General features: G+C 38.4%; 3 protein-coding genes, 1 long non-coding RNA gene and 1 other non-coding gene across 12 annotated transcripts; 3 read left to right on the plus strand and 2 right to left on the minus strand.

Annotated features, from left to right (window-relative positions):
* Positions 1–3,496: 3,496 nt before the first annotated feature.
* LOC145057728 (uncharacterized) lies at positions 3,497–7,244 on the plus strand. 5 transcript variants are annotated; one of them, XR_013686177.1, is made up of 8 exons: positions 3,497–3,829; positions 3,914–3,997; positions 4,084–4,202; positions 4,475–4,597; positions 4,819–4,949; positions 5,035–5,147; positions 5,326–5,470; positions 6,266–7,244. It is a non-coding gene; the product is annotated as an uncharacterized LOC145057728 (long non-coding RNA). The 5 variants fall into 5 exon arrangements; XR_013686176.1 differs by lacking the exon at positions 4,475–4,597 and having other exon boundaries at positions 3,502–3,829; positions 6,266–6,553; positions 7,028–7,244; XR_013686174.1 differs by lacking the exon at positions 4,475–4,597 and having other exon boundaries at positions 3,499–3,829; positions 5,300–5,470.
* Positions 7,245–11,696: 4,452 nt separating this feature from the next.
* LOC145057729 (uncharacterized) lies at positions 11,697–35,878 on the plus strand. 4 transcript variants are annotated; one of them, XM_079005606.1, is made up of 18 exons: positions 11,697–13,341; positions 13,438–13,464; positions 13,572–13,598; positions 13,709–13,735; positions 13,821–13,847; positions 13,949–13,975; positions 14,142–14,168; positions 14,270–14,296; positions 14,413–14,436; positions 14,548–14,574; positions 14,684–14,710; positions 22,930–23,049; positions 32,650–32,756; positions 32,908–33,271; positions 33,377–33,592; positions 33,793–33,902; positions 34,914–35,333; positions 35,448–35,875. In XM_079005606.1, the coding sequence occupies exons 1-18, from the start codon at positions 12,418–12,420 to the stop codon at positions 35,533–35,535; spliced, it is 2,616 nt and encodes an 871-aa protein (XP_078861732.1). In that variant the 5' UTR covers positions 11,697–12,417; the 3' UTR covers positions 35,536–35,875. The 4 variants fall into 4 exon arrangements, with proteins under 4 accessions (XP_078861732.1, XP_078861734.1, XP_078861733.1 ...); XM_079005605.1 differs by having other exon boundaries at positions 11,698–13,341; positions 14,410–14,436; positions 35,448–35,874; XM_079005608.1 differs by lacking the exon at positions 22,930–23,049 and having other exon boundaries at positions 35,448–35,878.
* LOC145060722 (U6 spliceosomal RNA) lies at positions 27,174–27,277 on the minus strand. The gene has a single exon (XR_013686909.1). It is a non-coding gene; the product is annotated as a U6 spliceosomal RNA (small nuclear RNA).
* Positions 35,879–47,634: 11,756 nt separating the features above from the next.
* On the plus strand, positions 47,635–48,960 carry NRPB9A (RNA polymerases M/15 Kd subunit). The gene is made up of 4 exons (XM_079005610.1): positions 47,635–47,792; positions 47,924–47,999; positions 48,322–48,480; positions 48,686–48,960. Exons 1-4 carry the CDS (start codon positions 47,764–47,766, stop codon positions 48,764–48,766), a joined length of 345 nt encoding a protein of 114 aa, XP_078861736.1. The 5' UTR covers positions 47,635–47,763; the 3' UTR covers positions 48,767–48,960.
* A 1,418-nt stretch (positions 48,961–50,378) lies between these two features.
* LOC145057732 (WD40/YVTN repeat and Bromo-WDR9-I-like domain-containing protein) lies at positions 50,379–60,830 on the minus strand. Its single transcript, XM_079005611.1, has 24 exons — positions 60,493–60,830; positions 60,249–60,381; positions 59,229–59,593; positions 58,810–58,976; positions 58,446–58,682; positions 58,256–58,365; positions 58,091–58,168; positions 57,888–57,994; positions 57,510–57,604; positions 57,310–57,428; positions 57,128–57,231; positions 56,969–57,046; positions 56,561–56,639; positions 56,285–56,453; positions 55,524–55,594; positions 55,052–55,132; positions 54,886–54,956; positions 54,492–54,588; positions 54,349–54,408; positions 53,857–53,911; positions 53,226–53,623; positions 51,106–53,154; positions 50,966–51,024; positions 50,379–50,876 (listed from the first exon to the last, which is right to left on the minus strand). The coding sequence occupies exons 3-24, from the start codon at positions 59,576–59,578 to the stop codon at positions 50,681–50,683; spliced, it is 4,830 nt and encodes a 1,609-aa protein (XP_078861737.1). The 5' UTR covers positions 59,579–59,593; positions 60,249–60,381; positions 60,493–60,830; the 3' UTR covers positions 50,379–50,680.
* Between the last annotated feature and the right edge of the window lie 83,349 nt (positions 60,831–144,179).

The following is a 144,179-nucleotide window of genomic DNA, read 5'->3' on the forward strand; positions in this document are numbered from 1 at the left end:
TCAGAGTTGTAACTTCCCTGCCATTTTCAGTTCTTGCTAAACGGGAATTTTCTTCTTGCAAACTTCTTTGGATTGGTGACCATCATAGCATACTCCTCACTTGTAAGGTCACATTTAGACAAATCGAACTCTTCTTCTTCTTCTGCAATGCCTTTTGCTTTTGAGACAAGGGCCAACGATCCTACACCAGAAACCACTTTTGCTTCTTTGGTTACGACACTTTCATGGGACTTAAGTATTCCCACAAGTTTCGCTAGCGAATAAGACTTAAACTGTTCATGCGCTTTTACGGTAGAAACTAGAGGTGGCAATCGTGTCGTGTCGTGTCGGGTTCGTGTCGTGTCGAAATACTAAACGGGTTGAAATTGCTTGACCCTAACCCGACCCATTTAATTAACGTGTCGTGTCGTGTCAACCCGTTTATTTTCGTGTCGATTTTGTGTCGGGTTTCAGGTTAGGGCTATACCTTGAAATATGTCATGTCATGTGAGGTTAAAATATTAAGCATGTTGAAAGAGTAAGAGTTGTGTAGGCGGAAAGGAAAAACTAATAGTTTGGAGGTAGAATAGATGATGTCATAGCAAGTTCAGATAACAAAATTAAAAGATTGGTTCTTGGGGAGGCGGATGACAAGGTCATGAGGATTTGAGAGGGGTGAAAGAGACTGGATAGTTTGGAAGAGAATGGAAAAACTGAAATGAAGTCTTAATCTAGACGGCTAAGTCATTTCAACATTACAAAACAATTCAATTCGAAATGTTTTCTTTTACTTATGGTTTTGGTTTTGTATCTTTCTAGATTATTTAAATAATTCAAAAAACTTACATATAAATAAACGGGTCATTTTCGAGTCATATTCGAGTTGAAATTCTCAACCCTAACCTTACCCATTTAATTTTTGTGTCGTGTCGTGTCAACCCTTTTATTTAAACGGGTTGAAATATCTTACCCAAACCCGTTTATTTCTTGTCAGGTTCGTGTTGGGTTTCGTGTCGTGTTAATTTTTGCCACCTCTACTAGAAACCACAGCCATCCATTCTGGTCTGAGTCCGTTCATGAAAGTTACTTTCTGCTCAATCAACTTCCTCGCTATTCCATGTTTTATCATCTTACTTAAGAGATGATTGAACCGATCAAAAGTCTGTATTAGCTTCTCCTCAGGTTTCTGTTTGAAAACTCCAAATTCTGACAACAACAATGTTTGAATGGAGTGTTCAAGATCTTCATCGGTCGAATAGAGCTCTTTCAACCTATCCCAGATTTCTTTGGTCGTCTTGCACGAACTTACTAACCGAAACGTGTCAGATTGTAACGCAAATCTTATCATTCTCATGGCCTTCACATTACACAACAACTTGTCTTTTTCATCCTGTCGCATCTTCTGTTCATCAGCAACTAACTTGTTATATTCTGTTTGAGTCTTAACTGTTGTGTTTGTTCCAGAATGAACAAACGGTCCGAGTGTGATGGCTTCCCATATGAGATAGCCATTATCCTCAGATCCGACCACATAGTCTTCAAAGTGATGTGCCCACACTTCATAGTCCTGAGTGTAGAGTATGGGTATTCTGGTAGTGGATCCAATGTTGTTTGAGATGTTGATTGGTTTTGTTTGCGAATCATCGTGAGACATGGTGAGCTGCTAGAATCAAACCTGTAAACTTGAGATTAGGGTTTTATCTAAAACTTAGTTGCTGTCGAAACAAAGAAGACGACTTCTTATTTATACGATAAAAGCGGAAACCCTAATGAATTCTGAATACAGAAGGAATGTGTATTAATCACACAGTTTCCTGCTCTGATACCAATTGTTGGAACGTAGTTCTTTCAGGATCGATTGATTCTATGCATGTAAACAAATAAGTACGTAAATATAGACACGAATATGGTTTGAATATGTTGAATGATTAATGCTTCAACACCTCAGAAGAGCTCGACTAAGAACTTCGATCGTAGAGGTGTTTTAGGGTTACAATACTCAAAACGTAATCAATATCGTTCTATAATGCACACATGCATGCATATATATAGTCTAACCCTACAAGAGAATCACGGATGGACAGGCCCAATCCGGATATAAAACAAAAAGCCCAAGACGCAACACAATAAGTCTTAACACATACTTTTTGTGTATTCAATTGAGATTTATTGTATTAAGTTATGAACTTTGTATATTAAGATGTGATTTTGTGTGTTTTAAATTGTGAATTGACTGTATTAAGTTATGAATTTTGTGTATTAAACTATGATTTTGTGTTTTAAACTATGAATTGAATGCATTAAGCTATTAATTTTCTAATTAAACTATTAACTGACCTTATTAAGTTGTGAATTTTGAATGAAATTTGTGTTAAAATATATATGAATGATTTATGTATGAATGTTTTGTAATAATTTTCTTGTGAATATATTTATTTTTTGTGTTTTATACATATTTAATAATGTATTACTTTTTATAATTAATTTGCATTAAATTCTAAATAAGTAAATTGTTTCGTTTATTAAATTATGAATATAATATTTAAGCTGTCATTTAATGATTTTATATATACAGATCTGATTTGGAATGAATGATGATTGTGACGGCGGCACATGTGGTTGGTGGTGGCGTGTGTTAATTTGAGTTTGACTTCTTTAAATATGTGAATTAGTGTAGAATATATTGTATTATGTTATGTTGTGAATTTTATCTATTAAACTACAACGAACTCTATTAAGCTGTATATTTTATATAAATTTTATGTTAAAATATGAATGAATGTATGTATCTTTATTAGAATGTGAATATGATATTCTAAACTGTAAATATATATTATACACGACACATTTTTTTTAAATAAATCTACAACTTAGAAAAAAAAATGAATTTGTCAAGGCATATTTTTATTTTTTTATTAAAATTTTGTATATTTGGGTGCAAAAATAAAATTTTATACGTTAAAAATATTACCAAAAAAAGTGAAAGCTACAATCTTTATTCTACTAAACTGTTAATACAAGTAGAAAATGTCATTGAACTTGGTGTTAATCCAACGATGGTCCGGCAGCTGTTCTACAACAGACGACAACTAGTTGTAAATTACGGAATGAAAATGTTTTCTTAATATAATATTTATGTTTGATGTCTCTAAAATTCCCTAAATGAAAACATTTAAAAAAATGGTTTTGAAAGTTCTTCACCAAAAAAAAGTCCTCATCCGATCCTATATATATATATATATATATATATATATATATATATATATATTACCTTATAAAAAAAATCTCACTATTTCTATAAATAGATTCATTATAATAATATTATTTTTTTTAAGACGTTCAAATCATTAAGCTAATGGTACAAGTAGTCATCAATAAAATAATAATATATTTTAATTCGTACAAAAAATGAAAGACGAAGTACAATTAACCAATGCATATAAACTTCTTGTCTCTACCAGGTTTGACCAAGTTAGTCCTGATATGAGTTGTGAAGAACCTAAGATCCCGGCAAAAATCTTTCAGTTCTTGGGCCCCTTTCCCCTATATCCGTTCTTATCCTCCTTCGTAGGATTCATCCCGTTTCTCTTTCTACTAAATGAGTTTTCTTCCTCTCTCAGTGAAAAACACCTTAAGACCATTCACTATTCATGACCACCGTTTATCTTCAACATAATTGATGTCGCCTCCCCCCACCTTCGTCTTCTCCATTAACGTCCTCCACGACCCACTCAAGCATTTGTTCCATCGTCTTTGTCGGAACTCCCGAAGCTATCACCTCCGTCGACCGCCACTAGAACTGTTGTCACAGATAAACACACACTTTTCATCGGCCATTTCTTTAATTTATGTATACTTTTTACATTTTCATCTTGATTGTCTCTCTACACCTACTTACTGAGTTGATTTTTAAAATTTTGAATTTTTGTTGCAGTAGTAACGGATGAATAACTTTGAAGAGGAATGAGTTCTTCACCGTTCTCTTGAAATCGTAGCTACACCACACCAAGTTCAAAAGGCACATCAGTCTCACATCCTTCATCTCTTTTTCTTTCCCTCTCACACACGCATACTTAAACCCTAATAATCTTATTTCTTATGAAGATGCTTGAAACTCGAGGGACAGCCCAAGGTGGAGTCGTGGCTCCGTCTCATCTATTCCAATTTCGTAGATATGAACTCTCATCTGAAACAATATACCATTCCACGTTCTAACATGAAAGGTAAATTTTGGATTTTATAATGCAAAAAATCTATGTTTGTTTATGGTTCTTTTTACTCTGTTTTAAAACTACATCATATCCACCTCCGTTAATCCTTTATTGAATCAATCCTCACCTTTTAATTAATCATGTATTCCAACACAAATGAGATATGAGAAACCCTAGCCGCTCTGGCATTTCTATGGTCTGAAGACCAACTACAATACGATTCAAAATTGATACTTCATTTTTTGTTTTTTTATTTACCATCCCTTAATGGAAATCTATTTCAGTTTCAATTTTTTGCAGTCCAGAATACGCATACATTTAGGATTCTCGATTGATCAGTTTTGGTTAAGGTTTAGAAGAAACATACAGGAACCCAATTGTGCATCTACAATCACTTAAAGTCTCATGTATTTCTCATTTACACTCAATAAAACTAATTTTTTATTTTCATTATCATTTTCCATTGTTTTTTCAAAGACTGAAGGTTCTAAGCAAGTTATCTTTGGTTGTATATGATTTGATTTTATCTTTCAAGATTTTCTTTTAGGAGATTTGAATAAATGAGTTTATTTTTTTTCATATTTTTCTATAGGAGTGCTTATATTTTGTTTTTCATTCAAAACCTCAGGTATATTTTTTGCCCTACACTTATATTGTTTCACATCGACATGGTGTTTTGGGTCGTAAAAGGTCAAAAGCCTCACCTTTTTACTTCGATTTTATTTAGACTTTGGTGTGACTTTGAAGATATAACCTAAGGTACCAAACTTTTATAGTTCATATGCATGCTTTATTATTATCTTTTGTTTGAATTTATAAAAAAAAAAGACATTACAATTGAAAGGATTTGAAACTGAACTCTCATGGAGGATTCAAAATCTGTTGACTATGGTTCGCCGGTGACATAACCCTGAATTGGCAGCCTGAACCCCCATTGATCATCAGAACCCGAAGCAGGTAAGCTTTTACATAATCATTTTACATTTAAATCTCGATTATATCTATAAATCCTAACACAATGTTACCGATTTATGAAATTTTTTTATTTTTTTTTTTGTTGCTTTTATTAATACCATTCTTTCTTTCCTCGAAATCAATAAACTTTGAAGAAGGAGATCTGGGTTTTCTATTGCAGATCCCTAATGTGAGTCTGTCCAAGCACCGAATAATGCCATGCTACGTTTATTCTAAGTGAGGCTACAAATAGGAGGTTGGGTCTAAATCACACTTAATGTGATTGGGATTTGTTGCACCATTTTCTCGCCTCTCAAGTTGCATCAGTAAGCATCTCTATACCTACATGTTTAATGTTTTGTATTAAATTCTTATTGCAGATAAATGAAGATTGTGAAAGTTGTTGGTTGTATTGTTGGATTTCACAATTGAATTTATTGAACTTTTATCCTTTTATTAGAAGTATATTCAGGTACTAAATTGCTTGAACGTATTGTATGTTCTATTTGTTTATATTCACAAGTTTCATAGCTTCTAATTATCTTTGTTTTTATTTAATGCTCTGTGAACTTGCTTGCCACAATATCTTTTAGTAGCATTGTGTTTGCAATTGGGAATAATTTTTTTATTTTTTTTTTATTTTATGTTTTAGTAATGGGTGTTCCTAATATTCTAACCATGCCTTTTTTTTTGTTCCATGTTCGCTTCTTGCAATGTAAAGGTCCTAATAATGTTGCAAAAATAACAAGCATACTAAGTATGCCTTGATTATAGATAACATTATTTCAACTTTTCCAAATGACATATGAATACGGTCATAATTACTAATATGAAGTTGATGAAACATAATGAATTCAATATTAAACATACTGAATTCACATTTAGAGCAAAATTAGGATCACAACATCTCTCTTTCATTTCAAAAGGGTATCATAATCAACTATAACATTAAAGGATGAAGTTTTAAAATTCTCAAGATTGTGTCAATTCAACTTTTCTTTCTATCGATCATGTGTTCCTAAAATTGCTAGAAGTGAGGTCTTCCAATCAATTGTATGTACTTTTAATGACTAATTGTTTCATATGATGTGATTTTTTATTTTTTGTTCTTTTGATTTCAGGTTTATATTATTTGTAGAGTTTGTTGTTGTATAATCCAATCCAACAGCTCAGCAAATCTGATTTGACAACTTCAACAGGTCTGTTACATGCTTTTGCTTGCAAATTAGGCTAAAAAATCATCAAGAAGAAGATGATTTATCATGATTCTTTAGGACTGACAGTCAGCAAATCATCACGATTTTGGATTTTTGGTTGTTACACCCAATGATCCTGATTCAGATGATGATTTAAATTGAAGTAACAAGATTGCGAACTAGGAATTCGCTATTAAATATAACATTGGGAAGGTAATGAGTTACAAGTGTCTATATCATGAATTCATGATTATTTAGGACTCAAAGCCATTTGTTGGAATAAAGTTTTCTTACTTTGGATACTACCCTGCTTTTTAAATTTATTCTTTATCTCAATTTACTCTTTGTATACTATCATGTGTCAACTTATGAGCCTTTATTCCATTTTTTGGCTGTTTTTGAAATGGATTTTGAGGTATTAAGTTAAGGTATGATTATTTTTATTAAGCAAACTAAAATGTGTATGTGAACGGGGGTTATTATAAATGCAACATGAGAGGATTAGGTTACGAACATTAGATAAATAGAGATATTAGATGGTCCATATTTATTTTAGAGGGATTAGAATGATCTTTTGTTTCAATTGACTTTTTAGTTGTAATTGTAATTTATCTAATGGTTTGCAAGTTCTGTTCACGATTTGTACTAAAGCTATTGTCATCATAATCACATTTATTGCATTTGCAGAATTTTTCTCCGTCGTGCTCTTAATAACTTCATCTGATACTCCTATGAAAAGTTATTGGCTACTTACAGACACAAGTTGCACCCAAATTGTATGTAGATGTGTTTGAAATGTGAAATGTGAAAATTCAAGAAATTAATTAAATTTGCAGAATTTTAGCTTTGTTATGTTAGGTAACTTAAATAAAGGTTTTAATAGAAAAGTTTATTTTATGCCTAACGGTGTTGTATTGTATTATTAAGGATAAATGGTCGGTATTAAATCAAACGTTTTTATCATATTTTTCATCTAATTGTTATTTCTTGGTGTCAAAAAATTAACCTAACTATAGCTAAAAAATAATATATTATATTAATGGGAGAAAGTGACGGTAAAATTGGTCAAAATATGTTGATAGGCTTGTAGTTTTATTAAAGCAAAAAGATATGTTGTTAAATTCGAAAAATACAAAAGGTTCGGTGATTTTTTCTGTGAAGTATTAAAGAAATTAAAATTGGTTAGTGATGGCTTTGTGGGATTCCCAAATTTGTTTTCCTTTTTAAAAAACAAAATTAATCGATTTTTTGGCTCTGATTTTAAATAAAAATTTGTACAAACTTAAACAATACTTGGATACAACACAATTAACTTATTGTCAATAAACTATAACTATTTGTATTCAAATTCTATTAAAGAGAATGATCATAGAGTTCTTAATGATGATGTACACCGTGCATGCAGATTTAGGACATGTTGATATAAAAACGTGATTCTATTTGAATTTTATGGTCTAAATATATAGTAATATGTTGTTTTTCAAAATATTATAAAAGAGATGATAAATTTTGAATAAATACTTATAGTTGTGGATTGTAGATGTATGTTATAATAACGAACATACAAGCAGAAGTACATATTTCAAATTTCAAGGGTTACAACTATTCATCGTTGTAAAACCGATGGTAACAATATGAGTCTTCCTATAAATATAACATGTTTCCGAATAGAACTAAATGCTGAAAGAAACTATTCGTCGCCGCTGCTTTGCGCGGGTAAACGACTAGTATATATATATATATATATAATATATATATATATATATATATATATATATATATATATATATATATATATATATATATACTAGGTTATAATCCATAGAAACCACGGTTGGTACATTTAAAATTATTATAAACAAAATATGTTTTTATTTATTTTCCACCACATAAATGACATTTCCAAAAAGTAGAATGCCATATAAAGAAATGTTTTTATTTATTTATTTTCCAGTCTATGTTCGAAATATTCACAAAAAACAATATAATTTTAAGATGTAGAATGTTATAAATGATAGTTTTTCAGAAATTAAAATACTATAAAAGAAAATTTTGTTTATTATTTTCCACTCTATGTAGAAAATCCTTAAAGAGAGGCCATTTTACAAAGTGTGATGCTATAAATGATAATTTCCAGAAAGTAGAATGTTATACAAGAATTTTTTTTTTAATTTTCCACTCCATGTCGAAATCTTGGAAAAAAAAACCATTTTAGAAAATATAATACAATAAATGACATCGAAATAGAATTTTGCTTTGCACTTGAGACTTGAGACCCATGATGATATTCAACTATTAAAAAAAACCCAACTTTTTCTACTATTTTCTACAAATGAAATTAACAAAGTACATTGGTAAAACCATACACAACCAATTTTCAAAGATTCCAACTTTCATCATTTCTAAATACAACTTTCTAAAAAAAATCTTTATTTAAGATGAAAGCCCAAGTTTTATCAAAAACACCAATGTAGATCCAAAGTACATTGCTAAAACCGTAAAAAGAAAAAAAAATCTCCAAGCGACTTCTAATACCCCCATTTCCAATAATCTGCTAAACTACAACAGAAATAGAAAAGTAAAATTTTAAAATTGTATAAAGCCAAAAATAAGAAAACCCAATTTCGAACTTTAAAAAAAAAAACAAATTTCCAAAAGAAATTGAACCAAAAAACTCATTTTTTTAAATAGCATAAATTTGAATCTTAGTCTTATTTGAATCTTAATCATCTGTTTGGGTCCTTCAGTTGGATTGATGAGAATAAGTTTGACAATTGTCATTATAAAGTTTTCATTTCAAATGTGCCATGTTTAGGTTTGTTATAAAACAAACAATTATATTACATCAATTCCTAATTGTCATATTAAATTTAGACATTTAAACGTAAAACAAATTTTGAAGTAACTGTTTTATAAAATTCCCTTATATCATATATTTATAGATTAATTGTTCAAACTAAAATGGAACTTATAGAAAAAAACATACCAAGTAACTTACTTGAGTTTCTTTGCACTGCACATTTAAAAGAGACATACCATCCTTCAAAGAAATCAAGTTTGATAATACAAAACAAAATTATCAAATATTCAATATTGGTTCTAAATGAGATGAAGTTAAGTCTTATCTGTTTCTCTAATGTTATCGTCTTATTACATGTTGATCTCACCAGGACAAAAAAAAAAAAAAAAAAAAAAAAAAAACCTCTGAGGTTTTAGTTCCTACTATTCCACATTTCATTCAAACTAAACAAAAGTTGATGACCAAAAAAATCTAAAATTCTTCGCAACATCATATAAAAGCTGGCTAATCAATGACCAAAAAACTATAATTTTGCACACTTACTAAAAAAATATGCAGTTAAACAAAAGCCTCATGTTAATTATTAAAGCTTCAAAATACATTATACAACATAAAAACAATTTGCATGCTAACTAATGAATGTGGTTGAAAAAAAATCTAAAAAACAAAGACATCAGTAATCTCGAAATCATAAGTGTATATGTGGAAATCAAATTTCTGCCTTGCGAAATAGCAATATAGTTTCGTTAACTTGCTAATTTCAACATCCTACTTTCATGTTTTGTCATGAAACCATTGTAATAAACTTTAATACCGAATGAAAAATAAATAATTGCATGACTACTTTCATTTGCTTGTCTTTTAAAGCATGGTAATGTAACTTGCATTTTATTGTCCCTTGGGCATAAAATACACTTTAAAAGTAAAATCCCTAAAATGAACCCTTAGCCACAGTTAGGTTTGGGATTAGCAAAACAAAGCAGACAAACCTAGATACAAAGAATTGCATGCAATTTAAGTACCATGTCTTCACCATGACATCACTACATATGAGACATTTTCACAAACACCTGGTGTGCTTTCTAGGTTTCTTACCCACTATTTAATTGAAGAGCTTCCTTAAATACTACTTATAAAACTAAAATTATAGTTCCTTTGAGATCCAAGACACATGTTTATGTTTCTAAGAAACATAACTCATTCCCGCTCAAATTCCTCTTAGTTATACTATCTTTATCACCCACTCTTTTTCTTTGGAAAATTTTGAAAAAAAAAAAAAAGAAACAAAAGAACGAATCACAATCCAAAAGGCCATTAGGAGTTAGAAACATATACACCTTATCTTCAAACCCGTTGATTTGTTGCTTATGTTCTATCTTTTTCAGTAACCGTTAGATGCATCAGAAGGAAAGCAAGTTAGAAGTTAGAGAGACTGAGAAGGAAGTGGCACAGAATACAACAGAAAATCGGGTAGTGATTGAAGTCATATGATGGTGGAAGAGACATGGTGGTTTGGCTACCGTGTTTTGGGTATTGGTTTAGATTAGCATAGGCAGTGGTCGGGTGTAGTAGTGGAGGTAAGGTGGTGGTTCAACAAATTTCTAGGGTTTTCATAGAGACGAGGCAAGAGTAAATGTAAATCGATGGGAGTAGCGAAGGAATCGGGGGTGTATTGGAAAACGAAAGCAAAGATAATATGGAGATAGTTGTAGATTTCAAACGATGCTCAACTACACTAATTGCCCTAAAGGAAATATGTTTGATTTATATATATATATATATATATATATATATATATATATATATATATATATATATATATATATATATATATATATATATATATATATATATATATATATATATAGCTGATTTAGATGTGATTCCATTGAGTTTTACTGCAGTCAGCAACATCGATCTTCCTAGGAGCAGCTTGAGTACCTAAAAGAAGAAATAAGTAGTAATTTCTTAACTAAGTAACAATCGATATGAAAAAACCATTATATGAATTCAACAGAATGTATAGGGTATCAGATTCAAATTTAGAAAAGATTAGGTTCCTGATTTCTTGCTACTTACTTTTTTATTTTTGAATATTGATTGTCGATTTTAAAATTGAGTTCAGCTAAATTAGGTTGATTTTTGAATATTATAACAGCAATTCTAATATTTAGGAATTGAATGTGGACGGATGATCAAAATCATTGGACGGGAAAAAGAAAGAGCAGAATGATAGTGGAATGACAAGTGTCATAAGAAAATGCTTATAAGATGACACGTGGCTGGTTTAGGAGTGTTTTATTAAGCATGAAGATGAAGATGAAGATATATTATTGAAAAAAAAATCTATTATATATTAGTAGAAGTAATAAAAAATTTAAATTTTAAATTTTAAATAATATATATTAGTGATTAGACATTTTGATAGCTTTGTTCAATTATTTAAAACCGAATAATTAAAATCCCACAACGTTGGCACCACCGATGAAATAAATGGGTTGTATCTGTTTTATTATTTTTATTTTTATTTATTTCAACCGAATAGTAATGGTATGAGCTGCCTACCTGCCAGCATTAGGTAATGGATAGATTACTCTGAATATTAAACAAAGTCTGTCGCAGTTGACCCGCGTTGCGATCGAAAGATATGATGCATGGTATTATTACTTCTGAGACCTGATAAAATTAACTTCGCCGACCCCCACTGTTTCCGTCGTTAGCCACCACATCCGTCTATCTCAGCTAGCTGCGTCCCCTGTTCGGTTCTCAATATCTCCAGACGACGTTACTGCTCACCTCTAGATCTTTCCCCCTCTTTCGTTTAATTAGTTCAACAGATAGACGTAGACAAGGACATCGTCGGTTGGTGTATGTATGTCAATTAATATGCATATTGCACATCTCATCGACCTCTGGTGGTAGCTTTTTCAGCAAACTAATCTTTGCCTCTCTAAAGATGTTCAAGTAGAGATTTTGGCGATTTGGAGGTCTAATTAATTAGATCTCGTTCGGAAATGACTCAGCATGATCTGTTTGCTTTCCTTCTAGATATTAAATTATACTTGGGAGCGAGAAAAATATCACGAATTTGTGGAGGAACGTTGATTTCTAAACTTTTGGGTCTGTGTGTTTGTTTGCATACATGGATGGAGTCAACAAATTGGGGAGGTGAATTCTTAACTTTTATTTTTGCCGGATAAATAGCAGCTTCAATTCCTTCCTCAGCATATATATCATCGCTTTTCACTTTTTACTTTTCGTGATATATACAAAAAGTATGTTTTTGATCAAAAAGGAGTTAGATCATCTTATTCTTAGAATACCCTTTCAAGATATTGAAATAGCCACCAAAAACTTCACAACCATCATCGGGGAGGGCGGATATGGCCCTGTTTATAAAGGAAAACTCTCACTTTCTGGTAATCTCACATCTGTCGCTGTGAAACGCCTACCAATAGTTAGCCTTTCTGGTCAAGGGCTCAAAGAGTTCTTAACAGAGATCAACCTGCTCTCTCGTTATAAGCATCTAAACGTAGTTTCCCTTGTTGGTTATTGTGAGGAAGCCAACGAAAAGATCCTTGTATATGAGTACGCAGAGTATGGAAGCTTCGACAAACATTTAAAGAATAGATCTAGAGTGTGTCAACTGACATGGAGGCAACGGATGAATATATGCATCGATGCAGCTCGTGGTTTGGATTTTCTTCATCACCATGTTGGAGCACATCATAGAGTTATCCACAGGGATATAAAGTGTGCAAATATTCTTTTAGGTCACAACTGGAAAGCTATGATTGCGGATTTCGGACTTTCCAAAATAGGTCGTGCGAATGAAATGGACACTTACCTCATCACCAATGCTGGTGGGACGCTTGGTTACTGTGATCCTGTATACATAAATACTGGGATATTAACAAAAAAGTCAGATGTTTATTCGTTTGGCGTTGTGTTGTTTGAAGCGTTATGTGGGAGGTTGTTCTTTATGGATATAGCTGGTGAAAAACGACTTCATGTTCCACTGGCTAGACACTACTACGAACATGGAAAATTAAATGAGATTATTGATCTTAATTTGAAGGCTGATTCAAAATCCGTGAAAGAGTTTTCGGATATTGCTTATCGATGCTTGAACGATGTTCAGGAAGCACGACCTTCAATGGATTTGGTGTTATGGAAACTTTTGAAAGCATTGGAACTACATGTAAGTTCAATTCAAATATATATATGTTGAATGTTTTAATTATGATCGATTCTTTTCTTTTCACTTCTCTGAAAATTTGTTTGGTGATATATACAGGAACTTGAGGAAGCTTTTGAATTGCAAGTAAGTTGAAGCTCATATATTGACAATTAGTAGGCTAGCTCCTTTGTGTCTATGTATGCAAAATTACCTTATAGTACATATTTCTCATCACATATCCGGTGTTACAGGAATTTGTGGAAGCATTGGTATTGCAAGTAAGATTCAATTTTTTCAAAATTAAGAGGTCTCTCATAGTGTCCATAATAATGATCAACTTGCATGAATTGAACATATGACTTGTACTTCTGTTTCCTGCTATATATAGGAAGTTTTGGAAGCTATAGAATTGCAGGTATGTTATATACACAACTCTATATTTTCCAAATTAACTAGAATAAACTCATATGACTTTTTTGAAAACTTATTTGTTGGTGCAGGAATTTGAGAAAGCATGTGAATTGCAAGTAAGTTCAATTGAATGTTAAGGGGTTCCTCTTATGCTGAATTAAATTACAATGAATGAATTAATACACATCTTCAAATTAAATTTGTTTTTGTGGTACAGGAACTTGAAGAAGCATTAGGATTGCAAGTATGTACAAATTTATTTAAACTAATTAAGAGGTTACTTTGTGTCTATCCTTGCATATATATATATATATATATATATATATATATATATATATATATATATATATATATATATAATTAGAGTGATCAGTTCACATGTTTTCTGAAAATTTCGTTTGGTGGTACAGAAGCTTGTGGAGATGTTGCAAGAGCAGGTAATTAAGTTGGAATTTATTGAAAATTAAGATATTTATCCATCTTTATATAAATTACTAATTAATACACTTTTTGAACACTTTTACATTTGCTGGTATAGGAATTTGCAGAAGTATCCATGTTGAAAGTAAGACAAAAGTTATTTTTGAAAATTAACAGGCTCCATCCCATTGTGTCTATACTCTACAAATCAACTCGAATGAATTCAAACACTTTTCTAAAATTCTTTATGTCGTATAGAAGTCTGAGGAAGCTTTGGAATTACATGTGAGTTCATATTTGCTGAAAGTTATAACATGTAATTAGTTTATGTTAATGCATGAGAAATAAACATCCGTAAACTCATACACTTTTATGAAAATTTGCCTAATGATACAGAAACTTGCGGAAACATTGGAATTGCATGTAAGTTTTTATCTCTTTATAATTCCCTTGTTAAATGTCGATCTATATATGCAAAATTAACTACAATGAACTCAACTCACACATTTTTGTAATTTGTTTGGTGGTACAGAAACTTGGGGAGATATTGAACTTGCAAGTAAGTTCGCATTTTGATGTTTATTGGTGTTATCTATATGTTAAATAACTAAAACGAATACACTTTTTTCCTTACAACTATCCAAAAAGTAGTATTTGTTATGACAGAAGTATACAATCAACAAGATTAATAGAAATAAAACAAACGAAATTGAAATATCTATATGAAATATACAAGAATCAGTTTACAGAAAACATACTTGATGGTATATGTTTACAACAGAAACACAAAAAAAAAAAAACGAAATTATGTAGATTGAGGCCTGCAAATTGCAGTGTCCTAAGACAGAAATTTCCCTCGTAGGAATCTGTCTAGAGGATACAACAATCAACCAAGAACATCTCTTGATTCTGACGAAATTCTCTATGTTCCCTTCATTGTATTTGGAGTACGAAATTATATGAGGAATCTGTGTGTATTTTTCTGAACCCGAAATCTGGTCTTTGGTGATCTATTTATACATATAGATTGACTGGTTTTTCCCTCCAAAACTGCTAACCGAAAATAACTGTCAAAACAGTTAAAACGAATTTAACAGATTTTTAATATATAATAAAAGTCAAAATCGAAATTATATATATATATATATATATATATATATATATATATATATATATATATATATATATATATATATATATATATATAAAATATTGTAACTAGTCAATGAGACCTCAAGAGCCCCAAGGTCAATCTTTGACCATTAAATATATATATTAATATAAGCTTTCAAGACCAATTTGACTATCCCAATCACCAAATCCAACCCAATCCCTCTAGTCAAGCCTTTGATCTAATTAGTAAATAACTAGTAAGAAGCTTTTTAAAGGAGTATAAGTTTCCTCTTTCTTCCAATGTGGGACAAGTCCCAAAGAGAGTGTTTTCCATTTAACAAAGTTCCAACAGTATTGAAGTATTAGTTTCAAAGTGAATTTCTTGGTACTAAGAACAATTTTTATTATTTTATTTTAATAAAATTAGGTGTATACTCGTTGACCAAAAATAGAATTGTACAAATCTTCCTATCTATTAGTATATAAAAATATCATTAAATAAACATTAAATGTTAAAAGGATATTTAATTTCTCATCTATATATAAACAGATATATTAAAACTTCAAGATCTAATAAAAATATGAAAAACTAAATAAAAACTGGTAATTACAATAGATATTTGTATCAATAATATTTTTTCATTCAAAACTCAAACAAAATAACATAATCATAATTTTAAAGTCAATTATATATAAACAGTAAAACATTAAAAATATAATTTACATTAATTATCTTAAAAGTTAAATTAAAACAGAAAACATAACAATAAACACTTCTAAGCTTGTGAATCCGTTTTTTCATGAGAGTTATACGTGTAAAAATAAGATAATGTAATGATTTTAAAGTTCAATCCATAAATACATACTAATTAGAAGCTGAGTTGTATTATTAAAATAATACTCCTATTAAATTAACATATATAATTTTTGAATTTTTTTTAAATGAAAAAGAATGAAATGTAAATAGAAAATTTAATAATTTTAATACAAAAATCTAGAATAAATTACAACATATAATGGAAATATAAAATAAAGTATTTAATAAAATTAATTTAGTTTTTTATATATTTCACATTTTTATAATAACAATGAATATGTTTTTAATGAATTTATTATTAAAAAATTATTTTAAATATTTATTTATCTTTTTTAAAAAACCGATTCACTTCTAAAGTCTTATCTTTTCATTTCTTATTCCAACAAAATTTGATTTTTTTCGTTTTCCATCTAAAAACATAAACCCCTAAATGTTACCTCTATTCCACTTGCATTTAAACTGAAAGATTAAAATGGATTACAATATGTCATTTTTTGGTTTAGTTTTTTAGTTTTGAAAAAACATCATAAATGGTCCCTGTGGTTACCCAAAATCTGAAGTTTAGTGTGACATCTCCAAAATCTCGGCCAGAATAGACCGATTTTCATTTATGCTTTTAAATAATTTCAGAGTAAATCCTTTTGATTTGAAAGAGTTGCGGAATTTGTTCCCAAAACAAAACATGATAAAATAATATTTATCAAAGCATTTCATCAAGAGATGCATTTTCATTATATAATCAAAACTCGGGATGGCATGTTCCGATACAGACCATAAAGCATAAACGATAACATTACAAGTCATTCAACAAATATATACATATACAGACTTGTAAACAAAACAACTTGATGATTCAACCATCTTATGCCCTCGCGCCACTACCTGTAATACAATTAAAACTGAGTGGGTCAGGCTTGGGAGCCTGGCGAGCATATAGGGTTTTCAACCCACAATAAATAATTTATATTTAATTTCACCAACCAATCACTATCCCGATTACCCATTCCCGTTATCCTCACTTTACGTCCCTAAAATAACACCTATCTCAAGGGACCTAATCTAGGATTTTCATCGGGACGGACATTATTGCTAAGGGGTTTCCTCAACAATAGATATCCTAAAGGCAACCATGAGGGGGATAGAGTACACCGGTGAACACATCGTTCACAACACCTACAGGTTATGAACCTGCTAGCGTTCCACTGGACTGTCTAGAAAGAGTCCATGGTCGTTATCCATACTCCGCTGAATAACTAGATCAACAACAACAACAACAACAACATCGAGGCCTCTCATCTGTTTATTTCACACCAACTATCTACCCATGTTCTACCCAACATATTAGTAGATAAAAATATATATTTTTATACATAGTTTAAAACCTGTATAGCATTTTCATTCAATACATATTCCACATAACAGATGAGGCACACCCACATAACACGTATTTCATAGAAAGTAAATCAGATCTATGAGATAGAAGAGAATGAATATACATTCACACTTATAAAAACAAAATTATACACATAAACAACAATATACTTAATACACTCAAACCATACTTGTATTATTATCGTGTTTATGAAAGGTAGTATACACTCACTTGATCAGAAGATGATCGGACAGCACTACGACTTACAGAAGTAGTAATCCTCAGCAGATCTCTACAAAAATCGAACTTCTCGCGGGCAGAGCTTCGGCTCGGGAACCGCACTTCTCGGGATCTTCGGGATCTCGGGACTTGCTTCGGGGCTTGAGAATAATACCGGGGATTCGGGGTATTTCTGGCACGCAAATCGAGGCAAAACGGGAGAGAGAAGAGAGAAAATGAACAAAAGAACCGGCTGCCCTCGCATCCTATTTATAGGAGGCTGGAGCCTCGGAGTACGCGGGGCGTACTGCTTCCGAAACGTCACTGCATGCGTCATCCGAAGACTCGAGTGCGAATGTCGACATCCTCGATGTACGCGGGGCGTACACGAGTACACGGGGCGTACTTCGGATCGGATCGCTGACTCCCCTTCGGATAATGTCGGATTTTCCAATTAAAATTAAATACAAATTATTTAATAAACTTCGGAAATTCATATCTTCTTCATATGAACTCCATTTTCGACGTTCTTTATATCCACGCGAAGGTGAGACTACGCTCTACAACTTTCGTTTAGACCCTGTCGGCTAATTTTAACTTTATTTTTATTATTTATTTTTAATAGGCCGCGACAGAAAAACTTCGTTATAAATTCATAACTTCTTCGTTTGACGTCCGTTCTCGCCTAACTTTTTATCGCTTCGATACCAACAACGAGACCTTCGATCCTCGTTTAGATTGCTTCGGCTAAAAACCGCTCGATCTCAAATCGAGTATTTCAGGCTGCATACCGCTAAGCCGAAACTTCGATAAATCATAACTTCCACATACGAAGTCAGATTTGGGCGTTCTATATATATTCGGAAACCTCGTTTCAACTACTACAACATTATCCAAAGATATTAAGTTTATTTTACACTTAAATTTTGACGCTTATTTTTATTCTTAATTAATCAAACCACATAATTAAACAATTAAGCACAAAACACATAATACTCAAATAATACACTCTTATTATTTCAAAACGGGTTACAAAGGTTAACCTAGACTATTATATCAACATTAATGACAGGCCCAGAAACACAGGCGTTACATTTAGTCCCCGTGGTTTAAAAACCTCATAGATGGTCCTTGTGTTTTCAAAACTTTTGACGATTGGTCCTTATTGCTAACTCCGTTAAATTTGTCCGTTAACTGAAGGGCATTTTCGTCATTTCACTATCACAAGGACCATTTATGATGTTTTCACTCATTAAAAAAAAAGAAAAAAAATGAAATAATATGCAAATGGTCTCTCTTTCTATCGAAACTCAATCACATACACACAAACTTAAACATCTCCCTACCATGTTTAACTTCATCATCTTATCATCAACTTCATTAGGGTGAAGTTGTGTATGCAATTTTAAATCCATCATTAACCCTTTTACAAACGCTACTTTAAGCTATACATTATAACAAAATCAAGAAATAAATGAACTTTAAAACTGCTTATGACGAACAAAACCAAGTTCAATGATCTAGTCAACACATAATCTCATTCCAACCTTCCAGGTCAAACCAAAATTGATCGAATGCAAATGCAATAAACCCTTCTTCCAGAAAATCAAAGTAAGTGGATTCAAATCAAGCAACTATAACAATAAAAAACCATAGATAGTTACCGATCAATCGTTGTTCGTGCTTGAAGTTAGCTCGAATAGTTAAAATCCACAAAATAACACAGAAATTAAATTGAGAAAAATGAAGTTAAGCCGAGTAAATACCCAGAAGTTGAAATGGAGGTAGAGAATCTCAATTTCTTTGTTTAAATCGCCATTGAAGGAAGCGCAAGAGCTTTGGTTGCTCTTCAACCACATCCCATAGCTTCGATTTCTCGATCACATTTGGAAAACCAGAAACAGATGCGAAATACCTACAAACACAATTCGATCGAAAATCCTACCTTCTCGTCGATGCAAACAGTTGTGAAATCGGAAAACCCCCAATCGAATTTCAAGACATACAAGACATCTCAAAAACCGACGACGACGACCCATACAAATACTACGGGTACCATTCGTTCAGCGAAGCTCGACTCGATTTGGGAACATCGAGGAGTCCTGGAGCTACAAATCTGCCATTCGCGGGTACAAATGGTTTTCAGAAAATCGCTGACTCTGAAATTCTCGTTTAAACCGGAAAGAATGGTGATACAAGATGAAGGGGATACGTATAAGAGTGCAAGTGTTCTTTCTTTGGTGACGTTTACTTCACTATTGATTGAATTTGTGGTGAGGGTTGGGAATTTGGTGGTGACGTTTGAGGAATTGAATGAGACGACGAAGTTTAAGGTGCCAGTGGTGGATTTGGGGATCTTTACGATTTGCATATTATTTCATTAAAAAAAAAAATAAGTGGAAAGATCATAAATGGTCCCTGTGGTGTTAAATGACGAAAATGCCCCTCAATTAACGGACAAAAGTTAACGGAGTTAGCAATAAGGACCAATCGTCAAAAGTTTTGAAAACACAAGGACCATCTATGAGGTTTTTAAACCACGGGGACTAAACTTCAGATTTTGGGTAACCACAGGGACCATTTATGATGTTTTTTCTTTAGTTTTACATTTTAAAATCCGAAATAGTCTAAATAACTTATATATAATTATAAAAAAAAAATATAAATAACTAACCGATAAATATAATAAATAGTTTTTTGAAGTTAAAACTAAAAACAATGCTGGAAATTGGATTATAAAAAAGTAATAACATGTTGGAATTTAGATTAGAAGCTTCTTAGAATAAAATATCATCATAACTTTCAGTTTTGTCGGTAAGATTATATGTTATATTAATAGTTGTAAAATTTATATATTATATGGGTATATATAAAAAAAATTAAATATGAAATTCTAAATATTTAAAAGTTCGAATTTATTAGAAAATTAGAAAACTATTGAATTATTAGAATTAATATGTTTTTTTTTTAATTTAAACAAATAATTTAGATAAATAAACAAAAGAAACTAATGATGTTTTAATTTATAAATTTTAAAATTAAAAGGAAAGTCAATTAATGAAATTGATATGTATTTTTATTACATTTATTATAATTGTTACATTTAAATATTATGTGAAATTTGATAAAAATGAAAAAAAAAAAAAAAAAAAAAAAAAAAACGGAAAATGTCATGTGGAAAAAATTTAATTGAATATAACCACAAAGTGACATGTGGCAAAATCAATGAGAGTGACATGTGGCAAAAAGATTTTCATTTATTAGAGATTGTTTTTTAAAAGTTAATATTATTTAATGATAACCAAATTTCATTTTTTGTTAACTCTAAGTATCTATTTTTATAATATTTTAATATTTTTTGTGAAATATAGAATGTATTTAATATTTAACTACTGACTCGACAATAACGTCACAACTTTTATATCATTATTCATATTATTCATATAACATAATTGCAATCCCAAAAAATCTCTACAAACAAAATTGCCATAAAATATATGATAAAATAGAATAAAATCATTTTTCAGTATATATTAATACAAAACATTATATATATATATATATATATATATATATATATATATATATATATATATATATATATATATATATATATATATATATATATATATATATATATATATATATATATATATACTTGTTGTTAACTATAAATCTTCAAATCATTGATAATTACTAATTCCAATGATTGTGGTTCTAAAACAACAAAAAATAAATAAATTTCAATAGATATTAATGATATTAAACATATTACATATCGTTTTTACTAAATCGAATACAGATAGATAATTGACATCATGATGTATATTAAACTTATTGTAAGTTAATGATAATAAAGATAACTTACATTCAAGGATGATATATATATATATATATATATATATATATATATATATATATATATATATATATATATATATATATATATATATATATATATAATCAGGAAAAAGTTGTGACACTACATTTCAAAGCACGTGTAATTTTACCGATATATACCAAATTGAACGGGAATTTTGGTAACTCAAAACTAAAGATAATGAAATTGAAGTGGATGTTGCCTGAACATCAGAAATCGAGGGGTATATCTATTTACAATTGTGACATGACATCAAGTTCTATAGTTTTTAGAATCATAGAATTATGGTTGCTTGTCGTGTGATCTGAAGCACTTGAAAAAATGACCCCATTTGGAGGAAGAAGATAATAGGCACTTACTAAGGTTACATGCTTCGAAAAAAGTGGTTGAGTCAACACATGAATTTTTATATCTTGAAAGTTGAGTATACTCTTATGTAGATATCGTAATAGTAATATGACCAAAAACACAAATATTTTTTACCACGTTTAGTCATTTTCTGATCTCTTCGGATATCAAGTTAGAACTCCAAGCGAAGTAGGAAAAAATATCTAATGTTGGTAGAAGAAAGAAGACACTCATGTGGTGCCCAAATTATAAAACTCATAAAATAATGCACTTATATGGTGCCCAAATCATAACTCAGAATAAACAATATAAAACTGTGTGCTTATTGTGTTTCCTAAATGATAAACTCTGAAAAAACGATCCAAATAACATCGGTAGAAAATATGTAATATCGATTAAAGAGAAGACTCATAAGGTTCCTAGACCAGAAAACTCACAAGACAACGCACTCATGTGGCTCCTAAATCATAACTCATAATAAAAACGGAAGAAAGCAATGCACATATTGGGTGCCTTAATCAAAAAAACAAAAACAAAAAAATAAAAAAATAGTAACCCATGAACAATGATTCCATTGTGAACAATACTCACTTCAACAATGATTATGTAGGATGAATAGTGATTTTGACACTCACAAGTGCTCAAAATAATATATTATTTAATGTTAAACCTTGCTTTGATACCATGTAAACAAGAAAAAAATTGATGTTAAAGTATACTAATTAAATGATATAATTACAATGAGAAGATACAAGTATATATACAAGTATATAGGAAAATCCTATGCCAATGGGCTAATTGGGCTTATGTTAATATATACAATATTTACATACAAAAAGCCTCAATTATATTGATATTTTCATCTTTCGTTCATTTATTGATAAAACACAAGGGACAAAATATTTAAACCATGCATCGATTCCTTAATTTACGTATTTGATTTTTTAAATTTCTTTAAGGATTCCAAATCATACCACACTAACACTAACCAACTGAACATTTACTTACATGACACTTGTTTAATTACAGGCAGACTATGCGATCATAAAAGCCATACATATGATGACAAATGCCCTTCCAACATATAGTACCAAAGAGGAATTATACTCACATCTCTCTACTGGAATCCTTGTTGATGAAAGCAAAGTGGTAATTTACTCTCTATTTTCATATTTATATATTTAAAATAAATAATTATTATTTCTCATAGTTTAATTATGATGAGAAAACATATGAGCACTCATACAAACACATTTATTTTATTTTAAGAGTAAATAAAATTAATATAAAATATAACACGAATTATGCTAAAATTATTAAGTACTACAATAAAAAAAATATATGGCTTAATTAAAAACCTTACTAAAATCCAGACTAATTTTTCTTTCCAACTCTCGACTCCTATAAAGAGTTGTCTATGTTTGTGTCGCATGCAATTCTTCAATATACAATATGATAGGATTAGTTTATGGTCCTTAAATACAAAATGACATAGTAGTTTGGAATGTAAATATAGAATAAACATAAGTATATAAAATATAAGAACAAGAATTTTCGAGCACATGTGTGTAAATATCATATACGAACCTTTAATACATACACTCCATATATAGTATTTAAAAAAGTACAAATACAGGACGCACTACTTGATTAACTGTCTGCTACACCTCCTAAACTTCAATAATAAAGAATGATGCAAATGGATCTCTATTGGGAAAGATGATTTGTTGTTCGTAGATTTTGCTGGTCATTTCTTTCTTGTTCTAGTGATATCACCTAAGTGATCAAAACCACAATTTCTCTTCTAGTGGTTATCAAGGAAATCCATCACCTTCTTTCGTAGTTTTCTTATTATCAGCGGCCATAAAAGTTCATAAATGATAGACTAATTAAGATTTTTCGAGCAATGTTTTGATCGAGTGGTGGAATTCATGGTCATTAATATTTGAATCTGTATACAGGTGATTCTGATTCAACCTAAATAAACTCTTATTTTCTATTAGGCTTCTAAATACAATATCTATCTCAAGTTCAATAGTGGCTCCATATCTCATCCCTCAAATATTCTCTAGCTTAGTATTGATTTCATCAAGGGAAGGAGTTGTGAATTTACCATGGAGATCCTTTTCTATAGTTCCAAAGTCCTAAATAATAAACTTGTTGGGTTTTCTATGCATCTGTACATGAATTTTAGGTAGTGGAAGCATTTATAAATAACCCTAAGTGTACATGCACCATAGATCTAGGTTTTACTATTACAACAACATAATTTCAAAACTATGAATTCAACTACCAAGAGAGATAGAATTACTAACATTAAAAGTAAAATCGTATTTACTCTTGATTCCCTTGAAGATCTTGAACTCTTGGTGGCTTCTTAGAAGGACTAGCACCCACAGTAGAATGTCTCTAAAGGATCACACCCAAAAGTCTAAAACCCTAGAAAACAAGTAGAGAAGAGAGAGAAATTGAGAAAAATAGATTCTTAGAGTGCAGGGAAGATTAGAAACGAAATTATGAAGGTTCAAAGGGCCCACTTAGAGTTGAGGTAACTTGTAGACAAACCTGATTTGAATCAATTAAATAATAAGATTTAATCCATATTCAAATCCTTTCTCTATCATCCATTAGGCTCGATTCTAGAAGGTTTCTAAATCCTCTCCAAAACCGTCCACCCCATTAGTGATTCTAGAATGTTCCTCTTGCTCAAGTATTGAACAATTAACACTCAGTCTATGTACCTTTAAATAAATCCAAATTAATTCTAATTAATTCCAGTTAATTTAAATTGATTATAACTAGTTTTTAATTAATTTATTAACTAGTAATAAATTAAGAAATTATCCCCCCCCCCCCTAAATCCTTTTGTAGCTAATTTTAGCTCTTAAGGGAAACCCTAAAAGAAATTTGTTATTGTTCATAAAGTTATACCAATTAGTTATGACATTGGACACCTATTTCCAACCATCTCCCACTTGAACAAGTCATCAAAGTACTATTGGTCAAATATTCTTCTAAAAACCAACAAAGTGTGCCTTCCACAACAACTGTCAAACTCTGATCACATCAAGAATCAACCCTTAGTAAGTGATCAATTATCCCTTTGTTTCTACAAGATACCATTGTGAAATGAGTCATGGATTATGAATCAACCTAACATTTCAACATTATGTTTCTCGATTTTCCGATTTCTGATGATTAAATCAGACTGCCAATTGAACACGTCAATTTAGTCTGGACCTAGCCAGACACATTAGATATCAAAATGAAATCATCGAGAGCCTCAATGATATCGCTAGGGGTGAGCATGAGTCAGCTTGGGTCGGTTTTGACCTAAATCCAAACCCAAAACCTAATCAATATTATCGGTTTTTAAAATTTTAAAACGAAATCCAATACCTAAACCGTTGTGTTCGGATTCTCGGTTTTAGGTTTTTAATGGGTTGGTTTTGGTTTGAAACCCAAACCCAAACCAAGTTACAAACACACTTGGTGAGACTTGGAAACTTTCATATATAGATGATGAAAAAGGTGAATGTTCTCTTCATCAACCGATATGGGTTCTTTGGTACATTATATAAGAGAAGAAGAGGATTATTGTTTTTATACACATGCGATGTGGGACACATTCTATGACTTTCCAAATAAAAGACAAGATAAATGTTGGCAAGGGATTCGAACTAGAGACTTATGACACACGTAATCTTCTACATCAAAGCACTTACCATGAGACAAACCTATTGTATATGATTTTAAATCCAAAGATATATATATATATATATATATATATACACACACACAGAACATAGATTATATTTTATAAAATTCGATTCGGTTCAGTTTTTTCGGTTTTTAATATTTCCGAAACCGAACCCAAACCAAATTTTTCAGTTTTAAGAAATTAAAACCCAAACGACGGTTAGGTTTTGGTTTTGGTTTTTCGTTTTCGGTTTCGTCGATTTTTGTTGGTTTTTGGGTTTTCAGGTTCGGTTTTGCTCACCCTTAGATATCGCTTCTCCTATTAAGGAAGAAGAAACAAATAAACTTTGACTATATTTTATTTTTGTCTACTTGTCAAATCATGCATGCACTTACTCGTTATAACCACCAATTACGAATAACGTTAGAGAAGGACCAATGTACAACCAACTTATATGCAAAGAACTCAACGTCTCTTCGTTTTAAGAATAAAAAAATATTATCATCTTTGAATTACTCGTAGCTATATCCATGAAATAACTTTCCAAGTGCGGGTTGTTCCAATACATAAATCTCCATTAAAAACTCATGAATATTAGTCCCAATCTCCATGCTATGTCTAATCACTATAGACAATCTACTAACACTTCATGACAACCTTAACTCAATACTCGCTCCTAAGAGTATGACCGGTTGTGGAGTTTTGAATAAATTAATATTCAGGAAGTGTGTTCTAAACATGCAAAATGAGAACACAATGATAAATTAATTGAAATGACTGATCTCCATCATATATTAAGATCTCTACTTAATAATCGCCAAATCAGATTAAGACTTTATATTGCTTAAGTTCTCAAATTTAAAACAAACTATTTGAAGTGGGTTCAAGTCAAATCATTTGCAAATCAAATACCTCATCACCAAGTCTTACTGTCAGACTTGTTAACATAGCGAATGGATCGACAAGTATTTCTTTTGATATAACTCTATTGACTATGATGTCTGCACATCCGAACAACTATTAGATATGGTTGTACTTACATAATATACGCCATGTGAGCTTGTTTGATGTTGGGATCCATACTCGAGGTAAGTTCACCCTTTAAATCACAAAGAACATTTAAAAGGACCATCAATGATTGAACCTCAACAATGATGTCACTAATAAATTTGATATAGTCACATAACTTCCTTTGCAATCTGACCAGTTGCAATATACTTCAAGTTTATTGTTAAATCCACCATGGTGTATAACTTGGTACACTTCCAAGCTAATACTTCAAAATTCAGTAAAATCACGATTTTCGACTGAAAATGATCGTCTTTATTGTAACATCCCCATCTAGCACGTATCACAATATTTTCTTCTTTGGGCTCCCAACACAAAAACTTCCTAGGGGTCACTCATCCCTGAATTGCTCTCACCCAGGAACGCTTAACTGTAGATTTCTTATGGGATCTGATACCCTCACGACTTTAAAATGTGTTGTGATAAGGAAGGTATCAACATCCCTCATAAGGAATATTTAGTTATTCTTTCCAGCCGATGTGAGATCAGATGCAACCCACCTTAAAAAAAATTAGACCATTTCTTGATTTATGCATGTCATCCTTGCACAGGGTCCATGCTAATCTTCTCTGTATCGTTCCAATTTTATCGGATGTCCCCGGCGAGGACATCAAACCCTGTAAATGGAGTGGAGGTGGGTTGCATTTGATCCCAAATCAGCTAAAAAGGATAACTAAATATTCCTTATGAGGGATGTTGATACCTTCCCAGTCCTAATGCATTTTAAAGCAGTAAGAGAAGCATATCCCATAAGAACTCTATAGTTAAGCGTGCTTGGGCGAGAGTAGTACCGAGATTGGTGGCCTCCTGGGAAGTCCTCATAATGAGAGCCCAAAGCAGGTAATATTGTGATACATTCCAGGTGGATGTTACAAATGGTACTAGAGTCGGGGCATGGGTCGATGTGTTTGACAGAGAGGTCGAACCCTATAATGGGGGGGAGGTGAAGGTGGGTGGCAACCTTCACCTGATCCCACATCGGCTTGGAAGGAGCACAAAACATTTTCTTATAAGGGTGGGGATACCTTCCTTGTCAAAACGTGTTTTAAAGTCGCGAGGGCAACATATCCCATAAGAACTCTACAGTTAAAAGTGAATATATATATATATATATATATATATATATATATATATATATATATATATATGGCTTATCTTTTGTTTTTCGAAATTCAAACTCCTTGAACTTTCTCAGAGGAAAGAAAATTTCACAACCTTTGATGACTTTGGTTCCTTTTGGCAATTAGGAAGTTGATGAAGATGACAACAAGCTCCAAAGTAGAATCTCTCTAGTGATATCCACTAAGCAAGAGTAAGCCACCAAAGATGTTAGTCTTCACTTGTATATATGTTGTTCTTAAGCTTTAAGATTTATACAAAATAAACCTTTAAGAGAACCAACATAAAATCACTTGTATCTTACACCAAAATGCAAGACAAAGACAATAGCGGAGATCTAAATTGCTCTCGACAATTTTTATCAAAAAGAAGAAAAATAGAGCGAGTAAAAAGGCAACCATTTCTTATCTAATTCCTTTTTTGTATTCATGTATTTATATACAAATGTTAGACATATAACAATGAGAGAATGGAACTTTCTTACACGCATGGGATGAAGTATTAAACAAATGCAAAAGCAATCTTACTCCATCCCTATGTATTTCAGCCTTCTGGACAAGAAGACAAAATTTGGAGTTCTTCATACTTAACCGATAACATAGTTCTATCTTAACTAAATGGTTACTTTGAGCGCCCAAAACATTTTACACTCCATTTATATTCATACCATATGATATTTAGATATTTTTTTGTTTTCTTTTATTATTATTTCCTATAAACAATAATTCCTAATATGTTGGTAAAATATTATTTTCATTAAATATTGTTTTTCCCATTAAATAAAAGTATTGATTATATTTTTTTAATAATCAAATTACTATAAATAAATAATTTATTAGTACTAACTAGCTATCAAGTGTGGTCATTAGCAATATCATTCTATAATAAACATATATATATATATATATATATATATATATATATATATATATATATATATACTTCTATATATATATATATATATATATATATATATATATATATACACACACACACACACTCACATACATACATATTGATTGAGAATACCACAAATATAGGATATGAGTTCTTATCTTTCTATCATCTACATTCTTCTCCTTTTTTTGCAATCCTCATATTATTCGAGATAAAAGGAACCATACGTTACAAGCATAGCTTTTCTGTCCACCAAACCAACTTTTTCTAATTTAAGGGATGTCACCATAGCCTTCAACGTCGAAACTTCATCCTGATAACAAGCCAGCTTATTCTCCAAAACAACCTTGTCATTCATTTTGCATAACAGATAGTTCACACCTTACCATGTCCATCTCCGCTTGAGAAAACATATCAACACTAGGAGAGACCTTCTTTAACTTATCAAACCTATCCACAAGCTTCACATACTGGTGACGGAACGATTTCACGTTGTGGGAAGCACCACCGGAAAGAACCACAAGCAGTTTTACAAGTTCATATATCGTCTTAAATTCATCACGAAGGCCACGATTTTCAAGATGCAAGGCCTCATTTCTTCGAGCCATGAGATAACTTCCTAACCTAGAACAAAAGGCCTCATTTCAACAAGTTTAATCTTGAATTTATCTCGGATATGCTCTCTACGATCTTGGCTAACGTTTGAGTGGGTGCCAAGGGAGGCAAAATTTTCAAAAAAGGAAACAACAACCTTAGGCTACATTAAACTTTGCTCTCACTTATATTCCAAGACGGAGCATAAATAGGACTAGCAGATGAGGAGTATTAGTATCATAAGGGGGACTGTTAGCGTTCAATTGAGCAATATATGTAGCAGGACGACCAACACCAAGGCTACTAGCAAATGAAGAAAAAGCCCCAAGATCTAAGGAACGAGACCTATTGAGAACTCTAAAGTTACCGCTAAAGCAGTTGATGCAACAGAATCCCTCCCTTTCTTACGACGAATTAACGGTTGCTCTCCACTCCCATCATCATCGAAAACAGCCACAAGACCAGTTAAAACATGTGGAGTATGATTACCAATCGTATCATCGTAGGAGTCATGAACCCTAATTGACAATTCAGAGTCCTCCTCCTCTTGTGTGTTACTACCGGTACTACCGCTATAAGTAAAACTATCATCGATAATAGGAAGGTCAAAGTCAACAGAGCCAAGATCACGTGCCACAATCTTACCCTCTACAAAGTCAGACAAAAGGAATGGCAACCGATCTCCATCTAAACAAATTCAAATAAGATGAGTACACATAAGGAAAGCAAGGGGAGTAATATTTGTGAAAGAAAAATACATGGACCATGGACGAACAAAGTGAGAACAACTACAAGGTGGAACCAGTATAGAATGATGCCAATCTAACCCAACACGGCTTCAGGAAACTTCTTCATCATCACATTGAAACGAGAAATCTTATCTATATCTTGGCCCAAATCACTAGTATTGTCAGGCTTTTGATCATCAATCGTACAATGAAGATGAAATTCATTCCGATAAGGGAAGCAAGAAGTATTCAACTAGATAAACTCATTTTTCCAATTTTTATGGAATCCGGAAGACCCTCAATAAAACTCCGTCCCATAGGCCGAAAATAATACCAGGCCCTATTACTACAAATACTAAAAAAGTACTCGAATAAAGAAATTGTGGGTATAACCAAAGACGCATGAAAAAGCAACTCAAAGCATATAACATTCGAAATGGAATTAGGTTTTAATTAACAAGTATGAATATTATACGCTTCAATAATCGATCCATAGAACGGGGAGGGAGGCACATGAAGACCAACCTCAAAATAATAGAGATAAAAACAAACTTTACCCAGAGGAGGACGATCGATCACAACATCTGGACCAGGAAGAGCAACACCATCCCCTTTAACAAGATGATACTTAGCCGAAACTTGTTTAAGGCATTCGCGGTTAAGGGAAGAATGAACATAACTTATCGAGACATTTCCTTACAAAAGAAACGAGGTATCAAGGAAGATAAAGACCAAAGAGAATAATAAAAAAAAAGGAAGGAAGAATCAAAGTTGTTAAAGATCTGACAAGCATTTATGAGAAGAGAAGTGGGAAAGCCAACTGCTACAAAAACGATCAAGTGCCTATGGGCCCCATGGAGATCTAGTCGCGTGAGACAATACATCATGCAATCACTAAAACTTGAAGGAATTGGAAAGGCAATAACTATTTTAGCCAAATTATTATAAAGCAGTGATGCTTTATAAAAATTAGGTCGGGGGCTTAATGGGGTATGGGTTTCAACCCATATAGCACTAGGCCAACCAATGTACCCGACCCGGTTAAATAGTGCATGAATGATACTAAGCATGTAGGACATGAATCACCCTACTCTAGTACACACCTTATGAAGCGTCCCAAGGAAACACAGAAAATGGAAGATTATTTTAATAAAAAGGGGCTTTACCCTTGCGGCCTAAGGACCAATGAAAAACCCAAAAGAAGGGATCATGAACCAGTATGAGCCTTGATTATAAAGCAAGGCCATGTCCAACCCAAAGGAGGTAAGCCTTAACTCTTCGTAATTCTAGCAAGTTCAACATCCATGCCTTAGATATGACTTCTAACTTAGGCATATGAGAGCAATATTGGGGTCCAACACTTGGCTTTCTAACCTAGATTTGCCAACTTCATGCAGTGTGTTGCCGGGAGTGATCATTGGAAGGAGCTCGCACATGGGTAACCACACATGCATCCAGGCAACCACATAGCAACAATTCTCAACTATACTCTCAGATTGATGTGTCGTTAACCACACGAGGTCCATTAACATATTAAAGAAAAATGCGCATATTTCATGGTTAACATAAGATTCATATTTTTTAATAAAATGGGATTTGTTTTATATTTTTAAGTTAATACTTTAACTTGAACACTTATTGAATCAAACCCTTTCAGTAACTTCACTCTCAAAATGTAAAGAGGATGTGAGGGTGGTAAGCTTTGAGCTTTTAAAAACCGATCTCATTACGAATGAGAGTGACTACCTTAAACCTCTCTTTTATATATATATATATATATATATATATATATATATATATATATATATATATATATATATAAGAAATTTATAAAATTTAAATTTAGGTGTCTTTAATTATTTTAATTGAACATACGAGGACCCAAGTTGTAGTTAACATTAATTTAATTTCAATATTATAACTTATTAATTAAAGTTATAAACAATATATAAATAAATTAAATATTAAAATTTAAATCACTATCTAAATAATCCTCCCTAATAAATGAAAATAATTTTGTCACATGTCACTCTCTTATTAACTTGGACACATGTCATTTCTTGGTATTTTTGAATAATTGTTTTTTTACATTTGTCATTTTCTCATTTTTTTTCTATTTTCTTAATTAACACATCATATTTACACCACAATTAATAATTGTCTTAATTGAAAATAACCAATCAATTACAATATTAGTATTCATATAGTATTTAATATGTTTCCTTTTAAATTCAAATTTCAAATCTAAAATTTCAAATTTAAATAAAATTTTGTTTAAACTTGCATATTGAATTTTTTGTTTTATCAAACCCGTATAACATACGGGTCTCGCACCTAGTGTTTAAATAAAGATGGAATATCCAAATTTCAAAATCTATCAGATTTATTTCTTGCACGACAAGTGAGGGAACTTGTGGGGAAATTTATGGTTTCCCCAGTATCAATCGTAAAGGGCATGTCACGCCCAACAATGGACACATTTCTTCCTATCAACATCAATGTATCTTTTCCAATTTAGTTTTATGGGTTTGTGGTTATCTAAATCCTAGCTTGATTTACTCCGACATGGTTTTATAAGATCTACTACCACAAAGCTTGATTTACTCCGACATGGATATATTAATGATTTCTTTTCTTTTGCAGTGGTTTTCTATAGATGGTAATGGAAAGAATCAAGAAATGATATCTGCAATGAAGTTCATGAATCCAGATCCAAGCAAATTTAAAGCCATCTCTTACCTTGAATCTCAGTTATTTCTCATTTTTGTATAAAACTTTATCTAGTCACATATGTACAAATTCCGTACATTATTTAATGAGTTCACCATGAAACGATCGAATGACTTATTTATATATTCATGAAGGAACTAATGTAGTTGTATGTATATGGTCTACATGTAGATTCGGGAAGGTAGCAAAGATTTTGAATGTCTCCAAGGTTGATATGCAAGTGGAGGTCAAGACAAATTTTTTATCATCCGATGTCATATATGCAGCTTACCTCGTATGCAAACAAGTATCCCATTTATTTGAATCACCGAAACTTGCGGGTCTAAGGTACAAACTGAACAACCAAAAAAAATCTTACATTTCATATATTCGAGATTATATGGAAAATGGATGGGTGATGATCGAACTCTTTCGAACCAATTGTAAAAGAAGAGATGTTGAAATCAAAATTTTTCTAGAACAAATTTACGTGGATTCTTATTCACGAAAAGATGAAGTGGTTGTTGAAGGTATCCTGTTTTTGCCAGAAAAGAAGGTACGTTAGAACATAAATTTTATTCTACCCATTCATTGTGATATTTTTAAATACATTTTGGCTATGGATATTACTTTTACACTTTACTATATATGTTCTTTACAGTTTGATGGTAAAAAAATCAGCAAACAAGATGTTATGAATCCTCCAACATGGGAAAATTTATTACCAACCGACTACCAACAACTCCTAGATGGTGCACGTAGAAAGATTGGGGAAAACCCTCAAAATCATGTTCCTATCAAAACCAAATGGCATGCATACTCCGTTCTTTCCAAGGGTGTTTACATTAAAGTGACAGGTTCTAAAGATATTGATGTGGTGAGTCTCTAATTTTAACTTGGTAACCTTCACAAAATTTACCTCTGATCCTTCACCTTTTAGCTTACTTACATTTCATATATATAAACGTTAAGGTGATGTGATGCCAAAACAAGTGAAAACATAAGATATGTAATTATCAAACTATCAAATACATTGTTGTAATGACTAATAAAATGCTTAAAAATATTTATTTGCAGTGGTTTTGGATAAACGATTCAAATGGAAAGAAATGTTGTATGTTATCACCAGAGTTGATTCAATCTTCCTCATCAGACGAGCTCAAACTTAAATATCTATTTAAATCACGGTTCTCTCTCTCTCTCTCTCATTTGAACTAAACTAAATGATTTTTCCTCACTGGATTGCATTATTTAAAAGAGTATAATAGGTGTAAGACCCATGTATTACATGGCTTCATTTAAAAAATTAAATACAAAATTTCTAAACATTTGAAAAAATTTAAATTTATAATAAAAAGTTAGAAAAATATTAAATTATTAAAATTAAAGTGTTTTTTTCTTGTGAATTAAAAAAAATAGATAAATAAACAAAGGAAACTAATGAAGCTTTAATTTAGAAAGGTTGGAATTAGAAGGAAAGTCAATTATTAAAATTATTACATTTAATATTATGTGGATTTAATAAAATGAAAAAAAAAACATAAAATGTCATGTGGAGAAAATTTAATTGAAATTAACCACAAAATGACATGTGGCAAAAATCAATGTAAGTATGACATGTAGCAAAAAGATTTTCATTTATTAGAGAGGATTACATTTAATATTATGTGGATTTAATAAAATGAAAAAAAAAACATAAAATGTCATGTGGAGAAAATTTAATTGAAATTAACCACAAAATGACATGTGGCAAAAATCAATGTAAGTATGACATGTAGCAAAAAGATTTTCATTTATTAAAGAGGATATATAAAATTGGTTCATTTAAGTATATACTAATTAAATAGCGTTATAGTTAACAAATTATAATGAACCGAACAAATAGGTGGATCACATTGTTTAAATATTAGTGATAAGTAGATTGTAATATCTTAGGGATTTTCTAATATGTGCTCTAAGAGCACACATAAAAAATATTAATTATGAAAAATATTACCATAATTAAATTCGAAATACATTTATTATGGAAATTATTAATGCATTAATATTTCTTATAATTAATGTATTTTATAATTAATTATGATAATATATATCATCAATTAATGCTTTTTATATGTGCCATTAGGCACATATTAGAAAATCCCAATATCTTATACGGCATACACTAATCATACACTAATCGTTGTTGTCCAATACAGATTCAGATATGTATTGGTATTAAAATCTTCACCTTCATATACACCCCGCATATCATTAAAGATCATAGATTCTTTTTTGTCAACAAATACTAGTTATTCGTGTTACCTCGTTTATAAGATACAAGGACATGTGGAGAATCCAATTATTGTGGGAATTACACAACGCATGTCCAGAAAACCACGCAATGAAAACAAACGATGGTATAATCAGCAAAATATTGTGTATTTGAGTACACCTCAGAGCCATGTAATAGGAGAACTGGATAGTTATAAAGAATCTCATAGCACAATGAACAAAACCAACATGATAGCATATCCAAGAAGGAGGAGTGATGGTTGGTGGGAGGTGAAGTTAGGGGAATTTATTACATTTGTTGATGCTGGTGATAATGAAAAGTGGATCCCAAATTTTCTTCCACGGTATGATTTTTTCCGGATGATTAGTCCGCTAGCTAGAAGATTTTGTTCAAAAAAAAACAATAATCTATTTATAGTTTTATTTTGTTTAAACAGTAGATATATTATTCTTTTCAGGATATCTACGTGCCTACCTTGTCTTCCGTGTGTGTCCGACCTCACACGTGACGGGGAAGATTATGTTGCAACCAAATTCGCTTCTTAATGCCTTGATTGTGACCCACTGATTAACATAGATATGAACTGGAGAGGCCTCAGACATTGTGATTTCAATATGCCAGAGATCATTGTGCAAGGTATTGAGTTTCGACCTTTGTAAAATCCATATTTTGTGTTGGAAGAATTTTAGATCCCTCCATGTATTGTCATTTGTTTTCTTCTAATAGAAAGCATCTCGTTTTTTACTTTATTTCACAGCTAATATGGTGATTAAATCGTAACCTCAAATAATGTTACAATATGCATTTCCATCATTGATACTTCATTTTTAGAATGGAATTTTGCGATGAGTATTTGGTCACTATTTTTAGATTATTTTCTTTTAGTGAAAAAGAAAGTGCAACAAATTTCTTCTGTTTTTACCTAATGTGAATCCAATATTCTCAAAATAAACCTTATCAAAACCAATATTATGAACCTGTTGGTCCGAGATTGAATGAAGCACATAACTGTATTTTAGTGAATTGATTGAAAATGAATGGAACGTTATCTTTGTAAACTAAACACACATGATTCTTTTTCAATATAATTTCAATAATCAAATAAAGATTACAGGAGGTTCTAAAAATAGAACAGACTAGTAAGTAATCAAATACTTGCTTAAAACTTATTTAAAATTCTTTTATAGGTCATATATGGCGCTGAGTCAGACACATTGATTTTATACAGAAAAAATCTATTCACAAGTAGGATAATGAACACCTTTAGTGTGTATCCATTTTGAGAAAGAAATGGGTATGTTTATGTTGTTGAAGAATAATTTTTTTTGAAACATAGGTATAGAAAGCAGAAAAAATGAATTTCGAAAAACTAAAAACAAAGACTTGATTATATAACTATCCTTAAGGTTATTATCCCCCACTGTTTATGTGTTGGGTTAAATGCTTAAGACCCTCCCAACTCCTCGAATCCAAATAGCCTCATCCTTTCATGAAGGGTGACATGAAATACCTATCATACTTTCTAGTATAAATTAGGTTATCCTTTAAAATTCATTTTTAAACCTTTACATTATTTTGAAATTATGAGTGCGGAATTTGGTCCCAAAAACTTTAAATCATAAGTTTTAGTTAAATTGTATACGAGAGTATTTAATTCAATATCATTACTATAAATATCAATTCGGACTCCAAGCTCCTCGATGCTACACTGATGGATTTGCCCCTAAGCCGGAATGAAAACGCTCTCCGGTTTATGACATCTTCGTAATTCTCATCAAAGATAATTGTCGAAAAGAACTCAATACACAACTCCTTGTACAACAGTTCACAGATGTGAAATAGGTTCCACCACCCTTTGCATGAAAATGTAAACCCGTCTCCAACAAAAATCTTCTAAGGATAAGGTCTTACTCGATCTATGATTCCCATTCCAGTCAACTGTGCCCATTCATTTGTTGGTGAAACCAAAATTTATTTCCTTTGTAGCCATCCAAAAAGGTTATTGTATTGTGTCAATTGTTCAGATATATTTATTCAGAATCGGTAAAATGGGTGCAATGGAGGCGCATTTGGGTCATCTTGTTTCTCCTATGTTGCTGGTTACGAGCTCCTCTACATGTCATTGTACCTTCGAAGTTGATTAAACATTAACACAAGAAAAATGGAAACTTGAAAGCAAGATCTTTAGGATTCGGAGATGCACAGCTCCGTGGTGTTTTTTTTGGAGGAATGGTAAAAAGTGAATGTGTTTTTAGGGTTCAGTAATGGGATTACCACGTTGTGGTGAGTATTTTTACTGCACAAATGATCAGGCTGAAAAATTAACCAAAAAAATATAAATGAGATAAATACCAATAGAAATACAAAAAATTAAAAATAAAGAGAAAACATAAAAGTAAAGTGATAAACCAAACCACGGAATGCCTCCCAGAAACGCTTCTTTTTGAGGATTCGTTAGTTGGACTCCTTCCGGTCTACGTGGTGGGTTGAGAGGGATACTTCCTTGTTCAGCTTCAATTCAATCATTTCTTTTAAGTTGAAACTCTTTTTTCATGTTTTCCTTTTCTTTGAACTTTTACCTCTTCATATTTTCCTTTTACTCCTTAACTAGTTCCAACTGCACCCGTACTCTCTTTATCCTTCATATTCATGTCCTCTTTCGCATCTTCAACTGCCTTTTCAATTTCCATTTCGTTGTTGACAAACTTCTCATATTCATCTTTTGAATCTTGGTCTTCCCTCAGTTCTAGAGTTTCAAATTTAGGCTTAGTAAATTTGAAAACTTGACATTCCAAAATGACATGTACAATAATGCGGGCAGTAGTGCACTTTTGGCTTGTTGTGTTGATTTCTGACTTTTTGTATTGTTCACTCAACTCCTGTATTTCGTCATCCATTAACTTCTGCAGCTCTACTTGTTCATCAATTTCCTCATTTTAGCCGGTTGGCATCATCCAATCAATCACCTCTTCGTCTACAATATCCATGAAAAACACATCTTCGTCGCTAGCTTATGAAGACTCTACACTTCAATCGACTCCAAATGTTATTTATGATGGATTTGTCTAAAGTCTTAATTAAATTGGCATCATCTTAGTGAATCAAAGTAAAGTCTTTTTTGAGTTTCCCTTAAAACCAGAAAATGGTTTGGATTTATATTATGAAAGAGAGAGAGAGAGAGAGAGAGAGATAAATGGTTTATTAATATATTATATGATTAATATATTAGTTAGAAATAGTTTCTGATAAATAAAGAATTAATTGGAATTAATTTTGTGTTAATTAGATTAATTAAAGGGTGTAAGGGTTAAAATTTTCAATTGTTCAATAGTTGTGCAAGGAAGGAAATTCTAGATTCTTCTTTGCTATGGACGGTTTCAAGGAGTGTCCAAAAGAGTTCTAGAAGCCTCCTGAATCAAATAAGGAAACTTTATTTGAATCAGATTAAAATACTATTATTTTAATATTCGAATTTAGGGTTTCAGAGTTATCTAGCAACTATATAAAGGGTCATAACCCTTTGAAAAACTGATCATTTACCCCTACAAAACCAAGAATCGGATTTCTTCCTTTCCCTTTCTCATAAATATCGATCCTAGAGTTTTGGGTGTGTCACATTAGAGGCTACCACATTAGTAGAGCTAGTCTTTCCAAGGAGATCTACAAGAGAGTTTCTTGCATCATTTTTTTGTTAAACGTATGATTCTAACCCTAGTAAATTTTGATTTTAATAGGTTAGACGTTGTTTCATAAAGTATGTTGCTATAAATAGCTAAAATGTCATAGTGTTCTAGGTTGCGTGTACTCATAAGTGTTTATGATTAAAATCCTTTGTGAAAATCTTTTTTTTGTAACCTAGAAAACTCATCAGTGGTGTCAGAACCTAGGATTTTATGTTATGAGTGCATATTATGAAATTGGAAATCGATACCTGAAGAAACCTGTCAATCATAGGGTGTGACACGCGGTAAGATGTAGTAGGGTTTCATGATTTACTTGCCTTTTCCGAACTCTAGGATATATATTAGTCATTAATTGTTGTTTTATCTGATTAAAATCTGAACATTAAGACTAGCTATAATCATGAAACCCCAATTCAAAAATGAAGGAAGTAATAAAACGAAACTAATATTATTTAATTATAAGATAGGAAAGATAATGGATTAACCCTTAAAAGATTTAATACAATTAATTAATTGTTTAACTAAAAGATAAATATTAAATCTCAATTGGTTTAAAAGATTAATTAATTAAAGGTTAATTAAGATAATTAAATTTAAACTTTCTATTTTTTTAAAGGTTTTAAAATATACCCGCACACACACACACATAAAGTCAATCAAATCAAGAATATGCCTCATTCACGAAGCCGCACTATAAGAGAGATATAAGGAAATGACATATAAATTGATCGTTGAATGGGTTTGCCTTTCACCCATCGCTTCTTTTTGTGATGTATGGTCGTTAGCCAAAAGGTTTTGATATGACAATAATCACATTAAAAGTATAATGTATAAGTACTAGAGCATTCTACACAATCCTACTCTAGTTACTTTGGGAAATTGTGAAATTGTTTTCTAATCCATGAAAATGCATATTGTTTCTTTTTTTATGTCATTAGTGGAGTATGTGTGGTTAACCAACACACTAATTTGAGACTACAAAGACGAAATTATGGAACAAACTCAAAGTTTATGGTTGTTGATGGAGCTTTTGTGGTTAACCGACACGTCAACGTGAGATCATAAACGACATTGAGGGTGTCAAGTAGGTTCGCATTATTATTCACATTATTTGTGATTCTCAACATCCCAGTCACAAATCTAAGAGCATAATCTGAGATTAAACATGTCATTGAATAGTTCAATGAATCTCAAAAGATCTAGGAATTTCATATAGAGTGGAATTGGTGAAGTGCTTTACCTACCTAAAATAAATTCGCAATTTGATTACGACATCCTTCTTATTATTTCAAATTGTATTTTTGGATCTTAGCCTTAGATATTAAATTGGGTTAAAATATTAAGGATTGAATCAACTAACTAAAATCTTTATCTCTTATTTTAGATTCCTAGGAATGGTGATCTTCCTCCTCCTCCTCCACCCACTCATAATTTCACTATGTTGTCAATTTTGTCAAAAGACAAGCTTACTGGTCCAAACTACATAGATTGGATGTGTAATTTAAGATGAAACTTTGCTATGAGAACAAAGACTATGTTCTCACAAATCTTATTCCTAAAATTGATGAAGCAACTGATACTCCTGAGGAAATAGTTGAACATAAACAACACATTGACGATGTCACGAAGGTTGCTTGCATTATGATTGCAACCATGGCACTTGATCTACAGAAGTCCTATAAGGACTATTAGCCCTATTCAATGAACTTGGATCTTGCTCAAATGTTCCACAAGAAAGCAAAGGAAGAGTGTTATGAAGTCGTCAAGACCCTAATGGCATGTCAATTAAAAGAAGGAGAGTCTATGTGTGTTTATGTGTAAAAGATGCAGAGACACATGGAGAGAGTAGAGAAGCTTAATGTGAATTTCGACAAGGATCATGCCATTGATATGGTTCTCAACTCCTTGCCAAGTAGTTATGATCATTTTATCTTAACTTATCATTTGAACAATACTGAAACCACATTAATTCAGCTCCATAGTCTATTGCAAATTGTTGAAGTTGGAATGAAAAAGTCTCATTCAAACAGTTATGCAAGTGCCCCAGTCATGACTATTCAACAAGGAAAAGGGAAGAAAAGGAAGGCTTATTCTCAACACATGTGGAAAGGGAAATCCCACATTGAAGAGTCTAGTGGTGAGTCAAAGGGACAAGTCAACTTTGATGCTCCTCCTGTCAGTGATCTGAAAGAAGTTGTGTGCTTTCATTGTGGCCAAAAGGGACATTATATGAGAAGTTGCCACGAGTACCTACAAGAAGTGAGAGAAGCTAAAGGCAAGGTGTCTAGCTCTACATCTAGTATGTACTCTATTGAAATCAGCAACACTAATATTTGAAATTCATGCATCATTGATACAAGATGTGGTTTTGTTACGCCTAGTTCTCGGTATGAATTTATCTTTGCAATTGTTATATTCTCCTTGGAGAACTCGGCGAGTTGGAAGCCTCAACTTGTCGAGTAGAAATTGTCTTGACCGCGGGGTTTTATGAGGCAACTCAACGAGTTGAGGTGCCTCAACTTGGCAAGTTGGCCGCTCAGGGGGAAACCATAATATTAGGGTTTCGCACCCTATTTAAACACCTTAAGTCCCAGGTGTTGGCCTCATTTCTAGCCTCCATAGTCCCTAACCCTAATCTCAAAACCCTAAAGTGTAACGACCCAAAATTTCACGTCCAAAAATTTTGTTTATAAAACATTACATAGAAAACATTAACAATTAAAACATTGTTTAGTTGAACTACTTCACATCGAAAACCAAATTAAAAACCACAACATTCGGTTAATCAAAATATCAGAGTATCAATCCCAGAATAAACTCGTAACTGCGGAAACAAGAGAGTGTGTGTGTGACATGCTACTACCGTGCCGGCTCCTTTCCCCTAGCTGAGGAGGTACCTGAAGCCAAAACTGAAAACCGTAAGCACGAAGCTTAGTGAGTTCCCCCACTGTACCACATACCATATAATCTCATAACATAACATACTGCCAGGCTATCCGGGGTGCCTGACTACCCGGTACGGCCATTCTGGGGTGTCGACTACCCGTGCGGCCATTCTGGGGTGCCGTCCTACCCGTGTCAAGCCATTCTGGGGTGCTGACTACCCATCGGTCCTAACAACCGATCCTTGGGGACTAGTCCCCTCCTACTACCTCTATCGCATATAACATAACAAGCCAGCATGTAAACATATCATCACGTACTGTCGGACATTTCTGGGGTGTCTGAACTACCCTTCGGTCCTATCAACCGATCTCTACTTCTATCTCATATAACATATCATGCTATCATATAACATATCAGGTAGTAGCAAACCTAGATAATATCACAAAGACAATCATCTAACATACGACTCCTACTGGTGGGCCGGCATTGTGGCCGTAGACCCACCGCTACTGGAAGGTAACTCTGTAGCACCCGGTTCCTGGTACGTAAATGTTATTTGAGTATTTCCTTTCTTTTAGCCTTGGACTCGGCGAGTCATAGGTCCGACTCGCCGAGTGGATGCGGGACCCGGGACACGTTTAAGTTGGTGACTCGGCGAGTCCATATCCTGGACTCGGCGAGTCACAGCTGTTGGATGAAACCCTAAGTTTCAGGGGTTTGCACCCTATTTAAAGGACTTATCCGCCCAGGCCAGCCCCCATTCTCTCCCCAGAGCTCCCAACCCACGTTCTAAGCTTGTTCCTTGAGAGTTTGAGGCTATTGTGTGTGTTCTTGAAGGTTTTGAGGAAGAAGGGGAAGTAGAGCAAGAGGAAGGAAAGGAATCCAGGCATCTTTGCACTCTTTCAGCAGTTCCTTTGAGGTATAATCCGTTTTTCCCCTGTTTCTATGCTTATTACTTCATGTGAATCATTCTTGAGCCAAACCCCAAGTTTGTATGTGCAAATTATTTCGTAATAAGCTGATTGGCCCTTAGATCTAGGCAAGATTGAGCTCCAGGAGCTCAGATCTGTTAGCTTTATGGCCCCATGTTTCTTGTTCACCCTAGATCTACCCTTTTGAGACATTTTGAGCCCTAAAATCCATATTGGTGAATATCCACACGTAAAGTTGGAAACTTTACGTGTGATTCGTGTTCTAGAAGTCCAGATCTGTGAATGGAATGGACTGGAATCGAGCAAATCTGTGTATTTAGTGGGTGCATGGCAACGACTCGGTGAGTCGTTCATATGACTCGGCGAGTCTGTTCGCGAGTCTCCGAGTTTGTCCCCTTTTCGTAGTGTCGAGTGAGCAGTGAGTCACGGGGTGTGACTCAGTGAGTCGGAAGCTAAACTCATCTATGGAGGTACTCGGCGAGTCAATGCCCTGACTCGGCGAGTTCAAGGCAATCTCCTTAGATCAAAAACAGACTCGGCGAGTTGTTCATACAGCTCGGCGAGTCGCGGCATAAGTGTTCTTCGGATGAAGATGGACTCGACGAGTTGTTCATACAACTCGGCGAGTCTTAGCATAAGTGTTCTTCGGATGAAGATGAACTCGACGAGTTGTTCATACAACTCGGCGAGTAGGATAAAGGACTTGAATATTGGTTAAGAAGGTGAACCCGTCGAGTCGTCGCCTAACTCGACGGGTAGGATCGGGATTCAGGGCAGTCGTTTGGATAGGGACTCGGCGAGTTGGAAAGCCAACTCGGCGAGTCGGGTCAACTGAAAGTTGACGCTGACTTTGACTTAGGGCATGGTCAGGGGTAAAATGGTCATTTTACCCAAAGGTCAGTGAGCAGTGTTTGATTGAGTATGTTGTGGGAATTACAGCCGGAGGATTTCCGGAGCAGCAGCAGCAGTAGTAGGCAGTCAGTTCCCGATCAGATCAGCAGCTACTTCGAGGTGAGTTACCTTCCAGTAGCGGTGGGTCTAAGGCCACAACGCCGACCCACCAGTAGGAGACGTATGATAGATGATTGTCTTTGTGATATCATCTAGGTTTACTACTACCTGATATGTTATATGCTAGCATGATATGTTGTATGTGATAGTAGTCGAGTTCGGTTGTTAGGACCGAAGGGTAGTCAGACACCCCAGATACATCTGACAGTATATGATGATATGTTTGCATGCTGGCTTGTTATGTTATATGCGATAGAGGTAGTATGAGGGGACTAGTCCCTGTGGTCGGTTGTTAGGACCGACGGGTAGTCAGCACCCCAGAATGGCTGGACATGGGTAGTCAGCACCCCAGAATGGCTTGACATGGGTAGTCAGCACCCCAGAATGGCTTGACACGGGTAGGACGGCACCCCAGAACGGTCGTACCGGGTAGTCAGGCACCCAAGAATAGCCTGGTAGTATGTATGTTACGTGTTTGTATGGTATGTGGTACGATGGGGGAACTCACTAAGCTTTGTGCTTACAGTTTTCAGTTTTGGTTTCAGGTACCTCCTCAGCTAGGGGAAAGGAGCCGGCGCGGTAGCAGCATGTCACACACACACTCTCCGGTTTCCGCATTTACGAGCTTCACTGGGATTTGTACTCTGATATTTTGATTGAATGTATGAATTGGCTTTTAGACATGGTTCACTTTGTGTTATGATTTGATCAGACAATGTTTTTAGTTATTAATATTTGCTAAAGTAATGTTTTTAAAACAAAATTTTTGGTCGTGAAAATTGGGTCGTTACAAACTCACCTCAAAGTAGCTGCTGATCTGATCGGGAACTGACTGTCTACTGCTACTGCTGCTGCTCCGGAAATCCTCCGGCTGCAAATCCCACAACATAATCAATCAAACACTGCTAATTGTCCTTTGGGTAAAATGACCATTTTACCCCTGATCATGCCCTAAGTCAAAGTCAGATTCAACTTTCAGTTGACCCGACTCGCCGAGTTGGCTCTCCAACTCGCCGAGTCCCTACCCAGACGATTGTCCCGAATCCCGTTTCTACTCGTCGAGTTAGGCGATGACTCGACGAGTTCTCCTTCTAAACTAATATTCAAGTCCTTCATCCTACTCGCCGAGTTGTATGAACAACTCGTCGAGTTCATCTTCATCCGATGAACACTTATGCTGCGACTCGTCGAGTTGTATGAACAACTCGCCGAGTCTGTTCTTGATCTAAGGAGATTGCCTTGAACTCGCCGAGTCAGGGCATTGACTCACCGAGTTCCTCCATGGATGAGTTCAGCTTCCAACTCACTGAGTCACACCCCGTGACTCACTGCTCACACTCGACTCTACGAAAAGGGGACAACTCGAAGACTCGCGAGCAGACTCGCCGAGTCTGATGAACGACTCGCCGAGTCGTCGCCATGCAATCACTATATACGCGATTTTGCTCGATTCCAGTCCATGCCATTTACAGATTTGGGTTCCTAGAGCATGAATGACACGTAACTTTACGTGTAGATACTCACCAATGAGGGATTTAGGGCTCAAAATGCCTCAAAAGGGTAGATCTAGGGTGAACAAGCAACATGGGTCCATAAAGGTAACAGATCTGAGCTCCTGGAGCTCAATCTTGCCTAGATCTAAAGGCCAATCAACCTATTACGACTTATATTGCACTTACAAGCTTGGGGATTGGCTCAAGAATGACTTAAATGAAGTAATAAGCATAGAAACAGGGGGGAAACGGGTTATACCTCAAAGGAACTGCTGAGAGAGCACAAAGATGCTTGGATTCCTTCCCTTCCTCTTGATCTACTTCCCTTTTGCCTCAAAACCTTCAAGAACACACAACAATTGCTTCAAACTCTCAATGAACAACTTAGAACGAGGGTTGGAAGCTCGGGGGGGGGGGGGGGAATGGGGCTGGCTTGGGGTGGATATGTTGTTTAAATAGGGTGCAAACCCCTGAAACTTAGGGTTTCATCCAACAGCGGCGACTCGTCGAGTCCGGAATATGGACTCGTCGAGTCACCAACTTAAACGCGTCCCGGGGTCCCGTCTCTACTCGACGATTCGGACCTATGACTCGTCGAGTCCAAGGCAAAAAAAAATGGAAAATACTCAAATAAGATTTATGTACCAGGAACCAGGTGCTACATAAAGCCTTTTTTGAGTGTTGTGAGCTCTTTGTGAGTGTGTTTTGGTGTGTTTGAAGCCCTTGTAAGAAAGAGAAGCTTGGTGCAAGGTGGTAATTCAAGTAAGAACCTTCAAGATCTTGATTCTTTGCATCATTTCCAGCATATTTCGGGTATAAAGTTCTAACCTTGCTCAATATTTGATTAGATCTCTTTTTGGGTTAGTTTTGATGCTTTTAGCCTTGTTTAGGTGGTTGATGGGGTTGAAGGACGTCCCAAGTGCTATTCTTCCATATCTATGGTCCTCTTGAGCTATTTTGGCATAAAGGTGCCAACTTTATGGTCTTAAGGGCTCCATGCATTCATTGAGTCCATCTTATAGCTTCTTTTGAGCATTTGAGCTTCTTCTTTGTATACTTGAAGGTAAAGTTGGAAACTTTATGTGGTATTTAAGCTCTTAGGGCCAGATTTATAGTTTGGGGTTAAGCCTTTGGTGATTTAGTGCTTAATGATTAAGTCCTTACCCTTTTTAAGCCTAGGTTTGGGTTTTAAACCCATTTTGGTGGTTCTTAGGGGTAAAGATGGAAACTTTACCCTTCTTGAGGCTATTTCAGTTAAGATCTAAGTCATGAAGCTCTTAGTTTCATTAAGGACGGCTTAATGTATTAAGATGTTGAATTTTTGGTGAACTCGATGAGTTGATGGAGGAACTCGGCGAGTTGGACCGATTTCCCCCGACTCTGCAGACTGATAGATAAACTCGGCAAGTTCATGGATGAACTCGGCGGGTTGAGTCAACTCGGATTGTTGACTTTGACTTTGACTTTGGTCGTTGACCAAGTTTGACCTATAAGGGGCGGGCTTCTAGGCTTTTTGTGTTGAACTTAAGGAAATCTTTTATGTTTAGGGGTTGAGTTGAGTCGATATTCGAAGTCGAGATCCATTCAACCACCTTTTTGTATTCAAGGTAAGTTTCCTTATCGGGTTTAGCGGGTCTAAGGCACCAAGGTCGGCCCATGTTTATATTATGTTGTTAGTATGCTAGTTGTCTTTGTGACTCTTGCATGTGCTTGTGTTATTATGTATTCCGGGCTTAGGCCCGATGGCGGGTGGGACCTGATGGATATCTATATGCTATGTATCTCTGTGATTATTGCATGTGTAAGTGTTATTTTGATATATGTTATTATATGATTGGGTGGGGCCCATTTTACCGAGCTCAACTCAATGTCGGACGGGGTCCGAAACCGGGCGGGGCCCAATATATGTTTACTGTACGTTTGGTATGTGGTATTTTGGAGGAACAACACTCCTCTTTTTTTTCACTCTCTCAACCTTTCAAGCACGCCGCATGCACTTAAATCGCTAACCTACCGCCAGTCGATCCGTGAAGACGGCACAAAGAATCGCTAACCTAACCTATCTTCTCTCAATTTCATAAGGAAGATCGGCCAGGCTCTCGAATCCGGACGCATTAGTAAGTCCTCGCCTTCTCAGGCTCTCGACCTCTCTCTTGAACCCCTGAATCAGAAATCTGATTTGAGTGATTTTTGTTTGCAACTTACAACCTATGAAGCTGAAATCTATTTGCAACTTACAACTTATGCTGAAATTTGATTTGTATTGTATTGTTATGTTTGCTCATTATGATTTTATACAAGCCATGAATGATGAATTTGAAATTTGGATTTTGTTTACTTTATTGAAACTTGTTTAATCTGATGAAGTTGGTTTTCTGTTGAAATTTGTTTAATCTTTTATGTTAAAGTTTTATCTATTATGTGTTGCTTAATATGTTGAATCTATTGAAATTTTATGAGGTTGTTTAGACTAGTTTTTAGTGTTTTTGTTTGGTATTAAATTCGGCTGAATTTGTTTATCTTATTTAGAGTTGCTAAAATATGGGTTAAAACCCAAAACACATCAACAGTTACATTATTCTTTTAGAAAAAAATAAAATAAAATAAAATTGTATTTCGAAATTCACCGGTTCCCCAAATTACATCGTCTCATTCTCCGGTTCCCATTTTGAAATCATTCACTCACCCCAACTTCAACCAGGTGCTGCTTCAGAGCGAGAGGAGATAAATTTCGAAGATCACCTCTTTTTACCACAAATCTAGCCAAGATGAGTACCATGAAGTTTTGCCGAGAATGGTAACTATAGTTCTTCTATGATCATTTTGTCATTGATCCTAAAGTCAAGTCGCAATATTCGTTCCCACACATGAGCACCAACTGTTTGTGTAAATGTCTGAGTTTGTTTTTTTAACAATTTGAACTCGCAGCAACAACATTCTCTACCCTAGAGAAGATAAAGACCAAAAGATCCTCCTCTATGCTTGCCGCAACTGCGATCATCAGGTGACATGCAACTACCTTTTGCAAACCCTAATATTTTTCGCGTATGTCGTAAACGTTGTATCTTTTGTAACTTAAACAAGTCGAAAAAAGCTTTTTGTTAGAAACCCTAAAAATGTGTATCAGTCTTGAAAGGCGTTTCAGAAAGACGTTGAATTTTCGAGCTGAAACTGTTTCCTTTGCATAATCAAAACTTATAGCGAGTTATGAAACCCCAAGACATTAAACTGTGTGACTAGTACAAGATAAACACAAAAGTGGCAAGGATGCCCCTTTCTAATCTCTTGAAAGTTCATTCAGATCACTAATTAAAAATTAAAAACAGGAGGTTGCAGATAACAACTGTGTGTACAGAAATGAGGTACACCATACAGTTGGGGAGAGAACTCAAGTCTTGCAGGATGTTGCTGCTGATCCAACTCTTCCCCGCACTAAAGCAGTTAGATGTGCTCAATGTGGTCATGGAGAGGCTGTTTTCTTCCAGGTATTAACATTAACAAACACTTTTTTTCTTTTTTTTTTTTAAACTCACACAGTATATGCTCTATGCTATGCTTCCTTTCTTACTAAGGTGTTGTTTCTTTTTGATTCAATAGAAAGACTTAATGTGAGCATAACTTAAATCTTGATAGAGAAAAATTATTTACAAATAGCTAATAGTGTTTTTTTATTTATTATTTATATGTCAGGCAACTGCAAGAGGGGAAGAAGGTATGACATTGTTTTTCGTGTGCTGCAATCCCAACTGTGGCCATAGGTGGAGGGATTGAGAGACAAGAAATCAGTATGAATTTTAAAGGTTTTTTTGGAACCAAACTAAACTTATGATTGATTGGAAAATGTGGATGAAAATTTGTGACATTTTTAAGTGTGATCCTAATCCTAATGATGACTAATGTATGATTAGGAGGAATGTGAGTTTGAATCACTTCATCTATGAAATGGTGTCGAAAAGTTAAAGTTAGTTTGTTTTAATCATAACTTGCTTTAGTAGAGTTTGAATCACTTTAACCAGATTGTGTGAGGAAAATGAAATGTGAGTGCACTATAGACAAAAATCACTAAACAACGTTTATTTTTGGGGTTTTTTCAGCTAAATCATATGATGCGCATTAAAACTTAAACATTGCAATATGCTGTATACTTTTTATGTATAATAATAGTAATAGTAAAAATGTAACTGTATTTCCTCAAAAATAATAGCAACATTTATAGTTGGTAATGTTCCCAGTCTAGTCTAGTCGGTTAAGGTCTAAGAAGAACCTAAAGGAGGTTAGTTGATAAGTGGTGAGCCTAGAAAGAAGATAGATTGAAGGTTATAAGTAAGTTGGGTTGTGTTCTTCTGGTTAGAAGCTCCCTTAATATTTTGTATTGGTGAAGGTTGGAAGTTGGATTTTGTTCATCTATCTAACTGTATTTTGTGTAATGTTTGCATTTTGTTTGTGATGGGAACATACATACATACCATCATATTCGGATTGTATAATCAACAAACCAATGTGTATTGTCGCTTGACATTTGACAATAATACTAAGTAACCATAAGCATGACCACCATTAATGGTGTATTATTTAGTAGTATTAATATGAACATTGCACTGCATTGGCAACGGTTTGTAAGTATGAAAATGGACCTTACCTTGCATTATTGTTTCATCTTTTATATTCACTATTCAATGGTTTGGTTGTTAGGAGTTGGAATATGTTTGTTTATCTTCTATGTTCAATCTAATTGGCAATACACATACACTAACCACCAAAGAATAACCATGCTATGCTGTATCATAACAATTGCCAAATCGTACACTAACAGTAGCAGTTGTCAATACAAGAACCATAACCACCCATTATAAATACCTATCAACCAAAAAGCAACAATGGTGAACATAACACAAACTAACATCATCCACAATACCACCTTATTGAATCAAATAAACTTTTCAAAGTCAAACAAGCTATTGTTGATGTGTTTTTTCAATTTACTTCTATACATGGAGCTTTTTCATAATATAATGATAGACATATTACCAAGAATATTATATAAGCCTCTAATAAGATCTATTTTTGCAAATAAGATTATTCTTTCGACGTATTAAAAAACCATCTAAATACAGATCAAAAATGCTCTTCAACCCCTCCACCCCATAATAATAATAATAATAATATAAAATAAAAATCACTTGAAGACAAGCTCTACTGATAATTAAATCCGTGAGATCTGATTTTATCAAAGCAAAAATTATATAACTAATAAGAATCTAAATATTCTTCGCTTTTTCTGTTTGCTAAAATATACAAAGGATGAAATGGTCATATGTATAATAATAATAATAATAATTAAACACACAAAGCAAAGCAAAGCAAAGCAATGACAACCGTAACATGGACTGAAATGTTTCGACTTTCTGTTAGATTGCTTTAAGAATCTGTCTGTTTGTTTGTCTGTCTATGGTCTATACAATTATCATCTCCTACTACTAAAATCCAAGAAACCAAAGCAATCTTCATAATGCCAAATGCCCTTTAGAAAAAAAAAAAAACCTAGAGGTTCACAAGTCATGATAATTTATCTACAAGTAAAAACCACCAACCAATTTCGCAACACTCTGGCTTTTTTCCCCCTACAAAACTGTGCTTTTAAAAAAAAAAAAAAAAAAAAAAAAAAAAAAAAAAAAAAATTGAAAGCTACAAAGACGAAAGTGTCCTTGTAAACCAGTCTGATAAACGTCTCATCTTCATTGAGTTATCTTTATTTCTCCCAAAGTAAATCTCGGCGTTCTCTAACAACACCTCCACATCATGTTTCATTGCTGCAAATCTTCTGTAGTAATTGTTCTCTAGTCTCGATTGGATTACATCAAGTGTCAAAGGCACCGGAAACCTACCAACAAATTCAAATTTCAAATTGTAACATTTCCTAACCAACTTGACTTGTTTTTGTGTACTAGAAAAGATATATACATAACATACCTGTTGATAAATGTTGATGACTGAGATACTTGTCTCAATTTCTGAACACCATAATGATCCTGCAATAGGTTGAAAAAACCCAATCAGTCTAACATTATTGTTAGTAGGAATTCAAAAGACGAAAATGCCCCAGCACGCACCTCAGAAGATTTGTTTCCGGATTGTTCGAGTTTAGCCAAAGCACGGATAAGCTTATTTCTAACATGATCATCAATACGTGGCTCCTCCAACACCATAGCAGCAGCATCATAAAGCTCCCAAGGACTATGCAGAAGGATTTCAGTGTCGCCTTTATACTGAACAGAAAACCTCTCCCATGGACTATCAGGAAACTCAGCATCTTTAGCCTTCACCCCCACAATCCTCCCATTCCACCACTCCCCACTGTTTTCGTCCCCTTCGTTTTTCCACCACACCTGGCATTTGTCGCGACACCTCCAGTCCCTCTCCATTGCAGCATCATACCTGCTTCTTTCAACTAGAAAGTCGGGGAATCCGGTAACTTCCGGAAGAGTCAGCTTGAAGGATTTTCCAGCAACATTGGAAGACTGGTCCTCAAACTGCAGGGTCATTTTGCAGCAGCCTTCACCGGATCCAGGACGTGTTGAGTATTCCAGATCTTTGACTTTACAAAACTCCACGTCTCTTATGTTTCCCTTCAGTGATCTCCATGGAACCATCTCTCTTGAATTGCTACCCTCAATGTATTCTTTATGACCCTGTCTGAAGTATACTACTTCATCCCCAAGCTGAGGAATATAGCGGGACCCCTCCTCATGAGTCGAAAGCATCAACCATGAGCTTCTTGTTAACTGATGTGTTTTCTTTTTCTCTGGTGACCTATTTTTCCGATTATAATCAACGCTTCTTCTCGTTCGTGTCGATCTTAATCCAACGGTATGTCTTGAATTCAACCTACCCTCATCACCTCCATCCGTGGAATACTTTTCTTTACTTGAAGTGTCTTCAGAAACATCCACATCATCTACAACCCTCAAATTCACATTCCTACGTGTCCCATGGATTCGGGGCTCGATTCTTTCGTTTTGATTGTCTGTGTTAGATGTACTTGCTTCACCGTTAATTGACGAATTTGCCCTTGTCCTGGTTGACTTTGACCGTCTGTAAACTTCTTTAAACATCTTATCCCGCGAATCGGGCTTTTGGGTCTCTTGAATATCCTCTGAATTTGTTAACTTTGTTTCCGGAAGATCCGAGGTTGAGTCGTCAGACAACATTGTACCTTCTCCTCCGTTTCTTGATTCTTGTACCGATGATCTAATTGTTAGTTTTGTTGGAGAATCTTGGTCTTTTAAAAGCACACTTGACTTTATTCTAAACTTTGTCGGCATCAGGATATGGGTCTCATTATCCTGCTCGGACTTGACCATTTTGCCCTTTTCAATTTGGACATCGAAAGGACTTGTGGGAACCGTGAACTCCTCCTTGTTTTCGAATGTCGGTTCTTCATTGACGAAATTGCCCTCGGGGCATGGCGATGATTTAGCAATTGGTTCAGAGATTCTTGAACGTTTTGATGAACGGGATTTTGCCCCTCCCCATTTAATATCTCCATCTTTATATCCTTCAAGAAGGCTTAAATGATTCATGTTTTGCATCGATAAACCGTTTTCATTACTTTCAAATTCGCCATTTCCTATAAAATCCTTACTCAATTCATCTATCGAAGACGGGCCCGCAACATCATCTATCTTGTTCTCTAAAACCAACCGCTTTCTCGGAAGTTTGAACACCAATCGTCTTTTTCCAGTCGGAATACGCGGTTCCGGACTTTCTTGGGGAATACCCGTGTCTTCGGATGCGATTTCTTTACCTTTTGAATGTCCGTTTTGGTCATTTTCGAACGACATTTCAGTTTCTTCACTTCCGGCTTCGGTTTCTTGCTGACTTGAATAGCTTTCGTATGAATTGCCGCCTTCTTCTTCTTCTTCCTCTTCTTCATCTTCTTCTTCTCCCTCGGAGGCTTTTCCGCTTATTCGGGAAAGAAAACTTAGGGCATTTCGGGCAGCTACCCTTCTTGGCCTTGAAGATTTGGACTGAGACGACTTCTTTTTAGAAGCTTTTTGACCGAATCTTGACTTTCTGCTTCGATTGTTTCTGATTGCAGTCTCTTCACCATCTAAATTCCTCCTTTTCACACGTCTCCCTGAAGATGTCATGAACTCAACCTGAAAAAATTGCAAAAAAATGTCAGGAAAAGGATGCTATGATACTATGTGGAAGTGAGATGGAGACTTACTTCTGCCTTGATCTTTTTCTTTTTAGACCTACGGATACTAGTAGTGTCGCTTTGATCCTCTGTATCTCCACCACTGCATTCCAAGCTGCCCGAAGCATTTGAACTCAAACTTCCTTGTTCTCCTCCTGACCGATACTCCTCGGTCACATTATACTCGGAATCATTTTCATCACTTTGTACTTCTATCTCTGGTTCCCAATCCATGGCATCAAGAAATTCTGGAAGCGGGTCCATTAAGATATCCAGGTCAGCAATTGGTGGGACCTGGTACTCTTGGTCAAGACTGATGTCGGTTCCTACAGCAAACCTCACAGAGGATGGCCTCCATTCAAACCCTAGAGCTCCTAACCGCCTTTGTTGGTATGTGCTTTGGTAAGGCTCCGGGTATGGAATCATGCCTAAAAACAAAATTAGAATTTTAGAAATTATTAAATGTTAGAAATGGAAAAAGGGTAACTCTCAAATTTTAGAAATTTCATTTCTTGCATTAATCATCTAACTTATTAGTAACTTTTAAATAAAGCCACCGTTGTACAAACTTGAATAAAATTTGGTTGACTTTCAAATCATTTGACCAATTTGACAAGTTGCAGATAAAATTATAACCAATTCAAATCTCTTTTGAACAAACCTGAATCACAAAGGAGATCTTGCATATTCCTTCGATAGGGAGCAAGTTGTGTTTCCTGGATATTAGGACCAAAAAGCATAAAAGATTTAAGATCCAAAAACAACAAATTTATAAAACCCACGGTTGGTTACATTATTATCTTGAATAACTATGTAATTTTTTAGAATTAACCATACATTGAATATTATTTTCAAAAAAAAAGTTTACATTGAATACTTTCCAAAAGCATACCATATACTTGTCCTAACTTAGCATGTGGAGTTCAAAAGTAGTTCTACCAATTCCATTCTACTTGCCAAAATTAATGATTTTGACCAAAAAAACATGTAACATGCAGATGCAGATGCAGATGAAGATGGAGATGGAGATGGAGATGGAGATGGAGGGTTTTTATAACAGAATTAGAAAGTTGGGTGGTTTTTATAAGGTTTTTGATAGTTACATGGTTTTATTAAAGAAATGAATTAAGTATTTCTAAAAAAGAAAACTAACTTGGTCAAGAACATTTCCATGTGCGTCTTGGACAAGTGGCCTGTAATCTCCAAGAAAAAACTGGTTGCCACCCTCATATAGTGTCAGTATAAAAACTGACTTTTTATTTATATTTTATATAAAAAAAAAATATTTATTTATACCTGATCATACTTTGCATCATTTTGTGCCTCTCCTTGGCCAGTGCTTAATATATATAACTGACCAACCTCATCAGACAGTATAATGGATGTCCCATCCCTGGTGATATACAATAATAATTCACAAGAAAACAACAGCTAAGTCGTTTATATAGATAGATCATTATTTTAGGGCTAAATGCAAGAAATAGCAATGTACTTTCAACTTTCTTTTTATTAAGGCATTGTACTTTGGAAAATCTTATCCACCCAACTTTCATTTTTTTTTTTGAAAAAACAAATGGAAATTGCTTTGGATTTGGATGACATTGCTATAAATTATAATTGGGTCGATTTTTCAAAGTACACTTTTATAAAAATGTCTGAATGCATGACACAGATTATGCTGTCAACTTACGGAGAGAATTTTCCATCAACTAGCTTGAAGCGTCCGATTTCAAATATACGAATAGGCAATCCTTCCCAAATCTATATATAAATAATTTTAAGCAAAATGAAATCATTTAGTAAAACAGATCAAATGAAAAATAAATAAAGTTTTAAAGATGTAAGTAAGTACTCACATCCCACACTATTGTTTTTCCATCATATCCAGCACTCATAGCTATTCGTGGATTAAAAGGATGAACATCCAAAACATAAGTCTACAATTAATATCACAATCGTTACAAAACAATTAGACACGTTTATCTTATTGAATTAGGAATACTTCTTGCGTGAAAAGTAACATACTTTATGCCCCTTTTTATATGTTTCTCTATACAATATATATATATATATATATATATATATATATATATATATATATATATATATATATATATATGTATGTATGTTTCTTTTTAAGGGACTTATGTTATCAGTATCAAATGTTACACCTTTTTAGGCAAAAAAAAAACTCATTACACCTTATTTATGTTCCCATTTAAGCACTACAGTTTATATTTATTGATTTATTCTATTATTTTACGATACTACCCTTCAATAATATTACCATGTTTTCATAAACCTGACTCCAAAGTGCAAAGGACTTACAGATTCACTGTGACCAGTTAAAGAATGGACTAAGCTACCATCAACAGCATTCCAGACACATATTCTGCAATCTGCATCCATTAGAAATGAACAACTCATTTGGGTGGGAGTGGGACTTCTTTATTCCATAAAATTTACAACTTCAGCAAGGAATTATGCAGCATACAAAGAAATAAAAATACTAGATAGATCCACCTTAGAATAGAAGCTAATTGAGCAAAATGTTAAGAAAGATGGTTTTTACTATTTTGTAAGAGAACCAATATGAAAAAAAAAATGTTTTTTATTAGAGCCAAATTATTTGAGAACTGTAGAACTTTCATAAAAGCCATTTAATATTTGGGTAAATGATAGAAACCTTATATTTTATGCCTCTTTACAGGCTTTTCTGTAAAGGAGATCAAATAGTTATCTTAATACTGAATAGTTCAAGAAAGTTAAATATTATGAAATGGCTTCCATGGAAAGCTTACAATACTCAACTGGATTTCTAGCATTTTCCCTTTTTTAAAGGTTAAATGTGCATTTATGTAACAAGATTTAATTTTTTCCCAACCTATGCAAAAAAAAGCGGTTTTTTATGCAAAAATATGAACCAGAGTTTCATTAGGATCATAAAATGCAATGTTTTACTGGTAATTGGTTAAAATATGGAAAAGGGTAAAACATTGTTTGCATATTTTATATATTAAAGAAAAAAAAAAAAAAACAGTTTGTTGGGAAAAAGCAAAGGTGAAACTTTTAAGATACATTAAACCTACCCATGATGGCAGCAAGGACAAAACGGTTGTCAAGGCTCCAGACAATCATATTAACACCACGTGGTGTCGGCAGAATCCTTTGTCGGGGACCTCCTCGTGGTGGTTGTGGTGGCATTGGTGGTGGAGGAACTTTCAGGTGATACGCTCGTGTCCACCTTCCAACTCTTCCCTACAATTCCAACAAATGCCAATGTACTTTCATTTAATTTAACACATAAATGACAAGGTATAAAAAAAAAAAAAAAAATTGGAAGGCTTAAAATAGCACACACTCACATGAGATCTACGTGATTTTGGAACCCAAATAATTGCACTTCCATCTCGGGAACAAGTCACAATGTTGTCATGGGTAAACCTGAAGAATACTCAAACAAAAGTGTGTGGAATGGGATAAATCTTTTAGAGCTAAATGGAAGAAATGGCAAATCACTTCCATTTATTTGGATGAAATTGCAATAATTGGGTCAAGTAGAATGCTATAATAAACAAATCAATAAACTTTTTCCTTGTTAGGACATACTACTTGATATATTCTATCCAAATATAGCACTGAATATTACATTCTATTTGGATGATATTGTTATACTTAGGTAAGTAGAATTCTGTAATAAACAAAGCAATACACATACATTGCTATTTTCTTGTATTTAACCCAATTTTTATAAAGAAAAAATAAAAGAGTACCATGTATTCTTGAATTTCGGAAGGTTTTCTTCTTTAGAAGCATCAGATAGAGAAAATCTAGAAGCCACAGCACAGCCACTGCATCAAAAGACAGAAGGATTTGTACTTTTTTAGCCATGAAAAAAAAAAAAAAAAAAGTTTAGAAAATTTTATTTGTACCTAAATTGTACATAATTAACATCATTTTCATGCCCAGCTAAAATATCCATCTCATGATTGGGTTGCTCCGGATCATCATTGCTAGGTTTACACGCATTCCAAACCTACAAAATGAAAACAACATACATAAACAAACAAACAGAATCTAAATCAACAAAGGAAGTTGAAAATCCCGATTATACCCTTGCAAAAGTGTCTGAGCTTCCAGTGACAAAAACAGTTCCACTAGCATTGAATGCACAGCAAAATATCTGATGACTTTGAGGAACAAAATTTGATGTTGATGGGCCATTGCTTTTCCCTACCAAAACAAAGGTATACATACATACGTAACTCATTTATAACAAAAATATTTAATCATAAAAAATAAATATTTACTAACCAGGTTGAGGTTCAGGAGGCTTAGGAATGTATATTCTTGGACTGAATTGAGAATGCCTAGCATCCCAAATCCTACATGATCCATCATCAGACGACCTAAACAAAAAATCAAAATTCAAAATCAAAATAGAATAACATCATATAAAGCTACAGATAATATCCATTCTGTTCAAATCATAGGGGAATCAGTCAGTAACTAAGGGGTGTTTGTTTGGATGTGAATCTTTATGGGTTTCTTTGACATCTGATTAATGTTATGAAATATGGGCAAAGAAGTAATTTTACTCCACCTTTTGAATTTTGATAATCCTTTTTTTTTTTGTCGTATCTAAGTCTAACAAAACAAGGGTAAATATGTAATTTTTGAGAATAAACTTACGACAATAGCTGATAAACGGAGCCCAGCCTAGGACTAAAGGCAATTGCTGTAACTGCCCCTGTGTGACCTCGTAAGACTGAAATCGGAAGCCCATCTGCTAGCCTCCACTGTCAAAAAAAAAAAAAAAAAAAAAAAAAAAAAAAAAAAGTTAACTAAACCAAAATGAAATTATGAATATATATATACTTTTAATGAGATCTTACAACTCGAATAATGCAGTCATTTGAAGCAGAAGCAACCAGTGCATTGTTGAAGCTCACAGCAAGGTCTGTAATGTCACCCTATTTGATTTTGAAACATAAAAATGATAAATCAACTTCTAATTATTAAAATTAAGGGTTAAAAAAGGAATTTTAAGTACTACTCACTTCGTGTCCACGACAACTGGCTAAGCAATATGCAGTTTCCATTGACCAGATTTTTACAAGCCGATCATCCGAACCAGTAATCACATATCTCCCTAATCGATCAAATATTGCTGAAAAAAAATAAAACATCACACATAAAACTCATAACTGACTTTACAAAATATATAAAGATTTTGAAAAGCTGAGTTACCACAATAGACAGCATTTCTATGGCCTCTAAGCTTCTTAAGATTCTCCATCTTTTGAACCATGGTGGATGGCTTGACAATGGCATAAGAAGCTGCCCTGATGGATGGGGCCCGGTGATGCCTTGCAAAGCCTCCACCAATTTCCCTCAGCCCAAGCCCACGCACTTGATCCGCTTGCATATGAGGCCACCTCATGAACCCTGGTGGGCCCCGTTTCACTTCCTTATTCTTCACATCACCTGAATAATCATTCATTGTTTCTTTCACTATCAATCAAATATCCAGATAGGAGAATCTTGAAAAACAAAAAAAATAAAAAAGGTTTAAATTTATAGTTTTTTGTGATCATATTTGGTCAGATAATACCATTCAAAAGTGAAAAGGAGCCAGTGCCCAAAAGAGTAGGGACAGCAGCAGCATTCAATGGAGTATTTACAATGATGCCCTGTGATGATGATGATGATGATGAAGCTGCACCACTTAACAGTTGCTTCAACAGCTTCACTAAGTGATCCTTCTCTATGTGAGGATACCTAACCAAACACAAATTAAACAAGACTCGGATCACCCATCACAATAATGTTTGAAAAGAACTATTGTATGCAATTATAGCTGATGATGATTGAAGAGTTAAATGCAAAAAATAGCTATACTTTGGTATAATAGAAGGAAACCCAAATCATAAACAAACAAATGGAAGTACATTACTTTTTCTAGGTTTTAGCCCGATGACTTCATATACAAAATGAAGTTGAATTAAAAGAAATAGAAGATGGATAGGATACCTTTCCACCAACTTATTGTAGCTCAAAGGGAAAGACTTGCCATCATCATCTTCATCTCCACTTGTAGCACCAGTTCTTGAATACCAAGCATGATATCTTCTAGGCAACAACTGATGCTCAAGAAGCTCATTCCAAAACTGACCATATGTCCGATGACATGGCCCAGCTGACAAGAAATGCATAATCAAAAAATAAACCTCTCGAAGGTCAATATCTGCTTCACCTTCATTTCCTCTTTTATTATCCATCTCAACAAGTTGACCTCTCTCCTTCACCTTTCCAGAAAAAGTCAACGATTTTAAACTCCCACTAGCTGGTTCATTGGGAGGAACATTCTTGTGAAGAGCCATATCCTCTTTTCAATCCTTAAAAATATGCAAAACATGTTAATCTTATGTATAACAACACTATATATATGCTTAATGCAAATCAAGAATTTTGTTTTGTTTTGGAGGGTATTCATGTCTTTTGCATAGATGTGGGATCGAGAGTGAATCCAATGCATTCCAACTGGATTTCTAGGGCTACTTTCGATTGTGAGGATGATGAGGGCATATATGTCTTTTACACAGACATGAGAATCCATGTCCCACCTTTTTGGGGTGGGACATGAAAATGCAAATTTTGTCCTATTGGTAACAATGTAACATCACTTCATAACATCTTTTTAGGGGATGCTTCATAATATCAAAATTTTATTTTCTTAGATTAGAAAACACCACAGTAAAACTATCAGCTTAATATATCCTTTTATATCATATAGCAGATCAATCCCTCTCCTATGTGTCTAATGTCAACAGTAGAAAGACTTTTTCATGCACCTCGATGCCATAAACAATTCTAGTTAAGAAGCAAACTTTTGAACAGCAAAAGGCAGAATCTCGCATATAACAGATATTTAAATTACGGGGCCCACGTCAGGAAACTAGATACTCGGTCAATTAAACGATCGAGCCCTAAAAAACATCAAAGAATATGGAACTCTATGGGAAGAAACAAAGGAGTAGAGGGAAAACTCACAGTTTCAATAGGTTAACCAGATGGGTAATCACAAGAAACCCAAAATAGGTTGTAAAACCCTGACAATCCACCATACCCTAGCATTTCACTCCAGATTAATACACCGCCACCAACTTCAAATTATCCAATTTTCCTGCGGATAATACAATAAAACGAACAAACAAAACCCAATTGAGATCTAATTAAACATGCAATAACCCTTATCACGCTGATAAATTATACAAGATTTAATGAAAAGAATTACCTCGTTTTTTCGCTATGAACGATGAGATTTTTGCGGGTTGAGTGAAAGTGGCGCAAGAAATCTTAAATGTGGATCCGGAAGAGGAAGAATTTGGATAAAATATCGACAGAAGAAGAATTGGAGTTCAAATATTATGTAAGAAAAATCAAAACAGAAAGATAAGTTGGGGAATCAATTAGAGTGATGATGGGAGCTCTTCTTCTACTATTGTAGCCGAATGTTTATTTTTCTTTTGGGAAAAGAGAGAAAGAAAACGCTTAGGCAGAGGGCGGAGGAGAGAGAAACAAAGACGAAGCCTTCGGTGAGAGAAAGCAAAGAGAGGAAGAGAGAGAAAGAGAGAAAGGATGCGTTTTAAACAAATCTTGAGACTCAAATGGAAACAAGAGATTTCTTGAGGTGAGAAAGTAGAAATACATAATATCATCGCCTTTTTTAAATTCTGTCCCTCAACCCCTCAACTATTTGCTTTGCGGTTACTCCTCTTCGTCAAGAGTTTTTTTTTTTTTTTTACTTTTTTACCTAAACATAGATATTTTGAAAAAATAAAAACAGTTATAGATCCGCATTATTTTGAGGTGTCATTCTAAATTCTTGTGGGTAGAGCAACAAATCTAGGAGACATGCATATTTGGTCTACTACTGGAGTTGATCAAGGAGACCCCTTGGGACCACTTCTTTTTGCCTTTGTGTTGCATCCGTTTTTGCATAATATTAGAGACAATTACAAACTCCTTCTACATGCATTGTACATTGATGATGTCATATTTATTGGAGATTTGGAGGAGGTAGCCAAAACGCTAGACATCATTAAGGTTATTGACCCAAAATTGGGTCTTCAGTTGAATATCAAGAAAACCAAGCTCTTTTGGCTCTCATGTGATGGTAGGAACGTAACACCCTGAATTCAGGAGGCCTAAAAAGGAAAGGAAACCTCAAATAAGGGAGTGACTTGTCGAGTAGATGGGTGACTCGACGAGTAGGAGCGCGATTTTGGTCGCGGGTTAAGTGACTGTAACAGCCCGGAATTCCAGGTATCGTTATATTCATGATTTTTTTGGGTGTTTTAAGAGGGGACTCGGCGAGTTGGAGCTCAGACTCGCCGAGTAGGATCGCGGATCTATCGCGGGTTCGCGACTGGACTCGACGAGTCCGGATATGGACTCGGCGAGTCTGCGCTGTTTAGCGAAACCCTAACCGTCCAGGTTTGGGACATATATAAGGGGCCTTATGGCCGTCATTGTTCATCCTAGTCCTTTGAGAGAAACCCTAATTCGATTGTGAGCATCTGGAGCAAGGTAGAAGACCATTATTGATCTTGGAAGTGTTATTTTGCAAGAAGGAGGAGGCTTGGTTAAGGGAACAACAAGAGAAGCCACATTTTGAGGATTGGGGACACAGAGCAACGTTATTCAGGTAATATTTTCGAGTTGCATTCTTCTATGTTGATGTGTATATGGATTTAGGGCTTATTGAACCCTTTTGTGGCTAGATTGAGTGTTTCCCTATTCCCCCAAGCAATTGGAACCCTATATTGGGACCCTTGGAAGTCCAGAATGTCCCATGCCTGAGCATTTCGGGAATCAATGGAGGTTTTGGATTGGAATCCTTATGCCTTAGGTCAAAACATAAATTATGAGTCATGGGGTGTATTATGAGCACCGAAATGAGGGCTTTACGTGATGAACCAGTTTAGGAAGGCCAGACCTGTGAATTGTCGGAGCAGATCTGACCTTAGAAAGCAGTTTGAGCGGTTGCATGGCATGGACTCGCCTAGTCCGATGAACAGACTCGGCGAGTAGCTTGAAGATTTCCTTAGAGTGGTCCTGTCCGGGTTATGAGTTGGATCGGTGAGTCAGGGCGAGTTAGAGAGGGTTAACAGGTGGTCTGAGTCGAACTGGGACTCGCCGAGTTGTTCTTCAGACTCGGCGAGTTGAGTCGGGGTGGCCCCGCGATTCTTCCAGGAGGAACTCGTCGAGTCAGGGGGAGACTCGACGTGTAGAAAGGGAATCTTAGAAAATTGGTGAGAACGTGTAGACTCGCCGAGTCGCCCTAGCACTCGCCGAGTCCGGTCAAAGTTGACCGTTGACCAGAGCGGACCTGTGTTGACTTCTTAGGGATAGTCAACATTAGAGATATAAAGTGTTAACTAGGGACATTATGATGTTATAGGCGGATTAGAGCTCGGAGAATCGGGCACGAGGGATTCCCAGGTTGTGAGATATCGAGACACGGGAGGTGAGTCTTCTCACTATACTTTACCTTGAGTAGGTAACCAGAGCTATATGATAGAGTATTTGTATGCTATGTATGTTATGTGTTGCACTACATTCTTCTATGTGATTTATGCTATGCTTGTTTACAGAGTTAGAACCTGAGGGTTCACAGAGTATGGGTGCACGGACCCACAGAGTTATAGCCTCGAGTGGCTAATATGTGTTATATGGTATTTTGGGGAACTCACTAAGCTTTATGCTTACAGTGTTGGTGTTATTTGTTTCAGGTACTAGTGAGGATCGCGGGAAGGCGCCGGCCTGATCAGTGCACACGCGCGGGATTTTTATATTATGTGATCTTGGGGTTTTTACATATGTTATGGAATGAATTACAAACAATGATGTTTTTATGAATATTAAATGAAGTTTGTCTTTTTTTAAATGCGAAAAATTATTTTAAATTCTTGGCGTTACAGTGACCTACTCGACGAGTCAGAGGACTGACTCGACAAGTTAGCCAGGTTTTGGGAAAACCCTAAATCAGGAGTTGGTGCCCTATTTAAGCATCTTATTCTCATTCTATCAACCTCATTTGTAGCCTCCATTGTCCAGAACATGTCCCACGAAACCCTAGTGTTCTCTTTGAGTGTGTGAGCCTTTATTGAAGGATTTAAAGTGTTCTTGAAGTCTAGAAGAAGAAGAAGAATGAGGTTGGAGGTCCAAGGAGAAGGTTGTAGATCCAGGAAGTTTGCTTCATCTTCTTTGTTTTCTGGTAATCAAGTTCTCACCTTGACTTCTAGTTTTATAGATCTCTTTATGTTCCTTTTTATGGAGTTTATGGTCCAAGAAGGATGTCTTGTGGGATTTGGACGTCCCCAAGCTAGATCCTTCTAGATTTAGAGGTGTTCAGAGTAGTAGAGGCATAAATATGGAAGCTTTATGCCATTATACCTCTCCATGCAAAGTTTAAGGAGTTGTTTTGGCCTTTTGAGCAAAAAGGGTCATGCATGGGTGCAAAGGTAGTGGTTTTGTGTGATATTACGACCCTAGGAGGCCAGATCTAGGTCTTGGATGCCTTAAGTGTTGGATTAGTGTCTAAGTCCATAAATATTTTGGTATGTACTTGACCTGATGGTGCATGGTCCTTTTGGGTTGCCTTCACCAAAGCAACTTGATAGGATGAATTATGGAGAGAAAGGATTAAATATGATTTATTAATATATTATGAGAATAATATATTAAAGGAGAAATCATATTGTTTAATTAATATTAGTCAAGAATTAATTAGTAATTATTTTTGTGACTAAAAAAGATTAATTGAACTTAAGGGACTGAAATTGTAATTATAAGATAATTGCAATTTGGGCCATGGATTGTCTTAAATCAAGAGGTGGACGAATTCTTATGGGAAGCCCATAAGGAAATCGTCCAAGGGCTTGATTAAAGGAGTCTATGGGTTGCTTAGGGCTTAAGCAACCAAATTAGGGTTTCCTTGTTAGATAACCCTAATAGCCTCACTATATAAAGAACCCTTAAGGCTCAAAAACGTGGGGAACTTCTTTTCTAGGGTCAGTACACGTTTTGGGCAGCCTCCATCCTCTCTCCTCTTCATCCTCTTGCTTATGGTGTTTGTAAACCATTAGAGGAGTGACACTTGTGACTCTAAGCCTTCCAAAGTCAATTCAAGGAGGAATTGGGATTGTTATTGCTACATAACAATCAAGGTAATATCATAAACCTAATTATATGTTAATATTGATTTCCATATGCTAGAATTAGGGTTTATAGTCTTGGATTCAAAGCATGTACAATAGAGAAACCTAAATCCAAGCATTAGGGTTTGTATGAGCACATAGGATGTCTTATGACCAAAACCCATCAGTGATATCAGAGCCTAGCTTGGTTTCAATTGTATTGATGCATTGTATAACTGGAAAATTCGTTTTTTGGGTTTCTGGAGGTTGGACTCGCCGAGTCCATGCAGACTCGCCGAGTCCAAGCTTGACTCGCCGAGTCAACTCGTCAGATGGAGGGTATTTCGGGATTTCTTGCTGTTTTTGCTTATGGATAGTTACCTTATCATGTTAGATCAATATTAATCCGATTATATGATATATTTGACTATATTTTTGATCTAATTGAAGATATTTATCAATTAATAAGATAATTGTTTCCTTATAAGATAATTGATTAATTATTTTGAGTAAATTGATAAATTGTTTTGCAAGAAATCATTGAATAAATCAGATATGGATAATTATGTGATTAAATGTTAATTTGAATTATTTGTTATTTGATCTTTGTTGTTATGAAAAGTTTCATATTTTGCCCTTTAGGTTTTATAGTTTAAATTTGAACCCCAAAAGTTTTGTTGTTTTGAAATTTAAATAGTTAAAACCTAATGTTTCTGAAAAAAGTTTCAAAACTTGCCCTCAAGTTTTGGAATTTAAATTTTGATTAAATAGTTTAATTTTAATGTATATTTAAATTCTAAACCCTAATGTTTTGAAATGTTTCAAAACTTGCCCTCAAGTTTTGGAATTTAAAAGTTGATTAAAAGTTTAATTAGGAATGTTAAATTCTAAAACTCTAGTACGTTTTGAAAAAGTTCAAATCACACCCTTATGGTTTTATTAATTAATTGAGGTGTATAATTAAAAGAAGTTTAATAAATCCATAAAAGTTTAGGTTTACAATTTAATTGAATTAAAAGTATAATTGTTAAATTAGACCGCCTAGTATTTTAAAAGTATAAAATACACCCTATACTATATATATAACATTAAAGGTATAACATTATATATGTATGAGTAAAAGTCAGTCTTACCGTTAGTAGGCCTCATTCACGAAGTTGGTCTATAAGGGGTGTTTAAGGAAATTGTCTATAAAATGGCGATTGAATGGGTATCCACTCTTACCCACCGCACTCTTGACTAGTGGAGGGTCGTTAGCCGAACGGGTAGGATAGGACAAAACCTTCCATTATAAGTATAATGAAGTATAAAAGTAACTAAATGTTTTCATAAAATTCCCAATCTTAGTTACTTAGGCAAAAGTGAATTGATGCAATTCCATGAAATTACACTTTGTGCCCTTGCGAAGACGTTAGTGGAGCGTGTGTGGTTTACCGGCACACTAAATGGTTCTAAGCAAAGGTAGCAAAGGGTGACTCAATGTTTGTCATAGTTCGGTGGAGCGTGTGTGGTTTACCGGCACATCGAATAGGTGACTGTAACATGTGAGGGCACCATGTAAGTTTGCATGGTTATTCACACCCGCTTTGTGATCCTCGGCATCCCAGTTACAAACTAGAGGGGCATATCGAGATTTAAACATGCCATTGAAAGTTCAATGAATCTCAAAGGATCTAGGAGTTTTCGTATATTTAAAACTTAAATTTCTTTTTCGTTTTTCATGGTAGAAATTAGTGAATCGTCATTCACTTACCTTCAAATATTCTGCAATTAGGGTTACGACATCCCTCTCCCGAGTTGTAGAATATTGTGTTGGGTCCTAGCCTTAGTATTTCATTTTGGTGATTTACTAAGGACTCAATCTATCAACTAACTTGAATTCGTTTTTCTCCCGTTTTGTAGATGTCAAAGTTCGACAACTATGGTCTTCCCAAATCCCGTGGAACAAGCTTTCCACATGAAGATGATATTCCACGATTCGATCGAGGAACAAGAAATTATGCTTCACTTCCCCCTCCTCCTCCAATTATTCTCCCTAACCCACAAGTTCAAAGGCTTGAAAAGTTCAAGATCACTCAAGCCCTTTTGGCAAGTAAACATAAAGAAGGAAAGTCGGTGTGTGCACACGTCCTAGGGATGAAGTCGCACATTGATAGACTGAGAATGTTGGGATCCGTTGTCTGTGAGGAAATGGCTATTGATTGGGTTCTTCAGTCACTTCCCAACTCATATAGTGAGTTCGTAAGAGAGTATTATATGATGAACTACGACGTGACCCTTATAGATCTCACCTATATGCTTATTGCTGCTGAATCAGTAATGGTTTGGCGCAATAGAAAAAGAAAAGTTGATTGGTGAATCTGCCTTCAAGACCTCTATGGATATAGACAATGGCAATGAAAGACATGCAATGATCGAAAAGGTTGATCATAAGAGAAAGGCGATGTATGAAGTAGTTCCATGTGCTGTTCCAAAAGAGTCAATTTGCTTTTATTGCCAAGAGAAGGGGCATTAGAGACGAAGTTGCCCTATTTACCTAAGAGATCTAAGAGATGGGAGAGTCAATCTGTATGGCTTTGCTTTAGGTAAAATCCATTGACTAACTCTTTTAAGCTTCTATTCTAGATTCTTAATACATAATGTGATAAGATTACAATTGATGTTTTATAGGATCGAAGAAAAGAAAGGAAGCTTAAGGGAAGAAGTGAGCAAAATCTAACCGTGAAGGAATGGATTTCGATCGCATTTCTCGAAGATTAGATTCTTGAGCTACTACTTAGAGTTAGAATTAGATTGCTAAGATTGATGTATTAGCATAGTTTTTCAATGAATTGCATTGTAAGGACAAATTTTTCCACAATAAAATAAATTTTGATTTTATATTATTTGTTTATCCTTGCAATGGCGTATATGAAAAATTAATGTTTGAATGTTTCTAATATTAGCAATAATGGATTTGGTTCTTATTATGTTATTTATGGAAAGTCGAGAATTTACCAAATAGGGAGAGTTTCTCATCGCCCAAGTTTCAATTGGACAGAAATTTGGAATCACGCAACTTGGTTGCACAATGAATGAGAAATATCATATTTGATAATTAGACTAATTTATTGACAAAGTGTCAAGTGAAGGACTAGGAGATCGAGTACACAAAGTTGTGTGTTGATCAAGTCCACCATAAGAGTAACAATGATATTCGTCATGATTTACTAAAGGTTTAGTAAATATGATTATACTTACAAGATTGAGTGTGATTATGAATTGATTGAAAAGGTTTAAATCGATAAGTAGAACGAATAAGAACAATCAAGTAGGCAGAAAGATAAAAGTTTCTCCATTCTAAGAAGAAGGGAGAGTAATTATTATGCTTTATGATAGGTCTTAATGATTAAGAACCATATCTCAATTGATCCTCTAAGTGAGTCTTAGTACAATTGTATGTCTAAGAAGAGGAATCAAGAATTGAAGAAATGGTTAAATCAAAAAGTCAATCATACTTCGTTCCAATAACAAGTCTTAAAGTTAAGATTGTGACAATGAGTGAAAAGTATTAAAGGTTTATAACATTCATCAAATGTGGAAAGTTGTGATGTATTGAATAAGACAAATACCGACTAGGACCAATTTATGAAGTGTTTTGATAAAAGCTACACTAACTCTTGAATATTTGTTGTCAAGAAATGATTATTGACAAAATAATCTTATATGTCAAGGAGTCAGTGGGAGTCTTATTGGTCTTGAAAGATTTCAAGAACAAATCAAATAGACCTTAACGATCATCACTAGCACACGAGCTGAGGTTTACAACCTATCGTGTTGACATTATTTTGTTTCTGTGCCAATCTAATCGAGTTAATTATGCATGTGAGTTCTATGAGTTCTCATTTTGAACGCATAAAAGGCAAAGCACCTTAATCAATGAAAGGTACATTGATAGGAAAGGGTGAGATGCTTAACTACTTGGAAGACATGGTGGGCAGCTGTGTTACCATAAGGCAAGAAATCAAGATTAAGAAAGTTCGGTCCATATGAGTTTGAATTGTCGTAAAGTTTGTTTTTAACAAATTCACATGGATAGGAACACATACGCCGCTCAAATCTAAGTGTCATAAGATTTCCTCCTTCATGAAAATGATTGTGAGGAAATGCTTTCACTAAGAAAGATTTTAAAAAGATAGTGATTGTAAAATTGCATTCTCAAATTCGATTATGGTTACGGTATCCCTTTCCATAATTGAATTGTGAAGTTTGGCAATTAGTCTTAATTGTTTAGACACACATATGAACTATCTAAGGCAAAGGTGTATAAGTTTAAGAGGCCTTGATAAAAGATTATCAAAGCATTAAGTATTAGAAACATGGACTTAAAAAATTCAATAGGTATTGCTTTTCTGAAAGTTAAAATGTTCATAAATATATGTCGAAGCTAGTGGGAGCATAAGTGTTATGTTTTATAATAATCATCATGATAGTGGGAGCATAAAAGTTATGATTGTATGATTATTAAGGAAAGTATTGCAAGGTTAGCAATATTAATTATAGAAAACAAGAGTCATACTTTGCAAAGTTGTAAGAGTTGAAAGGTTGTTTTGCTATAATTAAGGGGGAGAATATTATGCTTCATTTCAAATCTAAAGGATTAGGTTGAGAAATGTTAATAAACTTAGTCAAAGGTACATAGTGTGTTCTTAAAATTTCGATTATGATTACGGCATTCCTCTTCACAATTCGAATTTTGAGAACATAGCAAATAAAACATTATACGTCGTGTCCCATACGCTTCGGGTATAGGATCGATTGCAAATGCTTTAATGTTTGACCATTCTAAAATTTTCCAAATGTCTAGCGCAGTTAGAGGGAAAAAGGACTAGAATCGGTTTTGACTAAAACAATTAAACAACTATCAAAGGACAATCCAAAGTTCGATGAGGATTGGTCGCTTGTGAGTAGTTGGAAGCATGGTATTGGATGGACCATATCGACATTATTATGAATAGAAAAGATTCTATTAAGAATGAGTTGTCATATGGAAAATATGGAAGCGTGTCCATATTGGGAATTGAATATTGAAAATCTATGTCTAGATTAGAAACTTTTATGCAAAAGGTTGTTCAAAGGAATGTACTTTGAGTGAGAGACATCATATCTAAGGAATTGTCTTGTAACAATCTCTGATAGAGGACTTTGTAATATCATTGGCAATAGCCTTTGTGACTTTGGTGCAGTGACATTACGAAAGGATAGTTGCATAGAATATTAGAATCTAGCATATTCTATAAGTAACAAGAATTTGATATTCTTTAACTTATGAAAAACGGATTTGGAGTTGTGAAATGAGAAGGATTGGAAATGTGTTCAATGTGATCTATTTCACAAAGTAAGAACCATAGGTAAACATTGTGTGCATGCTAGGAGCATGGGACAAGTGTTGGAATTCAAGTAAGAAGTTGATTACCCGAAACGACAAATAATAAGTAATCAATATGGTGATAAATAAAAGGCGTTTTATTTATACTCAAATGTTTGAGGCCATATGGGATTAGTATTATTCTTGTGTTTCACATTTGCATGTTTTGACTTCCAGAATAATTGCGTTTATTAAGAATAATCGAATTATTCGAACGGGCCACAGTTGTTCATATGTTGGAAGTAGATATGAATGAAGACTGTTGTGAATTGGTGTGTGGATTGTCTAAAGAGCATTAGACATAAGCAAATGTTTGTTGCAACGTTCATGAGTGCTTATGAATATGATTTGAGCATTGGATTAAACCCACGCTCACTTGGATCACTCCATGAATTGTATCACGAGTGATTGGTGAGATGATAACATCTTATATTCTTGAAACCGAGATGTGTGAGTTGTATCTTGCGATTCGGTTGCACATTGATAATATGTAAACGCACTAGTAACTTGGTGTTATAAAACATATTGTTGTGTGTGATTCGGTGCGTGAGTGCAAGCAAGCATTGTATCAAAGTTTATCCATTCCTTTTATTCAAAGTAGGATAAAGGCGATATCTTTGGGCCCCTCAATGGTTTAGTGATGACAAACGTAAATGCTCGGCCGGGCTAGGGCTAATTTGATTTGTTTAATTAGTCAGTCGTCATAAATCAGAAATCGAGAAGTAGTACAAAGAGAATGATTTGAAATCATATCTCATATGATATCTAGAATGGAGGAATATATGATCCCTTATCTAAGGACACGCGTATCTGATATGATCAGAGTTGACAGCGGCTTTGTGTAACATCCCGAGATATCAAGAGTAGAGTTGAAGGGCTATAAGAGTAAATTGGGAAAGAGCAACTCGGCGAGTCCATGGGTGGACTCGGCGAGTAGAGTCGCGACTTGGTCGCGTGTTAAGTAGCCGACTCGGCGAGTCAGAAAGATGGACTCGGCGAGTAGGCGCTGAGTGGAGAAAACCCTAATTCTCGGGGTTGAGCCCTATATAAAGAACATAACATCCATTCCCCCAACCTCTTTACTCATCCTCAAGTCTAGAAACCCTAACCTTCGTACGTGAGTGGATCAAGTTGCATTTGGGAGCTTGGAGAAGCAATTGTTGAGGAAATCTTGAAGAAGAAGAGGCTTGGAGCAAGGGGCTTTGCTTGGATTCGAGTTCCATTGCAGTTGGGGCGTTCTTTTGAGGTAATATCTCGTCCTTGGGCTGTTACTCTTTTGGATTCATCATTTTAGGGTTTGTGGGGAGCTTATCTTTTGGTGTTTTGGAGTTTAGAGGTTAGATCTGAGGTTGCTACTTCAGATCTGGAATGGAGAAGGGTTGGAATGCCTGAAAGTCCCTGTGTTTGAGTGTGTAGTGAAGCTATCATGTCCCAAACCTTAGCCCTAATGTGCAAAATGCATAGATCTCTTTGGATTCACGTAAAGTTTGCCACTTTACGTGATGGATGGGTTGTAGGAGGCTAGATCTATGTTTTGGATCAATTGCATGGCCTGGAATGCTTCTGTATGGATTCAGACCGGTGGTACTCGGCAAGTCACATGGGTGGACTCGACGAGTTGCTTGAAGATGAGCCGGAACTCGACGAGTTGGAAGAACAACTCGACGAGTTGGATGATGATGGCCTGGAACTCGGCGAGTTGTATGAACAACTCGGCGAGTAGGTTGAAGATAGCCTTAGACTCGGCGAGTTTGTTCTTGGACTCGGCGAGTCTTGTCGAAGAGTCCCAATATTTTCTGGTTGAGTCGAGAATCGGCGAGTCAAGGGATGACTCGGTGAGTTGTGGGCGAGTGGACTCATAGTTGTTGGACTCGACGAGTCTCGGGGTGACTCGGCGAGTTAGGTCGCGGATTGAGGGAAGTTCTGAGTATGGGGACTCGGCGAGTCATCGGGTTGACTCAGCGAGTAGAGTCAGTCAGGGGTTGACTTTGACCTTGTCCAAAGGTTGACCAGTTGTCTTTCAGGGGTATTTTGGTAATTAAGGGTATTTATTGAGTTGAGTGTGTTGGTGTTCAGTGGAGGAGTTCGTGTCGGATCTTGGACCAGCGGGATCTTATCCTTTCAGCCGACAGTTTCGAGGTGAGTTATCCTCACTATATCAATAGGGTCTAAGGCACCAAGGTCGGCCCTTATCGGATTGAGATCCGGGTAGTTGTTGTTATGTTGTTGTTGTGATATGTTTGCATCCTGAGAGCTAGGATGGTATATGTTAGAGACCTGATTGAGATCGGTATCCTGAGAGATAGGGAGATGCTATGCTAGTGACCTGTTAGGTCGGTATCCTGGTTAGGATGATGATATGTTATGTGATCTGTTTGATCTGCTTGTTGACTGTGAATTGCTATATGATTGTATGTATATGTGCACATGGTTGTTTGGACTGGAGTTGGGTTGAGGCGGGTCCTGCTTTGTGCTGTAGGCCAAGATACCCAGGGCGGACCGGTTGTTCCGAAGGCCCAGCGAGGGGTCCGGATAGGCTGTAGGCCCCAAGAGGGCGGACCAGACGTGTCGAGGCTCGGAGAGTGGACCAGGCAGACTGAAGGCTCGGTGTGGGCGGACCAGTCATACTGTAGACTCAGAGAGTGGACCAGGTGGATTGAAGGCCCGGTGCGGGTGGACCAATCACACTGCAGACTCGATGTATGTGGAGAGTGGACCAGGTGGATTGAAGGCCCGGTGCGGGCGGACCAATCACATTGTAGACTTGAGGTTTATGGCTAGACTCATAGGGTGGACCAGGTGGACTGTAGGCCGGTGCGGCGGACCAGTCACACAGTAGACTCGAAGTGCATGGCTGTTCTGTGATCAGATATGTTGTGGCATGTTATGCGTATGGTGTATGTGGTTGGTATTTTGGGGATATCTCACTAAGCTTTCGGGCTTACAGTTGTGGTTTTATGTTTTTCAGGTTCTTTAGGAGACCGTGGCAAGGCGAAGGCGTGATCGTACCGCTCCTCATGATTTTATAGTAATGTGATTCTGGGAATACGTTAAATGTTTTGTATTGAAAACCTTTTTGTAAAGATTTAATGGAATCGAGTTGTTTTTGAAAAATTTAAAATTGGTTGTATTTTTCGGTCGTTACAAGTTGGTATCAGAGCCTTGGTTTGAGTGAATTGGAGGAACATTCGTGTGACTCCAGTCTCAAATCGAGGAGAGTTTTCAAAAGAGTATTTAAAATGGTTTTCAAAATGAGTAAGGGAGGACGCGGAGGTACGATCAGCCGGAGCCAGTAAGTAACCCCAAAATACCATGCATGTTATTTGTTTTTTTTGAGCTTTGATAGAACAACATGCTAGTGATAGGCTAGGGATCTTCAGGATTTCATGATAATGTTGCCTGATTTGTGATGCTTGTAGCCTAGGGTTCCTTATGGGAGATTTTCAGTGTTCCTCTAGTGGTGAGGGTTGAGCGTTGTTATGCATGTTTCTCTGGGGTGTTGTGGTAGTACTTCATACAAATATGGGTAGGTGTGGAAGGTAGTATGGGCCCGTACTACTGAAAGCACAGGACCCATACGCGTATCAGGGAAACCATGATCTCTAGGGTTGGGTTGAAGGAGTTGGATCCCAGGATAGTGGGAAGAGTTTGAGATTTTGTGTGGTGTTTTTCAGTATGGAGATTCCGAGGCATGATGAGAGTGGATCCGGATTAGGATCGGGAGCAGGAGAGAGAGTTCCGGGCGGATCGGTACTGCCCGAGGTTATCGGTCAGATGAGCACGTGCGAGTTGGATGCGCGGATTCGTGAGATCCTGCGTGATGAGATTGCTGATTTGTTCCGGGCTGAGTTGTCGGAGCTGTTTGGGTCGATCAAGACCGCCATGGTTGAGTATTTTGATGAGCGCTATGCGGCTCTCACAGAGACGGCTGCCGCGGCGGCTACAGCGGCTGTAGCGGCGATAGGGGGAGGAGCTGGTCGGGGCTTTCATTATCGGGACTTCGATAATACGAAGCCTCCCACCTTCGATGGAGTTCAGGACCCGATTGTTGCTATGAGGTGGTTATCGGACGTGGAGGGGTGTTTCTTCACGTGTTCATGCCCTGCTGATCATAGGGTGAGGTGTGCTCTGAACCTGTTGAGGCTCGGGGCGAAGGATTGGTGGAGATTGACTACGGGGTCATATTCGGATGCGCAGAGGGCTACGGTTTCATGGGATCAGTTCAGTGAAATGTTCAACACTCGTTATGTTCCGCAAGTTGAGAGGGAGAGATTGGCTCAGGAGTTCCTTGAGCTGAAGCAGGGTTCGGAGTTGGTGACTGAGATCACTAGGATGTTCACTAAGAGGGTAATGTTTTGCCTAGAGTTCGCTTCGGAGCAGGCTCAGATGTCTCGATATCTGAGCATGCTCAAGAGGGATATCAGACAGTTTGTGTCTACCCAGAGGTGCGAGACCTTGTTGGAGTTGCAGGAGGCCGCTAGGCGGCGTGAGTTAGAGATTGAGTTGCAGTTGCGTGAGCTGAGGTAGGCTCTGGTGCAGTCGCAGCCGGTGCCAAAACGGTCCAAGACCGTTGATGTTATAATGGGGGATCTGAGAAGCCACACTTGTGGGAAGTGTGGGAGGGGTCACACCGGAGTTTGTAGGTCCGGTGGTGCATGCCGCAAGTGCGGAAAGGAGGGACACCATGCGAGGGATTTTCGGCAGTCAGCGCCGGTTCGGGATTTGAGGATTTGTTATCATTGTCATCAGGTTGGACATTTGAGGGTCAACTGTCCACAGTTTGCTGCGGGACCGGTGCAGGCTCCAGCACCGGCCACTTTGAGGATTACATGTGGAGGTCAGGGTGGAGCGGAGCCCCCAAGGGCTCAGGGTCGTGCTTATCAGCTTGCGGCAGAGGAGGTCAGAGCAGTGCCGAATGCAGCTGTGGGTATGTTTCTTTCTTGATATCTTGTTATCTTGTGATTATTGTGGTGTATTGTTTATATGTGCTGGTATCTTTGTGTGGTTTTCGATGCAGTATTCGTCGTTTTGAGGGTTGTGGTTGGGTATGGGTTATTGTTTTGGGAATTTCATTGGTTATCATCCATGAGAGTTATTAGAGGGAACCTGGCATTGGTTTGAAGGCCGGGTAGCATCTACTTTCTGAGGAGTGGTTAGATGCAGATTGAGTTTCTTTCGAGCGGGTTAATCGGTGTTGATGTGAGATCTCGTTAAGGTTGTTTATGCTTGTGGGAAGCAGTCCGCGTGTAAGTGTTTTCTTTGTGCAGAGTTGTTCTGGGAGGTCGGTGATGGCGACCGGTGGTTGTTAATCAGTGCTACAAGTGGGGGAGAATTGGAGAATCCTCCGGGAGATCGATGAGTATTTGAGGGTGCTTAGCTGTTGGGATTCAGCAGTGTTCTGTCAGCCCAGAGTATAGGCTGATAGGAGCAAGTGTCGGGCATGCGGGGCGAGATACAGACCTAGGGCATTTGATTGTGGAGGGCCTGGGAGCAGGCCGGGATTGAGCATGTGCGATTGAGACAGAGTTCGGAACCCTTAAAGGGCTAGAACAGTGCGCATAGAAGGATTTCCGGGAGTGATAGCTCGGAATGATGAATGCTAGTTGAGCGGTCCGGATAGACTGAAGGCCGGTAGGCGTACCAGTCAGGCTGAAGGCTCGGAGAACGGTCCAGCCAAACTGAAGGCACTGAGAGCGGTCCAGATTGGCTGAAGGTTCTGGGAGTGGTCCGAATTGGCTGGAGGCCTGGTGAGGCAGTCCAGTCATGCTGAAGACTCTGTAGGTATTGTTGGATCGGTTCGAGGATATGGATTGTGTATGTTGTTGTGTGATTGCATTAGAAGGTCTGGCCCCGGGTAGTGATCTTGATTAGTTGAGATAGTGCATGGGCTTGAGAGTCCCTGCGATGAGAGTCAGAGTATGTTTGTTGGATGGATAGCGGATACGCTATATAAGGGTGGTGTAGCGTTGGGCGAGCACCGTGACACTTGTCGGAGTGACAATGTGGCCAAGTGGATTCCTTGGTAAAGGAAAAGAGAGAGGTGTGTAACTCCGAGAGGGAGTGCAAGTTCACGGAAGTGAAAGCGGCAGAGCAGAGTTATGATTGGAGTATTTCGAGTATGGTTATTGAGCAGCGTGTTTGCGGCAGTGGAATGGAAGTTCATCCGGTTTGGGATGTCTGTTGAGGTCGCGGAGGGAATTCCGCAGGTGTAGAGCCAAGAGGCTCGGAAGGGATGCATGGAGAGAGTCTTGGGCTCCCAGTGTGATTCTGATCAGGGTATTGGGTATGTATTAGTGGTTCATCCTGGGGGATGTTTGAGGATATCATCAGTGTATCGGGTTTTCCCAACCTGAGGGTACTAGAGCTAGTTCAGCATATGTATGTGATCGCAAGAGGAAAACCCGTGGAAGTTGCTCTGAGATTGAAGAATGGGTCTTTCCGTCAGCATGGAATGGATAGAGTGGGATTCGGATCGGGGATCCGATGGTTCATGGTTTTCTAGCCCATATTGGTCGAGTGATTGTTGAGATTTGGAGTAGTGATGCATCATGGGTAATTCTCGGTTGTTGAGGGTGATTATCAGAGGGTACAGCCGGTGCCCGGCTCGAGATGGTGGTCAAGACACCGTAAGGAAAGAGAAAACGAGTTTCTGGTTCTATGGTTGTGTTTTGAGAAACCTGGTTGGATTAATGCCAGGTGGTGCATGACCGGAGTATTTCTAAGAGTTGTGTTGCCGTAGGCTTCGAGGACGAAGCCTAATTTAAGTGGGGGAGAATTGTAACATCCCGAGATATCAAGAGTAGAGTTGAAGGGCTATAAGAGTAAATTGGGAAAGAGCGACTCGGCGAGTCCATGGGTGGACTCGACGAGTAGAGTCGCGACTTGGTCGTGTGTTAAGTAGCCGACTCGGCGAGTCAGAAAGATGGACTCGACGAGTAGGCGCTGAGTGGAGAAAACCCTAATTCTCAGGGTTGAGCCCTATATAAAGAACATAACATCCATTCCCCCAGCCTCTTTACTCATCCTCAAGTCTAGAAACCCTAACCTTCATACGTGAGTGGATCAAGTTGCATTTGGGAGCTTGGAGAAGCAATTGTTGAGGAAATCTTGAAGAAGAAGAGGCTTGGAGCAAGGGGCTTTGCTTGGATTCGAGTTCCATTGCAGTTGGGGCGTTCTTTTGAGGTAAGATCTCGTCCTTGGGCTGTTACTCTTTTGGATTCATCATTTTAGGGTTTGTGGGGAGCTTATCTTTTGGTGTTTTGGAGTTTAGAGGTTAGATCTGAGGTTGCTACCTCAGATCTGGAATGGAGAAGGGTTGGAATGCCTGAAAGTCCCTGTGTTTGAGTGTGTAGTGAAGCTATCATGTCCCAAACCTTAGCCCTAATGTGCAAAATGCATAGATCTCTTTGGATTCACGTAAAGTTTGCCACTTTACGTGATGGATGGGTTGTAGGAGGCTAGATCTATGTTTTGGATCAATTGCATGGCCTGGAATGCTTCTGTATGGATTCAGACCGGTGGTACTCGGCGAGTCACATGAGTGGACTCGACGAGTTGCTTGAAGATGAGCCGGAACTCGACGAGTTGGAAGAACAACTCGGCGAGTTGGATGAAGATGGCCTGGAACTCGGCGAGTTGTATGAACAACTCGGCGAGTAGGTTGAAGATAGCCTTAGACTCGGCGAGTCTGTTCTTGGACTCGGCGAGTCTTGTCGAAGAGTCCCAATATTTTCTGGTTGAGTCGAGAATCGGCGAGTCAAGGGATGACTCGGTGAGTTATGGGCGAGTGGACTCATAGTTGTTGGACTCGACGAGTCTCGGGGTGACTCGGCGAGTTAGGTCGCGGATTGAGGGAAGTTCTGAGTATGGGGACTCGGCGAGTCATCGGGTTGACTCGGCGAGTAGAGTCAGTCAGGGGTTGACTTTGACCTTGTCCAAAGGTTGACCAGTTGTCTTTCAGGGGTATTTTGGTAATTAAGGGTATTTATTGAGTTGAGTGTGTTGGTGTTCAGTGGAGGAGTTCGTGTCGGATCTTGGACCAGCGGGATCTTATCCTTTCAGCCGACAGTTTCGAGGTGAGTTATCCTCACTATATGTGACATCCCCAAAATCACGGCCAGAAAAGACCGGTTTGTTTATGCTTTGTTTAAAAATCAGAGTTACATTTTAAATGAAAGTGTTGCGGAATTTGTCCCAAAACAAAAATATGATAAATATTTATCAAAATCATTTCCGTTGAAATGTATTTCATTAAAAGACTCGGGATGTCATGTTCGTACAGATCAAAAGCATAAACAGTACAATATAAGCCTTACTACATTATTTCATATCTACAGGCCTATATCCGTAATCCCTCGTCCAAAACATCACACCTATGCTCATGCGCCACTACATGTAATACATAAAACTGAGTGGGTCAGGCTTGGGAGCCTGGTGAGCACATAGGGTTTTCAACCCACAATAAATAAGTTTATTAATTTCATCGATCAACAATAACCCGATTACCCGTTCCCGTTATCCTCACTTTACGTCCCTAAACACCTATCATAAGGGACCTAGCCTAAGGATCATCATCGGGACGGACACTACTGCTAAGTGGATTCCTCAGCAATAAATGTCCTAAAGGCAACCATGTGGGGGATGGAGTACACCGGTGAACATATCGTTCACAAACACCTACAGGTTGCGAGCCTACGAGTGTTCCACTGGACTGTCTAGAAGAGTCCGTGGTCGTCATCCATACTCCGCTAGATGACAGAATCAACAACATCAACATCGAGGCCTCTCATCATTTTATCACACATCACCTATTGCATCTACCCATGTTTTACCCCAACATTTTCGTAGATATAAAATACATATACAGTTTAAATCATTGAAAACATGTATAACAACGTTCATCTAGCATAGATAGCAAGTATTCAGATAATATGCACACATAGAACGTAATTTATATAAAATACTTCATATCTATGTGTAAGTTAAAAGTAACTATGCACTAACTTGTTAAGGTGATGATTCCAAAATCGGGCAGCGCTTGCTTCTAACGATTCTATTTTCCTTCGACGAAACCTAGCATTATTATCGCTAAATTTTAGTCTAATATTTACCGTGACCAACTATTAGTCTTAGTATTATTATTATTATATAAGCGTTAAACAATATTTTCCAACCACTATGTACAGACAGGGGCCAGACATAAAACACCGGAGGGCAGGACCATTTTGGCATATAGCACTTCTGAAATCCAACAACCCTATGCGGCCCTTTAAACCAGATTCCCCGTACCGCGAGTAGTTAAAAAAATATTATAACGACACTTATATAAGTTATAATAATAGCTCAAATATTTATTATAAGTTCATAATAACAATACTAATTTTAAATATAAGCTATATTAAAATAAGGTAAGCATAACTTACTTACAAGGGGGTTTTAGCTAGGAGTCGGGCTCTGCAGGGGCAGAACTTCGTCGCTGAATCTTTCTAAGAAAGATTCGTGCAGCGCTTCAGCGCTCACCTTACTATACTAAGCTACAGAAAGAGAAGTCGAATCACGAGGGACCGAAATGCTCGGGGGATAAGGAGAGAAAGACTCTTGAATCAAGAGAATGGTGCAAGAAATATGAGAGCCCAAGGCTCTTATTTATACTAATTGAATTTTCAAAAACTACCCTCCATAATTACTTAATGACCTTTTAGTTATATAAACAACTAAACACCCCTCTATAATAATATTATAAATGGATTTAATGATATTTGTACTAAACTAATGTCGAAAGAACTCAACATTAGTCTTATAATGACCGCATCGTCGATACCTTTCTAATGATATATACATATGTATATATATATATATATATATATATATATATATATATATATATATGTGTGTACGTATACATGATTTATACTTTATTTTAATACGTAAATATGTTATTATAATTTGTAACTCGTTCATACGAACTCCGTTTTTGACATTCTTTATATCCACGCGTAGGTGAAGACGTACTCTACAACTTTCGTTTAGACTCCGTCGGTTAATTTTGACTTTATTTTTAAAGTTATATTTTTAACAAGCCGGGACATGATTGGTCTATTTAAAATCTCATAACTTCTTCATACAAAGTCAGATTTGGGCGTTCTTTTTATCGATGTTCTTAGTTTAACATATTCTACGACTTTCGTTTAGATCACTAAGGCTAAATCTCGCTCTATCGCAAATTCACTATTCACGCTTCCCGGTATCGTGCCGGTTCTGTCGTGAAACTTCGACGGGTCATAACTTCTTCGTTATAACTCGGATTTCGGCGTTCCTTATATGCAAGGAAACCTTGAGACATATTCTACAACTTTATGTTGAGATATCGGGATTATCTCACACTTTAATTTTGACGCTCATTTTTATTCTTTATTAATTATACATTTATAATTAAATAATAAACACATATAATTCACATAATACTCAAATATTTCATCTTTATTACTTCAAAAAGAGTTACAAGAGTTGACCTAGACTATTACATTGACAAAAATGCTTAGCCCTGAAACCCGGGCGTTACACTATATCAATAGGGTCTAAGGCACCAAGGCCGGCCCTTATCGGATTGAGATCCGGGTAGTTGTTGTTATGTTGTTGTTGTGATATGTTTGCATCCTGAGAGCTAGGATGGTATATGTTAGAGACCTGATTGAGATCGGTATCCTGAGAGATAGGGAGATGCTATGCTAGTGACATGTTAGGTCGGTATCCTGGTTAGGATGATGATATGTTATGTGATCTGTTTGATCTGCTTGTTGACTATGAATTGCTATATGATTGTATGTATATGTGCACATGGTTGTTTGGACTGGAGTTGGGTTGAGGCAGGTCCTACTTTGTGCTGTATGCCAAGATACCCAGGGCGGACCGGTTGTTCCGAAGGCCCAGCGAGCGGTCCGGATAGGCTGTAGGCCCCAATAGGGCGGACCAGACGTGCCGAGGCTCGGAGAGTGGACCAGGCAGACTGAAGGCCCAGTGTGGGCGGACTAGTCATACTGTAGACTCAAAGAGTGGACCAGGTGGATTGAAGGCTCGGTGCGGGCGGACCAATCACACTGCAGACTCGATGTATGTGGAGAGTGGACCAGGTGGATTGAAGGCCCGGTGCGGGCGGACCAATCACACTATAGACTCGAGGTTTATGGCTAGACTCAGAGGGTGGACCAGGTGGACTGTAGGCCGGTGCGGCGGACCAGTCACACAGTAGACCCGAAGTGCATGGCTGTTCTGTGATCAGATATGTTGTGGCATGTTATGCGTATAGTGTATGTGGTTGGTATTTTGGGGATATCTCACTAAGCTTTCGGGCTTACAGTTGTGGTTTTATGTTTTTCAGGTTCTTTAGGAGACCGTGGCAATGCGAAGGCGTGATCGTACCGCTCCTCATGATTTTGTAGTAATGTGATTCTGGGAATACGTTAAATGTTTTGTATTGAAAACCTTTTTGTAAAGATTTAATGGAATCGAGCTGTTTTTGAAAAATTTAAAATTGGTTGTATTTTTCGGTCGTTACACTTTGGAAAGCTACGATTGCAGATCGGGATCCGAAGTCATACGCAAAATAGTTGTTAGACTTATCCAAGTGGGAGACTGTTGGATTAGTGTCTAAGTCCATAACTATTTTGGTATGTACTTGACCCGATGGTGCATGGTCCTTTTGGGTTGCCTTCACCAAAGCAACTTGATAGGATGAATTATGGAGAGAAAGGATTAAATATGATTTATTAATATATTATGAGAATAATATATTAAAGGAGAAATCATATTGTTTAATTAATATTAGTCAAGAATTAATTAGTAATTAGTTTTGTGACTAAAAGAGATTAATTGAACTTAAGGGACTGAAATTGTAATTATAAGATAATTGCAATTTGGGCCATGGATTGTCTTAAATCAAGAGGTGGACGAATTCTTATGGGAAGCCCATAAGGAAATCGTCCAAGGGCTTGATTAAAGGAGTCTATGGGTTGCTTAGGGCTTAAGCAACCAAATTAGGGTTTCCTTGTTAGATAACCCTAATAGCCTCACTATATAAAGAACCCTTAAGGCTCAAAAACATGGGGAACTTCTTTTCTAGGGTCAGTACACGTTTTGGGCAGCCTCCATCCTCTCTCCTCTTCATCCTCTTGCTTATGGTGTTTGTAAACCATTAGAGGAGTGACACTTGTGACTCTAAGCCTTCCAAAGTCAATTCAAGGAGGAATTGGGATTGTTATTGCTACATAACAATCAAGGTAATATCATAAACCTAATTATATGTTAATATTGATTTCCATATGCTAGAATTAGGGTTTATAGTCTTGGATTCAAAGCATGTACAATAGAGAAACCTAGATCCAAGCATTAGGGTTTGTATGAGCACATAGGATGTCTTATGACCAAAACCCATCATTAAGCTTGTCTGAAATCGTCTGAATAGTGTTGGACATAGAGAGACTCGGCGAGTCAGGCCAGTTCTTGCCCCAAAACCCTTCTGTTAAGGGTATGAGTGAGCTTGGAAAGGGACTCAGTCGGCCCGAGTCCATAATGGTCATGAAGTTCATCGTACTCGACGAGTTCAAGAACTCGGCGAGTCTAAGGCAATCTCTTTAGTTATGAAGATGGACTCGACGAGTTGTTCATATAACTCGACGAGTCACATCCTAGACACATTCATATATGGATGATGAACTCAGCGAGTCGGATGAAGTTGGTCCCGATCGTATGGTTGAAAGAGAACCCGTCGAGCTATTGCTAGACTCGACGAGTGGATTTATGGTTGTATGGGGTTGGAGGAGTATGGACTCGACGAGTTGGTAGATCAACTCGGCGAGTCAAGTCAACTGGAGGTTGACTTTGACCAAGTTTGACCATGGTTGAATTTTGGATTATTATGGTCTAAATGTTGTTTTGGGTATTGATAGTTCGGGAAGTCGAAGGGTCAGCAGTTCAAAAATGTCAGTTAGCAGTCAGAAGTGTTCAACAAGTCTTCAGCAGTGTGAGGTGAGTCTCCTCACTGTTTCTATGGGTCTACGGCCACAATATCAGCCTATTTAGTTTATGTATGGTAGGAAGACCCGGGGGTTTTCCCTAGGCATTATGCATGAAAGACCAGGAGGAGGCTCCTGGCATACAGTATGCTATTATGTATGGTAGGAAGACTCGGGGGTTAGCCCTAGGCATTATGTATGAAAGACCAGGAGGTGGTTCTTGGCACACTGTATTTGTTTATGTATGGTAGGAAGACCCATGGATTAGCCCTAGGCAATATGTATGAAAGACCAGGAGATGGCTCTTGGCACACTTTATGTTGTTATGTATGAAAGACCAGGAGGTGGTTCCTGGAACACCGTATGCTGAGTAGCCTAGTAGAGTAGTATGTATAGTTATCTTTGTGATGCTTGCATGGAAGACCAGGGGGTGGCCCTTGGCACTTGTCTGTAAGACCTAGGGAGTGGCCCAGGCTTGACAAGGAAGACCACGTGCGGCCCGTGGCATAACAGCAAGACTATGTTTGGCACATGGCACCTTACTTGATTATGGATATGTTTATTATGTATGGCTCATGGTTACATATGGCATGTATGGATCAGTTGATATGTATGGTATGTGGTATCTGGGGAACTCACTAAGCTTCGTGCTTACGGTTTTTAGCTATTTGTTTCAGGTATTAATGTTTTTCCGAGGAAGGAGCTCGGGGCGATCGCAACGTATCACACCATGTTTTCCGCACTAGATTATCTTTGGGATTTAAAACTCTGATAAATGTCTTATTGAGAATGTTATTAAATGATTGAGCAAAATTAATTAGCGGTTTTTAATTGATCAAAACGAAATTTTTGGTCTTGAATTTTGGGATGTTACATGTTGGTATCATAGCCTTGGTTTGAGGGATTTGGGCACACTCTCGGGTGTGTCTGGACTCAAATTGATGGCTTGATATGAAAATTTTCAAAAGGAACTTGAAAAGTATTTGAAAGGAGAAAAGAACTTTGAAAAGAACAAGGTGTGTGATGCGTGTAATCGACCGAGCTCAAGTAAGTGGTTCCCAAAATACCAATACATGTTTGATATGTGACATGATATGATTATATGAATTGCATGCTAGATTATGTCTAAGGATCTAAGAGACATACCTTGTATGCTTATGTGAACTTATAGAATTGAATGCTAGAACCGATCAGCCAGTAGTAGGATGGCATGTTTAGGTTATGCCTGATTGTATGAGCCCTAGAATTGCATGCTAGTGTAGATTCCTAATAAGAGGATAGAACAAATTGTCTGGTTAGATTTTCCGCTTGTCTGAATGTTGCTTGCTTTGTGCTTTGTGGGACTTTAAGTAATGGGAGTTAGCTACAAGATGAATGTGTTAAGTCACATGTGATCAGGGTTGAATAATCTCAGAGTGCTGGACTTAACCCTATTGCACAACGCTTGTCTTAGTCTAACCGTTGTAGGGATGAGTCTTTTACTCGAAGGATTATCCAAGCCTCGTCACATGTGATGGTATTCATGTTGTGGTTAATTGGCATTATGAAGAGTCTTTCAACAGCTAAGGATTGGGTTTGGGATTGGAGATTTCCCTAAGGTAAGCCTAGGAGGAGAGTAGCAGAAAGCAGCAGTAGTAGAGGGACTTGGTAAAGTCGAAGCAATCCTTGAGAAAGTACGGATAGATGTGGAAGGTAGTATGGGCCCGTACTACTGAAAGCAGAGGATCCGTACTCGAGTCAAGGAGCGTCGAGATAGAACCAGGAAACTTGTAGTATGTGAGACCTTCTGAGGTGACATACGACCTTGACAATTATGTGTTTTGTTTCAGAATGGTGATGATTACGCGACACGGAGCAAGAGGATCAGGATCCGGTTTAGGATCAGGTTCGGGTGCATGTTCCGAGCCAATGGATGAGGGACTACGCGAGTTCATCGCGTCTGAGATCACGAGAGGTATCCTTGAGTCAACCTCGGTGATTTTCGGGTCGATCAAGGAAGGGATTATTGAGCTGATGGAGGATCACCTCAGAGCGTTCCGAAGTGATATGGCATCCGACCAATCAGAATCGCGCACATTGTCCTTCAAGGACTTCAGGGGGAGTGGCGCGCCAGACTTCCAAGGGGTGAAGGACCCCATTGTTTCCATGAGATGGATTGCAGACATTGAGTCTGCACAGTTGACGAGCTTCTGTCCCGAGGGGTCGAAGGTTCGATTTGCTGCAGGATGCTTGAGGGACAGAGCTAGAGATTGGTGGGAGTCAGTTAGTGATTCCTTGGGAGCCTCAGCAATTGAGGTTATGACCTGGTCCGAATTTATGACCAGGTTTAGGGAGGAGTTTGCGTTGGCTGTGGAGCTTCAACAGCTGGCCAGGGAGTTCCTAGACATGAGACAGACGACGAAGTCGGTGGCGGAGATTACCGCCAAGTTCTGGGAGAAGGCCTTATTGGTGCCTCAGTATGCAGGGGATGAGGAGATACAAAGGACCCGCTATCATGACATGTTGAGAGCTAGTATTCGGGAGCATGTTAGCTTCTCGGCATGCCCGACCTTGGACTCTATGATTTCTAGGGCACGGGAAAGGGAGATTGATTTGGAGCACATTGCGAAGAGGAGGTCGGTTCAGATGTATACTTTGGAGGGTCCCGGGAAGAGACCCAAGTCTTTAGATTAGCAATTAGTAGGTCGGCAAGGCTGAAGTCAGTGCAGCACGTGCGGGAAACTGCATGAGGAAGTTTGTCGTTCCAGGGGTTCAGGCTGCTACAAGTATGGCAGTGATGGTCACGTCAGCAGGGACTGCCCATAGGGGGCAATCCCAATATGTTTTCACTGCAATCAGGTGGGCCACAAGAAGGCTAACTGCCTGAATATGAGGGGAGGAGCAGGGAGCGTGTCTGCCCCGACAACTTTGAGGATTACAGATGGGTGAGAGGGTAGGGCCTTGTAGTGACAGATGAGGGAGATCTGGATTACAGCAGGGAATGTTTCAGGTATGTATCGATAGCTATTTTCGATTTTATATGTATCAGGATTGTTCTTACCTCAGTCTCAGGTGATAGTATGTATGAGTTGTTTCTCTGCTTGTATTCAGATTGTATTTTCAGAATTGTCATATGCCAATTGCATACCAGGAACTATTAGTAGCTAGTGTAAGGTCATCTCTCACTTCGGGTTCGAAGTGTCCAATATTATCTCGGTTGCGACCGAAAACGGTTCAGGAGCATTACGTGGAGGTCGATGGGCAGGGTCCATGGAGTATTCATCCACCATCATCAGGGTTTGGTGGTTCTAGTCTTGGTGTTTGGGATAACTTTTGGAAGCATCAAGGGAAGTGGTCTATCACTGAAGAGGTTGCTCTGAGCATTAGTTATTCAGACCTTAAGGACATCAGTTTGAGCTCAGGGGATTATCAGTATTGAGGATGCAGGAAGTGTTCATCTAGTATTCAGTAATCGGACGGTATTTGGAGTGGGTTAGTGACGGATTGCTAGCAAGATTAAGGCGATGGTAGTTATCATGCCTATTGTGTAAGGGATGAAGGAATGGAAATCCTTGGACTTTCGCGTGCCGTAAAGACTTAGCCGAAGCTAAGTGGGGGAGAAACAATCATGTTACGGGAGCAGAAGCAGTTTTGAAACTGGGATAAGTTTCGCTCTCCTGTTAGGGAGAAAGACGGCCCAGGCGGCTGTATGAATTGAGGATAGAGTGAATTGGAAGTTTGGAAAACTTGCCAATTGTGAGATCGCATTCTCGGGATGTCTAACAGAAGGTTTCAGAAGAATCAGTTGGGAGTTTCAGTTAGGACATGAGTACAGTTTGGGGTACTAGATTGTGCTTGTATGCTCAATTATGGGTATGTACGGATTAGTAGTGAGCGAAAGACCATGATTAGCGGTCGAGTCAGTGTGGAAGGTGTTGTAAGACTATGGGTTAGTCGTAGCATCCACTAGCAGCCAGTTGGTGTGGAAGGTGTTGTCAGACTACCGGATAGTCGTAGCATTCACCAGTGGTCAGATAGTATGAGAAGTGTGGTAAGACTGCGGGGTGGTCCGTAGCAATGGTTAGCAGATAGTGTGGGAGTGTTGGAAGACTATGGGGTGGCCCGTAGCGTTCACTAGTTAGCAGATATAGTAAGGGAGTTGTAAGACTGCGGCGTGGCCTGTAACAATCGTATATTAGTATAGTTAGACTGCGGTGTGGCCTTTAGCATTAGTATAGTAAGATTGTGGGGTGGCCCATAGCATTAGTCGGCAGATAGCGTAGAAGTGTGGTGAGACTGCGGGGTGGCCCGTAGCATCAATTGGCTGGTAGCGCAGAAGTGTTGTAAGACTATGGGGGTGGCCCGTAGCATTCACTAGTTGGCAGAACAAGTATAGTAAGACTACGGGGTGGCCCGTAGAATTCGTCGGTCCCTATTCGACAGTACAAATGTATCAGATGCATAATTTGCTGGCAGTGTTTTTCAGATAGTTTAAGATAGGGTGGAGCAGCCACTCGGATGTGAGTGGGTGGGGGCCCGTATCTCCGAGCCAGCATGATAAGAATCAGGAAAGTTTAGCTAGATGAGATTAGAGGATGAGTGGGTCTGCATAGCCCTGGATAGGTGAGACCTGTGGGAGAGGTCGCTCCGAAGTTTAGATGGGTGAGACTCGTGGGCAAGGCCCGTGTTCTTTTAGCAACAGGTGAGACCTGGTAGAGACCTTAGGGTAAGGTAGGGGATCGGGGATCCTAGATTTTCTAGAGCTAGAGTGGCTGGGTTGATAGAGCAATTCAGGTAGTCGTTGTATCTTCTTAAGTCGCTGAGAGCGACCGAGGGAATGTTCTTACATTCAGTAACCGGTGGGGGACCAATATTTCGGGTAATGGTAGATCAGTTGGGACCAGGGCGGTCTCGGTTCATCCGATAGGCAGAACTTCAGGTAGGAATGATGGTAAGGGATTTGGTGTAAGAAGTCATGATCTGATCGGGTGGTGCTGAGTTGCTCACTGCGGAATCAAATGATCTCATAGTAGATGATTTGGCTCGGTGATGTTTTCTCGTCTGAGCCTTAAACGTAGCAGAGAGGGATTTGCTACTTGAAGGATTGTCTGAATTCTCATGATGAGTGGAGTTTTCAGTATTGGAGCATCGTTATGGGATTATTCCGGCACCGGGAGTGGCCGGGATTGTGGTTTCAGCAGAGGATTGGTCCTCAAAGGAGATTAGTAAGGTTGTTGTTAGGAAGATGCCTTGGAAGGGTAGGTGGCAGTACAAGGAAAACGGATGGACCCCTTGTGTATCAGTGCAAGTGCACTGGGAGTACCGGTTGGGTAAAAGTATTGTACTCGAAGGTAGTAGAGATCGGATTATTCTGAAGACGACATTTCCAAGGATTGGAACGGTTGGACGAAGAGTGTAACTAGTGGTAAGTGGTAAGTGGATTGTAAGGTAGTGAACCGTGGCGGGCTTCGAGGACGAAGTCTAGTTTAAGTGTGGGAGAGTTGTAACACCCTAAGTTCCGGAGGCCTAGAAAAGGAAAGGAAACCTCAAATAAGGGAGTAACTCGTCGAGTAGATGGGTGACTCGACGAGTAGGAGCGCGATTTTGGTCGCGGGTTAAGTGACCTACTCGACGAGTCAGAGGACTAACTCGGCGAATTGGCAGGTTTTGGGAAAATCCTAAATCGGGAGTTGGTGCCCTATTTACGCATCTTATTCTCAGTCTATCAGCCTCATTTGTAGCCTCCATTGTCTAGAACATTTCCCATGAAACTCTAGTGTTCTCTTTGAGTGTGTGAGCCTTTATTGAAGGATTTAGAGTGTTCTTAAAGTCTAGAAGAAGAAGAAGGAGGTTGGAGGTCCAAGGAGAAGGTTGTAGATCCAGAAAGTTTGCTTCATCTTCTTCATTTGCTAGTAATCAAGTTCTCACCTTGACTTCTAGATTGATAGATCTCTTTATGTCCCTTTTTATGGAGTTTATGGTCCAAGAAGGATGTCTTATGGGATTTGGACGTCCCCAAGCTAGGTCCTTCTAGATTTAGAGGTGTTCAGAGTAGTAGAGGCATAAAGATGGAAGCTTTATGCCATTATACCTCTCCATGCAAAGTTTAAGGAGTTGTTTTGACCTTTTGAGCAAAAAGGGCCATGCATGGGTGCAATGGTAGTGGCTTTGTGTGATATCACGACCCTAGAAGGCCAGATCTGGGTCTTGGATGCCTTAAGCTTGTCTGAAATCGTCTAAATAGTGTTGGACATAGAGAGACTCGGCGATTCCGTTGTGGGACTCGGCGAGTCAGGCCAGTTCTTGCCCCAAAACCCTTCTGTTAAGGGTATGAGTGAGCTTGGAAAGGGACTCAGTCTACCCGAGTCCATAATGGTCATGAAGTTCATCGTAGTCAATGAGTTCAAGGAAGAACTCGGCGAGTCTAAGGCAATCTCTTTAGTTATGAAGATGGACTCGACGAGTTGTTCATACAACTCGACGAGTCACATCCTAGACACATTCATATGTGGATGATGAACTCGACGATTTCAAGGTCGAAATCGGCGAGTCGGATGAAGTTGGTCCCGATTGTATGGTTGAAAGAGAACCCGTCAAGCTATTGCTAGACTCAACGAGTGGATTCGAGGTTGTATGGGGTTGGAGGAGTATGGACTCGACGAGTTGGTAGATCAACTCGGCGAGTCAAGTCAACTGGAGGTTGACTTTGACCAAGTTTGACCATGGTTGAATTTTGGATTATTATGGTCTAAATGTTGTTTTGGGTATTGATAGTTCGGGAAGTCGAAGGGTCAGCAGTTCAAAAATGTCAGTTAGCAGTCAGAAGTGTTCAGCAAGTCTTCAGCAGTGTGAGGTGAGTCTCCTCACTGTTTCTATGGGTCTACGGCCACAATATCAGCCTATTTAGTTTATGTATGGTAGGAAGACCCGGGGGTTTTCCCTAGGCATTATGCATGAAAGACCAGGAGGAGGCTCCTGGCATACAGTATGCTATTATGTATGGTAGGAAGACTCGGGGGTTAGCCCTAGGCATTATGTATGAAAGACCAGGAGGTGGTTCTTGGCACACTGTATTTGTTTATGTATGGTAGGAAGACCCATGGATTAGCCCTAGGCAATATGTATGAAAGACCAGGAGATGGCTCTTGGCACACTTTATGTTGTTATGTATGAAAGACCAGGAGGTGGTTCCTGGAACACCGTATGCTGAGTAGCCTAGTAGAGTAGTATGTATAGTTATCTTTGTGATGCTTGCATGGAAGACCAGGGGGTGGCCCTTGGCACTTGTCTGTAAGACCTAGGGAGTGGCCCAGGCTTGACAAGGAAGACCACGTGCGGCCCGTGGCATAACAGCAAGACTATGTTTGGCACATGGCACCTTACTTGATTATGGATATGTTTATTATGTATGGCTCATGGTTACATATGGCATGTATGGATCAGTTGATATGTATGGTATGTGGTATCTGGGGAACTCACTAAGCTTCGTGCTTACGGTTTTTAGCTATTTGTTTCAGGTATTAATGTTTTTCCGAGGAAGGAGCTCGGGGCGATCGCAACGTATCACACCATGTTTTCCGCACTAGATTATCTTTGGGATTTAAAACTCTGATAAATGTCTTATTGAGAATGTTATTAAATGATTGAGCAAAATTAATTAGCGGTTTTTAATTGATCAAAACGAAATTTTTGGTCTTGAATTTTGGGATGTTACATGTTGGTATCATAGCCTTGGTTTGAGGGATTTGGGCACACTCTCGGGTGTGTCTGGACTCAAATTGATGGCTTGATATGAAAATTTTCAAAAGGAACTTGAAAAGTATTTGAAAGGAGAAAAGAACTTTGAAAAGAACAAGGTGTGTGATGCGTGTAATCGACCGAGCTCAAGTAAGTGGTTCCCAAAATACCAATACATGTTTGATATGTGACATGATATGATTATATGAATTGCATGCTAGATTATGTCTAAGGATCTAAGAGACATACCTTGTATGCTTATGTGAACTTATAGAATTGAATGCTAGAACTGATCAGCCAGTAGTAGGATGGCATGTTTAGGTTATGCCTGATTGTATGAGCCCTAGAATTGCATGCTAGTGTAGATTCCTAATAAGAGGATAGAACAAATTGTCTGGTTAGATTTTCCGCTTGTCTGAATGTTGCTTGCTTTGTGCTTTGTGGGACTTTAAGTAATGGGAGTTAGCTACAAGATGAATGTGTTAAGTCACATGTGATCAGGGTTGAATAATCTCAGAGTGCTGGACTTAACCCTATTGCACAACGCTTGTCTTAGTCTAACCGTTGTAGGGATGAGTCTTTTACTCGAAGGATTATCCAAGCCTCGTCACATGTGATGGTATTCATGTTGTGGTTAATTGGCATTATGAAGAGTCTTTCAACAGCTAAGGATTGGGTTTGGGATTGGAGATTTCCCTAAGGTAAGCCTAGGAGGAGAGTAGCAGAAAGCAGCAGTAGTAGAGGGACTTGGTAAAGTCGAAGCAATCCTTGAGAAAGTACGGATAGATGTGGAAGGTAGTATGGGCCCGTACTACTGAAAGCAGAGGATCCGTACTCGAGTCAAGGAGCGTCGAGATAGAACCAGGAAACTTGTAGTATGTGAGACCTTCTGAGGTGACATACGACCTTGACAATTATGTGTTTTGTTTCAGAATGGTGATGATTACGCGACACGGAGCAAAAGGATCAGGATCCGGTTTAGGATCAGGTTCGGGTGCATGTTCCGAGCCAATGGATGAGGGACTACGCGAGTTCATCGCGTCTGAGATCACGAGAGGTATCCTTGAGTCAACCTCGGTGATTTTCGGGTCGATCAAGGAAGGGATTATTGAGCTGATGGAGGATCACCTCAGAGCGTTCCGAAGTGATATGGCATCCGGCCAATCAGAATCGCGCACATTGTCCTTCAAGGACTTCAGGGGGAGTGGCGCGCCAGACTTCCAAGGGGTGAAGGACCCCATTGTTTCCATGAGATGGATTGCAGACATTGAGTCTGCACAGTTGACGAGCTTCTGTCCCGAGGGGTCGAAGGTTCGATTTGCTGCAGGATGCTTGAGGGACAGAGCTAGAGATTGGTGGGAGTCAGTTAGTGATTCCTTGGGAGCCTCAGCAATTGAGGTTATGACCTGGTCCGAATTTATGACCAGGTTTAGGGAGGAGTTTGCGTTGGCTGTGGAGCTTCAACAGCTGGCCAGGGAGTTCCTAGACATGAGACAGACGACGAAGTCGGTGGCGGAGATTACCGCCAAGTTCTGGGAGAAGGCCTTATTGGTGCCTCAGTATGCAGGGGATGAGGAGATACAAAGGACCCGCTATCATGACATGTTGAGAGCTAGTATTCGGGAGCATGTTAGCTTCTCGGCATGCCCGACCTTGGACTCTATGATTTCTAGGGCACGGGAAAGGGAGATTGATTTGGAGCACATTGCGAAGAGGAGGTCGGTTCAGATGTATACTTTGGAGGGTCCCGGGAAGAGACCCAAGTCTTTAGATTAGCAATTAGTAGGTCGGCAAGGCTGAAGTCAGTGCAGCACGTGCGGGAAACTGCATGAGGAAGTTTGTCGTTCCAGGGGTTCAGGCTGCTACAAGTATGGCAGTGATGGTCACGTCAGCAGGGACTGCCCACAGGGGGCAATCCCAATATGTTTTCACTGCAATCAGGTGGGCCACAAGAAGGCTAACTGCCTGAATATGAGGGGAGGAGCAGGGAGCGTGTCTGCCCCGACAACTTTGAGGATTACAGATGGGTGAGAGGGTAGGGCCTTGTAGTGACAGATGAGGGAGATCTGGATTACAGCAGGGAATGTTTCAGGTATGTATCGATAGCTATTTTCGATTTTATATGTATCAGGATTGTTCTTACCTCAGTCTCAGGTGATAGTATGTATGAGTTGTTTCTCTGCTTGTATTCAGATTGTATTTTCAGAATTGTCATATGCCAATTGCATACCAGGAACTATTAGTAGCTAGTGTAAGGTCATCTCTCACTTCGGGTTCGAAGTGTCCAATATTATCTCGGTTGCGACCGAAAACGGTTCAGGAGCATTACGTGGAGGTCGATGGGCAGGGTCCATGGAGTATTCATCCACCATCATCAGGGTTTGGTGGTTCTAGTCTTGGTGTTTGGGATAACTTTTGGAAGCATCAAGGGAAGTGGTCTATCACTGAAGAGGTTGCTCTGAGCATTAGTTATTCAGACCTTAAGGACATCAGTTTGAGCTCAGGGGATTATCAGTATTGAGGATGTAGGAAGTGTTCATCTAGTATTCAGTAATCGTACGGTATTTGGAGTGGGTTAGTGACGGATTGCTAGCAAGATTAAGGCGATGGTAGTTATCATGCCTATTGTGTAAGGGATGAAGGAATGGAAATCCTTGGACTTTCGCGTGCCGTAAAGACTTAGCCGAAGCTAAGTGGGGGAGAAACAATCATGTTACGGGAGCAGAAGCAGTTTTGAAACTGGGATAAGTTTCGCTCTCCTGTTAGGGAGAAAGACGGCCCAGGCGGCTGTATGAATTGAGGATAGAGTGAATTGGAAGTTTGGAAAACTTGCCAATTGTGAGATCGCATTCTCGGGATGTCTAACAGAAGGTTTCAGAAGAATCAGTTGGGAGTTTCAGTTAGGACATGAGTACAGTTTGGGGTACTATATTGTGCTTGTATGCTCAATTATGGGTATGTACGGATTAGTAGTGAGCGAAGGACCATGATTAGCGGTCGAGTCAGTGTGGAAGGTGTTGTAAGACTATGGGTTAGTCGTAGCATCCACTAGCAGCCAGTTGGTGTGGAAGGTGTTGTCAGACTACCGGATAGTCGTAGCATTCACCAGTGGTCAGATAGTATGAGAAGTGTGGTAAGACTGCGGGGTGGTCCGTAGCAATGGTTAGCAGATAGTGTGGGAGTGTTGGAAGACTATGGGGTGGCCCGTAGCGTTCACTAGTTAGCAGATATAGTAAGGGAGTTGTAAGACTGCGGCGTGGCCTGTAACAATCGTATATTAGTATAGTTAGACTGCGGTGTGGCCTTTAGCATTAGTATAGTAAGATTGTGGGGTGGCCCATAGCATTAGTCGGCAGATAGCGTAGAAGTGTGGTGAGACTGCGGGGTGGCCCGTAGCATCAATTGGCTGGTAGCGCAGAAGTGTTGTAAGACTATGGGGGTGGCCCGTAGCATTCACTAGTTGGCAGAACAAGTATAGTAAGACTACGGGGTGGCCCGTAGCATTCGTCGGTCCCTATTCGACAGTACAAATGTATCAGATGCATAATTTGCTGGCAGTGTTTTTCAGATAGTTTAAGATAGGGTGGAGCAGCCACTCGGATGTGAGTGGGTGGGGGCCCGTATCTCCGAGCTAGCATGATAAGAATCAGGAAAGTTTAGCTAGATGAGATTAGAGGATGAGTGGGTCTGCATAGCCCTGGATAGGTGAGACCTGTGGGAGAGGTCGCTCCGAAGTTTAGATGGGTGAGACTCGTGGGCAAGGCCCGTGTTCTTTTAGCAACAGGTGAGACCTGGTAGAGACCTTAGGGTAAGGTAGGGGATCGGGGATCCTAGATTTTCTAGAGCTAGAGTGGCTGGGTTGATAGAGCAATTCAGGTAGTCGTTGTATCTTCTTAAGTCGCTGAGAGCGACCGAGGGAATGTTCTTACATTCAGTAACCGGTGGGGGACCAATATTTCGGGTAATGGTAGATCAGTTGGGACCAGGGCGGTCTCGGTTCATCCGATAGGCAGAACTTCAGGTAGGAATGATGGTAAGGGATTTGGTGTAAGAAGTCATGATCTGATCGGGTGGTGCTGAGTTGCTCACTGCGGAATCAAATGATCTCATAGTAGATGATTTGGCTCGGTGATGTTTTCTCGTCTGAGCCTTAAACGTAGCAGAGAGGGATTTGCTACTTGAAGGATTGTCTGAATTCTCATGATGAGTGGAGTTTTCAGTATTGGAGCATCGTTATGGGATTATTCCGGCACCGGGAGTGGCCGGGATTGTGGTTTCAGCAGAGGATTGGTCCTCAAAGGAGATTAGTAAGGTTGTTGTTAGGAAGATGCCTTGGAAGGGTAGGTGGCAGTACAAGGAAAACGGATGGACCCCTTGTGTATCAGTGCAAGTGCACTGGGAGTACCGGTTGGGTAAAAGTATTGTACTCGAAGGTAGTAGAGATCGGATTATTCTGAAGACGACATTTCCAAGGATTGGAACGGTTGGACGAAGAGTGTAACTAGTGGTAAGTGGTAAGTGGATTGTAAGGTAGTGAACCGTGGCGGGCTTCGAGGACGAAGTCTAGTTTAAGTGTGGGAGAGTTGTAACACCCTAAGTTCAGGAGGCCTAGAAAAGGAAAGGAAACCTCAAATAAGGGAGTAACTCGTCGAGTAGATGGGTGACTCGACGAGTAGGAGCGCGATTTTGGTCGCGGGTTAAGTGACCTACTCGACGAGTCAGAGGACTAACTCGGCGAATTGGCAGGTTTTGGGAAAATCCTAAATCGGGAGTTGGTGCCCTATTTACGCATCTTATTCTCAGTCTATCAGCCTCATTTGTAGCCTCCATTGTCTAGAACATTTCCCATGAAACTCTAGTGTTCTCTTTGAGTGTGTGAGCCTTTATTGAAGGATTTAGAGTGTTCTTAAAGTCTAGAAGAAGAAGAAGGAGGTTGGAGGTCCAAGGAGAAGGTTGTAGATCCAGAAAGTTTGCTTCATCTTCTTTATTTGCTAGTAATCAAGTTCTCACCTTGACTTCTAGATTGATAGATCTCTTTATGTCCCTTTTTATGGAGTTTATGGTCCAAGAAGGATGTCTTATGGGATTTGGACGTCCCCAAGCTAGGTCCTTCTAGATTTAGAGGTGTTCAGAGTAGTAGAGGCATAAAGATGGAAGCTTTATGCCATTATACCTCTCCATGCAAAGTTTAAGGAGTTGTTTTGACCTTTTGAGCAAAAAGGGCCATGCATGGGTGCAATGGTAGTGGCTTTGTGTGATATCACGACCCTAGAAGGCCAGATCTGGGTCTTGGATGCCTTAAGCTTGTCTGAAATCGTCTAAATAGTGTTGGACATAGAGAGACTCGGCGATTCCGTTGTGGGACTCGGCGAGTCAGGCCAGTTCTTGCCCCAAAACCCTTCTGTTAAGGGTATGAGTGAGCTTGGAAAGGGACTCAGTCTACCCGAGTCCATAATGGTCATGAAGTTCATCGTAGTCAATGAGTTCAAGGAAGAACTCGGCGAGTCTAAGGCAATCTCTTTAGTTATGAAGATGGACTCGACGAGTTGTTCATACAACTCGACGAGTCACATCCTAGACACATTCATATGTGGATGATGAACTCGACGATTTCAAGGTCGAAATCGGCGAGTCGGATGAAGTTGGTCCCGATTGTATGGTTGAAAGAGAACCCGTCAAGCTATTGCTAGACTCAACGAGTGGATTCGAGGTTGTATGGGGTTGGAGGAGTATGGACTCGACGAGTTGGTAGATCAACTCGGCGAGTCAAGTCAACTGGAGGTTGACTTTGACCAAGTTTGACCATGGTTGAATTTTGGATTATTATGGTCTAAATGTTGTTTTGGGTATTGATAGTTCGGGAAGTCGAAGGGTCAGCAGTTCAAAAATGTCAGTTAGCAGTCAGAAGTGTTCAACAAGTCTTCAGCAGTGTGAGGTGAGTCTCCTCACTGTTTCTATGGGTCTACGGCCACAATATCAGCCTATTTAGTTTATGTATGGTAGGAAGACCCGGGGGTTTTCCCTAGGCATTATGCATGAAAGACCAGGAGGAGGCTCCTGGCATACAGTATGCTATTATGTATGGTAGGAAGACTCGGGGGTTAGCCCTAGGCATTATGTATGAAAGACCAGGAGGTGGTTCTTGGCACACTGTATTTGTTTATGTATGGTAGGAAGACCCATGGATTAGCCCTAGGCAATATGTATGAAAGACCAGGAGATGGCTCTTGGCACACTTTATGTTGTTATGTATGAAAGACCAGGAGGTGGTTCCTGGAACACCGTATGCTGAGTAGCCTAGTAGAGTAGTATGTATAGTTATCTTTGTGATGCTTGCATGGAAGACCAGGGGGTGGCCCTTGGCACTTGTCTGTAAGACCTAGGGAGTGGCCCAGGCTTGACAAGGAAGACCACGTGCGGCCCGTGGCATAACAGCAAGACTATGTTTGGCACATGGCACCTTACTTGATTATGGATATGTTTATTATGTATGGCTCATGGTTACATATGGCATGTATGGATCAGTTGATATGTATGGTATGTGGTATCTGGGGAACTCACTAAGCTTCGTGCTTACGGTTTTTAGCTATTTGTTTCAGGTATTAATGTTTTTCCGAGGAAGGAGCTCGGGGCGATCGCAACGTATCACACCATGTTTTCCGCACTAGATTATCTTTGGGATTTAAAACTCTGATAAATGTCTTATTGAGAATGTTATTAAATGATTGAGAAAAATTAATTAGCGGTTTTTAATTGATCAAAACGAAATTTTTGGTCTTGAATTTTGGGATGTTACATGTTGGTATCATAGCCTTGGTTTGAGGGATTTGGGCACACTCTCGGGTGTGTCTGGACTCAAATTGATGGCTTGATATGAAAATTTTCAAAAGGAACTTGAAAAGTATTTGAAAGGAGAAAAGAACTTTGAAAAGAACAAGGTGTGTGATGCGTGTAATCGACCGAGCTCAAGTAAGTGGTTCCCAAAATACCAATACATGTTTGATATGTGACATGATATGATTATATGAATTGCATGCTAGATTATGTCTAAGGATCTAAGAGACATACCTTGTATGCTTATGTGAACTTATAGAATTGAATGCTAGAACTGATCAGCCAGTAGTAGGATGGCATGTTTAGGTTATGCCTGATTGTATGAGCCCTAGAATTGCATGCTAGTGTAGATTCCTAATAAGAGGATAGAACAAATTGTCTGGTTAGATTTTCCGCTTGTCTGAATGTTGCTTGCTTTGTGCTTTGTGGGACTTTAAGTAATGGGAGTTAGCTACAAGATGAATGTGTTAAGTCACATGTGATCAGGGTTGAATAATCTCAGAGTGCTGGACTTAACCCTATTGCACAACGCTTGTCTTAGTCTAACCGTTGTAGGGATGAGTCTTTTACTCGAAGGATTATCCAAGCCTCGTCACATGTGATGGTATTCATGTTGTGGTTAATTGGCATTATGAAGAGTCTTTCAACAGCTAAGGATTGGGTTTGGGATTGGAGATTTCCCTAAGGTAAGCCTAGGAGGAGAGTAGCAGAAAGCAGCAGTAGTAGAGGGACTTGGTAAAGTCGAAGCAATCCTTGAGAAAGTACGGATAGATGTGGAAGGTAGTATGGGCCCGTACTACTGAAAGCAGAGGATCCGTACTCGAGTCAAGGAGCGTCGAGATAGAACCAGGAAACTTGTAGTATGTGAGACCTTCTGAGGTGACATACGACCTTGACAATTATGTGTTTTGTTTCAGAATGGTGATGATTACGCGACACGGAGCAAGAGGATCAGGATCCGGTTTAGGATCAGGTTCGGGTGCATGTTCCGAGCCAATGGATGAGGGACTACGCGAGTTCATCGCGTCTGAGATCACGAGAGGTATCCTTGAGTCAACCTCGGTGATTTTCGGGTCGATCAAGGAAGGGATTATTGAGCTGATGGAGGATCACCTCAGAGCGTTCCGAAGTGATATGGCATCCGGCCAATCAGAATCGCGCACATTGTCCTTCAAGGACTTCAGGGGGAGTGGCGCGCCAGACTTCCAAGGGGTGAAGGACCCCATTGTTTCCATGAGATGGATTGCAGACATTGAGTCTGCACAGTTGACGAGCTTCTGTCCCGAGGGGTCGAAGGTTCGATTTGCTGCAGGATGCTTGAGGGACAGAGCTAGAGATTGGTGGGAGTCAGTTAGTGATTCCTTGGGAGCCTCAGCAATTGAGGTTATGACCTGGTCCGAATTTATGACCAGGTTTAGGGAGGAGTTTGCGTTGGCTGTGGAGCTTCAACAGCTGGCCAGGGAGTTCCTAGACATGAGACAGACGACGAAGTCGGTGGCGGAGATTACCGCCAAGTTCTGGGAGAAGGCCTTATTGGTGCCTCAGTATGCAGGGGATGAGGAGATACAAAGGACCCGCTATCATGACATGTTGAGAGCTAGTATTCGGGAGCATGTTAGCTTCTCGGCATGCCCGACCTTGGACTCTATGATTTCTAGGGCACGGGAAAGGGAGATTGATTTGGAGCACATTGCGAAGAGGAGGTCGGTTCAGATGTATACTTTGGAGGGTCCCGGGAAGAGACCCAAGTCTTTAGATTAGCAATTAGTAGGTCGGCAAGGCTGAAGTCAGTGCAGCACGTGCGGGAAACTGCATGAGGAAGTTTGTCGTTCCAGGGGTTCAGGCTGCTACAAGTATGGCAGTGATGGTCACGTCAGCAGGGACTGCCCACAGGGGGCAATCCCAATATGTTTTCACTGCAATCAGGTGGGCCACAAGAAGGCTAACTGCCTGAATATGAGGGGAGGAGCAGGGAGCGTGTCTGCCCCGACAACTTTGAGGATTACAGATGGGTGAGAGGGTAGGGCCTTGTAGTGACAGATGAGGGAGATCTGGATTACAGCAGGGAATGTTTCAGGTATGTATCGATAGCTATTTTCGATTTTATATGTATCAGGATTGTTCTTACCTCAGTCTCAGGTGATAGTATGTATGAGTTGTCTCTCTGCTTGTATTCAGATTGTATTTTCAGAATTGTCATATGCCAATTGCATACCAGGAACTATTAGTAGCTAGTGTAAGGTCATCTCTCACTTCGGGTTCGAAGTGTCCAATATTATCTCGGTTGCGACCGAAAACGGTTCAGGAGCATTACGTGGAGGTCGATGGGCAGGGTCCATGGAGTATTCATCCACCATCATCAGGGTTTGGTGGTTCTAGTCTTGGTGTTTGGGATAACTTTTGGAAGCATCAAGGGAAGTGGTCTATCACTGAAGAGGTTGCTCTGAGCATTAGTTATTCAGACCTTAAGGACATCAGTTTGAGCTCAGGGGATTATCATTATTGAGGATGCAGGAAGTGTTCATCTAGTATTCAGTAATCGTACGGTATTTGGAGTGGGTTAGTGACGGATTGCTAGCAAGATTAAGGCGATGGTAGTTATCATGCCTATTGTGTAAGGGATGAAGGAATGGAAATCCTTGGACTTTCGCGTGCCGTAAAGACTTAGCCGAAGCTAAGTGGGGGAGAAACAATCATGTTACGGGAGCAGAAGCAGTTTTGAAACTGGGATAAGTTTCGCTCTCCTGTTAGGGAGAAAGACGGCCCAGGCGGCTGTATGAATTGAGGATAGAGTGAATTGGAAGTTTGGAAAACTTGCCAATTGTGAGATCGCATTCTCGGGATGTCTAACAGAAGGTTTCAGAAGAATCAGTTGGGAGTTTCAGTTAGGACATGAGTACAGTTTGGGGTACTAGATTGTGCTTGTATGCTCAATTATGGGTATGTACGGATTAGTAGTGAGCGAAAGACCATGATTAGCGGTCGAGTCAGTGTGGAAGGTGTTGTAAGACTATGGGTTAGTCGTAGCATCCACTAGCAGCCAGTTGGTGTGGAAGGTGTTGTCAGACTACCGGATAGTCGTAGCATTCACCAGTGGTCAGATAGTATGAGAAGTGTGGTAAGACTGCGGGGTGGTCCGTAGCAATGGTTAGCAGATAGTGTGGGAGTGTTGGAAGACTATGGGGTGGCCCGTAGCGTTCACTAGTTAGCAGATATAGTAAGGGAGTTGTAAGACTGCGGCGTGGCCTGTAACAATCGTATATTAGTATAGTTAGACTGCGGTGTGGCCTTTAGCATTAGTATAGTAAGATTGTGGGGTGGCCCATAGCATTAGTCGGCAGATAGCGTAGAAGTGTGGTGAGACTGCGGGGTGGCCCGTAGCATCAATTGGCTGGTAGCGCAGAAGTGTTGTAAGACTATGGGGGTGGCCCGTAGCATTCACTAGTTGGCAGAACAAGTATAGTAAGACTACGGGGTGGCCCGTAGCATTCGTCGGTCCCTATTCGACAGTACAAATGTATCAGATGCATAATTTGCTGGCAGTGTTTTTCAGATAGTTTAAGATAGGGTGGAGCAGCCACTCGGATGTGAGTGGGTGGGGGCCCGTATCTCCGAGCTAGCATGATAAGAATCAGGAAAGTTTAGCTAGATGAGATTAGAGGATGAGTGGGTCTGCATAGCCCTGGATAGGTGAGACCTGTGGGAGAGGTCGCTCCGAAGTTTAGATGGGTGAGACTCGTGGGCAAGGCCCGTGTTCTTTTAGCAACAGGTGAGACCTGGTAGAGACCTTAGGGTAAGGTAGGGGATCGGGGATCCTAGATTTTCTAGAGCTAGAGTGGCTGGGTTGATAGAGCAATTCAGGTAGTCGTTGTATCTTCTTAAGTCGCTGAGAGCGACCGAGGGAATGTTCTTACATTCAGTAACCGGTGGGGGACCAATATTTCGGGTAATGGTAGATCAGTTGGGACCAGGGCGGTCTCGGTTCATCCGATAGGCGGAACTTCAGGTAGGAATGATGGTAAGGGATTTGGTGTAAGAAGTCATGATCTGATCGGGTGGTGCTGAGTTGCTCACTGCGGAATCAAATGATCTCATAGTAGATGATTTGGCTCGGTGATGTTTTCTCGTCTGAGCCTTAAACGTAGCAGAGAGGGATTTGCTACTTGAAGGATTGTCTGAATTCTCATGATGAGTGGAGTTTTCAGTATTGGAGCATCGTTATGGGATTATTCCGGCACCGGGAGTGGCCGGGATTGTGGTTTCAGCAGAGGATTGGTCCTCAAAGGAGATTAGTAAGGTTGTTGTTAGGAAGATGCCTTGGAAGGGTAGGTGGCAGTACAAGGAAAACGGATGGACCCCTTGTGTATCAGTGTAAGTGCACTGGGAGTACCGGTTGGGTAAAAGTATTGTACTCGAAGGTAGTAGAGATCGGATTATTCTGAAGACGACATTTCCAAGGATTGGAACGGTTGGACGAAGAGTGTAACTAGTGGTAAGTGGTAAGTGGATTGTAAGGTAGTGAACCGTGGCGGGCTTCGAGGACGAAGTCTAGTTTAAGTGTGGGAGAGTTGTAACACCCTAAGTTCAGGAGGCCTAGAAAAGGAAAGGAAACCTCAAATAAGGGAGTAACTCGTCGAGTAGATGGGTGACTCGACGAGTAGGAGCGCGATTTTGGTCGCGGGTTAAGTGACCTACTCGACGAGTCAGAGGACTAACTCGGCGAATTGGCAGGTTTTGGGAAAATCCTAAATCGGGAGTTGGTGCCCTATTTACGCATCTTATTCTCAGTCTATCAGCCTCATTTGTAGCCTCCATTGTCTAGAACATTTCCCATGAAACTCTAGTGTTCTCTTTGAGTGTGTGAGCCTTTATTGAAGGATTTAGAGTGTTCTTAAAGTCTAGAAGAAGAAGAAGGAGGTTGGAGGTCCAAGGAGAAGGTTGTAGATCCAGAAAGTTTGCTTCATCTTCTTCATTTGCTAGTAATCAAGTTCTCACCTTGACTTCTAGATTGATAGATCTCTTTATGTCCCTTTTTATGGAGTTTATGGTCCAAGAAGGATGTCTTATGGGATTTGGACGTCCCCAAGCTAGGTCCTTCTAGATTTAGAGGTGTTCAGAGTAGTAGAGGCATAAAGATGGAAGCTTTATGCCATTATACCTCTCCATGCAAAGTTTAAGGAGTTGTTTTGACCTTTTGAGCAAAAAGGGCCATGCATGGGTGCAATGGTAGTGGCTTTGTGTGATATCACGACCCTAGAAGGCCAGATCTGGGTCTTGGATGCCTTAAGCTTGTCTGAAATCGTCTAAATAGTGTTGGACATAGAGAGACTCGGCGATTCCGTTGTGGGACTCGGCGAGTCAGGCCAGTTCTTGCCCCAAAACCCTTCTGTTAAGGGTATGAGTGAGCTTGGAAAGGGACTCAGTCTACCCGAGTCCATAATGGTCATGAAGTTCATCGTAGTCAATGAGTTCAAGGAAGAACTCGGCGAGTCTAAGGCAATCTCTTTAGTTATGAAGATGGACTCGACGAGTTGTTCATACAACTCGACGAGTCACATCCTAGACACATTCATATGTGGATGATGAACTCGACGATTTCAAGGTCGAAATCGGCGAGTCGGATGAAGTTGGTCCCGATTGTATGGTTGAAAGAGAACCCGTCAAGCTATTGCTAGACTCAACGAGTGGATTCGAGGTTGTATGGGGTTGGAGGAGTATGGACTCGACGAGTTGGTAGATCAACTCGGCGAGTCAAGTCAACTGGAGGTTGACTTTGACCAAGTTTGACCATGGTTGAATTTTGGATTATTATGGTCTAAATGTTGTTTTGGGTATTGATAGTTCGGGAAGTCGAAGGGTCAGCAGTTCAAAAATGTCAGTTAGCAGTCAGAAGTGTTCAACAAGTCTTCAGCAGTGTGAGGTGAGTCTCCTCACTGTTTCTATGGGTCTACGGCCACAATATCAGCCTATTTAGTTTATGTATGGTAGGAAGACCCGGGGGTTTTCCCTAGGCATTATGCATGAAAGACCAGGAGGAGGCTCCTGGCATACAGTATGCTATTATGTATGGTAGGAAGACTCGGGGGTTAGCCCTAGGCATTATGTATGAAAGACCAGGAGGTGGTTCTTGGCACACTGTATTTGTTTATGTATGGTAGGAAGACCCATGGATTAGCCCTAGGCAATATGTATGAAAGACCAGGAGATGGCTCTTGGCACACTTTATGTTGTTATGTATGAAAGACCAGGAGGTGGTTCCTGGAACACCGTATGCTGAGTAGCCTAGTAGAGTAGTATGTATAGTTATCTTTGTGATGCTTGCATGGAAGACCAGGGGGTGGCCCTTGGCACTTGTCTGTAAGACCTAGGGAGTGGCCCAGGCTTGACAAGGAAGACCACGTGCGGCCCGTGGCATAACAGCAAGACTATGTTTGGCACATGGCACCTTACTTGATTATGGATATGTTTATTATGTATGGCTCATGGTTACATATGGCATGTATGGATCAGTTGATATGTATGGTATGTGGTATCTGGGGAACTCACTAAGCTTCGTGCTTACGGTTTTTAGCTATTTGTTTCAGGTATTAATGTTTTTCCGAGGAAGGAGCTCGGGGCGATCGCAACGTATCACACCATGTTTTCCGCACTAGATTATCTTTGGGATTTAAAACTCTGATAAATGTCTTATTGAGAATGTTATTAAATGATTGAGAAAAATTAATTAGCGGTTTTTAATTGATCAAAACGAAATTTTTGGTCTTGAATTTTGGGATGTTATAAGGAAGCTGCGTGAGGGGCTATTCCCGGTTGGCATCGGGAGGCCGCCATTCGGGGTGAAACTTCTCGGGGGAGTTGTTAGTAGAGATGCTAGTTTCATTAGCAATTTAACCATAAAGAGAGCTGAAAACATTATGAATTTGATGTGCCTTCTTCCGTAATTGTCTGATCCGTAGAGTGAGCTCCTTCTACTTTGGTATTGTATGGGTATTGCTAAACTTTTCTTTGGGTTGAGGACGTGACAACCCATTCACATGGAGGATGCGGCGTTATTCTTTGACAATGGGTTGCGTGTGGCGATTGAGGACTTTATGGTTTGTGGTGGTCCTTTCTTTGACAACATACAGTGGCGAATTTATTCCATACGCATTAGGTTTGGTGGTTTGGGTTTACACTCGGCAGTAGAGGCTACCTCATATGCTTTTGTTGTCTCAAGGGCCCAATCTTGGGTATTGCAAGACTACATCTTATGGGATAACATCATATATGGTATGGATTCTAATTATGTTTGTGCCTTAGCTTCTCTTTGTAACAAGCTTCCGGACATTGACCTTAGCATTTTATTACTAAGGACACCCCCCTAAATCCCAAGATACACTGGCGAGTGCCTTTTTTAGTAAAATTGTCCAAGATATGGAAGTGAATTTCAACATGATGACTTGGCATAAAGTAGTTTTCCAATGTTTACATGCACCACATGCTCAAGATTTTCTTCTAAGCTATCCCTATAAATGGGCTTAGGTAACATATGTCTCCTGTGGAGTATCGTACCATCCTCAAATATTGACTCATGATTCCAAAATTCCCAGTTGACGAGATATGTCATGTGTGCCACAAGGCATGTTTGGACTTTTTTGGAGAGCATGCAGTTCGTTGCAAAGAACTATCGAGTTTCAAATACAGGCACAATGTGGTTAGGGATGTTTTGGTCGGCATATTTAAGTGTGTTGGGGTTTATGCTAAGAAAGAGGCTCCTGTGAATTTCTTGATTGCCCCGGTAGAAGGAAGGTCAACCTTTAGACCTGATGACATTTTGATTTTTTGATGGGTTGGAGGGAAACATGCATGTGTAGACCTTACAGGGGTATCCCCACTCGTAGACTTGAGGGCGAGGGGTTTCACAGCGATACATGCTACATTAAAAGTTGCTACATGCAAGGTAACAAAACATGAGAAATCATGCATGGAAAATCAACACGTGTTCATACCATTTCCATTTAATACGTTTAGTTTCCTTGCGGTGGAGCTTCTTAGTAGAGTACAACAGATCATGCATAGCAATGTTATATCCCCTAGATCTGTGGATATAGTCTTCAAAAGAATTGGCTTTACCATACAAAAAGGCTTAGCGGCACAACTTGTTGCCCGTTTGTCTTCTCATTCATTGTACGTTGATAACTAAGTTTTATTAATCTAAGTTCTAAGTGTTATTATAGATGTATAAAGTTATAACCATTTCTATAAAAAAAAGCAGTGAAAATAATTTTCAAGGAATGTGTAATAGGATGAGTAGTTGATACCAATCTGTACCGAGTTTATACATGTGAGACAATTGTAACGACCCAAATTTTTTTCAATTAAAATTTTCATTTTTTTAATTAACCAAGCATTCTCATAAAATGTGAAGTAACATTAACCACTTTTTTTCAAAATTCATAGCATTAACATTTTATTCAAAACATCAGAGTGTCCCATCAAAACAAATGTCGGAGAGTGCATGTTGCACCATCAAGCCTTTTCATTACCATTAGGCTCAGAAGTACCTGAAACAAATCAGCAAACTATAAGCTAATGCTTAGTGAGTCCCCCAAAGCATACCCCACGTATAATCTACATAAAACATATCATATTAGCTACAAAGCTACATATATCACATAAGTCATGCATATAGACAAATAGGGATGCCGTGGAAACCTCCCAAGGTCTTACACCAAGTGCCACGGGAAACCCCCACATGGTCTTTACCGGCCGCCACTAGAACCCCCACGTGGTCTTGTCTACATGCCGTGGGAACCTCCACATGGTCTACACTAATCATGAAAATATCATACAAGCTAAACAAGTAAACATACTAAAAAGTTGTGGAAACCCTCCAAGGACTTATACTGAATGTCATGGGAACCTCCTCATGGTCTTAATATACTGACACGGGAACCCCTCGTGGACTTTCATACAAATGTCCTAGCGACATATCACATAACTAACTATCAATCCATATAACATTAAATGGGCCGGCCTTGGTGCCTTAGACCCATTGGTATGGTGAGAAGATTCACCTCCGTCTGCTGAATCTGAAAGTTGCTCTCCTAACAGTCCGCAACCACCTGTGCTGAACAATCATATTATTACCCAAGGTTAGGACTGAACACTATCCAATTGAAGACCCCAAACCCCCAAGTCCTTTCACAATGGCCCAAAAATTCTTCCTTTGATAATGGGCCTAAAGTCCATGTCCAAAATCAATAATGGGCCTCATGGCCCAATAAGTCCCAACAAGGCATCCATGGCCCAAAACAAATCGGTTGGCCCACTAACTCCAAAATGTGATCAGGACCAATGACTAATTAAGGCCTAAAAGCTTACAAGCCCAAAACAAGTCCGAGTCCATCTATTGTGCGTACGCTTTGTGTACCACCCTGGTACGCGCAACATATTGAGTCCCTGGGCCGTACGCGCTACGTAATCTAAGTTGCGCCCGACGTACAAACATATTAATCACTTTATTCCATTAAGTGCTTAATACTCGGTGTTCTAACGTCCAACATCAAATATGAGCTCATTAAGACATCCTAGGGCATAAAGTTGGCAACTTTATGCCCTTGCATGCTATATGGACCTTAAAAACTTCACTCCTCACATTAGGACTTCATATAAGGCTTCAAACTCATGCATGGAGTCAAGATACTTCCCAAGCTAGCACCTTTATGCATCTAGCATGCTCACAAAGCTCATATCTAACCATTTCAGCCTCTGGAGTTGCTCAAGTCTCAAGAGGAGGTCCAAAACCAACTAAAGTGACCAAATAGAAAACCCTAGCTAGATCTAATGAATAAGATGACAAGGTCAAAGCTTTATACCTCCAGAAGCTTCTCAAGGTGAACTAGTTGCTGATTCTTGAAGCCCAATGCCACTCCAAGCTTGCTTAGCAACTCCTTCTTCTTGAATGGACACTAAAATGGCCACAAATGCACTCCTTAATCTCAAAACACACTCTCTAATGATTTTAGGGTTTTCAGGGACGTTTGAAGGTGAAAGAGGCTGATTAGGGTGAAGTTCAAAGGAGATAAGGATACTTATATAGGTCTCAAATCCAGAAATTAGGGTTTGAACATCGTCACGTATGTCCCGCATACTCTTTGGTATGCCCAGCGTACATGTTGTCCCTCCACGATCATCCATGCATAGTATGCTAAGCGTACCCATGAAGTGCGGCCAGCATACTTAAGGGACTTATTATGCAACATTTAAAATTTCAAGGGCTTCAAAGGTAATACCTGATTTGGAGTGTTACAACAATTCAATACTTGGGACTTGATTTAGCCAAGAATGGGTACTTTATACTCGGTATCCACTACCGACATAATTAGGTTTTTTTGTAATGTTCAAAATTTTCAATCAATTTTTTTATTTTTAAAATACAAGTAAACAACCTAAAACCATTTTTCAACCCATAACTCTTCATGTTTAGCTTGTGGAAGGGGCTTTGTGAATCGATCTGTTATGTTTTGATCAGTATGAACTTTGTGAATACATATATCACCTTATCCAACTTCATCCGAAATGTAGTTGAATCTTCGGTGAATATGCATGGTCTTTTGATGTAACATGGGTTCCTTGGCTAACACAATGGCACCCTCTTTGTCACAAAATATCTATAGGGGATCCTGAAGGGAAGGAACAACCATTAGACCCTTAATGAATTTTTTTCATCCAAGAAGTTTCTTATGTTGTTGTTGAGTAAAGAAATATTGAATATGATGATGTAGCATTTATGATTGAGAAGACCCAGCTTCTCTAATGTATGCCATAGATTTTCTCTATATCGAAATGAATGACTTTCGATATATCTATGTATTTCAGTGTGCATTTTCGAGTTGTACCTTGATAGCTTAGTTACAATGTACATTTTGGAGTCTGTGAGAACACTACTATCAATAGTGTTGTAGTCTTAAGTGTAAGGGAGAGAGAGTGTTCTTAACCTTCCTATTTTGTACACTTTGATTACCTTCCAGACATTAATGGCGCTTACACAAAATTATTTCCATCTTGTGTTCTTACTATTACCGTTTGATTCATGTTGATTGTTCTTAATTCCACAATGTCATTTTCCATGGGATCCTACATGTGGTATCAGCGACTAATCTTGAAGGTTTAACAACTTTTTCAATAAAATGATCCTAAATGACAATTTAATCTCATGAATCTTACATCATTCTTGAATTGTTGTGAGTATTTTGTTTTGGAAGGAATTCTTGTTCAAGAAATTGAATTTTATTCTTTGATTCATTCAAATTCGATTTTCCCTCTATAGAACATTGTTCAAAACTACTTTCTCTCTCTAGACTTCGTTTCAGATTCGTTTTCTCTCTCTCTCTCTCTCTCTCTCTCTCTTCAAATTTCGATTTTGTGTTGAAGATTTAATGGATTCTACATATTTGTTGTTATCATCCATTATCATCCATTAAAGCACTTGGATTAAAAGTTACAACTCCGATTTATAATGTTGATAAGGGACATTATTGGGAACTTTTTGGTGCACCTTATTTACTAAGATGTATAATCTTTTTGTTGATAGAAACATATTTGATGACACATCTTGTGATCTTTATCGTTGTTGTTTATGAGATAATAAGAGATTGATGGAGCAATTTCGTATTATCAAATATCATTTAGATTGGGAAAATAAACAACGGAATTTAGAGGTGGAAAGAAAAGAAAAAGAAAAAAAATGTTCTTGGTGTTCTTGATATTCATGATGATGATCATGATGTTCTTCACATTTCAGAGATAAATGTGACTCTAGATGCTTTTGTCGAGGGGGGGTCAAGTGTTTCAAATGGTGAATCGCAAAGTGATTCTCCAAAAATTGTGAAGGTGTTTGGTTCGATTGGAAATCAAACTAAAGATTGTTCATTTCCTTGTGATTCATTTAAAGGAATGGTGCCTTACAAAAAGCCCAAAATTCAAGATGTTCAAATGTATCAAACTCCAAAGAATGCGATTCAAAAGCGAAATGTCGAACTTGTGAAGAAAGATGTTGTATCTTTTTATTACGAATCTTCAAAGTCGAAAAAGTTGAAAAAGTCGACAAAAAAGAAGAAGAGGAAGAGTAAAATCAATAAAATTTGAGTGCCTAAGAAAAAAATCGTCAAATGTTACTATGGTGTTGAATTTCAAATCCATATATGTCAAAAGTTCTCAAATTCGACATAATAACAATTTTCGATATCAGAGAAATGAGAAAAAATCTCATGGTTGGTACAATGTGATGCTTGTAATTTTTCAGTTCCTACCAAAGAGCCAAGAAGTTCGACTTATTCTCAGATTCATGAAAATGGTGATTCTATACTCAATTCGTGTTTTTCTGAAGGGAAATGAATTTTCAAGGCATTTTTCTCATGTTATTAAGCTCAAGTGGATTCCTAAAAAATTGAATTGATTTATGGGGAATTATTTGTCTTCATGTTCTTTGGTCAATCACATTTGGTGAATAAAATGATCATAAAGTTAAAAGTCAAAGTAAAGAAGGCAGCTTTGGGATCGCATTAAATATTTGCATTTGATTATCAATGGATAGATAATATTTTCGATGTCAAATAAAATTTACAATCGAAAAAGCAATACTATATTACTGAAATGAAAAAGCAACAATTTGTATAAGCATTAAATGGTTATGGGATGGCTATTATTGTTACTAGATTTCACAAGGGTCAAGATTCTTAAAAAAGCTGTATGATCAGAATATGTAAGACAAGAAAGATTCGAGTTCACCTGCTGTCAAAGAACAGGTCAAAGGCTGCAATATAATTAATGATCTTGAGTTGTCACATCAGAATAACCAGAAAAGATGTTTCTTTTGTTGTTGATTAGAGAAAACCTTGGATAGAAAGTTAAAAGCAACAACTGATTTGATTTGTCGCTGTGAAGAAGGAAGGGGACAAAAAATAATCGATGTGATGTTAGCATGAATTCGAGTGAACAGTACAACAGTAATTTGTTTGGTTCTTGTGCTGCAGAAATCGAGAGTTACAACGGAAAAAGAGTTTTTTTTACTTCCAACATATCAGAAAATGTGTAATCATGCGTGTCTATACACAAAAAGAAGGAGATAGTGACAATAGTTGTTATCAAAAGAAAAAAAATTTGATTCGTCATTTACTGAAAAAGGGAAAACAAGGTGTTTTAAGATCAAAGTTACAGCAACATTTAATGATCTCGACATTTATTGTGACAACCCGAAATTTCTATCTTGTACAAACCCTACATTCAATCAAAATCAATCTTACTTCTTCTAACTTTTAGCACTTTTGGAGTCCGTTTGGATACATCAAAGGAATAAGTGAAAGGGAGTGTCAGTTGAACTTGTAAACTGTCAAGCAAGCCCTAAGCCCGCAAAAGAGGAGTTTACGGCCAAAACCTTAGAGTTTACGGCCGTAAAATCAAGGTGGCCGTAAACCCCTTAGTATATATATATATATATATATATATATATATATATATATATATATATGATCCTTAGTCATTTTAATCACTTTTCACCCTTCAAACCCAAGAACTCGGAATTCTCTCTCAAGGATCTTGAGACTTTTGCTTCCGAATCTTCCAAAAATGTAAGTAAATCACTTCATCTATGTGTTATACATCACTTCTTCTTGATTCACTCATGATTTCATCCATGAAATCCTTTCATTTTCATAGATCTTCAAGTGTTCTTCATTTCACCAAGAACACACACTAGTGTTCTTGGACTTTAAACACCCTTACAAGCTTCTATATTGTAAGTACTCTTACACTAGCTTGTTATATGACTAAATCACTTAGTTTACTCCTTGAAAACAATGCAAAAATCAAGATCAAAAGGGAGTTTACGGCCAAGGAAATCTCCTTGGGCCGTAAACTCTATTGATGGGTGCATATGAGCCCTAATTTCCTTCCTTAGCCTTAAAACTAAGTCTAGAACACCTCCAAAGTGAGTTAAGGACCTTAAACTTCAAAATGGTACAACTTGCCATGAGTTTACGGCCCTAAACTCATTAGGGCCGCAAACCATTGGCCGTGAACTCATGGGGAGTTTACTCTTGGGTCGTAAACTCCAAGGTGAAGCCCTACAACCCTTAGATGCAACCCTTTTGTACTTATAACACTTGAATCAAAGTGTTTTCCATGTTATAGGGTGTCTATACTTGCTTAATTAGTTGTTTAATCACTAATTAGATACATATATGTGTCATTATATGTTAACTAGGATCCGTGTGTGCTCAAGTCTTCACTTGACACCTAGGATCCAATACCACTTGTTCATCCAATCTACTCACTACAGGTGAGTTCATACCCATTAATTAACCTTTTAAATGTTTTTAAATGCTTTTATGGGGGGGGGGGATAAAATTTGAATCATTATAGTTATAATATCAATCACATGTGATTTATAACTACCAAACAAATGGATTTACTATACTTTTAACTGTTTTGTCAACAAAACTACTTCAAAATGATTATCAAACTCTTTTACATGTTAAACTCTTTATAAAACTTGATCTTAGTTACCAAATCTTTACTTTCAATTCTTTAAACTTATATATTGTCAAAATCATGTCTAATACATATTTAGTTATATGAGTAAGGTTTGAAGGACTTAGGACGTATAACTCACTTTAATTCCTGTTCGTTGTTTGGTTGTGGACTTAGAGTACCCTGTTGTTTGTCCGAGTGTCGTTTAATCCTTAGTTATATACTATGTATATATGTATAGATATAAAGGTTTAACCTCAGTCCCATCACCTTTGGGTAGCAAAGGTGTATAAACTTACTAAGTAATTCAAACAACATTTCTATTAAACTATAAAAGGTATAGTTTAGAGATGTACTACTTACTACTTTCTAGTACAATGAAACATACAAAAATCCAGTTCATACATGAGTCAATACATACTATACAATATACAGAGAGAACTTACACTAGTACATACAATACACACACACACTATACACTATACAAAAGAACATACTAGGATGAGAAGCAGAGAGAACATACAATACTCTAGTACATACAATACATATACATGTATACTATAGCAGAAATGTGAACCACTGTTTTGGGGCATGGCATCACCTTCCATGGCTCGATTTGTATCCAGAATCTCGTGGAGGGAGAGCGTGAATTTGTGTATAGATCTATATTGGATTGACAATCCTACACTTTGCTGTTAACTACAGTGGGATCTGCAGGTCTTCGGGCGACAAATGTCATTACTGTTCGACGTATTACAATGTCATGATTATACTAGTCACTTAGTACGGTTACAATTATATCACATTATACCTTAATTAAACAATTGGTTTAAGGTAGTTAGTGCAACAGTAGTTACTATAACACAATACTACAAGTACTTCATTATTTTCCCCATTACATCTACTTGGTGATCATTTCACATAAACAGTAATGTAAAAACTATATTTTATTAATGATAGTCACCTTTGGGAGGAATACTCACTTTTACAATGAACAAACATACAATACTTTTGATGCCTTGGTAGAAGGCTACTATTAGAAGGAAATATAGGATTTTCTAGGAGATACAAACATTTACTACAAACTTATACATTCAAACACTTACAAACATTTTCATACAACACTAAAATACTTATGAACTCACCAGCTTTAAAGCTGATAAACTCTTTCAAAATAACTTGTATTCTCAGGTCATCAGTAGATAGGTATCGAGGCCAGCTTTTGAGAAGATGGAGCACATTCAAGACTCATCTTTTATTTTGATTCATATTTTGGTGTCTTATAAACTATACGGAACACACTTGTATTAAGATACATTATTAATGAAATGGATGATGCTGTTTACTTGTTTACTATTATTCTGTGTTGTGATACTGTACATGACATCCTCTGCCCCATAACGTTCCCGCCGTTCCAGTTTTGGGGTGTGACATTTATGAGCATCTTTCCATTTGTCATTGTTGACATTATTTAAAATATTAAATTCTCTGTTTTCAAAATTATTCAGGTATCTTTGAGTGATTTCGTGGGATTCTTCATGAGGGAGATATAGACCAGGGTCGGGTCAGCGAGTTTGAGGGCTCTACGCGAACCAAAAATATGGGGCCTTTTGACATTTATTATACTTAATTTTATAAACCCTCCTCATTTATCCGGGCTTGGGACCGACAATAATAAACTAAAAAGTTTACAAATGGCGGAGTTAATTTTTTTTATGTATATGTTTTTTGTGAATATATTTTATGACATGAAGTTAATTTTTTTAGCCTTTTTAGATGCAAATTCTTTAATGAAATTTCATAATCAAGTTCTTTAACTAATTGTTTTTCAATTTACAAAATAGGTAATCTATTTAATCTTTCTCGTGACATTGTAGATCTTAAATAATTTTTTAACAGTTTTAATTTAGAAAAACTTATTTTTGTAGAGCCAACGGTTACAGGAATAGTTAATATAATCCTATAGGGAACATATGCATTTGGAAAAAAACTAAACTTTTTAATGTAATTAAACTATATTAATAACTGTATCACGTTCTAAATGTAAAATATATCTTAAAAGTTTTACTTCATGAAATAAATCTAAACCATCAATATCTAAGCTATCATCATGCTTTAAAGATTTTTCAAGATTTAAACAATGTTCTTTTAAAATATTTTCATCAAATGATTTTAATTTTTCTATATTAAATAGAAAACCAAAAATATTTTTGAACTCGTTAAATTGCTCAAATTTATTTTTAAGTGAAGTAATGACTTTATCTACTATATATAAAAAGTAATCAGTTTTAGATAACCGAAGAGGAGTTTTAATAGTTTCATTTGGAACATTTTTGATCATATCGTCTATTTCTTTGAATGATACGGTTTTCACGAAATTCAGGTTTTATGTTCATTTCTAAAGTCAATTCTTTTGCATAATCTAAAGCCTTTTCAAATCCGTTTTCTCTATATTCTACAAAGAAAGACAAAAGTCCATTTAGTTGATCTATAGCATTATCGATACACATATCATTTGATTGCAAGCTTTTACTAACAATGTTAATAGCAAACAAAACATCATAGCAAATAATCATTCCTAATAAAACTCATAGTTTTCAAGTTCATATGTAGCTAAACATTTAGTCTCACTTTTAATTTTTGGATCTCCATAATTTTTGGATAATTCTAAAAGTGTTTTTCTTAATTGTGGTGTTTGGAATTTAATTGCTTTTACACTTTCTACCCTACTTTTTGTAACACTCGTTTTTCTAGCCTAGGCATTTATATTGAGGTGATAGTCTAGGTTAACCTTTGTAACTCATTTTGAAGAAATGAAAAGGAATTATGTGTTTTATGCTTAATTATTAGGGTTTAATTAATTAAGAATAAAAATAAGCGTCAAAATTAAAGTGTGATATAAGCCCGATATCTTTACATAAAGTTGTAGTGGTCGAAACAAGGATTTCAGGGATATAAAAAATGCCGAAATCCGAGTTATAACGAAGAAGTTATGACCTGTCGAAGTTTCGCGACAAAACCGGCACGGTGCCGAATGTTGTAAAAAGTGAGTTTTTGATAAACTAATTTTTAGCCTTAGTGATCTAAACGAAAGTCGTAGTATTCGCTAAACCGAGAAGTTCGATAAAAAGAACGCCAAAATCTGACTTCGTATGAAGAAGTTATGATTTTTCGAAGTTTCAGCTCAGCAGTAGACAACTAAAAACTCGAATTTTAGATCGAGCGATTTTTAGCCGACACAACCTAAACGAGAATTGAAGGTCTCGTCATTAGTAGCACAACAGTAAAAAGTCTGACGAAAACGGACGTCGGATGAAGAAGTTATGATTTTTTAACGGATTTCCTGTCCCGGTCTGTTAAAAATAATAATAATAAATTAAAGTCAAAATTAGCCGACGTAGTCTAAACGAAAGTTGTAGATCGTAATTTTACCTACGCGTGCATATAAAGAACATAAAAAACAAAGCTTGTATGCGAAAGTTATGGATTTTAGAAGTTTTGGCGCGAAAAACGAGAAAAATCCCCAAAACCGAGAAATTTCGCTGAGTCACCTCGGACACGTCATCCCTCGCATGCGAGGCCTCCAAGTGGCACCTCCTGATAGGACCGAGCTTCGCGTGTCGTCTTCTGATTGGACCAAGTCCGCGGTCCACTCACATTCGGACAGCCTCGCAGGAGACACCCCGCGGATGCTCCTCGGACACCCCTTCGCATACGTGGACTCTTCTCATTGTACCGACGCAGCTGACCAATCCGAAGCTCGCAGTTGACCAGTCCGAGCCTCGCAAACGCGTGCCATCCCCTCCTTGGTTTGGATCCGAGCCTTCGGTCTTCCTCCCCTATAAATAGAAGGGTGCGAACCCTCCCGGCTAGAATTTAGAAATTGCCACTTTTAATCCCTTTTTCACTATTTTGGCTATTTTCACATCCCCCGAAGCCCCGATACTTATTTCAAAGCCCGGAATACTCCACGAAGTGCCCGAGAAGCCCGACAAATTTATCTTTTCGGTTTCAAAGCCCGACCTTTGCAGAGCCCGGTTTCTCAATAAAACTCCCGGTTTTATTAGAAACGATCGTTTTAGGAAACGAACTGCGGTCCGGTTTTCATTAAATCAGGTGAGTGTGTAGTTACTTTCACCTTACACATAGATATGAAGTATTTTACATAAAATACGTGTTGTGTGAATATATATTGTTTATTTATTTGAGATGGGTGCTGAAGGAATGATTTATACATGTTTTTAAATAATTTAAACTATATATGTATTTTTATCTACGAAAAATGTTGGGTAAAACATGGGTAGATGAAATAGTGGGTATGATGAAAGGTGAGTTGGATAAAGGAGATGATCAATAATATTGATCATGAGTTGAGGGTGAGTGGTGAAATTTGAGAGAATCACTTACCCAAATTGTTGGCCCCCGTCATTCAGCAGAGTATGGATGACAACCATGGACTATTCTAGACAGTCTATGGAACACTAGCAGGCCCGCAACCTGTAGGTGTAATGAACTATATGTTCATTTGCTGTACTCTAAAAACCCATTGACATGTATTGCAGGAGAGAATACATGTAAATAATACTGTCGACAAATGAGAGCTATGGACTTAGCACATGTTGAATAAACCTTGGCAGCTATGGAATTAGTGCCCGTTGTATAAACCCCGGTCATGAGGTGACTTTGTGTCTATTCCTTAGGATGAATCCTTAGGAAGGAGTGATAGTTGATTCTTAGGGTAAACCCCTAAGAAATAAATAAAATAATGGGGTTTGGGATAATTCGGTTGATTGATTGATGTTTAAACATAATAAATTTATGTATTGTGGGTTGAAAACCCTATATGCTCACCAGGCTTCCAAGCCTGACCCACTCAGCCTTTTATGTTACAGGTAGTGGACCCCGAGCATAGTCTGAGGACAATGAGGGATTTTTGGATTATAGGCCAGTAGTTGTAAATAACTGTTGAAAGGCTTATAATGTCTTATTTATGCTTTTAATCTGTATCGGAACATGACATCCCGAGGTTTTGATATGAAATGAAACTATACATTTCTTAAAGAAAGTTTTGATAATCTTTTATCATATGTTGTTTGGGGACCAATTCCGCAATATGTTTTAAAAAGATTCCTCTGATTTTATTTTAAAAAGCATAAATTAAATCGGTCTTTTCTGGCCGATAAATTAGGGGATGTCACACTTTCCCAACGAGTTTGCGATAATGATTTAAGTGTTAGGTTTGATATATTATCTTGTAATATTTCCACCTTTGAGTTGATGAAGCAAATATCGAATATATACGTTGTATAACTCCAAAAAAACTCACTAGCTTTATCACACGAATTAGCCATATCACAAATTACGAAATTTAAACTATGACAACCACATGGAGTGTAGAATGCTCTAGGGTTAATATGAAACATCCCAAAAATACAACCCAAAAATTTTTGTTTGAAAATATTACTAAACCATAATATCTAATATCAAAAGATAAAAACCATGAATCGTGTATCTCAATGTCATAATAAATTATCAAATCAAAACTAGTGTTAAGAGCATATCAAAATATCAGAGTCAATCTCCAGGCTAAACTGTGGTGTGTGCCATGCCATCATCCCGAGCCCTTCCCTTTGCTAGCTGAAGTACCTGAAACCAAAACTGAAACTATAAGCACGAAGCTTAGTGAGCTCCCCCAAACTACCACATACCATACAATAACATATAAATCACATACTGGGCCTTTCCCACTGCATCGGACCGAAGTCCGGAACTGCATCGGACCGAAGTCCGGAACTGACTGAGCATAGCATAGCATAATCATAGCATATAATAAGAACACATATACTACATACTGCATCGGACCATAGTCAGGAACACATAACACATACCATGCTTGTATCACAAAGACACCAAGCATACCGAATTACTGCATCAGACTGTAGTTCGGAACTACTGCTAACTAAACGAGCCGACATTGTGGCTGTAGAGCCGTTCCTACTAGACGGAAACTCACCTCGTAAGGCTAGCTGCTGAAATGCTGCTCGGGAACTGTCTGACTGCTGCTCCGGTAACTCCCCGGCTACAATTCCCAAAAGACACTTAATCAAACACTGATAACTAATCTTGGGGTAAAATGACTATTTTACCCATGTTCAAAGTCAACAATCCGTTGACCTGACTTGCCGAGTTGGGCCGCCAACTCGTCGATTCCCTATCTTTCCTTCTACTCCCCTTCCTGACTCTACTCGTCGAGTTTAACCAAAACTCGACGAGTTCTCCTTCTTTACTGATATCCTGCCAACCTTCATCCGACTCGCCGAGTTTACCTTCAACATAAGAACACATCCAGTCTGTGACTCGCCGAGTTGTATGAACAACTCATTGAGTCTGTTCTTACGGGTAAAGAGATTGCCTTGGACTCGTCGAGTCAGGGCGTAGACTCGCCGAGTCCCTCTACACTCAGATCCATGTCTTAACTCACTGAGTCTTTACATCCACTCACTAGACAAACTCGCTACTACTAAACAGGGAATCTAAGACTCGCAACCTGACTCGCCGAGTCTGAAGAACGACTCGCCAAGTCCTTTGCATGCAGTTTCTATTCAATCAATTCCAATTAGTTTTAGTGCATCCAATTCATAGATCTGGGTTTCTGGGACTATTTGAACACGTAAAGTTGCTAACTTTACATGTATCTATGATGCAATGAAGCAATACCACTCAAACTTGGCTATTACGGGGGGTTACTTGACTAGAACAAAGCCATGGCTGCCAAAAGGTGGCCTTCTTGAGCTCCTGGAACTCAAGAGAGGCTAGATCCAAGATATGGCTTGATTACAAAGCCTCATCACTAAGGATTTGGAGGTTTTGAGCTCAAAACCATCAATTTGGGGACAAACTAGATCTAACAATATAATAACCAAGATGAAAGCTTTATTACCAGAAAGGATGGACAAAGAGGAGTATAATCTGGATCTATTTCTTCTTCCTTGAGTTCTTCTACCTTCTCCTTCTTCTTCTTGTTCAACAATGCACCAAGATTCCTTCACAAGGCAAAGATCACTCACACACACTTCAAGGAGGCTAGGGTTTCGGGAATAAGTCTCTGAGAGGTGAAGGAGGCTGGTTTGGGATATAATGGTGTTTAAATAAGGTACACACCCTGAAAATTAGGGCTTCATTCAGACTGGCGGACTCGCCGAATCCGGAATATGGACTCGTCGAGTCGCCACGCCAACTTCACGTGTTGACCCGCTGCTACTCGACGATTTAGGGCCACTGAATCGTCGAGTAATTTCTAAAATAAGAATGAAAATAATGTTTTAAATGCGTACCAGGAACGGGGAGTTACATAATATCTAACAATCGTTTCTGTACACCTTGATGTTTTCCTTTCATATTTCAACCATTGTCGTAATCTTGACCCCTAACATCATTACATTTAGTCCTATATTTTTAATTTCATCAACTATAGCATCAAATAAGCCTTTACCGGTTGTATTAGCTACAATTAAAAATCTCATAAAGTACTCCTTAACTTCTATTGGAGTTGTTGAAAGATCTAAACATCATAAGATAATTGACATTTGTTCCTTATGACTTGTATCGGGGGTACAATCAAGAATTATTGAAAAGTATTTAGCCTCTTTTACTTTTTTAGTTAGTTTTAACTTCTTCTCCTAATAAACTAATAAGCTTGATTTGCATATTATGTCCAAGATAATGATTATGGATTTCTTTGTCATTAATTCTCCTAATACGTTCTTGCATAATAAGATCAAATTCCGCAATCATTTCAATTATAGTTAAAAAATTACCATTATTTTCTTCATAAATTTTTTCATTTGTTCCACGAAATGCTAAATTAATTTTTCCTGAAGTTTTTACTACAACAATGATTCTTTTGAACACATTTTTCCATTGTTCTTTGTAACAACGTGAATTTTCAAAACAATTTTTTTTTCATTTTTCATCAACCAAATTCATATAAAATTATTCTCAAATATTTCCAACAGTAGTTTTTGAAACATAACATATCCCAAGATCATAAAATCAAACTCTCTCTCTAGTGTGTACGAGTCACGCCGGCGCCTTCCCACGGTCCTCGCTAGTACCTGAAACACATAACACAACAACTGTAAGCATAAATGCTTAGTGAGTTCCCCAAAATACCGCATACAACACATACGCCACTCGAGGCTATAATACGACCCTCCGGTCGATGTGTCTCAACAGGACCGCTAGTCCCGTAGCTCGTTAGACCCTCTGGTCCGGTCATAGCTCGTTGGACCCTCCGGTCCGATCTATAACATCATACAACACACATTATCACATAGCACATAATCTCATACGTAACACATAAGACCCTCTAGTCAACACATAATACCACTCTAGGTAACGTATAGTGAGAAGACTCACCTTAGGTGTCTCGGTAAGTCTCTGTCTCGGTAGAAATGTGATGTAGCCTCCGCCTAATCACATAAAGTAAATACTCTCATAAATATAACTATAATCCAACCTTTCTTAACATCCTAAGTAGGGTAAAAGACCATTTTACCCCTCTCTTGGCTTAAAGGCCTCACTGTTGACCAAACCCTAAAAGTCAACAAAAGTCAACGGCCAAACTTTGACCCGACTCGTCGAGTGCACTTGGGCGACTCGGCGAGTCTACACGTGTCCATTGACTTTCTTAGTCCATCTCTTGGCACGTCGAGTCCTTCCCCTTACTCGACGAGTCACACCTGACATGAATCGCGGGGCCACCCTGACTCAACTCGCCGAGTCTCAAGAACAACTCGACGAGTTCCGCCTTGAACTCCAGTCCCCTAACTCTCCCTGACTCACCGAGTTATTTCCCCAACTCGGCAAATCTACTCACTGAGTGATTTACGGGAAACCCTCATCCTACTCGCCGAGTCGTTCTTCGGACTCGGCGAGTTCACGCCATGTACAAACTCCATAGACCTCCTAGGGTCAGATATGTTCCTTTAATTCATAGATCTGGCCTTCCCAAGCATGATAATCACGTAAAGTTCAGACCTTGACACTCATTTATCATCTACATGGTCTAACTTAGTGATTTATCCTTAAAAATGACATCCTAAGCTCATGGCTCCCAAAATAACCCATAAAGCTGCAAGGGTTAAGGTCTCTGGACCTCTTTGGGTCCAGATCCAAAGCATAGACTCGAGAAGGGACCAATTGCTCCACTTATCCATCCTCTAAAGGGGTTAGAAAACCCTAACTCTAATAATCAACACCCAAAACTGAAGAAGGTCCGAATGAATACCTCAATATGAACTCTATGAACTCTGAAGTCACCAAAATCGCACCTCCTTCAGCCTCCTATTGCCTTGGTCACCTCCTTCTTCTAAATACACCAACAAAAGGATCAAGAATGGCTTCTCCTTCCTCACAAATGCCGCAAATGACGGCCTTAAGTGCCTTTAAATAGGTCCCAAACCCAAGAAATTAGGGTTTCATTAAACAGCGTGGACTCGCCGAGTCCACTCATGAACTCGCCGAGTCCGGATGTGAACCCGGATACGAATCTGCGACCATACTCGGCGAGTTTAAACACCAACTCGCCGAGTTTACTCACAATCTCCAAAAATAAAGGAGTAAAATATTATACCTGGGAATCCGGATGTTACAATTCTCCCCCACTAGAATTAGACTTCACCCTCGAAGTCTCACTCTGCAAACAACTCTGGATGCTGCTCCCACATCTCACGCTCCGGCTCCCAAGTCAACTCTGACCCTTTCCGATGCTGCCACTGGACCTGCACCAGAGGCACCTCCTTGTTCCTCAAAACCTTGATCTTCCGATCCCTAATCGTCACCGGTCTCTCAACATAATTCAGGCTCGCATCCACCTGTATATCTTCTAATGGAACCACTGCCGACTCGTCGGCTATACACTTTCGCAGCTGCGACACGTGGAATGTGTCATGAATCTGACCCAACTCCGCAGGTAACTCCAAACAGTAGGCTACCCTGCCTACCCTCACGATCACCCTGAAAGGACCAATATATCGGGGCCCCAACTTGCCCCTCTTCCTAAATCGAATCACTCCTTTCCAAGGAGAGACCTTCAGAAGCACGAAGTTGCCGACCTGAAACTCGAGCTCGGACTGGCGTTTGTCCGCATAACTCTTCTGACGACTCTGAGTGGTCAACAACCTCTGTCTGACCTTCTGAATCTGCTCTATCATCTGAAGCACGATCTCAGTACTACCCATCACGCGCTGCCCTACTTCTCCCCAGCAAATGGGGGTCTGACACCTTCTCCCATACAACAACTCAAAGGGTGGCATACCAATGCTCTAATGATGGCTGTTGTTGTAGGAAAACTCTGCCAAGGGAAAGTACGTGTCCCAACTCCCGCCGAAATCCAACACACATGCTCGGAGCATGTCTTCGAGCGTCTGAATCGTCCGCTCACTCTGCCCGTCAGTCTTTGGGTGGTATGTGGTACTAAAATGCAGTCTCGTACCCAATTCCTCATTAAATTTCTTCCAGAACCTGGAAGTGAAACGCACATCTTGATCTGAGACAATCAAGATCGGCACCCCATGCCGCGATACCACCTCTCTCACGTACATTTCTGCCAACTTTACTGCGGAAGAGCTCTCACTGATAGCAAGAAAATGAGTGCTCTTTGTCAACCTGTCCACAATCACCCAAATTGCATCGACACCTCGCGCAGTCCTTGGCAATTTGGTGATGAAATCCATGGTAATTTGTTCCCCCTTCCACTCGGGAATCTCTAACGGCTGCAACTTACCATGTGGACGCTGATGCTCGGCCTTAACCCTGAGACAGGTCAAGCATCTCTCTACAAACCATGCGACATCCCTCTTCATACAAGGCCACCAATACTCCATTTTCAGGTCCAAATACATCTTAGTGGCCCCGAGATGGATTGAGAACTTCGATCGATGAGCCTTTTCCATCAAAATGGTACGCGTCCCGCCCACAGACGGTACCCAAATCCGACCCTGAAATGTCATAAGCCCCCGACTATCGGTAACGAATTCCGATACCAACCCGACAACTCGCTCTCTCTTCTGGCTTTCTGGCATCACGGCCTCAGCCTGGGCCCCACGAATAGCATCCAACACCGGGGTCATCACTGTCAATCTCAAACAAACATCTCGCATCGGGGCGCCCTCCGCCCTACGGCTCAGTGCATCGGCTACAACATTAGCCTTGCGCGGATGGTACAGGATCTCACAATCATAATCCTTGACCACATCCAACCACCTCCTCTGGCGCATATTTAGGTTGGGCTGATCCATCAAATACTTCAGGCTCTTGTGGTCCGTGTATATCGTACACCGAACCCCATACATATAGTGTCGTTAGATCTTAAGGGCGAACACTACCGCTCCCAATTCCAGATCGTGAGTGGGATACCTCGTCTCAAGAGGCTTAAGCTGCCTCGATGCGTATGCTATCACATTCCCCCTCTGCATAAGCACCGCTCCCAATCCGGATATCGATGCATCACAATATATCACGAAATCCTCCATTCCTTTCGGAAGGGCTAACACTGGGACTTCGCATTATTTCTGACGAAGTGCCTCGAACGAGGTCTGCTGCTCCGGACCCCACGAAAAGGCAACACCCTTTCGGGTTAACTTGGTGGGTGGCACGACGATCTTGGAGAAATCCTTAATAAATCTCCGATAATAGCCGGCCAAACCCAGAAAGCTCCTAATCTCGGTGGGTGATCTCGACACCTCCCACCTCATGACCACCTCAATCTTGGCCGGATCAACCAATATCCCATTCTGGTTGATGAGATGCCCCAAAAACTGAACCTCTCGTAACCAGAACTCACACTTTGAGAACTTGGCATAAAGCCTCTCCGATCTTAGAACTCCAAGGATCTCCCTCAAATGCTCCTCGTGTTGTTCCCTAGACCTCGAATACACCAAAATATCATCAATGAATACGATCACTTACCGATCCAGCATCGGCATGCACACCCTGTTCATGAGATCCATGAACACCGCCGGTGCATTGGTGAGTCCGAAAGGCATCACCACGAACTCGTAATGCCCATAATGAGTCCGGAATCCTGTCTTCTGGACATCCTCATCTCGCACCCTCACCTGATGATACCCAGACCTCAAATCAATCTTGGAGAACCAAGATGCTCCCTGCAATTGATCGAACAAATCGTCAATCCTTGGCAACGGGTAACGGTTCTTGACCGTTATTTTGTTCAACTCCCGGTAATCAATGCACATCCGGTGTAAACCATCCTTCTTCTTGACAAAGAGGATAGGCGCCCCCCATGGAGAACTGCTCGGTCGAATAAACCCCTTCCCCAGCAGCTCCTGGAGCTGCGAGGATAACTCCTGCATTTCTGGAGGCACAAGGCGATACGACGCCTTGGCGATAGGCGCAGCTCCCGGAACCAAATCAATACCGAACTCTACCTGCCTCTCCGGAGGCACACCCGGTAACTCCTCTGGAAACACATCCAGAAACTCACGCACTATCGGGACCTCATCAACTGACCTCAGTCTCTCTGAATCAACCCTCACATCCATCACATATGCCACAAATCCCCTACAGCCCTGCTGTAGACTCTGTCTCGCTCTGGCGGCCGAACAAAATGCTGACCCAGCATGTGTACCCTCGCCGTACACCGTAAGAACTACCCCACTAGGGTCTTGAATCGTCACTAATTGATGCTCGCAATCTATCACAGCTCCATATCAGCTCAACCAATCCATACCCACTATAACACACACATCCCCCATCGCAATCGGAACCAGATCTATCGGAAACTCCACACCGAAGATCTCAAGGACACATCCTCGAATCACATCTGAAGCATACACTGCTCGCTCATCGGCTATGGAAACTCGCAGAGGTCGATCCAATGCTTCTCGACGGATACTAATGTGCTGACTAAATGCTACGGAAACAAACGACCGACTCGCACCCGAGTCAAATAATACCAAAGCAGGCACAGAACTCACAAGAAAAGTACCTACGCATACCATCATATAAGCATAATAACTCAACTCAAATAAAAGATGAATATAAAATACAAACCAGCCACAACATCGGGTGCCGCGCGGACTTCCTCCGCAGTCAACTGGAAAGCTCTCCCACGAGCCTTCGGTGCCTCGGCCTTCACTGGCCGAACCTCGGTAGCCCTAGCAACAGGCGCAGATCCCTGCGCTGATCCCTGAAGCAGCTGAGGGCACTCGGCTTTCCAATGGCCGGTCTGGTTGCAATGAAAGCAAACCGAAAATCCCTTGGGGGCAATCCCTCGCGATATTCCCCTCCTTCCCGCACTTGTAACATACACCAGCCCTGCACGACCCCTCGTGACTCTTGCCGCACTTCCCACAGGTGCGGCCCTTCGCGCCTCCAGATCTCGAATCAGCGGGTCTAGCCAGCTTGGCAGCCGGCTGAGACTAAGCCGGTCGTCGATCCACCCTCTGTAACTCGGCCTCCTCCCTGGCCTGAGTCTCCAACTCAATCTCCCTCTTCCGGGCATTTTCCTGGAGCTCAGCAAATGTTCGGTAAGTCGAGTTCGCCACGAACTCCCGAATATCACTCCTCAGAACACCCAGATAACGGCTCATACGAGCCTGCTCAGAAGACACCTGCTCAGGGCAAAACATCGCCCTCTCATGAAACTTCCTAGTGATCACTGTCACGGAATCAATACCCTGCTTGAGGGTCAAGAACTCCTGAATCAACCGTTCCCTCTCCACCGAGGGAACATACTCGTCTGTGAACATAGCGGTGAACCTCTCCCAGGTCACCTCAGAAATCTCTGCCAAAGTAAAGTTCGCCATCACGAACTTCCACCAATCCCTTGCTCCCAAGTGGAGCTGGTTCAGAGCGAACCGTACCCTCAAGTGCTCTGGACAAGAACACGTATAGAAACATCCCTCGATGTCAGAGATCCATCTCATCGCAACAATTGGGTCATGTGTCCCATCGAAATCTGGTGGTTTTGTGTTGCTGAACTCCCGAAACAATAATGAGTCACCTCCCTGAGGTCTGGCAGCAACAATAGCAGCCGTAGGTGCAGCTGCCGCAACCTCAGTCAGTGCTGCATACCGCTCATCAAAGGTCTCAATCAAGGTGGTCTTGATGTCCCCAAACATCTCTGGAATCTTAGCCCGGATGGCAGCAACCACCTCCTCATGAATCAATCGACGGATCTCCTCGTCGCTGACACCACTGCTCTCAGGTGTGTGTCGAGTCCCAACCATAATGCCTCTGAAATACAACAATAAATATCAGAGACTCGATCAAGCATACTCATACTTGATGACGCAACCCTACTCGTCCTCCGTTGTCCAAAAGATTCTTACTTGGAGTGCCCACTGATCCGGTGTCTTCAGTAGTACGGGCCCAATACTACTAACCACACCGCATCAGCATTCACCCCAAGTCCTCCTCCTTGGATCCTGGATTACAAGTACTCTACTCTCATTATGCATTGGCTACCCTCCGATAGGCCTCTCAAGAACTCCTAACTGCTATATACTCGCTCTCATGGCATCTCAGCAGCAGAAATATCCTGGGCTAAGGCATCACAAATCAGGCCACTCTAGTCCTAATATGAATACCTAGCCTACTCTAGCATGCATAATGTAACATAGCATATCTTATAACACATAATGTAAGGGTACTTTTGGGGATTCACCGTTCGGGCGCTGGCTGATCGTACACACGGCTCTGCTTTGTTTGTCTCAAAACCCTTTTTACTCTTTTAAAAAATTTTACTTCATTCTCAAATTTTTTTTCTCAAATCCTCAGTTTGAGTTCAGATACGCCCGAAGATGCATCTGAATCCCTCAAACCAAGGCTCTGATACCAACTTGTAACAACGTGAATTTTAAAATTTTTTTTTCATTTTTCATCAACCAAATTCATATAAAATTATTCTCAAATATTTCCAACAGTAGTTTTTGAAACATAACATATCCCAAGATCATAAAATCAAACTCTCTCTCTAGTGTGTACGAGTCATGCCGGCGCCTTCCCACGGTCCTCGCTAGTACCTGAAACACATAACACAACAACTGTAAGCATAAATGCTTAGTGAGTTCCCCAAAATACTGCATACAACACATACGCCACTCGAGGCTATAATACGACCCTCCGGTCGATGTGTCTCAGCGGGACCCCTAGTCCCGTAGCTCGTTGGACCCTCTGGTCCGGTCATAGCTCGTTGGACCCTCCGGTCCGGTTTATAACATCATACAACACACATATATCACATAGCACATAATCTCATACGTAACACATAAGACCCTCTGGTCAACACATAATACCACTCTAGGTAACGTATAGTGAGAAGACTCACCTCAGGTGTCTCGGTAAGTCTCTGTCTCGGTAGAAATGTGATGTAGCCTCAGCCTAATCACATAAAGTAAATACTCTCATAAATATAACTATACTCCAACCTTTCTTAACATCCTCAGTAGGGTAAAAGACCATTTTACCCCTCTCTTGGCTTAAAGGCCTCACTGTTGACCAAACCCTAAAAGTCAACAAAAGTCAACGGCCAAACTTTGACCCGACTCGTCGAGTGCACTTGGGCGACTCGGCGAGTCTACACGTGTCCATTGACTTTCTTAGTCCATCTCTTGGCACGTCGAGTCCTTCCCCTTACTCGACGAGTCACACCTGACATGAATCGCGGGGCCACCCTGACTCAACTCGCCGAGTCTCAAGAACAACTCGACGAGTTCCGCCTTGAACTCCAGTCCCCTAACTCTCCCTGACTCACCGAGTTATTTCCCCAACTCGGCAAATCTACTCACTGAGTGATTTACGGGAAACCCTCATCCTACTCCCCGAGTCGTTCTTCGGACTCGGCGAGTTCACGCCATGCACAAACTCCATAGACCTCCTAGGGTCAGATATGTTCCTTTAATTCATAGATCTGGCCTTCCCAAGCATGATAATCACGTAAAGTTCAGACCTTGACACTCATTTATCATCTACATGGTCTAACTTAGTGATTTATCCTTAAAAATGACATCCTAAGCTCATGGCTCCCAAAATAACCCATAAAGCTGCAAGGGTTAAGGTCTCTGGACCTCTTTGGGTCCAGATCCAAAGCATAGACTCGAGAAGGGACCAATTGCTCTACTTATCCATCCTCTAAAGGGGTTAGAAAACCCTAACTCTAATAATCAACACCCAAAACTGAAGAAGGTCTGAATGAATACCTCAATATGAACTCTATGAACTCTGAAGTCACCAAAATCGCACCTCCTTCAGCCTCCTCTTGCCTTGGTCACCTCCTTCTTGCAAATACACCAACAAAAGGATCAAGAATGGCTTCTCCTTCCTCACAATCGCTCTAGATCTCTTAGGGTTTCTCTCTGGGGTTTGGTAGCCGCAAATGACGACCTTAAGGGCCTTTAAATAGGTCCCAGACCCAAGAAATTAGGGTTTCATTAAACAGCGTGGACTCGTCGAGTCCACTAATGAACTCGACGATTCCGACTGTGAACCCGGATACGAATCCGCGACCACACTCGGCGAGTTTAAACACCAACTCGCCGAGTCTACTCACAATCTCCAAAAATAAAGGAGTAAAATATTATACCTAGGAATCCGAATGTTTCATTCTTTTTCTTTATTTATTTGTTCTTGGATTTTCTTGTCAATTGTTTTATTATTTGCTAATCTAGTTTCTAAGTCAATCCATGACCTCCTATTAAGAATGTGTATGTTATTTGCTTCACGTCTTTTTAGTATACTAGAAATATTATTCCAATCATTATTACCTTTATGTGCTAATGAACATATAGATGTATTCACATTAAATAATTTACAACAAAAATAAAAAACTTTATCTACATCTATGGAATAAACCAACCATGTTCGTTCGTATTTTTCTCTATTTGGTATATTTTGCATATAAAGAGATGTACTAAAGCTTCTTAAATGTTGATCTTTTAGAATTTTAAAATCATAAATTTTAATAGGACCTTTTTCTACAATTAAATCTCTTAAATTAGTACTAATATTATTCCATCTACTTGGATCATATATGTTTAAAGGCATGTTATTATTTTCACTATTAGTTTGTTCATTATCAATTTCAATATTAGTTTGTTTGTTATCATTTTCACTATTAGTTTGTTCGTTATCAATTTCAATATTAGTTTGTTCGTTATCGTTTTCACTATTAGTTTGTTCGTTATCAATTTCAATATTAGTTTGTTCGTTATCATTTTTACTATTAGTTTGTTCGTTATCAATTTCAATATTCGTTTGTTTAATATTATTATCAACATTAGTTTGTTCTGGTTCATTATCAACATTAGTTTGTTCTTGTTCATTATCAACATTTTTGTTTGTAGTTAAATATTTTAAAAATGACCCTTTTTATTTATCTATAAAAGCTTATTCTTGCATTTTTCGTTTCCTTTTTGAGGCACTGGATTTGTATTTTCTCTTTGACATGATTATTAATTATTTAATTAATAATAACTATAAGTATAGAAGATACGAATTAGGATTATACTGCCCCTGAGATAATGGAAAGCTCAAAAACAATGGAATTTGCCAATCTGGAATCAGTGAACAATGGAATCTGCCTCTGGAATCTGTAAACAATGGAATCAATGAACAATGGAATGGGCCAATCTAGAATAAAAAATCATAAAATTGAAAAGATTAACAACTTTGATCATTCATGCCATTTGGATAAATCCAAAAACAATTAAAATACAAAATACATAACTTGATAATAAAACATTGTGTTTTAATCAGAAGACATTATATAATAGGACGTCAAACATGAATCTCATTCAAAACAAAACCAAATTATGAGGCCAAACAACTTAAAATTTTTAAGCAATCAAGGTATCGGTTATGTGACACCAAAAATCTAAATTAAAAACTAGTTAGCTACTGATCCTACAAGACTAACTTTGTAATCAAGTGGATCAATAACTAGTTAACTACTGATCCTACAAGACTAACTTTGTAAATTATCTACGTATGTATCGGTTCTTGAGTCCTTTAACAAATGACATATGTGATTGTGTCATGTCCAATTGTCCATTGTGAAAAGATTAACCCTAATTATTTGGCTACTAAACCTAATTAGATAATCATATATAATAGAAAAATCAAAACTGAAAAGTGAAAATACAATCATATTACCATTTCAACTTTCAATGACAGCAGAATAGCATCAGATCATCAACAGTGAAGAACAACAATGCATCGATTCAGTGAAAAAGGAAGAAGAACGTGAAGAATAGTAGTGCAACGATTAATCGGCAAGATAACGACTCAACAGAAGAGTAGATTAGTAGAAGAAGCGATTGGAGAAGGCCTAGAATAGAGAATGAGAATGGAGAAAAAAACGGAAGTTTAATGGCCGTATGTACTCGTCGCTTGAAGCCTTGAAGAATCGATCAGCACTATGCATGATTTTTTTGGAAATTGGAAACTACTAAGCTTGGATCGAAAGAAAACATGGCCCCTTACAATTGGGGGGGGGGGGGGGGGCTTAGCCCTACCTTTACTCATCAAACAATAAGGTCGACCCTAAGATAGACAAAAGGGTGCAATTCTTGATTGAATGTCTATTTGCATTAAGAAAAGCCAAGTTTCAGGTTTAAAATCCTAAGATATTGTCATATCTTTATTACTATCTACAACTAATATATATATATATATATATATATATATATATATATATATATATATATATATATATATATATATATATATATATATATATATATATATATATATATATATAACCCCCAACCATGTTATGTTTACTTTACTACATAGGGGCACCCAACTGTTCGTCTAGAGTTGGATCTTGTTGAGCTGGAAGATCAATTGACACATCAAGTATCCCTTCTAGATAAAATTGATCTAAAGATTACCCCATGTACATAAAAAATATACTTATAAATGAATTTTTCATTATGTAGGTGTAAAGTGTAAAAACAGTATTTGTTGTGATAAATATTTTCAAGATGGATCCTGATTTCATTGAGAATGAAAATAAGTATGAAGACCTGTGTACCACTCGGTTCCTGGTACGTATCTTAATTAAAGTAAGTTTATGTTTTGCTTTGGGACTCGGCGAGTTGGAGGCCTAACTCGTCGAGTAGACTCGATTGTTGACCGGGAGTTTAATGATCTACTCGACGAGTCGGGAGACCGACTCAACGAGTAGAAACTGTCTGGATGAAACCCTAATATTTGGGGTTTGCACCCTATTTAAACAACTTATAACGCCCCAACCCAGCCTCCATTGTTCCTCCTAACCCAGAGAAAGCCCTAACTCGAACCCTAAGCCTCTTTTGAGTGTTCTTCAGCTTTTTAGTGACTTTTGTTTGCATTTGAAGTTGGAAGAGAAGAAGGAAGCTTGGGAGTTCAAGTGGAAGCTAGTAAATCCAGAGGTTTTGCTTTATTCTCAATTCATTTAAGGGAAAAAGCTTGAACCTTGAGTATCTATCTCTTAGATCTTGTTTTGGGGCTATTTTCTACCCTTTTTATGAGTTTGTGAAGTTATAATCGGATTTTGTGAGTGTGTTTGGAGTTACACTTCAGATCTGGAACCATTGTGGGTTCCCATGGCATAAAGGTGCCAACTTTATGGCCATGAGAGACCCATGCTTCTTATATACGTCTTTTATGGTTTTTTGAGCCAAAACCCCCATGCATGGACGTCAAGATTGGAACTTTATGTATAAAATGGACCTTAGGAGGTCAGATCTATGGTTTTGATGCATTAAGACCCATTGTAATCGACTGAATAGTTTTAGACAAAGAGGGACACGGCGAGTCGCTTAGGTGACTCGGCGAGTCGGGTCGCATTTCCCCTCGAATGTCTTCTGGTAATGGTCTTTGGTTGAGTGGAAGGAACACTCAGCCTGTTAAGGATTTGTTATGGACTTGAAGATCGAAGGACTCGACGAGTTTAAGGAGGAACTCGGCGAGTTCAAGGCAATGTCCCAACCACATGAAGACGGACCTGACGAGTTCAAGGATGAACTCGGCGAGTCATAGACTGAACACCTTCATACGGATGAACATGGACTCGACGAGTTCAAGGAAGAACTCGACGAGTCAGTAGAAGAAGGTCCCGATGTTTTGTTGAAGGAGAACTCGTCGAGCACTTGCTAGACTCGACGAGTAGGGACGAGGTTGTAGCATTTCGTGGAAGTGGGGACTCAACGAGTTGGTGGACCAACTCGGCGAGTCGAGTCAACCAGATGTTGACTTTGACCAAGGTTTTGACCTTGACTTTAACTTGAACTTGAGTTGACCCTAGTACGGGTTATGAGTATGAAATGGTAACTTAGAAAGGATGTTGTGTAGGGATCGAGGAGTCGAGAAGATTTGATTTCTGTACCGAGGATAGTGCAGACACTACACGACATTGAGGTGAGTTAAGTAGAAGTGGGTCTAAGGCACCAAGGTCGACCCACTAGTAGTTGATTACAGTGGAGATGATTGTCTATGTGATAATTGTCTGGTTTGCTATTATTTGATGTGTTCTTTGTGCCAGTGTGATATGTTGTATGTGCTAGTGGTAGTAGGAAGGGGAATAGTCCCCGATTTGGTCGTTAGGACCGAAGGGTAGGTCGGACACCCCAGATATGTCTGACTGCATGATTATGATATATTATTATGTGATAGTAGTAATGGGTGAAATAGTCCCCGTGACCGGGTGAGATAGACCGGAGGGTAGGCAGGCACCCTAGAATAGCCTAACACGTGTAGGTCAGCACCTAAGAATGGCTTGACATGGGTAGGTTAGCACCCCAGAATGGCTTGTGTAGGGTTTCAAAGTACTCCATGTATGATGGCAATGTGCCCCCTTAATGAAGTGTAGGTTAAAAGCCCAAGACGTATCTTTTCCCTATAAATAGTCATGTATTATTCATAATTAGGGTTAAGAGTGAGACAAAATGTAGCCTCCACGTTGTGAGGTTTCTTGTAGAGTTAGATTCTTATTCTTAAAGTGTAATCTGTTCCTCATGTTTTGAATAAATCGAGTGATCATTCGACACATCTTCGTATTTGTGTTTGTTCTTATTTTCTGCATCTTGTTCATCAAATCACAATTAGGGTTTTAATCCCAACAAATGGTATCAGAGCGGGTCTTTGAAGATCTATTGATTTTTGAAGTATCGGTTGTTGATTTGATGTTTTTCTGTAAAAATTATTGAAGATTTTTGGTATTTTGACATCTTGGAATCAAAATTCTGTTCAAGTTACTGTTCATGGAGATTTATGTTGTTCGTCTACTATTCATCTAGGTAATTTATTCTGATTCATATTCTGTTTGTATTTTCTAATTAGATATGACCGATTGTTCAATCCAAGGCTATTGCTTCCCAGATCTAGGTCCATTGATTAAGCCAAATTGTTTTTGACCTATTGTTATTCATTCTATGAATCACTGTTCTTAAGCCCAATATATTCGACTTTTGTTCATATGGTTTTGAGCCCGTTATTATCAATCTCTTTTCACGGATTTATTCCGATTCATATTCTGTTTGTATTTTCTAACTGGATATGATCGATTGTTCAATCCAAGACTATTGCTTCCCAGATCTAGGTCCATTGATTAAGCCCAATTGTTTTTGACCTATTATTATTCATTCGATGAATCACTGTTCTTAAGCCCAATATATTCGACTTTTGTTCATATGGTTTTGAGCCCGTTATTATCGATATTTATTCACGGATTTAGCGTTCTTTGATATCGTATATTCAGTCGACTCATCTCATATCTGTAAATGTCGTTTCTTGGAATACTTTGATGTCGTATATTGTGTTTTTCCCTCACTGTTATTGAATTATGTTCTTGAGTCGAAATTCCTGAACAAAAACCATTCTCAAAATTGATTTTGATTCTCTTATTTGATTATATTTTCGGTCTAATATATCATATTCCAAAATTGATTTATGTTTGGATCGCTAGTCGTTTTTGTTCTTGTTCTGGTGTTTTGTTCTTAACATCGATTCTGGTTGACAACTGGTAATGATTTCTCTAAATCATTTCTTGGTATCATCGGCTGTGATTTTGGATCTAGAGTTGTTCTTCAATGTTGATACTTTTTTTTTTGAGAACCGATGACATACAGACGAAGAACAGATGGCATTTTTGCTGATTGATATGTGATGTTTGATTTGGAAATCGACCTGTTTAACTTGGAGATTAAGTTGAGAAACATTGATTTTGTTGTTTAGTGATGATCGATTTTGGTAGTCAAAGCAGAAAAGTCAAAATTAGGAAGAACGGCCTCACAAGCAATGTAATCGGATTTAAAGGTCTGGAATCGCAACATTCATCTGCAATCGGAGGAGATTGAACAAATGTTCTTACGAGTCAAGCCTAAAAGTTGAATTAGCTTGAATGTCCTTACCTGCGAACATTATCGGATTCGTAGCTCCTTGAAACATTAGAAAAAGCGAACCTCTTGATTCGTTGTTGACATAGATTCGCTTTGGGGTATAATCGACGGCCTTGGAACGAACCTGGAATGAACTTGGGTTCGCATGATTATGCTTGGAACGAATGAAGGGGGGACAGAAAACGAACTTGTGTTCGGATTTGTCTCAAGAATATGTGATTGGATTCGATTTGGATAAGGATTTGCATTTGGTCTGTGATCTGTTGATTTGAAGCGAAAGGTGATGGAATCGAATTCACATCGTGATGCTCGAAACGAACCTAGTTTCAAATTTGTATCAGTGAGCTTGGAATGAAAGTTGATGAAATTGATTGGATTTGTATATGTGGTTTCGTTTGTGAACACTTATATGAGTCACCGATCCAGTCGCATTCGTTTATTGGGGTAATTGGGGAAGAACACTACAAAGTTTCATTTTTGTTCCCTGCCACTTCAGCAGCTTGACACTTTTGGTCCCTGTTGTTTTCACAGTTTGACGATTATGGACCAGTTCCAGATTTTGTTACAAATAAAGGGGAATATTGATGCAGAATTACAATTTCAGTCCCAAAATTTTTGCAAAGTCACAATTTTAGCCCATTTTTCTAAAAGTTTACAAATTTGAGGGCTAATGAACAGTTTTGAATTCTTTAATGCACATATTTTTTCGTGAACAGAAAATTATAGATTCCATCAAGTCTTGACGGTTCGGAAAGTCGTTTTTCGTGATAATGTCAAATTTTCACGACTATTTCGGATTTTATACTTCATTATGTATATCATTTTGTGTGACATCCCCAAAATCACGGCCGGAAAAGACCGATTTCATTTATGCTTTTTTTAAAATAACTTCATAGTAAATCCTTTTGATTTAAAAGTGTTGCGGAATTTGTTCCCAAAACAAAACATGATAAAATAATATTTATCAAAGCATTTCATCAAGAGATGCATTTTCATTATATAATCAAAACTCGGGATGTCATGTTCCGATGCAGACCATAAAGCATAAACGATAACATTACAAGACATTCAACAAATATATACATATACAGACTTGTAAACAAAACAACTCGATGATTCATCCATCTTACGCCCTTGCGCCACTTCCTATAATACAAATAAAACTGAGTGGGTCAGGCTTGGGAGCCTGGTGAGCATATAGGGTTTTCAACCCACAATAAATTAATTATATTTAATTTCACCAACCAATCACTATCCCGATTACCCATTCCCGTTATCCTCACTTTACGTCCCTAAAACAACATCTATCTCAAGGGACCTAATCTAAGATTTTCATCGGGACGGACATTACTGCTAAGGGGTTTCCTCAACAATAGATATCCTAAAGGCAACCATGAGGGGGATAGAGTACCCGGTGAACACATCGTTCACAACACCTACAGGTTATGAACCTGCTAGCGTTCCACAAGACTGTCTAGAAAAAGTTTGTGGTCGTTATCCATACTCCGCTGAATAACTAGATCAACAACAACAACAACATCGAGGCATCTCATCTGTTTATTACACACCAACTATCTACCCATGTTCTACCCAACATATTAGTAGATAAAAATATATATTTTCATACATAGTTTAAAACCTGTATAGTATTTTCATTCAATACATATTCCACATAACAGATGAGGCACACCCACATAATACGTATTTCATAGAAAATAAATCAGATCTATGAGATAGAAGAGAATGAATATACATTCACACATATAACAACAATATTATACACATAACACGTATTTCGTATAAAATACTTCATAATTACGCATTAGAAGAAAGTAACCACACACTCACACGTATAAACCACAATATACTTAATACACTCAAACCATACTTGTATTATTATCGTGTTTATGAAAGGTAGTATACACTCACTTGATCAGAAGATGATCGGACAGCACTACGGCTTGCAGAAGTAGTAATCCTCAGCAGATCTGGAAGATCTTTACAAAAATCGAACTTCTCGCAGGCAGAGCTTCGGCTCGGGAATCTTACTTCTCGGGATCGTAAAACTTCCTTCTTAACTTGGATATGAGATCCGGGGTGTCGGGATGGCTTCGGGGGTTTACGCGCAGAGCTTCGGCATAAAAATGAGGAGAAATGAGCAAATAAGCCCGAAACTCTCGCATCCTATTTATAGGAGGCTGGAGCCTCAGAGTACGCGGGGCGTACTGCAGTACGCGAGGCGTAATGGTCCGAAATCGTCATTGCGTTCGTCATCCGAAGAAATCGAGTGCGAAGGTCGTCATGCTTCGCTGTACGCGGGGCGTACAACAGTACGCTGGGCGTACTTCGGATATGCCCGATGACTCCCCTTCGGATAATACCGGGTTTAATAATTAAATTTAAATATTAATTATTTAATAAACTTTGAAAATTCATATATTCTTCATACGAACTCCGTTTTCGACATTCTTTATATCCACGCGAAGGTGAGAATACGCTCTACAACTTTCGTTTAGACTCCGTCGGCTAATTTTGACTTTATTTTTATTATTTATTTTTAATAGGCCGGGACAAAAAAACTTCGTTATAAATTCATAACTTCTTCGTCTGACGTCCGTTCTCGCCTAACTTTTCATCGCTTTGATACCAACAACGAGACCTTCGATCCTCGTTTAGATTGCTTCGGCTAAAAACCGCTCGATCTCAAATCGAGTATTTCAGGCTGCATACCGCTAAGACGAAACTTCGATAAATCATAACTTCCTCATACGAAGTCAGATTTGGGCGTTCTATATATATTCGGAAACCTCGTTTCAACTACTACAACATTAACCAAAGATATCAAGTTTATTTTACATTTTAATTTTGACGCTTATTTTTATTCTTAATTAATCAAACCATATAATTAAGCAATTAAGCACAAAACACATAATACTCAAATAATATACTTCTATTATTTCAAAACGGGTTACAAAGGTTAACCTAGACTATTATATCAACATTAATGACAAGCCCAGAAACACAGGCGTTACAATTCTCTCCACCTTAGAATGATTCCGTCCCCGGAATCACACATCAACAAACAAATGTGGATAGCGACCCATCATGTCACTCTCCGTCTCCCAGGTGAGATTCGGCCCATTCGAGTGTTTCCATCGGACAAGCACTAACTCGACCATCTTGCGTCGCAACTTCTTAGTCTTTCGGTCAACAATTGCCTCTGGTTCTTCAATCAACCTTTTGTTCTCATCGATTCTCAACTCCGAAAGTGGAATCATGTCTGGAACTTCTCCTGTGAACTTCCTCAAATAACACACATGAAAAGTGTTATGAATTCCATTCAGTTCTTCTGGTAGTTAGAGCTTGTAAGCTTGGTTCCCAATCCTTTGAAGAACTTTAAACGGTCCAATAAACCTTGGACTCAACTTTCCCCTTTTACCAAATCTTATAAGTCCCTTACACGGAGAGACTTTAAGCAAAACCGAATCTCCAACTTTAAAAGTCATCGGTCTTCTCTTTTTGTCAGCATAACTCTTTTGACGATCCTGAGCTGCTAACATTCTTTCCCTAATTATTTTCAACTTTTCAGCAGTTTGATGAACCATCTCCGGTCCCATAAACTGCTTTTCCCCAGCCTCAAGCCAACAAGACGGCGTACGACACTTCTGTCCATACAAAGCTTGATAAGGTGTCATCTTAATGCTCAAGTGGAAACTATTATTGTAGGAAAATTCTACCAATGGTAAATGTTCATCCCAATTACCTAGGAATTCCAAGGTACATGCTCTTAGCATATCTTCAAGTGTTTGTATCGTTCTTTCACTCTGACCATCAGTCTGCGGATGGTAAGCTGTACTTAAACATAACTTTGTACCCATTTCCTTTTGTAGACTTTTCCAAAACCTCGAGGTGAAACGGCTATCACGATCCGACACAATTGTTAACGGAACACCGTGAAGCCTCACAATTTCCTTCACGTAAGAATTTGCAAGCTTCTCCATAGACCATTTCTCCTTGGCTGCTATGAAATGCGCACTCTTAGTGAATCGATCAACAACCACCCAAATCATGTCGTGACCATTCTTTGTTCTGGGCAGTTTAGTGACAAAATCCATAGCAATGTCTTCCCACTTACCCATAGGCACATGCAAAGGTTCTAAACTCCCATACGGTTTCTGATGTTGTGTCTTTACTCTTGCACAAGTCACACACTCAGCCACATACTTTGCAACATCAAGCTTCATCGTCGGCCACCAGTAGTAGGGTTTCAGGTCCCTATACATTTTAGTGCTACCGGGATGAATCGAGTACATGGTCTTGTGAGCTTCTTCCATCAGAAGATCTCTGACTCCTCCTGTCTTAGGTATCCAAATCCGATCTTGGAACACCTTCAGTCCATGACTGTTTACACCGAACACCAACGTTTTGCCCAAATGTTCCTCCTTTCGGTCATTCTTTTCAGAAGCTTCCTCTTGAGCTTTCTTTATACTTTCCACAATGGTCGAGACCACTTCAATTCTCAATGCTCCTGGCCTTTTCCTTTCAAGATTGACTTTCCGACTGAGAGCATCAGCAACAACATTAGCTTTACCGGGGTGGTAAAGTATCTCGCAGTCGTAGTCTTTAAGTAATTCTAGCCAGCGCCGTTGCCTCATATTTAATTCCTTCTGATTAAAGAGATATTGGAGACTCTTATGATCAGTAAAAAGTTTGCACTTCGTGCCATAGAGGTAATGCCTCCATATCTTCAGAGCGAAAACCACCGCTGCCAACTCCAAATCATGAGTCGGGTAGTTCTTTTCATGTTCTTTCAGCCGTCGAGACGCATATGCTATCACCTTTTCTCTTTGGCTCAAAACACAACCCAATCCAACCCCAGACACATCGCTATAAACAGCGAAGTCTTCAACTCCATCGGGTAGAGAAAGTATCGGTGCCTCGCATAGCTTCTTCTTTAGCTTCTCGAATGCTTCTTTATGCTTATCACTCCAAGCATAAGTAGCTCCTTTGTGGGTCAAAGCTGTTAATGGACTAGCGATCGAAGAAAAACCTTGGATAAACCTTCGGTAATATCCGGCTAATCCCAAAAAGCTTCGGATCTCCGTGGGACTTTTCGGTTGTTCCCATTTCATCACAGCTTCGATCTTCGCTGGATCAACCATTATCCCTTCTTGGTTGACCACGTGACCCAAGAATTGGACTTCACGAATTCAAAAATCACATTTAGAGAACTTTGCATACAACTTCTCCTTCTTCAAAACTTCCAACACTTCTCGCAAGTGTCTGCCATGCTCCTCCTGGCTTTTTGAATAAATCAGAATGTCATCTATGAACACTATCACCGATTTATCTAGGAACGGATTACAAACCCTATTCATTAAATCCATGAATGCTGCCGGAGCATTGGTTAGTCCAAACGACATAACCAAAAACTCATAGTGTCCATATCGGGTTCTGAATGCAGTCTTCTCGATATCTTGCTCTCTTACTTTTAGCTGATGATATCCTGACCTAAGATCGATCTTCGAGAAATAGCTCGAACCTTGCAATTGATCAAACAGTTCATCAATTCTTGGCAACGGATATCTATTCTTTATTGTTGCCTTGTTCAGCTCTCTGTAATCGATGCACATTCTCATACTTCCATCTTTCTTCTTTACGAATAACACCGGAGCTCCCCAGGGCGATGAACTAGGTCTAATGAAACCTTTGTCCAATAACTCCTGAAGTTGCATCATTAGCTCCTTCATCTCCGTCGGTGCTAATCGATAAGGTGCTTTTGAAATTGGCGTTGTTCCTAGCAACAAGTCAATTCGGAATTCCACTTGTCTATCAGGTGGTAATCCAGGAAGATCTTCGGGAAATACTTCCGGATAATCACATATGACAGGAATGCTCTGCATCGCCTTTTTCTCCTTCTTAGCATCTATCACGAATGCTAGATACGACGTACATCCTTTAGCCAAACACTTTCTGGCTTTCATCAATGAAATAATTCCAGAATTTACTTTGCGTTTATCTCCATACACCATAAACGACTCTTTCCCAGGCGGGTTTACTTTGACTATTTTCTTCTTGCATAAGATCTCGGCATCGTTGGCGCTAAGCCAATCCATTCCCAAAACGATGTCGAAACCGTTAAGTTCTATAGGCAATAATTCCTCGTGGAACTTATTCCCATTCAGATCAATTAAGATGTTTTTCATACGATGGCTAACAGGTACAAACTTGCCACTAGAAACTTCGACTAATAAGGCATTATCTAGTCTAACAACAGGCAAAGCTAGATTTCTACCAAATTCATGCGATATAAAGGAGTAGTTGGCTCCAGAATCAAATAAAATTTGGGCAGGCAATGTGTTTACGAGAAAGGTACCAAATTCATGGATTGCTTCAAATTTTCCTTGTTGCAAGATCTTTTCTTATTTGTTAGGTGCTTGTTTTGGAAGTTAAAGCATTGTCATACATTCCATACTTTGAGGGGGAGATTGTAGGGTTTCAAAGTACTCCATGGATGATGACAATGGGCCCCCTTGATGAAGTGTAGGTTAAAAGCCCAAGACTTGTCTTTTCCCTATAAATAGTCATGTATTATTTATAATTAGGGTTAAGAGTGAGGCAAAATGTAGCCGCCACGTTGTGAGGTTTCCTATAGAGTTATATTCTTATTCTTAAAGTGTAATATGTTCCTCATGTTTTGAATAAATCGAGTGATCATTCGACATATCTTCATATTTGTGTTTGTTCTTATTTTCTGCATCTTGTTCATCAAATCACAATTAGGGTTTTAATCCCAACAACTTGACATGGTTAGGTCAGGCACCCCAGAACTGCCTGACAGTATGTATGGTTGTATGGTATGCGGTATGGTGGGGGAACTCACTAAGCTTTGTGCTTATGGTTTTTAGTTTTGCTTTCAGGTTCCTCTTCGTCTAAGGGGAAGGAGCCAAGAGGGTAGCAGCGCATCGTACACACATGATTCCGCATTTGAGAACCCTAGGATTGTACTCTGACATTATACTATTTGACATTATTGTTTTTGAAACATGTAACTATGGTTTTGTAGTTTAAAGTGATATCAGTAATGTTTTACTCAAACAGTTTTACAAGTACTATAATTAAAAACAAAAAATTTCGATCTCGATTTTTGGGATGTTACAAGTTGGTATCAGAGCCTTGGTTTGAGGAATTCAGGCTCACTTTCGGGGGTGTCTGGACTCAAATCAAGGGCTTGAAGGATTTTTACAAGAAAAATAGTTTTCTAAAATTTAAAAATAAGGAGTTTTGAGAAAGAACAAGGTGTGATATGTGCGACCGGTCGAGCTCAAGTAAGTTTTCCCCGAGAGACCCATACATGTTATGTTATGTTATATGATGTGATTATGAGAACTGCATGCTAGATTCGGGCTAAGGATCTAGGAAGGATGCCTTACATGCCTGTTGTATGAGTTTATTGAACTATATGCTTGGGCTGGTTTGTCAACAGTATGGTAGCCTGATTAGGTTATGCTTGGTAATGGTTACTCAATGCATGAATGCTGCTTGCTTTGTGCTTATATGGGTTCCAACTAGCTTTAACTAACTAGTAAGCGAATATGTAATAGTATTCGCAAGCTAGTTAGGGAAAGATGGTAGGGACTCCTTGTGTAGCTGATGACGGAGAGTAGGTCGGAGAGTGCGCTAGGAAAAGCCTAGGATGAGATCAGTTTGGAAAGTAGTATTAGTAGAAGGGACTTGGTGAATTCGAAGCCATCCTGGAGGAAAGTACGGATAGATATGGAAGGTAGTGTGGGCCCGTACTATTGGAAGCAGAGGATCTGTACCCGAATCAAGGAGGGCTATGAAATAACTAGGGAAATTGGAGAGTATGTGAGACCTCTCGAGAGTATGTATGACTCTGACGTTTATGTGTTTTATTTTAGTATGGAGATTACGCGACATGGAGCAAGAGGTTCAGGGTTTGGATCAGGATCAGGACCAGGCTCGGGTGCGGGATCCGAGCAGGTTGATGACGAGCTACGCGAGTTCATCGCGTTTGAGATCACGAGAGGTATCCTTGAGGCAACCCCGGTCATTTTCGGGTCGATCAAGGAGGGGATTATTGAGCTGATGGAGGATCACCTCCGGACATTCAGGAGTGACTTGGCGTCCGGCTAGTCGGGTATGCGCACATTGTCCTTCAAGGACTTTAGGGGGAGTGGTGCGCCAGACTTTCATGGGGCGAAGGACCCCATTGCTGCTAGGAGATGGATCGCAGACATCAAGTCTGCGCAGTTGACGAGCTTCTGCCCGGAGGGGTCGAAGGTCCGCTTTGTTGCGGGTTGTTTGAGAGATAGAGCTAGGGATTGGTGGGAGTCAGTTGATGACTCACTGGGAGACCTAGCCATCGAGGCTATGAGTTGGTCAGACTTTGTGACCAGGTTTAGGGCTGAGTTTACGCCAACTGTAGAGATTCAGCAGTTGGCCAGGGATTTTCTTGACATGAGACAGACTACGGAGTCAGTGGCGGAGATCACCGACAAGTTTCGAGAGAGGGCCTTGTTGGTACCTCAGTATACAGGGGATGAGGATATGCGGAAGACCCGCTATCATGATATGTTGAGGGCTGATATTCAGGAGCATGTCAGCTACTCAACCTGCCCGACCCTGGAGTCCATGATTGCCAGGGCGAGGGAGAGGGGGATTGATTTTGAACACCTCAGGAAGAGGAAGGTACAGGCAGAGCAGGTTACTATGGTTTCGGGGAAGAAACCCAAGGGATCTGACAGTAGGTTGAAGGAGTAGCCAGGCCAGAGCAGGATCATTAGGCTGCTACAAGTATGGCAAGACGGGGCACGTGCCGCACCCGATATGGTGACAGGTATGGTTTCTTCTCTCTACCTTTTGCTATATGTCGTTTATGATATTGATGTGTTATGTTATATGTTTTGTTTAGGATCGTTCCATGTGAACGGTATCTTAGTTCAGGTGTTGTTTGATTCAGATGCTACCCATTCATTTATCTCTCTTGTGCTTAGCATGAGGTTCCCTGAGTCTTTGGGCATGTTAGATTGCCCTCTCGAGGTCGAGATTGCAGACGACCAATCATTGCGAGCATCGGAGGTTTTCAGGGATTGTGTTTTGAGGCTGTTTGAGCAGCGCTACTTGGTAGACTTGGTTCCCATACCATTGTGGGGGAACATGGTTATTATGGGCATGGATTGGTTGAGCCCCAATGGGGCAGTGATCGACTGCGCGCAACAGTTGGTCCGGGTCAGGGCCCTAAGTGGGGGAGAGATAGTGATTCAGGGCGAGAGGCCATAACGTGGATCGACCTTATGTTTAGCAGCGAAAGCTAGGCGCTATCTCCAGCATGGGTGCGCAGGGTATGTCGCCTATGTCTTGGATACCCGAGAGGAAGGTAAGGCGACAATGAGTGATGTACCGGTGGTATGAGAGTACGCGGAGGTATTCCCAGAGGAGCTTCCTAGGATACCTACGGAGAGGCAGGTAGAGTTCATGATCGACCTAGTCCCTGGTGCGGCTCCGATAGCCAAGGCACCATATCGATTGGCTCCTCCTGAGATGCAGGAGTTGTCTACACAGCTGCAGGAGCTGTTAAACAAGGGATTCATCAGACCGAGCAGTTCACCCTGTGGAGCCCCGATTCTATTTGTGAAGAAGAAGGATGGGTCACATCGGATGTGTATAGATTACCGGGAGTTGAATAAGGTAACGGTGAAGAACCATTACCCACTCCCGATGAATGATGATCTCTTTGACCAGCTTCAGGGAGCATCTTGGTTCCGAAGTCTCCATCTGAGATTTGGAGCTTCCTGGGATTGGCAGGTTACTATCATAGATTCATTCAGGACTTCTCCAAGATAGTCATGCCTTTTACCCGGTTGACAAGGAAAGTC

The sequence above is a fragment of the Lactuca serriola genome, chromosome 6 (genome assembly GCF_051521515.1).
Source record: "Lactuca serriola cultivar US96UC23 chromosome 6, Lser_US96UC23_V15, whole genome shotgun sequence".
NCBI lineage: Eukaryota > Viridiplantae > Streptophyta > Magnoliopsida > Asterales > Asteraceae > Lactuca > Lactuca serriola.

Bases quoted from the DNA above. Each gene is read 5' to 3' on its own strand.
- LOC145057729 (XM_079005605.1), top strand. From the start codon at position 12,418: ATGTTTTTGATCAAAAAGGAGTTAGATCATCTTATTCTTAGAATACCC. The intron at 13,465-13,571 runs GTAAGTTGAAGC...CCGGTGTTACAG, and splicing joins AGGAAGCTTTTGAATTGCAA to GAATTTGTGGAAGCATTGGT. The intron at 33,903-34,913 runs GTTCTCTCTCTC...TGTCCAATACAG, and splicing joins AAATATCTATTTAAATCACG to ATTCAGATATGTATTGGTAT.
- NRPB9A (XM_079005610.1), top strand. From the start codon at position 47,764: ATGAGTACCATGAAGTTTTGCCGAGAATG. The intron at 47,793-47,923 runs GTAACTATAGTT...TTGAACTCGCAG, and splicing joins ATGAAGTTTTGCCGAGAATG to CAACAACATTCTCTACCCTA. The intron at 48,481-48,685 runs GTATTAACATTA...TTTATATGTCAG, and splicing joins GAGAGGCTGTTTTCTTCCAG to GCAACTGCAAGAGGGGAAGA.
- LOC145057732 (XM_079005611.1), bottom strand. From the start codon at position 59,578: ATGGCTCTTCACAAGAATGTTCCTCCCAATGAACCAGCTAGTGGGAGT. The intron at 55,595-56,284 runs GTAGGTTTAATG...TAATGGATGCAG, and splicing joins TGTCCTTGCTGCCATCATGG to ATTGCAGAATATGTGTCTGG. The intron at 51,025-51,105 runs GTGCGTGCTGGG...AACCTATTGCAG, and splicing joins CCGGAAACAAATCTTCTGAG to GATCATTATGGTGTTCAGAA.